Here is a 144,179-nt window from a genome sequence, read left to right as displayed (position 1 = left end):
CCGATTTTTTAAAAAAAATATCGCCGGCCGATGAGCGGGGACAACCATAGTTATATATATACACAGTATATCTTAAGCCAGAGGTGTGTATTTGGGGGATGGCGAAGAGTGTCATGACAACATTGCATTATACCGACAATTGTTGGGTACAACCAGAGACGAAAAACATATTTTTGATGATGAAGATGAACATTTGACCTGCGTGGACCCCACGCAAGTCATTGGTTAATCATTTAAAATCCTCGATGCTACAGCAATTAGCACTCCAATCGGCTAAGCACAACAATCGGCCGGCGGTCTCAAAGGACACTGAGTTGTGGAGTTCATGTCTCTTATATACTATCTAGTTGTGTCGGGACCATCACAAGCGAGAATCTTGTTACGGGTTCCTTGGTATAGTCAATAATTGAGCAGTGCTCGTCGAGGTGTTCACTAGAGTGCGCTTGAGCCCGTGTTTTATGCACAGATTTATATTATATATTCATTTATTTTATTTATTTTATATTATTCTATATTACTACAGAATTGTAACAAACAATATGTCTACAATAATATAATGCAATATTTATTGAATCAAAAACAAAAAGAACAGTATATATCAGTTGTTATTGATATTATATTATTATAATGTATGTTTGAATAAATGTATAAAATGTTTACGTTAAGCAATATATATATATACGTAAATATCAGTATTGAATCCATGTATTGGAACGAAGACTGACTGACATTTCGTACAAGCCCCAATTCAGTGGCGTCATTTCAGTTTTCAATAAAGGTAGGCAATGTTTTGACCGGCCCAAATATGTAAAAAAAAAATACGCTCGCTTCGTAAATTTATGTTGTAGCCAAATTAAAAGATTAATGTAAACACGCTTCACGAAAAAAATTAATTTTAATTTAGGTAGAATAAGGTTCTCAACTAAACGCAGAATAGTTGAATCATACACGACTGTCGCAAGTTAACTGAAATCCGTGATCATTGACCAATGATAATTAATAAAGAGTGCCAATCGGTTGTTGTTTTTAGAATTTGTATAAATTTTAGATTTTAGAAATTAAACTATACGAGATTATGATATTAATTGTGATTATTGTTGTGCATAGAACAATATTTATATGTTAATTTTCCTTCACAAAACACACTCACACAAACAAATATACATAAATACATACAATGTGTACGTCACCGCATACGTCTAAATATATACTCCAACTATCAATTAGTAAAAATGTATCATAGTGACAATAATAAGTACATACTATAATATTTTCTGAAAATATTATAAAATAGGCATGTTTTTTGCGCTAATAAAATATAATAATGGTAAATCGGCAACAACTGGGCACCGGGCCATCGGTCCGCTTTTAAAATCAGACAGGGGCTAATTACCCCCCCCCCCCCCCCCAACCCAAATGACGCCACTTCCCTAATTACGAATAAAGCAATAAAAGACGAATAAACGAACTACGTGACGGGGATGAGAAAAGGTGAAAAACGGCGTAGAAAGAGTAACATTTTTCGAATGGCGCCAAGGCGAATCCGTACGCGATTGATCGCGCTAAGGAATCGACGGGATCGGGCCGGGCGGATTGTGGTGACGGAGCGGTGTTTGATCTATTGTTCATTTTATATTGTATTAGAAGTAAGAAGTATTATAGATTCTGAGTGGATCTATGAATGTATTATTTTTACAATGATTTCTGTTTTTTTTTTTTGTGTGTGTCAACACTCATAACCTAATATCTAAGGTCTAAGCAGCAAAACTTATTGATTTTTAACTTTGAGAGGGGTCTCTGTCACTTTCTGGTTGCAAATTGTATCTAATTCGTTAATACTTTGGGAGGAGAAGGAAAAATGTATAGTTACAAAATAATTGGGAAAAAAAATATTCAGATTTGTCAATTGCAGTTCTAATTAAAGTTCCAATTGCAGTTCTAAGAAAATAATTTAAAAAATAAATTTCGGTCCGTGGTCAAATTGCATTGACCGGGAAACGCTGGGATATCGTTACGGAGCAGGCATACCAGGGTCGCATTGACTAGTCCGCTACTCTTCTTCAATTTAGGCGGCGGCGGCGGCGTCGTCGTCGTCGGTGTCAGTGCTTGCGACGCAGACGGCGGCAGTACTGCTCGTTTGACGTTCAACAGCCATCACGAACACAGCATAAGTCCCTGTTACACGTATTCTCATCATTCGCTGTCACAAAGAACCGTAATATTTCTACAACGTTTCCACAATGTTACGTCACATAAGCGCGACGCAGAGGGCCGCGGCGGCAGTACTGCTCGTTTGACGTTCACAGCCATTGCAAACACAGCATAGGTCCCTATTACATGTATTCTCATCATTCGCTGTCACAAAGAACCGTAATATTTCTACAACGTTTCTACACCGTTTCCACAATGTTACAACGCCACTGAATAAAAGACATATCGTTAGTGCCCGACGTTCTCAGGAACATTTATTATTCAAATAACATTAATTACGATAAAATAAGGTAACATAAATAAATCAAAATTTGAATAATATTTTAACAAATTTCATAGTTATTCAAAAAAATAAAGTCATTTTAGATTCTGAGCGGAGCGATGAATATATTGATTATTTACAATGATGTGTGTTTTTTTTCTTTTAACTTTTTTTGTGTCTGTTTACACGATAAATTGTTGAAATAATACTTCGATTTTTAACTTCAGTATCTTGTTCGATAGGAAAGTGTACGTAGTTGGTGGATGTGGAGGTCAAAATTTAAAATTCCCAGTAATTTTCAAAAGCACCGGGAAAAAACAAAAAAAATTAAGGAAACCTGGGAACCCGAGGATCATTTTCTATAGTTGAAAAATCAATCATTATCCATGATTAATTATGCTTATCATTATTTTTTAGTGTAGAACAACGATATATTGTTTAATACCTATCGATAACTTTAACTTTTTTTGATATTTTTATCGATTTAAGTCTTCAATAATTCGATACAAATTTATCGATATTATTATTTCACTTATAGTTTCTAGTTTGGATTGAAATCTTAAATGCATTCAATACATTGGATTAAAAATAATTTTTAATTTAAAATACTTTCTAGATAAATAAACTAAACACATGCAAAAATACAAATAAATAATAGTTGTTTAAGACAACAATTTATTATATTTAGATTTTATAGTTACAACTTATAACAAGGCTGGGCATAATATATAGATATTTGTAGAATATAATGGATATTAGCTGAAATTGAATTTTAATTTTAATAGTAGGTAAATAAAAAATAAAAGTAGGTAACTACCTCTTTTATTATTTTAGAAAAGATTAATAATAAATTACTTAATAATATTTTGTACCAACTCTTATAATATTCACTTTTGAGCCCCTTACTTAACTATCAAAACCTATTATACTTTTAATGATCATAATAATTATCCAATCTGTTCACTATTTTGAGTTCAGACTTGACTACTTCTATAACACGGCGTTTGTCTAATAAATTTTATGACGTCTCATACTCATACTCCAATTTTTAAATGTATTTCTTTTTTGGTTTAATATTTGTTAATTGTTAAGTACACATTTTCAGAAAATTCAATGGGTTTTGTTATTTTATCAATAACTTTAATTTTCTTTGATGTACCTATTATAATTTGGAAATTAATATACCTGTGGATTTTCTTTTGAGTTCTACTCAACGACAAGGTGTATACATTTTTCTAGAAGTATATGTGAGTTTACATGAAGTCGGTAATGGAATAGGATTTTCATCATCAGACATTTTATTCTATTAGTAACTTACTATGTTTTGAAATCCTAGGTATAAACAAAAATGAAATAATTTACCACTGTATAAGTGTAGGTATAGTTAAATTATTTTTATTTGTATGAACAATTTCTACCTGCATTATAAATAAAAATCAGTATTTTTTTTGTAAAGTAATAGAATAATATTTTAACTTAAGAAAATACGTTTAACTGTTATTTAAATTTATAAATAACTAGCTGAATTACAGCTAGAGGCAGCTAGACTGATTACAGTGCCGTAGGTAGAATTAGAGGGTGGTTCCATTTTCCTCCAAAATTGAGACACAGTTTTCCTACACATTATTTTAGACTGAAATTATGTCTATTTTCCTCCAATATTTTAGCCAGTGTTGTAATACTACAGTTCCGTATTATAAATATAGATTAAGGCTAGGATCCATCATCCAGGGTATGCAAACGTTATAATAACGTTATATTTGACAAAAAACGATTGAAATTTGTAAACGTAATTATAACGGAATGAGATAATCAAAAATAATTAAATGCCGCAAAACAAAACATAACGATTAACAAAATATATTATATATCATTAAACAAAACATTACGCAAAACGTAATATTTTAAAATCTATTTATTTAAAAGGTCTATTTATTATGAATTGATTATATTATATTTCGTATCCGTGCATTATTATTATACAGCTATTATTTTTAAATTCCATAGGTATTAACACTATTTTAAATAACGATAAACGCAAAAGTTGAATATCGTTTTAAATTGTAATTCTAAATAACGATAAATTCAAAAATTGCGTAACGTTTTAATTGTAAATAACATAAAACAGAATTTTTTTCAAATGGAAGCCCTGCTAGGATTACATTGATGAAAATATAGAGGTCTTATCACACAAATATATTTATGTATAATTATATATGCATACTAGCTGATCCCACTCACTTCGATGCTATTAAATTTTGATTGTTCAATTCCTTTTGGGTGCGACTTAGCCTCCCCAGTAGGCAATCGGACTACGTCGGTTCGCGGACAATGTGTGACAACATATCAAGTAGGCAATGTGCGAAAATTTGATTTGATGCATGCTTGGACAGTTGGATCTGATCTGCCCGATTAACCAATGGCAACCAAAATATAAATACTAATTTTTACTTATTATTTCTCCTATAGCCAATAGCAACTAATAACCATTTATAAATACAAATTTAAAAATCTCAAAATACTCGTTTGAGCACCTCCTCTGGTTGGACTTAGGGGGGTGTAAAATACCTGAAGGCCTATTCTCATATATACTCTACTATATATATCTCCTACCAAATATACAAAAAAAAATTCATTAAAATCTGTTGAGCCGTTTCGGAGGAGTGCGACGACAAACACCGTGACACGAGGTTTTATATATTATAGATTACGATAACACCTCTGCAGGATGAGAGGCAATGATAAAAATAATATTTTCTCTTCCCCATTCCGGCTCTATATTGTTAATATAGCCATTGCTTATCTATTCTATAATATCTATTTTGCTCGTACGGCTCGACGATAAGGATTTGTGATAAGGCTTGGCTCTTATTGGTAGTCTCGTTTTGAAGACGGGAATGTTTAAAAGTCTGGTTTAAGTGTCTGGAAGTATCCATGGCCCGTATAAATCGGTAATTTAACGTACTTGATACGATCCCCCAGTGTATGATTTGTGCTTTATCGTATGTAAAAAAATGTACATTCAAAATCAGTATTTGAGTGTATATAGCAAGTCAGTCATAACCGGTGTAAGACAATATTATGTCGATACCCGCAGACTAAGTAATCCACCTGTAGCGGATAGTGCTACGTACAACTGTCCTGTGATATTTCGTATAGTAAAGTGTATAGTTGAAAACCATGTTTGAGTATCTAGTAAGCTAGTCACCTCAAGGGAAAATCGATTTATCGATTAACATGTATATATATGCTAGTAGGCTAGTTAGTCACCTAGGTAGGACTGGGTAGGATCGCAGACATATATATATATATATATCTAATATATTATATCGGCGTGGTTTTACGGACCGGTGTTTCGGCCCAGCCGAAAGTGTGTCCATGTAGTTCCCTAAAGTATTGGTATAGCACCCCGCGGAAAACGGCCGAGGTTCCTTACCATTTTATTGAGTAGATAGTAGATTATATTTACAGTGTATTAAAATATAAACCTTTAGGATATAGAAAAATAAGAGATAAGAAACAGAACAATGAAATAGTAAATTTATAATTTTCGAAGGTTAAAAACTTATTGTCTTGGATTTGATTTAAGGGAAGGAGGAAGAATCGAAGTTTTAACAATGTTGAGTTTACCATGCTCCTGCAGTTGGTAGAGACTAGCTGTGGCATTTGGTTAGCAAGTGTTGGATGACTAAAAGACTGATATATGAAACGCAATTACAAATAGACAAATAGTTATTTTAATGGAAAAAATCTTCTTATACGAATACTAAAAATATTATAATAATATCTAAATTCTTATCGATGCATTTGTAGGGTTTTTTATGCACCGCGCGCTGTTGTTACTGATCGATTGGCTGACTTATCATAAAATATTATTTGAATAGCTGAATATGTTTATATTCTGTACCTATTTCCTATGTCAGTGACTTAACGGAGAGGAGTGATACCACACCGGCAGAACCCTTATTTAAATATTTTGAAAACCGGAACCGTTATGTTGAGCATAGAACTATTGATCTATAAATCGTCATTTTTCAATGTCAATAGCCATTTGGTCGTTTTGATTTGTATTTTTTTTTTTGTTTTTTGTTGAATCATATATAAATTATATAGAAACTGGATAAAACCAGTATCAACCGGAACCGACAATTTTAATCGTGAAAAACAGGAACCGAAATTTATTTTTGTCCTTATCGTAGAAACCTAACCGGAAACCGAAACAGAAAATGTCACAAAATAAAGGTTCGACCGTTTGTCGTTCGACGTTTTTTGAGCCGTTTGCGTGCCTATTATTTCATATTTGTATATTTGCAGTCGACACACGCAGTTAGGTATAATATATATAAGCTTTTAATATACCATTGGTACGTGGGGTACCTACTGTTGCCGTGTTGGTATAAACCATGCATTGTATATTATATTATAACCAATATAACCATTGGTATAATGATATCACAGCACTCGCGCAAACTTTAATCCCTCTATGTTTCGTGACGTAAGCCACGGGACGGGTTCCTATATTATATAATATATATTATTGTACGATTGCAGTCGGATTGATCACGAATAGGTAGTTGAAACGAAATGAAAAACTGAAAATCGAACACGCAGCGTCTTTGTATCGTCATCAACTATATATTATAATATTATATATTATGTGTAATAATATGTATATAAATTATACATACATACATAATATCATAACTTGTCGGGCTTCGTAACACGACACCGAGCACTGCAAAAGTACCGTATTGGAGAGGTGCACAGGCTGCTGCTACAAAGTAGCGTTCAGAGAAGGAAAAAAAACACACACACACTGAAAGACACGTTATTATATTATTATATTATATTGATATTGTGATTGTACACGCAACGAAGATACACAAGGATCGGCTATTTCCGGACGCGCGCAAATCTTCTATATCTATTATAAACACGTGCAGAGTAGTAATAATATTATACACTATGTTATAATAATATATGTGTAGGTATAGGTACCTATAATAATGAACGGTTTGCGATATTATCACATTATTATATTATTATCGTACCTCGGAGCGGAAATGCTCTTGTATATTATAATACATATATCATGATGGCGTTCGTTGTGTACATAATATAGGTATGTAGGTATAGGAAGAGATTAGATATTATTAATTTTATTTTTTATTCTTCTCGTGGAGCGAAAATATAATATTATAATATAAATGGCCCTAAAAATAGCACATTATAATCTACACACATATATAATAATAGACGTACCTACGCACACATATCTATTTATATATTATTATAATGAGGACGGTACTTGTGTAATAATTATCGTATATATTATATTTATTGACGGTATAGGTACGATGCCTGACGTGCGACAAATAGGTACACGCGAGAGGCGTATATATATAAAATATAAATAGCTACCGCATATACGTGTAAAAAAAAAAACAGCCGGATGTATTATTCGTGGCGTATCATCGTCGTATCGATTTAATACCTACCGCTGTAAGTATATAACACTCGTGTGTTATATACATAGCTAGGTACAAATTATTATTATATTATTATTATTTTATTATGCACGGAATATGGGATGATGCCCTTCGTAACGTCACGGTGATATATGATGATGATGGTTGAACGGTAGGTATGGGAACTCGTACCTATTATACTTATAAATTAGGTATAATTATTGATCCAGGGCTTGAAACTGATTTCAAAATTTATTCCAAAATACATGTCGATACATACATCAACATAATAATGGTTTTATAATATTTATTACATACAAATCGAAATTGCCCCAACATATTATCTGTAATATTGTTCAACGGTAGATAATTAGTACCCATAATAACTAATATTTTGTTTCTTATCTAAAGGGCGCGTTTCAAAACCACGCACAACTACGCGATCGACATCTCTGCCGTATATGGTTTATGAGTAAATAGAATTCAAAATTAAAACCGTAAGAAGTAAGTGATGGTTTGAATTTAAAAAGAAAGAAAAATTATATTTAATGTCTAATTACAAATTGAAAACAATTGAATCGATATTGTATGCAACAGTACTAAAATCATAAAATTATAATATCAATATATTGTATAGGTTATACCTACCTATTCGCCTAATATCATTAATTATAAATTATACAAGTATTTATAGTCAATGCTAATATCTTCAATAATATTGAAATCAGAAAAATCGAATCTGTATTAAAATTTAATTTATTTGTTAATTGTATTAAAATCGAGACGTTGAGTTTAAATCTACAAGCCTATCTATTATTGATCTTTAGATAATATACATATGATCGGTATAATGTAATATGTCTGTCTAAAATAAATCATATGATATAAGTATAATCTGGCCAATCTGGTTTTATCACAGCAGGCGTTTAGCTGCAGTATAACAATTAATATACTTTAATATTGAGATTATACATAATATATTAATTCTACGTCATAGTTATACGACACTGACGATACTCGCGGTAATCAGTGGCGTTTATAAACGAATTAAAAACGCGTTACGACGCGTCGCACAATATTAATACGAATTGCAAAGAAGAGAAAAAAAAACGATAAATGCGATTTCATAGACTCGCGCGTATTTAATATAGCTATCGTATTTATTTTTCCGTCGGTCGTTTTTCAATCGCGGTGACGATGCCACGAAATCCTCAGTCTCCTTCCCCTCCGCCTACCACTAGGATTGTCTTCCTACTCCTTCCCCTCAACCGCCTACGAATATTCTTACTCCTCCCGATCACCCCGTCGGCGTTATAATCGCCTTCGCGCATTCGCCTTGAACGCGATGGCGATTTTCGTTGCCAGCTCGGACCAAAAATAGAGGCGTATAATAATATAATCGTCCACACATCATGTACATTGTATATTATATTATATACCTACTTATTTGTATATAGTGATAATATTATATAATAATATAACGTTTAACCACGTAGTTATATTGCATTACACATAATAATAATAATAATAATATTATATGCAACCCATTTGTACAAAACGAAACGGATTGATATACTGTACGAATAAACACAGACACACACACACATAGGTAATATTACATACAATGCCCGACACACATCACACACGCGTGTAGGTACACACGAATGACTTTAACCTTGCAACAGTATGATAATAATATTACACGAACTGTGCAACGCGTACCTATATAATATATATTATATGATTAGTAATATTATACCGTCTGTGGTGACTGACGGTAGCGCATTGATTATAATATTATTACACAGCTCGGGACGGCGGTGAGCGTGTATATACACACACACGTGTATATAATGATTTAAAAATTGTCCACCCATTAATAAAGAGAGTAAAAAGAAAAAAAGAAAAACGTACACGCGGTCGTCCGAAAACATGTTATAATAATAATAATATTATATTATGTTTTATAGGAGCCAGCGTGTGTGTGTTATTAAATTTTCGTCAACGCTTTATAATACAATATTATTATTATTATTATATTATATGATATTATCGTGGCCGGCGCGTGTGCGATGTGCTTAAACGCTGATGCATGCACTGCAGTAGTGCACTAGTGCAGTGTGATTCGGACGCGCGCACAATGACGATGTCATTTTTTTTTTTATTATTATTCATTATCATATAATATTATGTTATTGTAACGACGAAAAATGATGATAATGCCCCGCCGACGAGCATAATAGTAATATGACGTGCACAATATAAGTGCATAAAAAAACGTACATCACCCATACATCGGTCCACACATTTGGAATATTTAGGACATTTTATTCACCAATATTAGTTAGTACACCAAGTACTTATATGTAATTCGTACGAAAATGTTTGAAATGTGCAGTTTTCCCATCATCAAGGAATACTGTATACTACTGTGGGTGGGGCCCATAGCTCATGTGATTTCACTCTAACCAATGGTTAATGATTATATATTCCTAGGTTTAATAATTAATAACCATATTTGATACCTATGTTTTTTTATAGCCTTTGAAACGACCATTTTTAAAATTTGTACCACGACCATCGGATCATCTGTATTTATCAACTATTTCGATTTCTAATATGCATTTGAATAAACAAATACATGACTAATTTGTTTTGACATTAATAACAATATAACATGTATTTAAAAATGTTATTATAATCATTATCATAGGTAATAAAAAGTATATAATATTATGTGTACATCTCACATCAATATAGCAACATTATAAATACCTATAGCACTTTATTTCATTTAAATGAATTTCATCATGGTAAGATAGTCGGTGCAATATTATGCACACTGATACGATTTTCAGAACTATTATTAATATGAGCTAAATTAAATTGTAATATTTTATAATTATTTACTTAATAGTTAATATTATAGTTTTATTTTATTCTCTGTTGTTTAAGTTAATTGCAGGTATTGTTTAAACTTAATGTATTGTTAAATATTTAATGCACTCAATTTAATTGATTTTATTGGACCTGGAATGAATGTATTAAAATAAAATAAAAATATATAATCAGGGCTTGCAAACGTTATAGGTAATAACGTTATGATTATAGCGTTGTATTTGACAAAAAACTATTGAAATTTGTAAACGTAATTATAAAGGAAAGCGATAATCGAAAATAATTAAATACCGAAAAACAAAACATAAAGATTAACAAAATATATTATATAATATTATTTAAGAAAACATAACGCAAAACGTAATTTATAGAATATCATTAAATGAAAAATATCGCAAACGAAATAATTTAAAATCCATTTATTTAAAGTTATATTGGGTTCGCAGAAATATTTATTTCATGCATACGGACATTACGATTGATTATAATATTATATTCCGTATTCGGCCCATTACCTGCCCGAATTAGTTATTATTAATAAATTTACAGATATTAACACTATTATAAATGACGATAAACGCAAGACTTGTATAACATTTTAATTATAAATAACGATAAACGCAAAACTTGTGTAACGTTTTAATTGTAAATAACATAAAACGGAATTTTTTTCAAATGCAAACCCTGTATATAATTGCATAATAAAATTAACTAATTAATTAATGGTTTTTAAATCAAAATAAACAAATACATGGGTTTTAATAATTTTTTTGACTAAGCTACTATACAGCTAGTGTGCAATAAGAAGGATTAATATCATAATGATGCATCTGACAAAAACAATGTATAGTTATTATTTGAAAGCTTTCCGTGTGACTCAGGTGGTAGCAATAAAATAATAACTTTTTTTCATCTGAGTAAAGTTAATATTTTTCAATACCTTGCCCACTTTTGGCTATCTTCTACATTGGTATATGATATACATAGATAAATGCAACAGTAGGTAAGTTGTTACTTATATGAAATCACTCTATGCTACATCGTATAACAAAAACAAAATAAATGGAAAACCAATACATTCAACGACCCGCTTATAAAATAGGTAGGTACCTACTCAAAAGATTTGTTTGTGAAAAATATATGCACATACCTAATTTATTTTGCTTGTTTTTGAATTTTGTAAAGGTAGGTAGTTACATTTCAATCAAAGTTGGCGCCTACCTTGATATATAATATCTGATTTTCTTATATTCTAAAATATAAGTTGAAATAGTTGGAGGTACAATTTAAAAAGAGTTAATTAATAATTTATCTTACAAGTACCTATTAAGTCATTTGCCCATATAGGTAACCTACAGTACTTCGAAGATTTTATGTTATGATTCCGAGACGTTCCATATTTTATACAAATCGTTATTAAACATGATCATACTCTAGAGACGTAAAGGTTATGAGTTGTATGACTAGATCAAAAATTGAATTGAGATTGTTTTATATTATGCATATTATATGTATATTTGATTTTTTGATGAACTTCGATTAATTACTATTATTAAATCTATTATAGACTATAGTCACCACCAATCAATTGTTTAGTCACTATCTATAATAATCGATTTAATCAATTAATTGACAATTGATTAATTACTTTGTAATAAATGAAACCAATTGAAAATCGTGATATAATCATTTTTGCTTATAGAATATCCTAAAGCGATTGTTTCCTACATTTATTATTGATAGTTGAAACGTTATACAATTTAATCAAACAATACCTATAGTTAATAGTTTTAGACCATAAAAGTTTGATTCGTTATCATTTTACATCGCATTATCATGGCAAACATGATTTATTACATTTTATTAAAAATGTATTAATACAGCGAGTATTATATTATATTATACTCATGCAATTATTATGTTTTTAAAATTATGATGTAAATATGTTATGTTTTATGCTTTAAGTGGAACAAAATAAATAATATGTTAGTGTTACAATAAAATGTATTTTATAACAACATTTTTCAATAAGAAATATTAAAGTGGTAATTTATTATTTTTTATTTGTTTGCCTATTAGTGTAAGAAAAAATTGTGTAAGTATAAAAATCTTTAGATTGTTTTATAAAATATATTTTTGCAGTAGGTATGTAATAATAAGTTGATTTTCTTGTTCTTGAATTTCCTATTCATATTGGTTGTAGATTTGTTCAAGGCCCTTCAGTCGTTATAGGTAATTGTTTAAAAACTTCTAGTGGCAAATTAAATGTTGTTGATATAATCATAGGATGATAACCAAATAATGATTTATTTATTATACAAAGAGTGGCTTATTATCCAGTGATGTGAAGAATTTTTCTCGACTTGACCAAACTGATCACTTTTTATCGTATATACCTAGGTTTAAAATGACTTAAATTGTACTTACATATTATACAACTTGATATATATTACGATGTATAACTTAAACTTATTTAACTTTTTACGAATAAAATCTTCGTACCTATTCTTTGTATGTTATTAAATATAATTCATCGGTTAAAAGACTACCTATTTGCTGTAAGCGACACTACCTATATAGCTTTTCAGATGACACTCTGCCGAGTCCATTCATTATTATCATAAATTATATATGTGTGTGGTATTTGTTTTATTTTATTACATAATAAGAATAGATTATTACTTGATATTTAATACGAAAAACTGACCATTACCTACATGGGTACATTATAATATTTGTCTTTCATGAAGTGTGGAAAAGCAAATTACATTTAATAAAATCATAAAATGATCAAATGATTATGAAAAGATCGATTTCGCGGAGTAGTTTAATATACCTACATATAGTTTCTAATTGTACTGCAATATTGGTGCTTAAAATGTTAATGACATTATGAAGTATGCACCGTACAGAAATAATAATAACCTGGACATGCGTTAAATAAAATGAGCACCAGAGACCTATTATTATTATTGTTATTACTGTTATTAGCAATTATTATTATTTAAATATATTAACATATAGGTTGAAAATAAAGGAAGTGAAAAAAATAGAATGTTCGCACATTATCATGCAACAATAATTATATCAGAAAACGAACACCTATTATAATATGGTACAAAGTTAAATAAGTCTGTACGCGTGTGAAGAGGTAATATAATCAGTGAAAAATCGAAGACCGGAAGTATACATCGACAAGATAATTTTTGTATTACACGTATTTTTAGCTCTGAATACAATTAATGTTATTAGATCGACTGAGAGATTTCTCGACAGTATATAATATTGTTATATACACATTTATACGAATTTCAAAAAATCATTATTTTCGATAGATTATAATAATATTATGTGCACAAATAAAAATATGTATGAAAATATTATATATTTATTATATCAATGAACGTAATAGATTTCCAAAAATTGGAATTATAAAATAGAATTGTTCAATATAGTAGTGCTAAACATTTATTAAGTGCTCAGTGGCATTTTTGGATGTACGTTGGAGGGAGTTATATTTCCATAAAACCAAATAAATGTATTGATGAAACTAATACAAATGTTTAAAATAAAATAAAAGAATTATTGTGTACAGTATTGTGATTTAATTTAAAAACTAAAAAAAAACACAAAATAATAAAAGTAACAAAAAATAAAATAAAACTTATTTTTTGTTAAATAAATTGTATTCGAATTATTGTAAACGATTTATGAGTACCAGGTAAAAAGTATAATATTTTTAAGGTAGGTAGGTACTATATTGAGTGAGGTATGAATTTGCTATGAAATGTTTTAGCAAGACGAATTTTTTATCAAAAATACTTTCTACAACTATCACTAATTTTTAATCACAGCATACTAGATTTTTGGATTTTTCAAACGATTTAGTTTCTTTTGAAAATTGTGTTAACATTTTATGCATGTATCTGATTAACTCTAAGCTAACATGTCTGTAGATAAGTAGTCTAATATGTGATATGTATTTAAACTAGAAATTGTCAGACCAATAGAACTTTTAGACTATTTATAAATTCTTTGCTTATTAATATTCTTTGTTTTTAATGTTTTTAATTATAATGTATAAGTTTAAGGATTAAAATAAATATTACAAAATTATAGTTATGCCTAAAACAGTTATATTTTTATGGTTTACATAGTTTAATTTTATACTAGCTAATCCCGTGCACTTCTTTACCCGTTAAAAATAACTTTATAATATAGAATTATAATAATATTATGATTCATAATTTGTGATGTTTAAAACTTCCCCCAAAAAATTCACATGGATTTACCTAATCTTAATCTCTATTAAAGATTGTGAAAACACAGTCATTTTAATGGTTTTGACCAAATATAAAATACAGGTCTAAAATTATATTCAATCATAAAACTATTTATTTTTTGTATATATTATTATTTTTTTTTACTAAAATAATTTTAATTACTAAGCCTCGGCTGCTTAGAAATTGGCTGACATTTGATTTAAATTTTCTTTTCATGTGGCTTACGATATTTACCTAAGTGCTACTAAAAATTATATTACAGGACGTCTTGGCCTAGGGACTGGTGGAGGAATTTTGTGATGTTATGCTTGTTTGTGGCTACTTCTATTTATCTGCATTCGGTTAGTAGGTGTTTCACTGTAAGTGGAACTCCACAGGTTGTGTAAATGTTGTGTTCTGGCCCCCACATCAAATTTTGGCCCATGAACTAAATGTTTTTGCGGGCTCTATATAAAACTTTCGTAAAAATACAACCCATTAAAAGCGATATGATTTATAGATAGTAAAATGGTTAACCACCCATAGCTTAAAATAACAGAATTTCTAGTTATAAAATAAGAATTCCTATCAAAATTTCAAAAATTTCAAATACAATTCATCGGGTCCTTGTACTCGAGGTCAAACAGCCCCCCTCCCCCTTGTGTGGGCCCTGGGTATGTTTAACTTTGCTTATTTGGTATCCATGAGTGAGTTGGGTGTGCCTTATACTTAGGCGTGTTATATTTAATTCTTCTTTTCTGGACAATTCATTATTATTATTTATTATTATTATTATTATTATTATTATTATTATTATTATTATTATTATTATTATTATTATTACTATTATAAATTATTTCTATAGAAAATTATCAAATTTGCAATAAAAATAATTAAGGGCCACTTATCGAGATAAAATGTAGGCTATAGATCCTTTGGATGGAGTAGCTTTCTGATGTTCAAAAATCTTATAAAATCGGCTAAGTAGTTCCAGAGTTTACTCCGAACAAACAAACAATTTATCTTCTTTATATTATATTAGTACCTAAAGATTATAGATTATTAGAATTTCGAAAATATCTTAAAAACTAAACATAATATAGCTACAAAATAGTAATGATATGACTATACTTAAACAGTTATACAAAATTTGAAATTTGAAAATGATTGTATTATTTTATTAGGTACGTTAAAAATTGGTTTCTTTTGTAAATTTATGGAACATTATTTATGGCTATAAGAAATATAATTATTAATTATTATATTATAAGATATTAAACTCGTACATATTTATCCACAAATTAGTCAATTCCATCATGTGACTTGGTTCTTCAACGACAGATTTGGTCAATTTCCATCGTCCATAATTGTGAAAATTGAATTAAGAAAATGTAGTCACATTTTTAGTTTTGAATGAACAACCGATATTTGAATATGGAAAACTTAAGTCGGTTATAGAATATAATAATAATAATGTGACAAGTATTAAATGGTTAGCGCCAAATTTTCTGAATACTTTTAAGAGGTCCTGTACGTGTTATGTAATCGAATGAAACACTTGATATGCTAGTACAATATATATATACCTATTACCTATACAATATATTTATAATTTCTCAACAGATACTTTTTAGGAATGTTGTACAATGAAGTGTATAATTTGTGTGATAGTTTATAATATGTCTGCTATTATGTGGATTATTATTTATTTCTAATCAAAGAGCATGATAAATTAAACTTTAAATATTTTTTTTTTTTTTTATTTAATTTATTTAAGCATATTTACAATCTATACAATTTGTACAATAAGTAAATTTGATAACATAGGTAATTAAAATGACTTGAATGTCTTGAGGGGGGAAAACCGTCCATCAAAAGTACCTCCTATTTAATTTTATGGGTTCATATAATATGGAGACCGTTAGGCAAGAGCGTCTCTTGGCCATTTTCTTTTTAACCTCCTCGGAGGATTGTTGGGGATGGTTATAGAGGACATGCGGGAAATTAGAGAGTTTTGGTTCGAGTGCAGTTTGAAGTGAAACTTTTTGTAATGACGAGTTGCTATTTCGTTGACTGTTGGGATTTGGAGATCTTTATGTAATGCGTCGTTGGTCATATACCATGGGGCTCCAGTTATTTGTCTAAGACATATAGACTGGAAAGCTTGTATGGGTCTTATATTGGATGGTTTGGCTTGGCTCCGGATTTGGATACCATATGACCAGAGGGGGCTAATTATCGAATTGTATATTAATATTTTGTTTTTTAAATTCATTGAAGAAGACAATAATAGACGGAGGAGATGTAGACGTGTGTTTGATTGTTTTCTTTTCTGTTTTGTGTGTTGGGCCCAGGTAAGTCTTTTATCTAGATGAACTCCGAGGTATTTGGTTACATTTTGGACAGTAATTGGTGAATTATTGAGCAAAAGTTGTGGACTTTCTTTTTTTTTCAGAGAAAAATTTATTTGAACTGATTTGTTATCGTTTATTTTAATTTTCCATTTTTGAGTCCAATCGGAGATTAGATTTAAGTGGTATTGTATATTGTGGGTGGCTATATTTGGGTTTTTATTTGATGCTAGTATAGCGATATCGTCTGCATATGTCACTAGAGTTGTATGGTTTGTTTTGGGCATATCTGATGTGTAGATATTGTAGAGTATAGGTGATAGGTCACTTCCCTGGGGTACTCCCGCTTTTTTAAATATTTAGCTTAAGCATTTTTCAAGAGGAATAATAAGCTGGGGTACCTACCTAATATGGTAATTATACACAAATGAATTACTAATATACTTTTAACAAAAAATATTAAACTAATAAATACCATATAAATATCAGTTTAGGCCGAGTTTTGCATCACTGTCATTTTCATTGTTTCGCTAATGACATTTAGCTTTATATTACAATTAATGCTGCGGAAGAAAGTGTAAAAAATCAAATTAATTTTGATTGACTCGTAGATTAGTTCAAAAGATAATGGTTATTAATTATTTTTAAACATACCTAAATGTAAGGTTATGGCTATCACTATAGGGATTATACTCTATAAGGATCTGTTATCACATTCAGATTTTGTATTGTGATGAATTTGTTATAGATCTTAGATTTAAACTGTTTAGTAGTCTTGGTAAAGGTCTTCATATTGATAAGATTTGTTGTAAAGCCTTGTAACGTCTCCTCTTCACTTATCGCTCTTACCCTCCGTGTAGGTGTCGTACTGTTAATATTATAATGAGGTCTCGGAGACTCGACCTAGGTGTGTGATATTATTACTAGAGATCAGGGTTACCTTATGTGAAGCAAAGTACTCAACATATATGTATATATCTATATATGTATCTATTATTAAATATGAATGTATTATTATATTATTATTACTTATTAGTAATGTACGATGTCGATGACAACAATCGTTACAGCCTCAAAAGAGTTGTGGTTTATTATGAGATATTTATTTGAGATATTATGAGTTAATATTATGAAATCTTCAATTAAGATTCTCTATAGCTCTATCGCTCAGCCAATACTCAAATATGATGCATTAATTTGGGAACAACATACTATTGATACCACTAGTAAATTTTAAAGGGTTCAGTGTAATTTTAAGAGATTCACCAGTCACTTTTTAAGTATTGCTTGCCAATCTTGATGATTATTATTCTATAGCCAATCATCTTGGTTTAGTTTCATTAATCATCCCTATTTTGAAACTTAATTTTTAAAAAGGTTGCTAACAGGTTAAGTTGATGCTACAACCTTACTTTTCTTAATAAAGTATACAGTTTCCCAACGCTCCTCACCAAATAGATTTGTGGCCTAATAAAATATTATTTTATTTTAATTATGGTAATAGGAGTAAACCAAGAAAACGAAAAATAATTTATAATTATACACATTTCTCAATAGTCTTATAATAATCATTAAATGAGATTGATAACACATTAACACTTACGATTTTGAGCACACGGCGTTATAGATAGGCAAATCAGGTACACCACCGTCGGGGGTTCGCTTTACTTCACAATGGCGTATTAGGTATTTTTTCGAGTTAAATTTATAATTCAATACACCAAAACATGGTTTTAACGATTAAACATATTAAGCAGAGTGATTGGTTAATATATTATTCTATACTGATACTTCCATAGCATATCAGTATTTATAACTGGTGTTTAAATGGCTATAACGATTGAATGTGATTTTACTATTTTAGGTACTTGACTGAGAACCAATAGTGATGGTACAATATATAGGTATATGTAAATTGATATTACAATAGTAATTTTATTCTTGGTTATTACATATTACTTTAACGTTAATAACCGGGGAAAAAAATCCAAAAATAAAAAAAAACATACACATTATTGTAAAATCAACACATTCATCGTTCCACTCAGAATCTAAAATATTATTCAAATATATTATATGTAAATTATATAAGGAAAACCTTTATAAAAATAAAATTTAAATATTATATTATTCAAATTAATTTTATAAGATCGATGACTAGGGCAGATTAGCATTATAGGAACTGCATATTTTATTCTGTGTCTTAATTTTAGAGAAATCAATGATATGAAATTAAGTAATAAATAGTAAATGTTTATTTTGCATACCTGTTTTATTTTTTTTACAGCAAAATGCCAAATTTCAGACATTTTTAAGAACTGGTTGAACGTTTTCCAATAGAAGTGCATTTATACCAAGTATATTATACCAGGTATATTATACCTATTGTTCTAATGTATAAAAAATGTATTTAAAATCTAATCAAGTGGATTGTTATAAATTATTGCTCCATGGAGATAAAAAAAATATTAGTATGACGGATAAAAAACGCTGATAGACCCTCTAAGATATTATACCAATCTTATAATCACTTAATTAGATATTTATTAGATTGGATACCAAAATAATCCGTGCTTGCATGGGCTCACTATTTTTATTTTTATTTCACACCACTAAAATATTATATCCATCTAATAAATTGTGTGACATTAATTTTTATTATATCCGTAGGTGATTTGTATTATATAATGTTTCACCTAACATTTATATTATAATATTATAGACAGCTTAACTTTTTTCAGCACTCCTATCTACCTATCTATTTGCCAAATTTCTGTTGGTAAATAAGTCATATACAATTTCAAGTTTTGGAAAAAAAAATGTCGGCTTTGGTACTGAAAAAAAGGAAAATTTAAATTTTGAACTTAGAAAGTTTATCATTGTTTTTACGGACGATATTAGTATATTACCAAAATTGTATAAAAACGTGCTGATAGACATTAAAAGAAGTATTTAATATTTATCGTTTTATATAATATTATATATATATATCAAATATATTTATTTTGGGTTTCAACATAATATTTTTTAAAATATTAAATATAAATATCTTTAATTCTCTAAATACCTCTCAATTTTTTTATTATAAATCATAGTTCATTATATATTTTACAATTATAGGTTCTTTGTGTTTTTTCGGCTCACGTAAACTTTTTAATATTTGCATATCAAATCGATTGGAATGTATATTGTATTAACTTTGTGCATATCTCACAGATTATATCATCTATAAATTCTCGACCTCAGCGTAGGGCGGCTCTTGTAAATATTACACGATTTCCTGAATCGTGTAACAATAATGCTAAATAATAATAATTTAACACCTATACGATATTTTAATAAATAATAATGAATACAAATTGTCAAATAAATACAAATAAATTATCAAATCAAACTATTTTCGATTCGTAAAAGACCAATAAAATATATTATTTTATTTGACAGTTTGCTTGGTAACAATAATAAAATATCACGCTAAGCCATTGTTTTACTTTAAACGTTATTTCTACGAGTACATACATGATGATACATCATAAAATAGAAGAATAATTTATAACTACCGAGTTGATTAGATTTTGAATATTTTGTTTTGCGTACATTATAATAACTATGCACTTCCGTTGGAAAACGTTCACCTAGTTTCGCCACGCATTGAACACGTCTTAACGTCCGTAATAATAATGTACTCATAATATTTATATGTATATAAATATATTATATATTTATAAATACCGTAACTGGTTATTCAATTATTTCACCGAAGCAAATGAAACGGAAGTGCTCCAAACACGGCATTCGATGAGTAAATAAATTAATGTACCCATACAAGTAGCTTTTTCAATTTTTATTTTTATAAATAATTATACTTCTATGAGCGCGATAATAACACAAATACCTATATATAACAATAATAATATATAAGATTATCATATACTTACATATATATATACATATTATATATAATAGGCATATGATGTGTTTGCGGTCGAGCAAAAATATACAGTAGTTACGTATACACACTCGACTGAGAATAATTTTAGTAATTGAAGATATTTAACGGGATTTGTTTGTTTTGTGGTATTAAATTAATCCGTGCGAGGCTTTGGAATAAAAATTAAAATCATTCACGCAAGACATATATAATAATAATATTATAAGACGGCAATTTATTTTTAAGTACCTATGTGTATTAAAAACGCGATAGGTAGTCGCTATATCTACCTACATAAGAGAAGTCCACAAACGAGTGTAGAAATGATCACGCACTTGGATTTTTTTTCCTAGATTAAATGTATCCGACGATACGCACATATATATTATTATTATGTATAATATTTTAATGTCTACCTATATAACTCATCTTATTATTTCGTTATTATAATACTGTAGTTTCGCCGTACGGATGTGTGACGCAAAACGAGTACCTACCTACCACTTTAGAGTGTCGGAAAGGAAACGTTTAATAATTGCTAAATTTCGTTTTAATATTATATTACATAATATTATTATGATAATAATAATGGGAGGGGGGGGGGGGTTTAGTCCTCATAATATTAATCATATTATTAATCTACGTGTAGATATTACCCTTCTATACTACTAAGTTAGTATATTTGAAAATGGCTTGCAATAAACATAAATTTGAAGTGACCAAGGAAATTACAATATCCCATCCAATTTAGACTCAGCTTTATGCCTGAACACAGAAATATTAACAGTATGATCAACTTCTTGAGAAAAACGGATCCGTATAATCGAAATTAAATGGATTTTATTTGTAACTGTCGTATATTGCAGACAGTTGTCGATTTAATATAATTTAATATATGTGGGAAATAATTTTAGTAATTTAGATATCAAGATAGGTCGGGTCTGGGAAGCAAGATGTGCTGAGGTGACACAAAATATATTATATAAGACCGCCATAGTAGCAGGCACGGGGCAGTCCCTTTGTCGTCGAGTATAACTACGATTAAACGCGAGAAGCGTAGTCGTAGTACGGACCAAGAGTGTTTTTTTAAATGTATGTTTTGTGAATGAATAGACGTCGCCCAAACTTAAAGTAGGTAAATTGAGTGTTCCAAAGCCAAAATAATAAAATAAATTATGACAACCAAATATTGAAATATGTGTGAGGCGTGTAACTGTGTTGGCCAGTTCACTCTCTCGTGGTGCACCCGCGGGGTAACTATTAAATTAACTGGGACGCGTTCGGTTAAAAATATTAACCTTTTTTCCTTTGGATGCATTTGGGACATTAAATAAGTGGAATTTCGGTTCCAAACATATTGGCATGTGAGTCTTATATCTGATCGCCAGTTACATAAATGTCTGATAGCACCGTATTAATTCGATCTGCACTACCATAGTAGGAAATAACAAATTTACAATTTACATATTATACGTGCGTATTGGTCTCGGTTGCATTGCCAGCTAACCGTGAAAAAAAACCCTTAAAGTAGTAGCTATACACATACTGCAGTGTACACCTATTATAAATATAGTTTGAGTATATTAAGTATGTCAATTTATTAATATTGTTGTATATTATAATCGTACAGTGCGAACAGTAGGCAAACGAAATTCGAAAAAATATCGATTTCGTAGTCCAACTCAGTCCAAGGACGGTGGCCTCGAAACGCACAACTATCGGCTATGTGCCACATGTAGCTATAATCTTACCTACTTATAATAATAATAATTTTTGTATCACAGCGGTACGGTCAGCGGAGCGGTGAGCGATTCGACGGCGTTAAAGTCACCACGAACGGATTTCGCCGGGAAACATGTTCAACGATTATGAAAAACATAAAAAATATATACCGCAGCGATGATGCGGTATAGACGCGTTGCGATTGCAAAATAGTAGGTGTATATACCTATATATCTACCTATTATTATTAGAATTATTAACGTCGATTTCGCTATACCTATATATACATATCGGACGGGTGTCATTAAACGTTTCGACCTCAACGATCTCAATAATGATCGTATAATATAATAACAATAACAATAATAATAATAACGATAAGTACGAAAACCGTTTGCGACCACCGCCCACCACACACGCACACGCGTCATTATACGATTCGCGCAACCGAATAGATATAATGGTGAAACGCGAGCGCGCACGCCCACTCAAATATCACGTACCTAGGTATAATAATAATAATAATAATAATAATAATGAAAACGGAACGATACTTATTTTGTACATTTTGTTCGTGTTTCGAAGTAAAGCGATAATATTTTACAATAGTGCTGTGCGCCGCCTTTACACACACGCGCGATCGCGCGTCATAAACGGAAATATGAATAAATATACCTAATAATTAAAAACGACGGAAAAAAAATTCCGTGACCTGGCAATTTACACATTAAACGTGAACTCGTATACCTGCAATCCCGAGAGGTTAAAATAAACTAGGTAAACTCAGTCGACGTGTCTTGAAATCGCGTCAAATTTGTCTGTACATTTCGAATCGTGACGTGTTTGAAATTATGCAGCGCACATAATAGAGAGCAATGGATCCGACATTTTCGTATCCACTCAAAGCCTCTATAATATTATATAGAACGGAATAACGAAAAATTCGAATAAATAATTTTATAATATAATTTAATATTTTATAATATTACATTGAGTATTTGAGTTTAGATTAATGTGCGAAATGTACAACAAATATTAAAATTATTGTACAATTCTCGTATACAAGTTATAACGGTACCTACAATATACCCACTAGAAATATAAAATTTTTCAGAATTTGGACAGAATCGATTTTTTGAAACGATCGAATCACAGTGCCTCGCATGACTGTATCGTTTTCAATTTTTAATTTAAAGTGAAATTTGTTTGTTAGTTTATAACATTCTACTGAAGATCAATCGTACTAAAAATATGTAGATAAAAATTGTGCTTTATAACTTTAAAGCCTAACCTAACCTATATAAGTTAAACTTGTTTAAACCTTATAATATATTAACATATAGTGATGAGGATATATAATAATTTTGTAGGTACCTATCTGCTATATGGACCTAAAAATCGATTAAAAATCGAATACATTTCAAAAATACATGGACAATATTTTCAGCGATATAATATTATTATTTTTTTGTACGTGCGTTGTTAAATTAATCCGATACGTATCGATTTCACGTTTATATATACATATATATATATATATATATATATTATGTTTTTTTCCAAACTACAAACGACCTACGGCAGCCTTCACCCCCAAAATTATAATCGCACATTTTCGGAGAATCTCCACAATAATCAATTTATCAATAATACCCCCTGCAAGGTTACACAAAAATGCCTGCTCTCACGATCATTATATTGTTTTCTCGCCTATGACGGACGGTATAACGAAATACCTATTACCACTCGTCATAATGCAATAATAATTTAATGTCCAAAGTTCAACGATACGATGATTTTCGTTCCGACGTTACAGAACACCGCGTTTGAAAAACACTGCATACAACGCGCGTATTTTCTCAAAGAGAATATAATATTATTGTAATATTATCCCCGAACGCGTTTTGATGTACCTAGGTACATAATGTAATTTTATGTCAAAATACAATAATAGTATTATTATTATATGGGTATTTAACAATTTTTGCAATCATATTTTGTTTTGCTCTAGTTCGTCGACATTTCTATTGGTTGCGTGTGTATGACTGTCTATATATTATAAAAACGACCACAATACCAGCTATACACTATTATCTTTTTCAAAGTCGTATTTTATATTAATCAAGATACGCCTATATCAGCGGTTCTTAACCTGTGGTCCGCGGCCCCCTGGGCGTCCGCGGCAGCCATAACACATAACATACGTCAATAAGTGATATGAATGCATTATTACAATATTGTTGGATTATTATTATTTTTTTTTTCATATATAATATGTAGATTCTACACTAAATAATTGTATTATTAATATTTATTAAGTATAATCAGTTTTTCTTGTTCATACGAAATTTACATGCGTACAGCACTGTAGTCCCGGCAGTCTTATATTTACTGCCACTAAGTGTAGTTGATCGATCGTACTCAATTATGGTTTTATATTACCCATTTTTATAAAAAAATTAATCGTAATAAAATAATTATAAATGTGTATGTTTTGTTATGTCTACTTATTTAATTTGTTATATAAGATAATTATTATAATTTTGGTTATGATAACATGAGATGTTTTGTAAAAAAAAAGATTTTCGAAAAAAAAATTGGTGGGGGTCCGCGATTTCTAGAAATCTTTCATCAGGGATCCGTGATCTACAAAAGGTTAAGAACCGCTGACCTATATCATATTATATAGATCAGAACGCGCACTTCAAATATTAAAACATACGATATCAAAATTAACCCCTTTTTTGACAGGGCACCAAAGATATATAAACAATAAACATAAACAACAATAATATAACATTCGGGAATTGAATGCAAAGTCTCGGTGTGTATAGGCGGAGATTTCACGCGATACGAAGGCGTCCGGGCGGATGTTCGAAAAACAAAAGCAGGACGGATAATTAGACGGGGTATTGTGTGCGCTCGTCTCGCTTCGCTCACTTGGGCGCCGGGAAGTGGCTATATTCGGTTGTTGTCGTTAGAAAAATGATATTCGAACGCAATAATAGTAGATACGGTTTATCTAACATAACTTATAAAGTCACATTCGAAAAACGATTCCCGTTGCGGAGCACGTGAGTCAAGACCGCGTTGTGCGCTTCCTCGACGGTCTCATGTTATATAATAAATATATAATGACCATAGTTCTGCAAGAGACCGTTTTTCTCTCACGCCTTTGGAAAGACAACCTATTATAGGTACTGCAGAGTACTGACACATGGAGAGAGTCACAGACTATTTTTTTTCTTATCAGGTCGATAACTATAAAGATAAAATTTGACGTGAAAAAATATTATAATCATCAACTTACCTGTGTGTAGAACTCGCCATCGCAACATTAGCAGACATCGATCCAACCTATATCCAACAAATTTGTTGGTAAATTGTTAGGCAGTTAATGTTGCGATGCCAAGTTAACAGGGGTGATTAATTTACGCTATTAAGCATAAATTATTATGCAGGCTGACGGTGGGGTAAATGAGTTATACTGCAACAGCTAATTTCAACAGCTAATACAGCAAAAGCTTAAAATCAGAAATACATATTAATTCCTATACAATATGAATTTTCTAACTATAACTATGACTATCTCTAAGACATAAGTTTACAATAGTTAGGTAATTAAGTATAATTTTTGTATTATATGAAAAACATAGTTTTTAACGGTGTAATGTCATATTATAAAATTAAACCTACCTAGTTGGGTCTAGTAAATCTATGAATTATTTAGGTACTGACATCTTTTTTCGTGTACCAGACATTAATGTACCTACGCTCTAATTTCACGCTTGTTAACTTGTTTACTTTCAAATTTAATTGACTCGTATAATATGGCAAATTGCTTGTATACCTACTACAAAGATCTGGCTTGAAGTTGATTAAGTCTTATATAATTGTATGTGGAGTGCAGAGCCTTACTTGGGAATTTTGGGGCTAGGGGTTAATTTTTTGGTGAGGCTCCTCAACTCATATAATAAATTCAGTTTCATTGATATATTGCTTTTTTATATTCAGTTTATTTTCGAAAAACAGTTTCTTGGTACATCGTGTAAGTAGTGCTTGAAGGCAGTCCCTCTTCTTTTTAAAAATATTTATTCATTCCCCTTCTAATTATACCCTTACCAATATAAAATTTTACACATATACATTTTTTTACACTTTTGCATCACCCTTTCTAATATTTCCCCAAATCAAGCACTGCATGTAGGAGGCTTTTTTAATACCCAAGAGTAAGCAAGCGGTCCGAAGCATACAGAAAAAAAACTCCATCGACAACCCAATATTCGCTTAATTGCTCCGCTCGGAATCTGAGATCGAAAAATCCAAAACCGAAACCGTTTATGACGTGACAAATGTAGATAATATAATACCTACATAATATGGTGAGTGATAACTACATTTTTCACATTAAAACTTGATTTTTATACTACTAAGTAAAAATGTATGTAAATATTGTAAATACTACTTATGTACCTACAATACCTACATAATATTACCTACATTTGTAAAGCATATTGCATAAGTTTTATACATTTATAACTTATAACATTTGATTATCCTAAATCAGGTTCCAAGGGAACATAGTTAAATCAGGGACTGGAACCTTTTGAATTTATCGGTATCGGTCCAGTACTGGTTCTCCAAAAATAAAATAACTGTTCCGGTTCGGTTCTGGTTTTTTGATAAAAAAAAAATAAAGATATCGGTTCCAAATAATTTCGGTACTGGTTCCAGATAATTTAAGTACCGAAAAGTATAATAATTTTAAATACTTATCCGGAATGCGGGTTTAATTAATAGCATGAAAAATATTAGAAAACTGATCAATCGTAGTTTATACACAAAACAGTAATACCATTAAATTATGATAGATAAAATAATTTTATTTTTGAACCTAAAAGAACCTATTTAGTTTAAAAATTCCGGTTCGGTTCCTGCACTTTATTTATTAAAATAAAGGTTTTGGTTCTGGTTCCGGTTCCAGAACCGGTTCTTGTAGGTTCGGATCCAGTCCCTGGTTTAATTATACCTAATAGGTACAGTTAGAAACTTAAAAATAAAAGTGCCTAGGTATAGTTAAGAATGTCTTAACTTATTATATTCATCAACTTGTTGTAAAATATACAAAAATATTTTTACGAGTAGGTACCTAAAATGAATAAATCTTAATGCAAATATATGCAGACGTTCGCCAGTCACCATTTTTTACAAATTCTGGTTATTTGGATTAGTACTATATAGATACTTTTAAACTAGATGTTCTCTCGGGATCTTCAATAGCTTCCATACAACTTTTTGTGTCACATTGTTTTTTGTTGTTTTGAAAATACTGAACATACTCAAATAAGGAAGCACAAAATACAAGACTATAGAATATAAGTATTAATACTTATATAGATATCTAAATGTATAGAATACAATTTAAAAATAATTAATAATGATAAATAATTTCTATTATTGTCATGTAGCGCGGTGTGGCGCGGTCCGTACACTCAACTGCGGAAACGCTCTAAGTGTACGTATCGTCTGGTGTTAATATCTCCCGGATGGGTGACCACTAGGGGTTTTTAGCAACAAATTGTCATACATGCAAACATGTATCAACCAACCGTTCTTCCCCCTAAAAAAGATCTACAGTCAAAAAACAGCTAATAACCCTAGTTGCCGAGCTTAAACTCAAAAAATTCTAATCTTTAAACTTTAATTTTGCTGCGCGTCATGACCCATAATAATAATAACAAAACCAACTTCATTGATAGTAATATATACAGTAGGTACCTCTATTATATGGTTTACATTTGATTTTAGTTTATTTAGTTCATTAATTCGACGCTATTCGAAAAAATCATTTTTATGCGTGACTCGGTCGTAATGACCATAATGTTATAACACTGTCATTGGTAATCGGTAATATTATTATACATTTTAATATTATATAATATTATAGTATATATTATTTATTATGCTAATTACCTATATAGGTTACGTAAATTATATTATTTTTTTTTGTGGCATCGAAGACGCTGGCGGAACTGCTTAAGCATTACATCGACACTGCGTATATTATCTATACTACCTATTATCGTTATCAAACTATTCTAAAATTAATATAAAATAAATAACTCAGAACATAAATACTACAATAATGAATTTGAACAACGCAATAATTTATAATACCAATCAAAAAATACTAAAAATAGATTCAATATTAAAATTTAAACAAGTTAGGAAAGCTCACTCTGCGAACGTGCTAAATTACCGTTTTCTAAACGTAATTTTTTCGTAAAAAAGCAATGAGCTATAATTCCAAGATAAATACAATTTAAAAATACTTTGGTAACCTTAATATTTTGGTAGTATATTTTGTATAGTTTGTACAATAAGTAATTACTGAAAATCAACAACCGTAACTACGAACAAATGAACAATAATTAATAAATTGTATATCTTAATATGTATCAACAATCGTTAACTATGAACTGGTAACTATATAACGGACGGGGGGATGACGTACGAACACAACGGGTATGTAAGGTCTTCTAAACATAATATGTTTAGAAACTTAAAACTACATAAAAACGAATATTGATGATTGTCGTTTGGTTTTTATGGGAGATTTAGTCCTTCTTTATCGTCCTCCTCCTAATTCCGCAAATATAGGCTATCTAATACATACCTAAGACGAGAATTCGCGGGTGGCGGGACGATTGTAACGATAGTCGATAGATATGAGCTGGTGTCGTCGCAGTAGTAGCACGCTTTAACCGAACAAACTACGCCTCTTCTCAGACGATCCGAATGAGTGAATTATTTTACTCACTGGGTACCTGTGAAATCGAGGCTTAAAACAGGTAGTTGCATTGTGTACGTCCGCCACCGCCGTTTAACCGCCGCCGCTGCAAGGTGCGAGAAACACTTATAAAAATATATTACAACCACCGGCGCGGTTCGTCTTGACGTGGCTCGCAGCGGGAAACGGTGTCTGGAAACTGCCGCACGTAAACAACGATAGGTATACCTACCTATATAATAATAACAATATCGTGTTACACTCGGTTTCGCAATATTATTATTACTATTAATTTGTGTGGAGGCAGTGGTGCCTCATACTTAATGTTTTTGTCGTTATATAGTGACAAGTCATTCGTCGTACATCAATCGTCTTTCGTTACGACGTTTCGCCCGCCCGCCGCCGCCGCCGTTCGCCTATACACACCACACTACACCGTATTATTATTATTATTATATTTATACACATATAGAGGTACAAAGAGTTTTTCACCCGAACCTGGAAACGTTAATTATTATCGGCCCGGGTAATCTTTTCACACACACACAGTGTTAGTGCGACAGTCAATAACGGGCGCCGTTTTATTCTTCTTAAATCGTCCAAAACTAATTTCACACGTGCTGCAGGTCGATCGACGTTAAGTAGGTACAGCCACACCTAAACAAATGTTGTGTTCTCACTGCTCCGTCGCGTAATATCAAATTATTATTATACTGTAATAATAACAATAATAATAATTGTTAATATACCCAATATAATATAATATTATACAGCAGTGGAAATCGAATTTAATATAACGACTGAAACGCTGTGGTCGAAAAATAAAAAATGGGAAAACAGTCAAATATATACGTCATTCTATTAATATAATATTATTATCGTGCACTTACTGTTGTGGTGGTTAATCGGGTAGATCGGTCGGTGAACCGCGGTCTAAGGAATTTTATCCTAACAAATTGTGTCCGCGATCGATATGCCAACTACACGACGACAGTTTATAGTCGCAGCCGATAGTAATGTAAAACTCGTGCGCATTATTTCCACCTATATACAGAGTGATTAAACATAATATTATGCTCACGCCTTTTTCCCACCTAATAAAGCATATTTTATTCAAATTATGATTTTTTGAATTTTTAAGTACCTATTTGTTATATATGACATAAGTCATAAGTTCATATTTTCAAATATTTCGACTTTTCGTACCACATCGGGTATACCATGTCTGCGCGATACAACGACTCATGTTCTTCAAATGAACACCTCCCTTGTTTGTGATGTTTATTAAGAAGATAATTTTTTTCAAACATTTCGATGTAACCAAATTGAACGATGATTAGTTTCAAAATTATTAAATGTCTATACCAAGGATAATGGTCCTTAAAAATATAAAATGTATGTAATATTTGATTTAGTAGGTAAGTATACTTACATTGCACTAGGACAACTTTTACAAAATATAAAATGTTTATAATATTAGTTATTATTTATTACGACTATTTTCATATCATTATAAAGCCCCGATATCTATAAACCAATCATCATGGATTAGTACATAATATTATAATGTTTAATCACTAGGAAGTTACTCGTTCGAATATTGCAATTCAGATACATCGAATTGTTCTAGCGAAACGTCTGCTAAATAGTTTCAGTAACAAAATGGTGGTTCACATTTGAACAACAAAAGTTTGTGTCTCCACGGGACTGCGTTCCTAGCCTAGTATATTAAACATAAAAATTCCAAATACACCTATATAAACATAATATTATACTATGGTATTTCAGTATACTTCAAAATTCCAAATATCATCTGCAGAATTTGAATAAATCATACATTATGAGTCTTTTTAATGTACAGAATGGGGGGTGGGTGGGGGGTGAGCGATGCTTATAGTGAATCACTCTGTATATACTTTTTGTGTGCTTACATTTCATATTATATTATCGCATGTAATATTATTACGGTGCAGGCATTGTACGCCTAACGACGATCGCATGTACACTATAAGTACGCGTATATACACATAGGTACACCATACACGTACAGGTTATTACATTATATTATATATTATTATTGGTAGGTGCACGCGCGTACCTATTTTTACGGCGATGAATCGGATCTATTAAAAAAAAAAAACAATAATAATAAATAGAAAAATAGTGACGCGTATGATATTCTATACGTATATTATTATATCTCGGCATTACCTACGCGTTTTCTCGGCTAATTCGTCTTTAATTCGAACCCATTTCAAGGCGACAAACATCATCAACACGCGCGCGTTACGCACATATAATATATAGGCGTATTGTCGTTTTTACCATCGCAATATTATAATATATATATATATAGGTACCTACATGACGTTATTTACTATGAGCTATTATCATTAATGTAATAATCTTTGCAGACTTGCAGTGCGTTTTTGACGTATTTTTCTATTATATTATATAGCAGCTACAATGGTCCGTTTTCGCGCCGTGAATGATATGCGTCATTTACTTTCGGCGTGTTTTGTAACAATTTTTTTTTCAATTTCAAACATAATATATAACTACCTCCTACCTATAAGACATTTAATTATAAATAATATACATCGATTTAGATTTTAGCAATCATTATTTCGAATTAGTAAATAATTTCATATGTACATACTTATAATATATAATAGAATCTATTATACGTATGAATAGATATATTTCTGATTCATACCTATTCACGTATTATTAGAAATGTAGGTATACATTTTACACGACGTGTTCATGTGTGTAAATACAATAAAATATATATATATATTTTTTTTTATCGATTAATTCGCTTTAACAATATAAAGGTCATTGGCGTAATACTATCATCTGCAATAAATTGTCATTTGTCGTATTCATTGCGAAACAGGTAGGTATAATATTATAAAATATCGAAAAAAACACATCAAACAAGACATGGGAAATTTTGTTAGTACCTACGTATAAATGCACACTACTATTAATATTTATGAAACTAAACGTGAACTGCTTTTGCTATAATACGCACTCATCATCGCGTAGTTAGTAAAACGGAAATAACAAAATAAGCTTCCTCTTAAAATGTAAATGAACTGAAACAACAATAAGCGTGCACTTATTGGTATATTATACATTTTCTATTGGCTTTCCTTTTAAAAGTTATTTAACGCATTAGTCGCGAAATAAAATTGGACGATAATTCACGATTATAGTGGCAACCTTTTTATTTTAATTTGTTTATTTAATATTTTACCCAAGCAAAATTAGGTTTCTACCTATTTATTAACGAGTAAATAATTCACAGTAGATGAGGGGGTACTCATTTTTAAAAACAAAAGTGTTTATATCACTCAAGAAACACATTAAGCAGTACAAGACATTTCAAGAATTAAAATATATGGTTTTAGGTATGTTTAAAAATCCTAAAAAATCAGATATGGCCACCCCCGCTTTATAGGTACAAGTGGTACAAATGGTGATAAGGTTATTTTAAAATTAAAAAAATACATAACTATACGAAAAACTACAAATAAATAACAGAATTAATACCAAACGCTTATTATTTATAGAAGATTAAGCAATCAAATTATGTAATATCATATAACTCGTTTAGAACTGTTGACTTAATTAAATTTACTCGAAGAAGCAGCATACCTGGCCATGCTCGATATAAGTTTTAATGAATGGAACGAGATTTGAACCATTTATTTTAATTGATTGATGAAAATACAATCGGGTTGTAACATGTCATTAACAGCAGTAGTCGAGATTAGAATTGTTCACGGCTTGGCGTTGATATAGAAATTGTTCACGAGAAGTGCATTCAATCAAACAATGAGTCGTCCGAGGAACAAATACGGGTATTACATCACATTACCTAACTCGAGAAAAACACGAATTTCTCGAGTCTCTTTCTTCGAGCATATTCGATTTGAAAATATATATTGTGCAACTTATATTCAATTTTCTATACTACTATTTATACCTATAGCCAATATAGGCTATAGTTTATACAGACCGACAGCCGTCGATTGAACTAGATTTCGATGCTACACAAAGCTTTTTGCTGGAACGTCAGGAAACGTGTTCACGGATCAATTATGAAAAACAATAAGAACATTGCTGTAAAATGATTGAATACCATAATATCCTTCGTTTTAGTTAAAAAATATAAAACAGATAATTATGCCTATACCAATACCTTATAAAAGATACTTTTTAAAAGTATTCAATTACAGATTAAGATACTTATTGTGAAAAACGTATTTAAATACACGACAAAAAAGTATTTGAGTACAAATAAAAATACTTTTGTAACGATTGTCGTCATCGACATCGTACATTACTCCCCACGTTGAGCACGGCTAATATTAGCTAATATAAAAGCTTAGTGTTAGGAATGGCAAATATGGTCGAGTAATATATATTATGCTGATTAGGGCTTAGCACGCGTCGTGGTAATTACCGACCGGGACTCCTGGCAGTCGATAGTTAATAGTCGATGGTTGATAGTTGATAGTTGATAGTGGCAGACGGAAGTTGTTGATGGTTGACCGAAACCTGTGGAGGATCCGCGGACGACTGGCTCAACCCACAGTGGACATCAGCACCAACGACACCATGGACCGATCGGTAACCCTCGTTTGTATTATAAGTAATACATATTGTTTAATATATTATAAGTAATACATATTGTTTAATATATTATAAGATTGTAATAATGTGGTATTAATAATAATACCTAATAAATATATATAATATATATGTTCATTTTATATAGCATTATTTGGCTGCACTTTAATATAGGTACTCAATTGTTTTCTTTGACGAAGTATTTCAGTATTTGACTATCGATTGAGTATAAATCACAGTAAAAGAATAGATTATTGTGTATATTCTCAATTTTTGTTTTTATTTTACGTGATCAAAATTAAAATAGAAAATATATAAACTTAAAAGAATTATTCAAGTGTTTTAAAATTAGTATATGATTTTAAATACAAATACCTACCTACTTTGAGAAAGTGTTTAAAATACTTTGTTGAAGTACTTTTTTCATAAGTATTTAAAATACGTATTTGAGTACTTAATTTTTTGCTCAAATGCCTTACATCACCGTCTATACGGATATTATGCAGAGTACTCGTATGCGTATACTTAACTGTAACACTCTATATCAGTGATTCTTAACCAGTGTGTCGTGTATTATCGTGATGTGTGTCGCCAAAAAAAAATGTAGAAATATATTAATTATATGCGACATTATTATGGCGGAATGATGCTACGGTAAAAACCACAGATAAAAACAAACAATAATTTATTGTAAACATAGTCCTATTCTCGATTTATATAATATAGGTTTATAATTATTGTTACTTTTTCAAAAACCCATTAATTGCTTTAAGTTAAACGTGTCGACATTTTTATGGATCTATATTAGGGTGTTTGCGCAAAAAAAGGTTGAGAAGCACTACTCTAAATACACTGACTATACAGACATTCGGTAAGTTCATTTGAAAATTGGATTCGTTCACATTCACACACTCAATGCGTAAAGAACAAAATCGTCTGTGTTCACATTTTTTGATAAACAAACGCGTTAATGTTCTAAAAAAAAATTAACACGTTCATTTTATTTATTATTCTACAAATCTTTGAATACAATTTTGAAGGTGTATAAAAGTTTTTTTTGATTAATATGTAGCACATAAAATTAAAATTAAATTCTTTTACCTAAATCCCATTTAATCACTGAGGTAACTGATTTATTCAAATCAAAACCAAATTATGATTTAAAATATAAAAAGTTCTGATACTCACAGACATTTTTAATTAGAAATGTGAGTTGGCCTCCCAGAATGTTTTATCAACATTTCAAAAACATCTTAAAAATTGTATAAAAATGTATTAATTAGTCGATAGATGTAAATAAAAGGTCGATATTACAACATGATAAGTAATAATAATATTAAAAAGAAATTTCATTCGAATAACCCGCAAATTATTCAACTACCTTTAAAATGTTAATTTCGTTCACGTTCTTTTCGATATAACTATACTATATAGTGAGTGACGTTCACGAACCCTTCAAAAAATATGAACGTAATATTATTTCCAAACACAGCACACCACATCTCCACGTGTTTGTCCCCGTTGATGACTATTTATTATAACAAAGGTTTTTTTTTGAAGAGCTACATCGTTTATAAAAAATGTAAATATATTTTTATTTTGTTAGACCTCTAATTGGAATATAAAAAAATCAGTTTTTTTTTGTTTCAATAATAATATACTTAAGACGGCAGGACTTTGTACTTTTAAGGTCGTACCTATGAATTATTAATTTCCATCAAGCATTCAAATAGGTATAGTTTTATATTTACACATAAGTTCCAAAGTAATTAACGATGAGAATAATTTATTTTTATTTATTATTCTACGGACGAATATGTGTGTGTGTGTGTGTGTGCACAGAATGAGTCAAGTTCATCCTGAGATGGACTATAGCTAAAGTTGGATTGTGATTTATGACGGTACCTAAAGCAGAATGTCATAATATTTGTTGATATTTTGCGTTGACATTCCTAAAACGTTTTAAATTTTTTAAACTGATTATAAGTTATAATTATAATAATATATAACTATAATGAGCTCGCGCCAATACTAAATTTCAAGTATCCACTAAAATATTTATCTTTTCATTAGAATAGCAATTTTTCGCATTCGATCACACTAGGTATCTTATCCACAAACGTTTTCATAAGCATTTCGTGCGTACCTATCTTTTTTTTTAGGATATTTACGAGATAGGTACTTCTATAATTTTTATGGTAAAACTCATAAAATTTTTTATATTTATGATTTAAAATAGCAATAAAATATCCATTTTTGTTTGATAATCGATAAGAAATCAATATTACTTACCTTTGAGTTTGTGAGGTTTCGTTTTGTGAGAAGGCCTTAACATTGCATTGGTAGAGTTAACATTACACCTTTTCATTACCTTTTTCTCTAACTGGTATTCTGGCGGAGCTTACAAAACGAATACTCGGCTGCGATTAATCTGTTACTGTATTTTCAATATTATTCTCGAATTAATTGTACTCTTACATTATAATATGTAATATATATCACACATTCAATTTGTGTCTTCACGTAAGAGTATTAATTATGGTCCTGAAAAACGTTTGATATTTAAATTTTTCTTTTTTGTCATATATTAAATAGGTACATAGGGGTTTTTATGTATCTAAATTATTATTTATAATCCAAATTATTTTCCTGGAAAGGGTTGTAAAGGAATTTCTGATTTCTGTTGACTTTCAAGAACGTACATTATTTATTCAATTATATGACGTACCTATAGAGAGTTGTATATAAAACATTCATACAATAATTATTGCCGAATTGTTCGAAATATATAGTTTATTGTGCAATTAATAAATACAATTTTACACGCTTTAAATATAATATGCTAACAAGTGTACAAATTCAGTAATCTTTTGTATTGTTATATATATTATATTATATATATTTAAAAAAAAAGAGGAAAATAATTAAACTTGTAATAATTAGGCTATATCACAGATAAGTCGTTATAAAATATAAAAAAAAAATAATAAAACACTGAAATTATAATTAAAATAAGCGAACTATATGTCATATTATTATATATAATACTCAATATAATATATTATATAATTTGTTCAAATCGTCAGTGATACTCAGCGTTAATTTACTAAAATTGTCTACGTATAACCTAAATGTTCGTTTAAAAATAAATGTTTATACCTTATAAACTAAACGTTTACATTGTAAAATTATTTTATGTGTGTACATATATTATAATATATTATCTAAACATAAAAATAAATAATAATATAATATAATATAAACGCGACACTGACGACCGTACGACGTTCTTTTCGATCGAAAGCACTTATTAGGTAAAATGTATTCGTAAGCATTAAATAATCACGATTCGTGTGGTTCCTACACCTGAATATGGTATCCGATGAGGTCCATCTCTTGGCAAAGCTGACACATTATTATTATATTATTCTCACCTACCGAGCCCGAAAGCGATCGCCAATTACGACTTATATATTGTGTTTTAAATTTGAATGCACCCAATGGTATTGCGCGATCCTCTCCGGTCAAGTACGCCGTATACCCGTAGGTGGAATTTGGGGTGCAGGGCACCGGAGACATTGCCCATCCCCCGGCCCAATCGGATTTAAGTTAGACGTTTTATTTCCGGTCTAGGGTCAGTGAATTTCTAGCACCACCCGCGTAGATATCTCCTTCCCCAGACTAAAAGAAAAGGGTTTATGTTAATAATGCATTATACTTACAGTACCTATCCCGAGTCCCGCCAAAACTTAAATCCCGAGTGCACCTAAAGCTGTGTACGAGTAAAAGAAATATACAATTAAAAATTAAGTGCATGTGTGATTCGACAAAAAAAAAATAAAGAGTCATGTTTAAAGAAATCCAAAAAAAATGTCGTAGCCGTGTGTGGCAGGTCCTGCAGGGATGATAAAAACTTGCGTACCTACTTTAAAGAATATTATTATATGTTTATATGTTGCTTATACATTTGGGTCTTCGACTACAGGGACGCGTCTCAGGATTTAGCGGTTCGAGACACACACCTGTTGCACATGATATTATACAGCGAGACGTCCGCGAGGATGAGAGCAACACAATTTTATACGCGGAGAGACCGAAAATAACAATAGAAAACGATGGACAAATGTCGACGTTTATAAGACTATCATACACCGCGAAACCTATACCAAATAAAACAAATAATACAATGATTTATAAATCAAATGGTCAAATCCTGATTCGACCGCGGTAGTGCAAAAGTCGATAAAATCATATCTCAATTTAGGTAGATAAATATTATTATAATAATAATATCATGTAATACCTCTGGAGGTACCCCGTAACGTGTTACAACGAAATTCTATAAAATTCAGTGTACTCGAAACTCGGGGGTCGGGGGTTTCTTGCCTATATATAATACGGGATCGACGATTTGTTAGCAACGAGGTAAATATTTAATAATCTTGGGAGATATGCGTATGTAGTAATATAATATACTATAAAGTGGATACCAGTATTGCTTTATTGGTTTCTGTAATACAAGATTAAATGCAATAATATTCGCACAACAGTATCGATTTAAACCACCTCCGTTCAACGTGACTCGTGAGTCGTTTACAATATAGTTATTTACAAAAAAAAAAACCACACTAGCTTACCTAAACTATTTGATGTACGCGTAGTATATGTATTTCGATAGCCACTCTATTTATATACATATTATTATATACATATAATCGAAACGACGTAAACCGTGTCGATAGGCGAAAAATCAGAAAAAATAGACGTCACATCAAAACCGTCTTTATTATATTACTATTATTATATATTTTACACCTATATTATAATATTATTACATTATTAGGTATAAGTATACATCTATACCTATATATTTTGTATTTTTTGTTCAATCGACTATATTATTATTATATTGTACATCTCGAACACCATAAACTATTATTATACGATACACTAATACATATATACAAACATATATTATTATAATCACACCGATCGTTGAACCGACCGAAATGAATTAAAAACACATCAAATAATATTATAATAATTGATTTAAATTAACTACTTATTGGATACACGAGTTTTACGCGTAATAATATCATACAAATAATCACGATTAATGCACGTTAAAAATCTTTGTACAACACACACGCAACTACGAAAACAATATAATTAAAAAAATGTAAAGAGGAATAAATAGCCTAAAGACATAAACAGATGTGCGATGCGGGTGGGCGGGCACGCGGTCGACCTGTCGTGAGAGGGTGGTGTCCCCCGAAAATATTTCTCCCGATTTCGGTGTAATATTAATATAATATTTTATTGTAACGAGCCAAAAACTATTTGGGGCTCCACCGTCGTTGAAAAATCTAATAAAATCGAGCACAGTCGGGGCTGACTAGGTGATGCGATCTGCGTATACATTTACAGGGGAATTGCTGTATAGAGGTCCCCTGCAGCACGACTGATTTAAAAAAAACCACGCATAGCAAAACGCTATATTGATTGCGCGTTTGCAAAAACGATATTTTTGAGTATATATGCCTGAGTATACCCCTATTTTACCCCACCACACCCCACAAACAGTACACGGTCGTCGTGTATTCGAGAGTATAGTCGTAGTCGCACGAGACCCATTTTTATGCGACGTACATCGGAAAAAACTCGTCACGGAGAATTCTCTCAAATATACTTACAAGTCAACCATATACGACTAAGTAAGCCCTCCGCCCCTGCAAATGATAATGGTTGAAAAGAGTGGTATGCTCCCCCCCTCCGACAGTGCCCACGGTCTGTTACGCACGTCAAAAAACAAACAAATTATACCGACACATTAGAAACGGCCTTTCGTCCGTCGAACTATATAATATTCCTGCCCGTGCAAACGCACCACGCGGTGATATTATTATCAGTTTGTTATACCTACAATTATAATTATTATACTACCGTTAAGCTTATAATACAGAGTGATTCAAAAAACTCCGTCCGATTTGGGAAAATTCGTACCTTTTTTATTATTTAAAAACGAACATACCTCTACTGCAGCAGGAATGATAGGTGAAGCGAAAAATCTTTTCAAAACGATCAAGTCTAGCTTACTCCATAGAGCGTTACAATTAATAATGTTCTATACGACCCGGCTAACGTGACAGGTACGCGAGGTATTTTCTTTCTTTTTTTCCATCTGCGTCCATCATCTCGACTCTATTTATCGACACATTATAATTTAAACTTTTGAATCACCCTGTATATTACGTGTGGCTTGTTGTACATGCGTAACACCTGCACCGTCCGGCCTACGCCCTGTCCTTGTCGTACTTGGTCAACTGCAACGGTTGCGCAGCCGCCGCCACCGCCGCAGCCGCAGCCGCTTTGGCCGCGCCCTGTTCGAGGGCCCGGTGGTGAAGGGCGGTGAAGGCGGCCATTTCGCGCCACGAAGCGATCGTGGACAGCACGCTATTGTGGTGCTGAATGCTGTTATTGTTGTTGTTGCTGTGGTGGTTGTTGTTGTTGTTGTTGTTGTGGAGGTGTTGGTGATGGTGGTGCGGGTGGTGGTGATTGTTGTTCGGGTTGTCGATCGCTCGTTTCTGGTCGGCCGGGTGCATGACGTGACCGAAGTACGGCGGTCGGTCGGCACCGAATCGTGGACGGGAAGGGTGATTGTTATGATGATGATGATTGTGATGAAGATGGTGTGGTGCCGGTGACGTCAGGGAGACCGCCGCCGATGTCTTTCCGTCGTCGTCGTCATCGTCAATGTCGCCATCGCCGCCGCCTCCACTGCCGTCGTTGTTGTTGTTGTCGTTATTTCTGTTGTTGTTGTACGAAGACGAATTATTGGAACCGTCTCCGTCGTCCATCGGCTCGTCAATGACGCCAACGCCGCTGACACCGACGCTGCCAACGGCACCACCTTCGTCGTCTTCATCGTCCGTTGTCACGTTTATCTCTTCGGACGATTCGGATGCGGCGTAACTCTGCTGGACGAGCTGTCGGTGCAAGTGTTGTTGTGGCATCAACGATCGGAACGCGCTGTTCTCGCCGCCACCCAGGCACCTGGTCACCGCGGCCGGACAGGGTGGACCGCCGACGCCGTCTGGTCCACCGACCAGGCCACCGATCGCACCCGCGACGGGCGACACGACCGGCGGCGTGGGCGTACCCGCCGCCGAACCGCTGCTGCCGCCCGACACGGTCGACGCGGCCGCCACGCCCGACCGACGCGATTTGTTCATGCGCTGGTGCCGCCGCCACTTGGCCCTTCGGTTCGAGAACCATACCTGCGAAATACATTGTTATGAATGCACCGTTATAATACATAATTATTATACATTACATATTATAATGCATATATTATTATAATATTAAATATTTAAAAAATAATAAGTAGGTAAGGTATTTATTGCCTTATTGGGAATAATAGACTTTGAATAGGTATTGTTCATCTTTTGCTTCTACTGATGATTAGTCAGTCTATTTTTTTTTTATTTTATCGAAACCATTGTACGTTAAGTTATTACTCGAGTTACAAAATAGTGCACCATGCCACAAAATGCCATATTATATGACTCAAATTGTAAATTATGCTCTAAAATGATTCGTGTTTTTTTCACATTTTCATGAAAAATTTTTTGTTCTAACTTACATAGTCAACGACCGGTAAAATTATGCAAGTTCACAGATGCACAAATACACAAATCCGACCACCAATTATAATATACGCGAGAAGTACAACGATGACGTTATATAATCTAACCTTTATTCGTATCTTCGTGGTGGGTGATGGTCGAAGGGGAGCGGGTCAACGAAGGGGTCTTATGATGTTTTTTTAATTCTCCAGGAATATAAATTTGTAATGGCTGGTACTAGTACAATGGGTTATGTGACGGTTACATATAGGCTATAGATTATAATATTATATGTATATTATGTCTTCAAAATTATTGTTAAAACCAGGAAAACGGATTGTCTATATAGGCATTGCAATTATCACTACTGTACTTTCGAATAAAAAAAAAAAATTTTAAACGAAATATGTTTATCTGCAGACTGCAATACCAGCTAGTAACCAGGTAGTGCGCTATTCAACAATCTAAAAAATAATCTGTTTTAGTAAAAAAGTTAAATACTATAGAATCCACTAAATGTTTTTTTTAAAACCTAGAGGCTAATCACGACTGCCGGATTGTTAAAATTAAAATAAAAACAATCACGCAATATATGCAGTCAGTATATTGTATATATGCGCTTTAAACCTAAAATATGCAAAAATATGCTAAATACTATTTCGCACACGCGTTGAAGGAGTTATGCGAAATAAATTTCGACTGAACTCAGTTGTTGGAGCCGAGTTCATATAATATGATGAAATAACAAGAAAAAAACTCGCAAATGTATTAATAGTTCACGACCTTGCGGTTATGACGTATCTCGCACATCGTGCAGTACCTATATATACATATAGGTGTACAGTTTGAATTATGTGGAAATTATATACATAGTTATAAATTATAATTCGGTATTCCGCAGTATATACATGGTGATTCGCCAAGTATGCACTAAAAAAAGGGGTGAATAGAATATACTTAGTGAATCACCCTATATATGCGCATACCCACTTCTGTATATCCGTTTATTTATATGGAAAAGTGGGTATAGGTACAGTATAACAATTATTGTGAGTCGACTTACTTGGACTCTGGCTTCGGACAAACTGGTCTTGGCAGCCAGCCGTTCGCGAGTGCTCACACAAGGGTAGTGGCTCTTGTCGAACTCCTTTTCCAGTTCGTCGAGTTGGTCCGGGCTGAACGTGGTCCGGTTACGCCTGAACTTTGGTTGCTCGGAACCACTGCCACTGCCCACACTTTCCATGTCGTCTTTGCAACCGTCAACGCCTCCGGATCCGTCACCTATATACAGAAGAATGGAAACGATCATTAATAATAATATAACTAAAGGGTACCTGGTACATAATAATTAATAATATATGTTATATTATATACTAGCTGACATGGAAATGCTTTGCTCTTGCCTGGGTTTCGTGATTATTCAACTCCTTTTGGGTGCAACGCCTTTTTAAGTGTAATGATATTAAATTATATTTTAAATTTAAATTTATAGCCATCCCGACCGCCGTTGTCCGTGAGATTCACTTGTGATTGAGGGGTGGAAATCCAAAACGTACTATTACCAAAATTAACAAAATCGAGTTAGGTACCGATTCTTATGGAGAAAATATCGGTACATCGATTGACGTCGTCAGAATATATCATAATTACTATTTTCTGGTCAAATTTACGATTCAAAATGACTGGTTAATCCAAAACGAAGCTTTTCCATTCATAAAAATGATATTTAGAAAATCAAAATAATGGATTACGGTGGTCGAGTCCGGAGTAGAAATTTTGCCCAGGACTGTCATAATTTTTTATATCGACGTGATGCCCACCTCAAATTCTCGTCGGCGCTTTTTATGTCGCCTATGCGCTTTTAGACCAAGTGCGTATATTATATAGAGTTAGTATACAACAGGTACTTCTATAATACTTGCAGGTATAATTTGCGCTAATAAGAGTCACGTTCGTATTACGTAATAATTATGGGCTGACTCGAATGTCGACATACAATATTATGTACACACGGCAGGAAGTGCAATTTGATTAGTCGTATTATTATCGTTATCGTTTTGCACTGCAGCACGAACCGCCGCGTGTTCCGGGATGGATGCAACGGCCAGCGTGTTTCGCGCAAAAGAGTTTTGGAGTAAAAACAAAAGGGGAGAACGAAAGAGAAAAAAAAAACGAGAAACACGCCTTTCGTGTCATTTAAAAGCATACACCTATGTATTATATAGGTATAGGTGGTAGCCGGTAGGTACATAATTTAATGATAATATTTGCAGTATTATAATTATCGTTATTATATATTAAATTAAATATTATAATGATACTACGTACCCTTGCTGCACAACGTTTCCTTTTATTTTATTCGTATAATAATATAATATAATTGAAATTGCACGGCACCTACCTACATTAGGCACTTATATAAAACCTACCTACGTACACTGCTCAGCGGCCATGCCATTATTACTCAGGTATATACATATGTATTATCGCTATTTTATATTATGCTCACACGTGATATTTACAGCACGCACGTTAATGCGGCGTCCTGGACGTGTTTATATTATATACGTGTAATTTTAACGCGCAGACGCTAACCTACTTAATATATAATTTATAATTTATATATATTATATATTATTATAATCGGCCGACGACCGGGTGTGCGCGCGCGTAATTGGAAACGCTAATTCTGCAAATCGTCACCAGAGGTAAACGTTATACTGCAGAGATAATATAGTAATAATATTAAATATTATATAGACCGAATTTTTTTTAAGTACCGACAGCGTTATAATAATAACATAATATAATATTATAATTAGGGTTCTAAATTTGAAATATTTCACTTGAAATTTTTCAATAGAAAATTTCACTGTTCTTGAAATATTTCAATGAAATTATGAAAAATATTTTTTCTTCTTTTAAACGTGTTTGGTTATAGATGATTAGAAACAATAAATTGATTACATACTTAGAATTAAATAAAAACATATTATTTTTGTTGATTTATTATTTCATATTTGTTATTTGTATATTCTATATTTTATAGTACTGAAAAATATTCTTGGCATTATTTTGAGAATAAAAACATTTTTTTGCATGAGTTTTAAAATATTGTTGTCCAAAAGATAATAGTTTGAAATAAAGTTGAAGTCAATTCCAACAGTGAATGAAATAATAGTGTATTTTCAGTAATTATAAAGTGTACAAAAGTCGTATAATATGTGTGTATATGTGGCTGAGTGATGTGAAGGTGCTCTGGGCTCATTATTTAATACTTAGAACATATAGTTTGTTATTACTGTTATAGATTTGTTAAACAACTTATAAATTATATGTAAATATGTTACATATTTTCTTTGTTTCATACAATAAGCCAAGTTTTAAAAATATTCATTTAGAAGTTGACGACTATAAACTTTTAGGTATAATAAACATTTTATTTTTCATCAAAATGAAATATTTTATGAAAAATTCATGAAATATTTCAAGAAAATTAATTTCATGAAATTTTAAAACCCTAATTATAATATTATTATTGTTGTTACACAATATTATTATCATAACTACCTACAGGCTACAGACTGACGTATATAATAGATTATATAGGTAGGTGCAACAGGTTGGTGCGGCGTGAGAACCGATCGGCGCTACTATTGTACCTACACGATTTATACGCAGCGAGTACGTATGTAATATAGTATATTGAATGAGCGAGCCCGTTTATCGATATTATAATCCGCGGTATCGATTAAATATGTACACTTAAATATTATATATTATTATATATAATGCAAATCGTGCGTGTGTGTGCACATTTGCATAATATTATTATAATCAGTCGCAGTCTCGTTTTGTTGGAAAATCAGGAAGATTCGTAGTATCAATAGGCATCGCAGGCCCGTACAATTATAGACAAAACATACAAAACATAGAGCCGTCCCTCGGCCCCCCAAAGTTTTTTAGTATCTAGTATATTATAGTATCTTAATTTAACATATAATATATTATTGTTGTTTAAAAATGGTTTTGAAACGATTGTTTTTTAATTATCAAACATAATGTTTACGAATGGAAATCGCATAGAACTGATATAAATCTGACCCATATAAATACATCTCTATCGAATAATTATATTGTCGAGTGAGTATTGAAGAGCACCCAGTGTATCGCGTCTGATATAGATTTATTAATATGTATTAAATGGAAGACATACTATATGTGTATAATCTGTATAGAAAAATAATACTGCAGTACAACAGACTTCTCTATTTCTCTATTACATTAGAATATAGAGGAATTGGAAATGTGTACGCTATTAGCGTAGTGGTTATTTTCTCACGTACCATATTTTATGGTGGGAAATTAAGAAGTAGTTGTTATCATTGTCTGCTACATCGATGAGTGTCCATAAACAGAGGTTTCACTGTATGGTCTGTATGTAACAATATATTATAATATTTTTAAAACTATATATTGGTTTGTCACTGTGTGTTTGTTTCATTCATTTTATTATCAAATGTTATAATGTTTTATTTGTACCTATAACCTTGGAATATATGTTCCAAACATATATTTTGTGTTAGAAAAAGACACATTACAATTAAAAATTTTAAGAGCCTCAAAATACATTTGCCCCTGAAGTCCAATCTGTACTCCAGTAGCGTAACGGTATCTACGCCCTAAGGGGTTCTCGAAAAGAAGGAGATCCATGGGTCCTATTATCTTTACCCCAATCCCCCCTCCCCATGAATAATTACATAATTCTCAACTGCCTAGGGGGACCTAACAACATACAAATAACCTTAAGATGCGTGCATACTATGCAGATACTTTGCACACTGCACAGGTATTTTGAACACTATGAAATATATGCATGCGAGTTTTCGACTGTGGAAGATTTATAATATGTCGATTGTAGAGTGTGCGCGCGCAAGATTCTAAAAAAATTAAAACAAAGATTAACTCCTGCGAAAAAAACATGCACTGACTCAGACGACATTACTTTGCATACCTATAATTTAATATATATATTATCAGTGCACGCGATTTGTATTTGTTTTATTAATCATCGAATACGCGCACTTAATTTATAAGCGCGTACATACTATGTAGGCTTGTAGTGCCAGTGTGCCACTGATACGTACAAATTATCTAACATCTATTGGAACGTACAGTTTGAACTAAAAAAAATTCACTCCCCGTGCAGTATGCTATACTTACGTAAGTATCATGTATGTGTGAGATTACTGGCGAGTATACTATAACAGTTATGTTACATGACACCTATGTATATATTATTTAATATTATATAAAATTTACATTGCATTAGGCCGTACATATGGTACAGACGTCAGGCACAATGATATATACGATTGACTGCTGATCGATACAATAATAATATATATTCACACACATAGTTAACCGAGGTCTGTACTCAGTAAGGACTATCGCCAATACACATAATGTAAGAATTGGTGTGGTTTAGTTCACTGTGCATATAAATATTAAATTATTAAATATATCGACACATTTTACTGAATTAATATTAATAATAATATTATAACTGAACTCCGTGCAACTAGACTACTGTTATATAGTACTAACATACAGCTACTGAGCTACCTACTATTATACAACTTAATATAGATATATACTTTATAAGTATTATTATTTGTAAGTATTTAGCAGGCAATAAAACCTAATCATAACCGAAATTGAGTCATAATTATTCAAATTACATTTAACATCATATTATATCTATCTGCCCCTGGCTACGGTAATTATATGTCTACAGGGTCCCACGACTCTACCAGCTCCTTGTATATCTTATATTTAACTGCCACCCTCTGGTCACGTTACAATACCTACAAGTTTTTTCGTCACGAGTTAGTCACTAAAATGACTTTGGTATATAATTATACCTACAATAGGGTCAGCCATCGACGTGCCATATAATGTCTAATTACAAATATACATGTAGTTGAATTATAATAAACACTGAAAAACAATTCACTGCAGATGATTGCGGGTCCTAACCTTTCTTAACCTTAAAATTATATTAAAGTATAACCTGCTAATTAAAAATGGTGGGTAAGTGGATGTCACTCTGCTGTACAGTAGGTTAAAAGTGATTCACTGTAATGGATGGTGTTAAATTTGAATTCAATGATATAATATCATTGTATAAGAAAAACAATTCTGAGCGAAAACGGTCAGTCAGCCTATGATGTTACCAAGTATATTTGATGATATTATTGTAAATAAAAAAAAAAAAAAATAAAAAAAAAATTGTGCCTATGTATGTTTAATATTCTTCAACTTCTATTAGAACAGTATATCAGGAGCCTTATATTACATTTTCACGCTTTTTTACCCAACAAATAAAATTTTATTGGTATTTATAGAAAAAAAAACTAAAAAAATTTAAAACTGACAATGTCCGTAAAAGGCTCAAAAAGAGTCAAAATATTTTCAAAATTTTATGGCGTATAGAAAATGCTAATATAAACATTCAGTGAAATTTTCAAGTATCTACAGTCATTCGTTTTTTAATTACAATAAAATAAGAAAATTGTTACATGAGAAATCGAGTGAATATCAAATGTTGTAAAAATATAAATTTCAGACGCTCATAAAAATTTAATTTAAGTTTCTTGTAGACATTTTTTTTTTGATAAATGTAGACAAACTTATGGATAATCTTATATTATATTTTCAAATCTAAGATTTAAAAAGAAAAATTTTTATGAATTCTCAACTCAAAAAAATTTGCTAATTTTCGTAATTTGTCCGTATTTTGTCAAGATTTGAACTTTAAATGCTTATAAATAAAAACTGTGACTAAGGGTTTTTAATATTTTTCAAATGTCTTAGTAAAAATATAGTAGGAGACTTTTCAAGCTTTTTTACCCAACAAATAAAGTTTTATTGACATCCATAGAAAAAAGTACTAATAAAATTTGAAACTGAAAATGTTCCTAAACAGTTCAAAACAAATCAAAATATTTTTAAAATTTTATCCTGTATAGAAAATGCAAATATAAACAACCAGTGAAAATTGCATGTATATACATTCATTTGTTTTAGTGTTGCACCAAAAACCAAAATCGATGTTCTCGAAAACAGATTTTGCGTAAAAATTCCCGTTTTTCCTTAATTGTTCTTTTGTTTTTCACGTCGCGTTTGAAAACTACTGGGAAATTTTTACTTTTGACCCCCTCAAAATACCAACTTGATTCACTTTCTTATCAGAAAAGTTACTGTTGAAGAAAATCCAAACATTTTTACTGTCCTAAAAGGTGATGACCGATACAAAAATTAAAAAATTAAAAAAAAAAACACACATCATTATAAAATAAATACATTCATTTCTTCGCTCAGAATCTAAAAATTTCGTAATTAATATTTAACTTAACATCATTGGAAAGACGGTAAAAAATATATGTTTTTTTTGAAATAATAATAAAGTTTAGACGACAGTTTACATTTTTTACAACAATTTTATGTCATGCAGAATTTGGAAGACATAAATTGAAAACAAAAACTCTAATTGAAATACATATTATTATCATTTGAATATGATGTAATAATAAATTCCGAAAAACATTAATGCAGTATACACATTACGAAATGAGTCCCGTGGTATATCTAAAAGTAATTTTATCCAACTGATAATTTTCAGGTTATTGTGTACAATATAAGTTACGATGAATGACTATTTTACTGTAGAGGCGTTCATAATATAGTGAATTGAATACGTTTTTTTGAACGTTTGAAACCAGTTTGCCGGTTTGAATTATGCACGTTAAAATAATACATGATACATTTGTGGACTAATTCGTTTTTAATGGAATTACGGTTTTGAAAATCGCGTGGTTTTAATTTCAAATCGGCCGAGGATTTATATTTTATGGTAAGAAAAAAAAGATTAAAATAGATTGAATTATGCCGAGTAGAAAACTGGTTTAAAATCCAGATGGTATTCTAGACGGTGGACGATTCTTTCATGATCATTCATGCATTTAATTAATATTGTATTTTTTATTTTATTTTTTTAAGTTATTCTAACATTTCTGGTATTTTCTGATTTTATTATTCATGGGAATTTCAACAGATACGATTTCGTCTTGCTTGTTATTATAACATAGATGATAATTCGGCTACTGCATCATGTGTTTCCTTATTATTTGTGACGTCCAAGAAGAATATATTGCTACGTATCACGCTGCGCCGATTGGTTAACTATCATGGCGGTAGCTAACTAGTAGCTAGTCGAACCGATATGCTAGTCAAAACGATCAACAATATCATAATCATATAATCATCATAAAATGTGGAGCAATGAGTATAACAAATTATACTCATATAATATATTTTAATATTGATGGAGTAATTTTTATTGACGACGGCAATAATTCGAATAATCAATTACACGGTTACCTATAATTTCTTCATGGAGGTTTGTGCAAGTACTCACATCGATCAACTTTTATAGAACTTAATGTAGGTATTATACCAGTACCAGTCCGTAATACGGGAATAATATACCATGGTTTTAGACCTATATAGCACGTAGGAATTGACACGTAATCTCACGGCGTGCGTACATAACAAGAAAATAATATTATTGTTTAAACGAATGGATTCACTCTTCACCCTCTCACTCCCAGGCCCCGCTGTTAAACGCACATAAGATATGTAACCAAGTCGAAGCGAACTTGTGTTCGTGTGGTGAAAAAGAATTTTTTTCTTCACAGGATTTCAAAGACACTAGAATTGCCCGCCGCGATCGGTCAATTTGTCAACAACCGGTTGCGCGATCCACCTTTTGAACCACTGCGTATAATATTATATATACTTGCAGACGCGAGACACGTTATATACATACATAATAATATAATATAAGTGTAGGTACCTACGCTGTGTCGGTCTTGTGTGCAGTGTGCAGTTGCACGGGCGAATGCAATGTGCAACGGCGTTGTTGTTATTATTATTATATTATTTTATATTGACGAAATTACTAAATTATTTTTATTTTTTTTATATTTGTACATAATAGGCAATAACATTTAGTATATTAAGCTATTATAGCTCAACAATCACGTAGTATATAGAAATAAAATTATAGTTAAGATTTAAAGATGATATTATCATATGGTGAAATATTATAGTAAAATATAAGAGAAAAATAAAAACACATACTTGGTACGCACAGAAAAAAATACAATCATGATATTATAAAAATTAATTATGAAAATAGGTCACGATAGTGTAACCCGCAAACGTGCAACTGACTCTAATTCAACATAATGCAAATCAAAATAAAGAAATAATATCAGTGAGAGTATTTTATATTTTGTAATACATTATTATATTATATGTATATCTAATGCGAAAACTGCAGAGCACTGGCATGTACTATAAGTATAATATTATATCGTTTACAACTGTACTGAAAATATATTGAAATCTATAGATCTTTATAGTGGTCAAAGTGAACATTTTAAATAAAAACTTCTTTTTTAGTTAATAAAAATCTATGATTCCAATTAAAGTCTATACAATATTTAGATTTTAAAAGATTAATACCAAGTGGCTGTTGTTGTCACTACGAGATCGTTTGAAAACCTTACTACACTGTCTAGTGCACTATAGGTACTATAACAATAGCGATCGGAATAATTCCCCCGATATGTATGTAGGCTAGCTGCAACGGATGTATTGATGACGAATAACAGGACGTAGTGTGTATAAGTTCCACCTTTCTGTTGTTATCGAATTTTCTACTCCAACCCAAGTATGGGTATTAATTACCAACCATTAATTATAGGTACGAAAATATCGTTAATTTCATAAAAAGTATTTGGTATTACCAAATTTAATAAAAATGGTTATAAATATAATAATTGAATAATCGTAATCATACCCATTAGTGTTATGTTCTAATCGGATAACGTAAAAAAAAAGTCTCGACAAAAAGACAAAAAATAGCCTAGAACAAGTGTTAATTATTTATCAAGTACAAATTAATAGTAAAATTAAATAGATTAAAATTGTATTAAGTATATATTTTGTATTGTTAATAACTTTTTATTCCTTTTCTTATAATACAATGTTAAAAATGTTTCATGTACCATAAAATTGTATTTATCTCTTGTAATATCGTAATCTAGAAATTAATTGACAAAATGCGTCAAGAATCGAACGTTGATAATTGATATTGCAGATATATGATAAAGTTTATATAGTATTGAACGATATAGGTATTGAATAAATTAATACTATTCTAATAACTATTGGAAAATAAATTGGAAATTATCAACAATGTATACTTATATATTATCTATATTCTATATAAAATTATATATAAATGAATGTTTGTCTGTCTGTCTGTCTATCCGTTATGCATTCCTAAACGGCAGGTCCGATTGCGATGAAATTTGGTACAGAGATAGCCTAGACCTCTGAGAAAAAGATAGACTCTTAAAAAAGGGTAAATTAGAAGTCCAATCCGGGGAGGTGCTCAAACAGAGATTTTGAGATTTACTATGGAAATGTTTGTTCATAAATGGTTGCTATTGGCTTTATAATAATAATAATAATTATTAATGCGATAGTGTTGGCGCGCAGTGACACTCTATGTATTTTAGTACAGAATGTAAGCTTGAACCACGGTTTCGGTGGACCAATTATTTTGTACAGAATTACATTGTTTTTATCTAATTTTTCTAATTTTTCCTTTTTTTATTTTTCTTCTTTATCTATACATATTACATAGGTACGAATGATTGTTTCTTTTTATTCATCGGATCTTAGTATGGTTGGGTTAGGATTTTGTATTAATTGGTTGTATTAATCCGCTGTAGGTTGAATTAAGTAAAAACGACTAACGTGGTATAACTTTGATACTTTAGACTTAAGAGTTAAATTATACACTAACCACACGAGGTCCACGATCTACTGTAGGGATCGTTATATATACATTAAAATATAATATAATTTACACCTAAAAAGACATTGCTTCCACAGCGTGTTACACCGAAAAGAAGTTGAACAAGTAGAATTTTTTTCCTGGGCAACGCCAGACAATTCAGCTAGTATATAATTAATTACAGTAAATTAGGTACTGTTACGTATGTTTTATTTTATTTTTTAGTAAATACTTAATAAATAATAAATAACTACTTTAAAACAAAAACATTATATCTATTTAGGTATTTTGTCTGGAATTGTTTCCCTTTGGACTTAATTTACTAATAGGATCCTATTATTCCTATTCTAAGGTCATTATAATTATAGTACATCAATATTCAATATAATATTAAAGAATAACACACACAATTTTGAAGATAATATACGAATCCCGCTTCCTCGTGATATCCTCTCGTAATGTTAAAATAAACAAATATTTAAAGATAATATAATGGACTTAATAAAGAACATTGGGTATATCAAGAATAAACAATAAAAACGATATAATGTGTAACGAATATTTGTGTACTTAAAATACTGCATAGCTATATGATTTTAGAACTCCATTTTACAAACAAATTTCGATACTTACGTCATTTTTGTTATGGGTACATGTTTTTGTTTTTACTTTTATTTTAAAAATGAAAGTCATCGGTTTTTGCACGGAAGGAAATGCGTTGTGGGCGTGGGGGGAAGCAGAGGTTGGGTCCGTAAACCGCAATTTATTTTTGCCCTCCCCCTTGAAATTGATGCCAAGTACCACCTAATATAATATGACCACGCTTTACTACGGATACTTTTGGCATTTTGCTATAAATGTTTTGGTTTTACTTTTATCTTAAAAATGAAAGTCGTCGGTTTTTGCACGGAAGGAAATGCGTTGTGGGCGTGGGGGGAGGCAGAGGTTGGGTCCGTAAACCACAATTCATTTTTACCCTCCCCCCTTGAAATTGATGCGGAGTTCCGCCTAATATATTATGACCACGCACGAGTTACGTATACATTATATATTATAAGCCTATAGATATATATTATAACCAAACGATGTATATAACGGTTAATACAGGGTATTTCAAATTTTTCATTGCAAAATAGTGGTGGGGATGACATTCAATTCATACGCGATCAGCATCAGGGGTGGATCTATAAATTATATAAGAGATTGTCTGCGGAAACAAACAAGTATATACAGGTACATACACGATCGTCAATACACAATAAATAATAATACTATATTTGGTCGTACTAACTTTAACAAACATTCAACTTTCAATAAGAAATCTGCCCCCAGGTCAAAATCGAAAAGGGGTGATAAGTGATAACCATCTCCATTATATATAATATTAATATATCTACACAAGGACGTAGGTACTCGAAACTATTTTTCAAGGGGAAGGGGGTTTGAACCCTTAAAACTTATAAATGAAGAACTTATGAACTATGAAGTTACTTATTCACAACCATTTTATAAGAATAATTTTGGATAGGCACTTATTGTGCAGGCGTGATAATTATTATTGGTAAGATTATAACTAAATTCAATTAAGCTGGATCAAGTAGGTAGTTCCAAAAAAAGAACGTGGTGCATTCCTGGTCCTTTTGGTCCACAGTCCCTATGTCCTCAAATATGCCTTTCCACCTCTACCTGTCAACTATATAGTAAAGGTCTATGGCGCAGTATATAGAGAACGCGCGTACTCACCTAAGAGCCTGGGCATGAGATCTCTGGACGACATTACGCCGCAAGGTTGATGGGCATTGATCATCTGCTGCAGTGGTGTGTTTTTGTTGGACGCACCGGACGGTCCGTGGTGCATCGGCAGTCCGCCGGACGACGATACTGCTGCGGCCACAGCGGATGGACCGTCTGCGGCCACGCCCGGCCACATGCCGTGCGGGTGTGGTGGCCACGGGAAAGACGCGTACGGGTGTGACACCTGGTACAGCCCGTACCCTGCGGCCCGGGCGAACTCGGCCGCGGCCCTCTCCGCTGCCCTGTTCCGCAATATACGGTTGATGCTGCTCACCGACGGCGCTGTACCGTTCGTGCACACACCTGCAAACATACACAAAACATTTCCGTTCAGACAGGTGACAATATAATAATATGTTATCATGGTGATCGACTTAGAATCATATACACGCGCGTGGTATCTATAATCTATATAGTACATCAATGGTCTGCTGGAACAACATTTAAAGACGGTTCAGCCTAATTTTATAAAGATACGAAATATTTGGTTGAGAACTTAGCGAGCCAAAAATTGAAATGTAAGTTGCCTATCTCGTGGATACATTCGTCCATTTAAGTCAATTAAGTTTGCAACTGGAGGGTTATGGTATAATTTTATTCTACTAGACTAAATATATAATGCGTAATAATATCGTCGCTTAAGAACTCTAATGACGAATATCATTTTTCCCAACTTTTCAGGTGGAACAAAAGACTGTTTAATTGCTGGGATGTTAGTATCCCCCTCTAACAATTATTAACTTTAAAGTTACAAAATACTACTTTTTCGCAACCTGATTTGGTTGATTAAAAAAAAAAAATGTAAACTATTGTATTATAATATTTGTATTGGGTTTTTTTTTTGTAATTATTTCAAATATTAAGCTGCTAATAAATTCTAGAAAATACCTAAATATTTGTGAAAATATAAGTTTAAATTATATATTTATTAATATTATCAAGTATAGTAATACAATTATATAAGAAATAGATACTATGTTTGATTATTTTAAAATAATATAAAATATAAAAGTATAATATATGTTAATATTATAGCCATTTATAGGTACATAAAATATAATATAACAGTACTACATGTATGTATTCTTTATTAAGTACCCATTCGTTAACTAAACCTAGTCTATAAGCTATCACTTTTTATACGCGTACTATATTATATAGTTAGTATAATAGTAAATAGGTTTTTTTTTAAATCTTATATTTGTTTATACAATTTTTTTTTATATACAGGGTGATTCATAAAGCGTAAAACACTCATTATGTCAAAAAGTATTAATGTTTTTGAAAATATTTTTTTACATAGTTTCAAGTTGTTAAAAAAACTATGTTTTTATTAAAAAATTATATTTTTAAATATTTTTTATCTATATAATTTTTTTAAGTTTTTTACTTTTTTGAAGTTTTAGAGTTTTTTTAGAGTTTTAAATTCATATTCCAAAGCAGAATATTTTTCTAAGTATTTTGATTCAAAAAAATCTAATTTAGGGCGAGTTGTCTATGAGGTATAAGCATTTAAAGTTTAGATGGGCGGAGTGGAGTGGTATGGGGTTACCCCGCAAATGTGTGTCCACTACTCCGCTTGTCTAAACCTTAAATACTTATAACTCATAAACTACACGTCCTAAATTCGATATTTATGTATTAAAATACTTAGAAAAATATTCTGCTTTGGAAAATGAAATTGAAACTCTATGCTGTCATTCAAAAAAGTAAAAAACTTAAAAAATTATAAGGATAAAAAATATTTAAAAATATAATTTTTTAATAAAAATGTTGTTTTTTAACAATTTGAAACTATGTAAAAAAATATTTTTAAAAACATTAATACTTTTTGAGATAATGAGTGTTTTACGCTTAATAAATCACCCTGTATATCTACCACCAAACAAATTTTTTCAAAACTTGGTTAGGTTACTACAACCAACGATTTACATTACTAGGTCGTGGACATTTCATGACAACCCGTAATTCATTGGTCGTATATTCCGGACGGACCTCTCACAAACGAACACTTGGACTTGGATGTTTGGAACCGACCGCTGCAGTCGTGCAACTCGAGTATGTGTATATCCATTATCCATGTTATTATTATATACTTATAATATATTCTGCTCAACAACTGTCTATTTATAGGTAGTCATATTATTCCCTTCATATTGCAGGTGTACCGAAATAATATGCTTGCGTAATACAACATAGATATACTATTGTTTAGGTTGACATGTGCCACCGAATCGAGCCCACACACGATCTAAATGATTTCGAACGATACATAATGTGTTATGCGTATTACTGTTGTAGACGCCCGTAGAGTGTATTCAACAAATCATAAGTGATATTCCTTCAACGGCGAACAGTAATCATCTCGAAAAGTGTTAAAGTTTTCGAAAATATTCTCGTACACATTTTGAATTCATAACAAAAAATATTTTTTTAGCTATATTTTTTAAATGTTTAACTTTATAAAACATATAATACAACATTTCTAATTTTCTGTTTCTTTCTTACTCTCATAATTCCTATTATTAATTTTAAATAATTAATAATAACAATACTGAGTTTCTTATATTTAATAAAATCTACTTTTTTGCATGTAATTAGAATACTTTTATAAGAATCTTACGTTAAATTGAATATCAAATAATAATAAAAAAAATATATATAAATAAATGTAATAGGTAGGTGTAATAAACTAAAACATATAGATTTGTGTTGACAGAAAAGGCGTGACGGTAAATTGAATAACAGGTGTACATATAACATATTATTATACTTAACCAGTACCTACATATGTTAAAATGTTTATGGCTGAATAGTATAAATTTATAATGACATTTAAATAATAAAAATAATTCCTAAATAACATGATATGGTTATCAATCAGATATTATAATATGTTGGTATCTATATTAATAAAATTATAGTTGTTAAATTTCTTTTATGATATTTTATACAAAGAATGTTTATCAACATTCAATTTTTCCTCAAATTGTTGATAGATACCTATTATTTTGTATCTTACATATCCCACTAAATATAAATGATCCTACACTAAAACAAATATCATAATATTGTAATAATATTCATACAGCATGGCATATATTTTATACCGTGATAATTTTGGACCAAATTTTAATCTGATAATATATTAACTTGGCGAGCATCTTGAATTATTACATTCTTTTTTATATAGATGTATTACCAGATAAACATAACTTTAATAATTTTGTACTTTTAACATTACTATAATAGTTAAATAAAAAAAAAAAGTTTGGAATAAATTAAAATTATATAAACAATATAGTTTATATGTATAGGTATACAAGATGTCTCATACTTATAATTTTCATTATTATTTAGGTATGTTTTGTAATGTTTATAGTTATAACTTATTACAAATAAGCACCTAATTGCCATATTATATTTTTAATTACATTTTGTTTGATATAACTATCTGAACTTATTATCCAGAATTAAAATGATATGCCTACCGACTCATGAACATGTACCTAAATCATTTCTTATAAAAATTGTGTAGCAAATATGTCTATAAATCCGAGAAAAAAACAATTATTATAGAACTATTATAATAGCATATCGTATGTAAAATGTAAATATATTTTAAAATTTAATTATTTATAAAATAAACTTAAGTTAGGTATTAATAAAATAAAATTAATAAATTAACTTTATTGTAAAAAATCAATAGAAAAACCTCATAAAATGTGAGTAAATAACAAAAATGAATAAATTAAATATAAAAGGTACAATTTTCATGAACAATATTTTTTCCAAAGTAAGATCAACGAAGTTATGCCGAGCTTAGGTACCCTAAGTCGATAAGAAAGAAACATTATTTTTTTCTGACAAATCGGTGAAATATGAATTGGGAAACAAAATGGAAACAATTCTTCTACATTATCCAAACAGTCGACACAATATTCATATTTCTAGAGACAATATCGTGTATATACGAAAGCGATATATGCATTTAAGAGTTTCTGTTTTGTTCTTGTTCTCGGCAACTTTTGTTTATTTAGTGTGAACGAATATTCCTACGCTCTACATATTACATTTTATATTTGAAAATATAATATTAATTCATATAGGTAATCGTTATTGTGTGTCATATTTGTATTGTTCAAGAAACTTTATTATATGGATTCAATTTTTGTTATATCGTTTTTGATTTAAATTTCAAACGCGTAATGTGGATTGCGGTTTGTGTGATAAAAGCGGTCTAATAATCACATGAAAATTGGCCTGTTCAAAGTGATAGAAATTGAAAAATTATTACATCGTCGTCGCCGGTAAAGTCAAATCGATCGAATTTTCACTAACTCGCTCTCTCTTTGATCCGCAATTTATCGAGGTGTATATATACCGTGTAATACCTATTACATTTTTGTAATTCCCCCGGTCATTAAGAAACGGTCAGAACGAGCACAAGTAGTGAAATAGAGAGAGATATAGATACAGAGTGATATACAGAGACAGTGTTTGAGCGAATGAGACGAGAGAGGATTTTGACGATTCAAGTCCATTCAAGTGAACGTTTTCCGACCAGCAGCACCCAAGAAGTAGCTTGTTCGCTGACGTGACTGACAGACGGCACGCCACAATATAATAATTTCCATTCTGTTCGGTTCACACGGAAAACATAATCCTTTTATGCCGTCATGTAATTGGTAAAATGGAAAAGATAAATTCGTTACCCGTTGTTATATATATATTTGTCGTCGCCGATCGATTTGACGACTGCGATAATGATGACGACAATAGTAGTGGTAATAATAATAATAATAATATTAATAATAATAATAATAATAATAATAATAATAATACAATATAAATGTTGAACAACCACTATACACGAGTATTCTGTGTATAAATGACACACACACACACACACACACACACACACATACATACCAACTATTGCCGAGTACACGATGTGTCCATGTGTAAAAGAAAATATTACGATGAAAAGGAGATAGAAATGCGCCTTCAAGCCCACGCCGAATTACCGTCGGAGGCGTACAATGTACAACGCGTACATACGTATATATGGGTACGTATACTATTGCCGTACACACGCCGAACACCCAATGATCCCCATGACCAATTTAATTACGAACCTGCGTCTGTGTGATGTCGTTTTTAAAAACGATAATATGTTTCAATGATTCGTTACGAAACAACGTGAACGTAAGATAAACGTCGACTTGGCGAGTCACGTAGGTACCAGACTATAGAAATATATAATATACAATATTATTATATAGGTAGGCAGGTATTATAGGCAGGTACCTGTACATAATATAATAATATACTTAAATTATGGGCATATTATGTGCCTAAACATCTATGATATCGTCCGACAATCGTGACACGTCTACGGGCCGCTAATATAATAATAATAATGTCGACAAATGCGAATACACGTAAACACGTACGTAGGTAGGTCGCAAACGTTCGTAAATCATGCAGTTGATCTGTTTTTTTTCAACGTTATAATAACGCCATGTCTTACAATACATATTTGTTTCGATTTATCGTTCAGTTTTGTATAAGTATAGGTACACTGCTGCAATACCTAGTCTAAACCATTAACATTTTAATAATGTCCTCAGTCCTCACACGGCTACGTCTTGAGTGTATGTATAACACATTATACTTTCCGTGCAATGTCCCTTTAGAGTATTTAGATTTTATAACGTCAGATATAATATTATAATGCACCGACATTGTCTGTGTGTGTGTCTAATGTAACGGAGTCAGTAGGTATTTAATATTTTAAATTACGCACAAAAACTAGTTAATATTGGTGTAATGCTACATAATAGTAAGCTTAATTGGTTACCATTATCATAATAGGTTAAAAATGAATCACCGTTTAGTTATTATATATTATTTTAAAACATATCTGTATGTTAACTTTTCATATAAGTTATAGATAAAATAGTTTCAATATTATTATTTTTGTGTTATATATTTATATATCAAGTGTACGTCTACTTTAAATTCATTCTTATGTAACGTATAAAACTGTGTTAGTAGTTTTGTATACATTTAAAATTATTAACAAGTGGTTCAAATTAAGTGAATGAATAGGCGCAGACAAAATAGCGGTTAACAATAGGATGGTTCGTTTTTAGACCCGTGCTTTTTTTATTTTTACTCGTTTGGTCTGTAGGTGTAATTATTGTAAAAAAAAAAGACGAACATTTTTGTATCAGAGTCAAAAGAAAATACCAAAGTGTTAAACATATTTAAACACAGTTCTATGTGAATAATAAATAAACCAATATAAATAGGTAAATGTTTGTGTTTAACAATTTCAAGTGATCCCTAGAAAATTTAGTTTTTTTAATAACAGAAAATAAGACCAATTGAAAAATATTTTAAAAAACAAGAAGTTAGACGATACTGTCAAATGTAATCATTAAATATTCTTATAATAATTCTCACGAAATCATAAAATGTAAAGCTAGTAGTAGACAGATATTATATCGATAATTGTAGTGGCTTCAATTTCCCTCAATGTACCATATGATTTAATGAAATGTACCTATTTATGCCAATTGATGAAACTATGAAGAATTATACGTTTTCCTAAAGATCGGAATCAATTATTATTATTATTATACAGATATCTATCATACTCGTGTAGTTACTAGTAAGTAGTCACCGTAATTTAGTGATCTCGTTTGGTCATTAAAATAATTACCTATCTTAATATACATAGTATTATAATATTAAAAATATATTATCAACCATAACCATTTATACGGATCAAAAGACGATGATATTCATTTTGTATCGATTGAATAGTTTATATAATATTATACAAGCAACAAGCTACATAGTACAATAAAGATATTATTATTACCTTCAGATATGAGCTTTTCGCGAATTTCCCACGCGAATATCGTTGGATTTTCTCGTTTGTAGAATTCAATTTTCGATACGACTGCCGGAGTGGCAACCTTGGGTTTGCTTCCACCAATCAGGCCAGGAGGTCTAAGGGTTCCTGCAGATAATCAACAACGAAAAGTCAAAAAACGAACATTATATATAGTTTAATATTATATTATTATGGTTAAACATTTAAAACATTTCCAATACAACGGAAACGAACGTTTAAATTATATTAAATATAATATATATTTTATCGAATCGCGTTCAATAGGATTCTTACGAGTTATGATATATACATTATTACTATACTATTTAATAAATATACAACTTTAAGCCAATCTACACTTACAGATTATTTAAAAAATAATAAGTGAGTTGCGTTAAATTGATTGGTACCTAGTAAAATTCGTGTTTATATTTAAATTTTACGTCTGCTGTTTCGTATACACATTCATTATGATTTTATGCCATTTCAAATTTCAACATTAATTAATTGTATAAAATAATGAACAAAAAATCGTTTACAACGAATACATTATCATACCCTTTCAATTTTTCTATGACTTTTAATCGATTTCCACATAAGTAATATTTTACATTTTATATAAGTATAATAATAATAATATGTCCTATTCGTCAAGCCCGTTTATACATGGTTTGCTGAGGAATACGAATAATTATACTTTTTGACGATTTTTCTAGCATACAACTACCTATATTATAGCTGTGTGATGTGTAATCAAGGGGGATTTTTGTGGTTTAAATCTAAGAAAAACCAAAAAATGAATAGGAAGCTTTTATAACATGACGTAACCCATTTTCTTTTCCAGCTACACGTTATTACAGCTACCGGTAAAGTGTCATTTTTTGCACTAAAAAGCTTAAGACATTATAAAGTAGAAACACTAATGGAAAAAACAGATTGAATAGTTTGAATAATTGAATAGCTTTGCATAGAAAAATATTCATCATGAAATAAACAATGGATAAAGTTCTTAATGAATTTACAATAGACTCCAGAAGAATAAAATTGATATAATTTATAATTCAGATACAAATAGGTTCATAAATATGTATACCACTGGTTATTAAAAATATACATAGATTAAGATTTAAAAAAAGCTTTTATATTTTTACTTATTATTGCGTCTACCTAGGTACTGTGTAAATAATAATTAGGAATAATTTACGTTTACAAATATCATTATTAGGCTATTTAAATGTTTATTATTCAATTAGGGCACAATAACCGGTACACGTTTGGTAAAGTTGGTAAGGTGTTTGGTCCAGAGTGCTCATATTACACGTCATGTCTTAACATCAGATTACCCCCCCCCCCCCCCCCTCTTGACTAATTTCTGGGTACACCACTGTGTGTAATATATATGCTTACACATACTATATAGTATTAATCATAACATTCATAACTATAACGTCCATATAACTATATTATATTATAACTGTAACACAATTAATCAAAATATTTTATTTTTTTTAAATGGTGTATAAGTATTGTATTTTAATATTATAATATTATATTATGTTCCATTATCCGTAACATTACCATTATTATACGTCAACAATTTTGTAGGTATGTATATACAAATATATATAAGATAATAATATATTATATGATTTTATGATTTTATGATTTATAATATATACATATAATCAAACAACAGTAGGTACAAAACGCAAATCGTGATCGTTGCACACGAACACATGTTAAGCTCCGAACAAAAATGTCAGCTCCTCCGGTGGCTACATAGTCTGGCTACCGTTTGCAGGGAAATTCGATAACGCTGAAGTGGAATCGCGCGCTCTCTGAAAACATTGCGACGCAGAAAACCATCAATGCGCTTCAGAGTGTAAAAAAATGCGCGCGTGTAACACACACACACACACACACACACACACACACACACACACACACACACACACACACACACATAAATAATATATTGTAAATGAAAACCGACACCGAGATATTTTTCGAAATCATAATGCTATTCAGACTTTCATTCCGTAGAAAAAAAAAAATCGACCGAGTAATAAGTTTTTTTATTCTTATTACCTATAATAATAATGAAGTATAATGTATTATAATGATATTATATTATATTTTAATGAACAGTTTAAATTTAACAGACCGTTTGACGTGATATTGTGTACCTACGTCAATGGTTCGCATTCATATATTATAATATTCTACACACGAAGCCATATGGAATCATGAAATAGTGCGTCGATATTATATAGGTACCACATGTAACTATACTATTATTATGAACGTACAATGGTTAAATATCGGTACTCGTATGATAAGTAGGTATAAACAAAGAAGGGCGTTAACAATTCAAAAAGTTTTAGTTAAAAAAAAAAGTTATTTTTTTGAAACTAGCAATAACATAACTACTAGTTAGTATTAAATATTAATTGTCTAATCAATTTAAGAACTTAAACTAGTTTGAGTAACTGAGTTTTTTTTCAGTTGGCTTAAATATATTCCATCAAGTTTACATAAAAATTATTTTGTATTTTTTCGTTGTTTTTATTGTTATACATTACCTACTGTTCGTATACACTATACGGTATATTATATAGTTATAATTAAAAATAATCTAATACTATAACTTCTGTTGTTTCGTAATAAATAATATTAAAGGTATAGGTACTACTGAATTGAAAAATGTATTCACTTTATTGTATACAAAAAACGATTCTGAACGAAGACGTTGTGTCAGCCTAACATACTTGTATAAATAATCTAATTTAAAAGTTAAAAAAAAAATAGTAAAAATCGTAAAATATCTCATGGGTATAAATAGCATAACTTTCTAGTTAACTTTTTCTTTTTAATAGAGATATAAAACTTGTTGGAAACCTACTGTTAATATTTCTAATGTTACCTATGGAAAGAAAAACTTTTATGTTTTTCTAACTGAAAAAAGTACAACATTTGATATAATTAGCTAATAAAAAGTCAAAACTGTTTGACAATTTTAACATATTTTATGGAAAATGCTAATATTTTGGTAAAAATGTCAAGTGTCTACGGTTATTAGTTGTTATTAATTTTTGATATACCTACACCAAAAAAATTAAATCATTGCGTAAAAATTACCACTTTATTTTTGTTTTTCTTAACCCATTCAAGACTACTTGGAACTAATGGAACTACTTGTAATTTTCAATTTTTACCTTCCAAAAGTACCAATGAAATTCACTTTCCTATCAGAAAAGATGGTGATCTGGAAAAACATTTTTACTTTCCAAAAGATGCTGACAGACAGAAAAAAAACACACATCATTGTAAAATCAATACATTCTTTCGCTCCCCTCAGAATCTAAAATATATTAGTTTTAATAAGTACAGTATTTTAGTATGTTTTAATTTTAATAATATTATAATATAATTATAGTATCTAAATAGTGTCTAAAGATTGTCAGGTATATTATAAAACAAAATATCAAGTGTAAGTATTTACCATCTAGTTCCATAATCATTAAGGGCCCCACCAAAAATATTGCCTGGGGCCCCAAAATACGTAGTGCCATCACGCTGTTCTAAATGATCATCAGAAAGTATAGCTCGGTATCTATTCAGCTTTTTTAACTTTCATATGAGTAAATGACATTTCCCACTATTATCAGGTTAAAAACAAATGTGAATTTTATAACAGTATCTACTAAATGCCAATTAATTTATAACGATAATTAATAAATTCTAACAATGAGGATTGACTTAGAAATCGTTCAAGATCAACCAGTCGATATCGCAATCCATCGTTTGGTCACTATAATATAGCTGGTAGTATATTATTAAAATACTTGATATACATATACATATACATATACCTTATGAACATTTTCAAATATTAATATTTTACATACTCGTGCCTCACTTAAAAATTAAAATATCGTAAAAACCAACGAGAGAACACGGATATTGTTTTTACCTAAAAGTTTTATGATTGTTCAATTCACTCTAATATCAAAACTGACAGCACACTATTGAAACTGGTGAACGAAAATGTGGTATGTTGTAGGGGCGTAAGATGGAGACAACACATGCGGGTACAAGGTCCTTTTAAAATGGTCGTTATGAAAATAATGCACTAAACCGATGCATCGTGTTTTGGTTTATGATTTTAAAGTTAAGCTAAATGTAACTAAAAATTATTTTTTTAATTTTTCTTCGCCAAAACAGAGACGATTTCCAATTTCAGGGGTGTCATTTGTGGTAGGCGCGGGACAAGGTGGCGGGCATACAATTATGAATTAAGTGCCTACCAATTATATGGCATATATTTAAACTATATCTCAAACTATATACGCCACTGATTACAATACGCGCGTATATTATGCACATAATGCGTGGATACCAAATGAAAAAATAGTTTCCATTTCACAGGTTATAACTACCTAATCGCATGTAGAGGTCAGAGGGAATAAGTATATACATTGCAGAAACAATAACGGAGACGACTTCCGATAGGGAATGTTCGATGTCATGTACAGGCAAATGTCATGTAATTTATAATGTTTATGTGTATACACATGCCGGATAATCACCACGTGCGTTTAACATAATATATAATATACTATATATATTGTTATAATATAAGCTAATCCAAAAATGAAATCTTTTCCAATCCTTTTGCATCGCTATGATGGACGACGAGCTTTTGAATAAATCCTGTGACGCTTATGCAAATATATTTTAGACATTCAATTTAGGTACCTATACTACCTATAAATAAATATATACCTAACACGAATATCATCTTATAATATGCATGCCAACAACGTTGTTTTCATACAAAAATCATTTCGATGCAAATTATGTCATTTATGAATGAAAAATAACGCAAAGCCAAATAATTTCAAATCCATTTATTTAAAAGTTACCTAGTTTATTGGTTTCGTAGAAGTATTTATTTCATGCATACGGACATTGGAATTGATTATATTATATTCCGTATCCAGGCCATTACCTGCTCGCATTAGTTATTATTAATACATTTAATAGGTATTAACACTATTCTCAATAACGACAAACATAAAACTTGTATAACGTTTTAATTCTAAATAACGATAAACACAAAACTTGTATAACGTCTTAATTCTGAATAAGGATAAACGCAAAACTTGTACAACGTTTTATTCTAAATAACATAAAACGGAATTTGTTTTTTCAAATGCAAGCTTTGCATTAATCTTTATACTGTACATTTATTTGTACTTAGGACTGGGTTTATTTTTGTAAAAATAACCTACTTATGCCTAATAAATTCTTAAGGTACGGTTTCCTAGGCGCGGCTAGTCGCGACGGCTGGTCGCAGCGACCGGCCGCAACGACTGTTCTGCTATGGAACAGCATTAGAGTCGCTGCGGCCGGCGGCTGTACTTGTCCGTGAGCAGTATGGTGCGGCCGGTCGCTGCGGCCAGCCGTTGCGACTAGCCACGGCTAAGAAACCGTACCTATAAACTTAAAGATCAAGTAATAATTTTCTTTTTTTTTTATCATAAATAATCTTATTATGGCTTTAATATAAAAGCTCATACATGGTTTTGACCAAATACGAAATAAGAGTCAAAATTATATTCAATCACAATAACTATTTTATTTTTGTAACCAATAACAACCCTATAGTAAACAAAAATATATTATTTGTTCGTGTTCTTTGAAAAAATCCTTTAATTTTCAATAAAAAAAATTAAGGGCAACTTATTGAGATAAAATATAGGCTATAGATCTTTGGGACAGTGTAGCTTTCTGATGGTAAAATTGTTTTATTTGTATTAAGTATTTTCAGAGATTACCCTCAATAAACAGACATACAATTTTTATTTTTATAATATTAATAAAGTATAGTCAATACGCCTGCTGACGTCTTCTTATGAAAAAAACCATCTATATAGATTTTTCCCCTCATGAGCTAATTATTTTTAAGATTTCGTCACCCGCGGGCGTCATTTGTTTGCCGATATTTCGCAAATGATGACACGCTAAGAACCCCCCAAGTGTACAAATCGTTTATTGAGTCGTACTGGACGACTCGACGTGGGCGATACTCGATACCATTTCTCGAGGAAGAATTCAGTAAACGAACCCGAGTGTTTACCGCAGGTGTATTATATTATGCGCCCGCAGAGGTAGCGGCGGTGGCGATGCTGCATCATAATATTAATAATTTAATATAATACCAGGTAATAGGTATATTATATTATTATATAATGCACATAGATGCCGACTTTCCGATATATATATAAGTAGATATACCTACGGCTACGGTGGCGGCGCCTTGCAGCGCGTACGGGTGAGTGAAAATCACGCGAAAAAAAATTTTGAGTGGCGGTGAGGGGGGGAGAGGGTGCGATTTTCGACGTGGGAGCAGACGGCTTCGTGCGCATAATATTGAATAATATTATTGCGATATTATATATTATTATTAAAACTGGACGGCGCCGTAATAATAATATCGCATATACCTACGACGCGTTGGCAGTCCGCGCGTAATGTTCCGCCGGTCGGTGTGTGTCCCTTCAGGCGTCCAATTACGCGTATACCTCCGTATAATATGTTATATTGTGCTAAACAATAGTAGGTACAATATATAGGTATCTATATATGCTGTGCCCGTACCTCATCCCCGTCGTACCTTGCATAATGCGACGTTACGATACACTCCGCCAAGTCGATTATTCGCGTCGATTATAATATTACCATTATCATTGTGATGCGATTTGCGGGGGTGCGCGGTCGTGCGTTATGGACTACATATATATACACTGTATAGGTATATAACAATATATATATATATATACACCTATATAACAATATATATATATATATATATTATTTTGTAGTAGAGGGTACATATAATACTGCTTCGCTGGCAATGCGGGATGGCAAGCTTGCGTGGTCAGGGTTGGTGGAAATACGAATGTAATATGTATTTTATAGTATGCTTATATATTATACTACTACTATAGGATTCGGAATTCAAGGCAATATATTATTATAAGAGATAAAAATAAAGCAACTTGAATGAGAATAAATGCAAAAAAGGAGTTTCATATTACGAACAAAAAAACAATTACGATATGATATAGGTAAATAGTTTCAAATTAAAATATTGTATGAATAAATTGTGAATAAAATAATGTAGGTATTAACTTATCATGCTTTTATACCGATTAAACATTGAAGTTATTTTATGTTGAAAAAAATTGTGTGTTCCTACTTACAGCGATATATTTTGACAAACTGTCTTCAGAAAAAACGTACATGGTTTGGACTACAAATATTCTTATTATCGAAAATTACCATTCAGTATAGTTACCGGTGGCACTGTGGCAGTATATCAGACATAAATAATTATCCCGTTACAATATAGTTTCCAAATTGTCATAATCTCTTATCACTTTGTATCGTAAATATGTGCAAAACTATCGTAATAAATATTGTAAATCTAACACAAAATATAATAGGAGAGGAAAAAACAAAAGCGGTTTATCCATATTATAGCATAGAAATGAAATGAAACACATTATTGCGTGTAAAAATAATAATCTATCTATCGTTTAAAGGCACCGCAAAAATAAAAGCATTTGCTTCCAAATCGAAACCATAATAATTACTATCGTTATATTGTTTTGTGTACACGTTTTGTCAACCAAAAGTGCACAGTACATAATAATATAGTAACACCGTTCCATTTTTCACGACGAATAATGAGGTGTAATTAAAGCCCATGTCCGTTTTTTGCGGCTGTGTTTTTCACACCTATACTACGTATTTTATTCGCACGGGTATTAAATATTTTTTTTGTCGAACGTTTGTTTGTTATTGTCAAAGGTAAATATAATAAATGTCAGGTTAGCTGCAGTGCTAAGTAAGTACCTACGACAATATTAGAATTCTAAATATACTAAATACAATAATATTATATAGTATATACGATGAATCCCTCGTAAGTTCAACACGTCAAATACGTTTCAAAATGTATCTTTCTACAGTGGAACCTCAGTATCTTGAACTCTGGTAAATCAAAATATTAATTTACAATATGGTTTTCGAAATAGTGATAGTGTCTTATACGCTTAAAAAATGATCCTTCATAATATTATCAAATATTGTTATCAAAGTCTTCGGGGGGACACTCAGCGCAGAAAATGACTCTGCACAGAGCACGTCAGAGGCGCTCGTCCATCGACGTGTCGTGCAATACACCGTTCACCTATTATAGTGCTACATGTAGTGCGGTTACAACGAGAAATATTATGCAGTCATCTTTGCGTACTATCTTTTCCTCATCACAAAAAAATATACCGGATGATTATTATTAAACACTTGTTATTTCAAAAAGTATAAATGATTTGAAAAAATATTATATCAATATATTACCATTATATTGGACGATATGGACATGCTAAATATTATTATAAATTATAATACCTCACGAGTTCGAATAAAATTAATTTCGAGTGTGTGCATGGAAAGATATCATTATAATATTGATGTATATGATTGATCTGCAGCGGTCATTAAAAAAATATTATATCGTTCTACCTGCCAGCCACGCATTACCATAATAATAATAATATTAATAATACGTAAACGCGCAATAATATTATAATAATCGTATAACGCGGTGTATATAGGACATTGATACGGCGCCCGTGGAATATGTAAACGCGGGCTCAACACAATATTATAATAATCGCATGTAAACGCGGGGTTAATGTGTAAAGGAAAAGGAGGAGGAGAAGGAGGAGGACTACGACGAAGTAGGGTTGCGTACATATCGTGGCAGTGGTAGACAGGTAGTACCTATTTGCGTTTGTTTCCAACTAAAAAAGGACGCGCGGAAAGAGTAATAATAATAATAATATGTTATTCGACGACCACTGGCCTTCGGGTCCCGGAGGCAGCCATGCAGGAAAGCATGCGAATTGGTCGGGGGTGGTGGAGGGGTGACCGCCGGCGTGCGTGCGTGTGATGGGTGTGGGTGGGTGCGTTGCGCGAAAGGGGGTCGCGGCGGCTATGTTAGCTGGTTATATTCATATATATAGCCATATGGGTGCGCGCGAGCGCCCTCGTTTGTGTGTATTTAATATTATATTTTAATAGTATGATAATAATATTGTTATTGTTGTTATTGCGCGGCCGCTCGGACGTATCCATAGCGACGAGTTTCGCTCGCGTTGTTGTGACCGGCAGCCGTATCGTCGTCGTCGTCCGCAGTCGTCAACGTGGCCACCGTCCGCCGCTTTGCAGTTACGTGCCATAGTCGACTTTTGCCGTCGCCACCCGCTTGCCCGTCCGCTGCGCGTTCGGCCGCGTACGCCTACCCGCGGCGGCCGTAGCGTCGGGGCAGTGGCGCGCCCGCGCTCGTGTGTGCGTGCGCTCGTGTGTGCGTGTGCACAAGCGGGTACCCATACGCCATTACGCAACAATAATATTATAACGTGCGTCCCGACGCTTGTGCACGCACGCACGCACGGTCACTCGCGCACATAACGACGCCGCGCTCGGTTGGCTTTGCAACAACAATGGCCCCAAACTCTCGTCGAATATATTATCATTATCTTTATTATTATTATTATTTTAATGGATGCGATGTATTTTTATTCGCGTGCAAGCGGGGAGACCTTTGACGCCCCCGCCGAACGCGTCCGACGACAAGCGAGCACGAAACGCGCATTTATAATATTATATAACATTTTACAGGTTTACATAAAATTCGTAACTGCGGTATACCTATATACAATAGATAAAATTATATATCACCAGGGTTAGAGGTTAGACAAAAACCAAATTTTTCACATATTTTTTTGTGATACTATTCTTAAACAATATATGACTCTCAGTGAACGTGTGCTGATTAAGTGATAATATCTATGTTTACATAATGTTAACCCATCATATTGATCGTTTATTAAGTCTGTCAGTGAAAATAATAATCAAAAACATTTTATGAAAAAACAAAAATATTAAATAAATTTGAATTCGAATTGACGAATATAGGCATATTATGGTTAAAAATTAAAATATAATATATTGCTTGCTGCAATATTCCAATTTTTTTGCTTCAACAACCTTAACTAAGTAAAGTTTTATAGTTTTCTAAGCTGCCACAATATAAATTCCACCATAACGGGAACTTAAGATTTAAGTTATACATATATAGGTAATAGGTATACATTAAACATTATATTCTTACACCTATTTTAAAACATTTCAAAGAAAGTGTTGTTATGCCAGAGAACTAATATACCTATTTCAAGCGGCCTATAGCAATAAGAATATTTTATAAATAAAACCACCTTCACATGACCTTTTTTATAACTGTAATATTTATATCCGCTGACCAGTGGGGTGAACTATACTGCAGTGTAGAGTAGACCTCATAATATACTTTCCGTAGCCTTCGTACGACCTAGGGGACCTACAACGACGCCCTTATTTCATAATGTATGATATATATTAAGTATCTAATGCATATATTTTTAACGTGGTATACATGTCAGCATTATACAGTTACTGCAGGGTTTTAGGATATCCGTAAGCACGCGTAGATAAGGTTACTGATTTCATTTTGAGTTTTTGAATTTCCTACACATTATATACTTACATAACGTATTGGAAATAACCATAGGACTTCCGGATTAAGCTCTATTTGACTATAATATGTACCTAATGGATAATTGGTAGGTACCTAATTGTAAACAACAAGACATTGTAGCTGCAGGTATCTATTTCTATACTAGCTTATACTTTACATAAATATACCATTTTAGCGGCCCTACCCGCCTACCCTACTATAATATATTAATATGACAATAGTATATGATACGTATAATATAATCATGATAGCGATTAACCGTATATTGTAATTAATTAATTCGTAAACGCTCTCAAATATAGTACTCGTATTCCTATGTATTTTTGTATCACATTATGATAATATGTAATAATGACTTACGAGGGTTAATATAATATGAAATAATATTGGCCGCGATTAATCGAACCAAGCATTTTCGGTCGTGATTGTGTTAAAATAAGTGTATACATATAGATACCTATATTCTGTATGACTGTATAGGTATCTATGTTACAGTTAAAATCCGAAATTCGTCAAAACTATAGTTTTAACTAGTCAATACTAGAATTAACCAGGACCCTCAACGTTAGAGCTAGTTTTAACTTACTTTTTTGATTATAGTAAAATATAATGGTGAACACTAAAGCTACCCAATGAAAATTGATTTTCAGATTTTTCTCGAAAATTAATTTCATTCATAGTTAATATCAAAAATTCTGTTAAATATTACTGAAGAAGTTTCCATCCAAGAAAAATGCAAACAATGAACAGTTAATAAGTAATAACACACTGTACGCAAAGCCACGAACTGAACTGAACATTTCAGTAAAAACTAGCTTTTTCATTTAGACATTTAAACTTGAAGTTTACTCTAGTTTTAATTGGTTAAAATAAGTTTTAACGAAAGGTGGTTGTGAAACCTAGTTTTGACGGATTTCGGGTTTTAACTGTAACATATAACATATTATATTGTAAGATTTGCGTCCAATTATTGGTTTACACCGCGAACTTATGTATACAAAACGTCGATTACTTACAAATTATTCGAATAATATTATACGAAAATTCGGCGAAAAAATCGAACACGGCCGGATATTTTTGTCTCCGACATCCTTAGAAATATACATTATATTATACACTCGGTAGTAGGTATATTCGCCAATTTCTCAAACACGTTTATATAATTTTTTAATATAAATATACGACGCATGCAGAGTTTAAGCGACATACGATATCGCGTTCTTTATAATATTATTATTATTATTATTATAATATCGTTACACGTCGAAGAGAATAAAATATATATTTCGTAAATAGTATACACAGTATAGAATGAAAATTAAAAAAAAATAGTATGCCGTAGCACACACGCATTATAATATATTATAATATTGTATTATAGTTACAATATGGCGGGTGCACAACACGCTACGCGCTGATGACGACGATGACGATGATGACGACGATGGTGACGATGTTCGTTCGCTAGTGCGGTAATCGATTATTTTTTGGTTTTCGGAATGGTCGTCCGGACATTTAATATCTTGTCGACGATTATTTTGTTTGTGCGCGTGATTTCTCTGTTACCCATTCTGCGATTAATTAAAGACGACGCCTCGTGACAGCGGTCGGTGGTCCGCCTGGCCATCGCAGCCGCCGACGTCCGGTTGTTTTCTTCCGGCGCCGCGTACGCGTCTTTGATCTGTTTTTCCCTCTGTTGCCGGGTGGGCGACGCCCAGCCGTCTTCTGACAGTCCTTCCTCCGGGTTTCCATTCTCAGCGGAGTGCAACCCCCGCAACCGAGCTAGCGCTTTTTTCCGACCAAGCGCCGGTTTTCTCTTTTTCCGGCTTTTGACGGCTGTCGTAACCGCCGCAAACCGTTTGTCTGGCGACGGACGACTTTTTCTACCGGTGATAATCTCATCAGTGCCCAGCAGCCAAGAACTCGTCAACGAACTATCGTCGCAGTCGCTGTCGCCGTCGGTGCAGAAACTTTGCCTCGAGTCCTTGGCGTCTTTGATCTGTTGTTCCCTCTGTGGCCGGCTGGGGGCCACCGAGGCATTTTCGAAATATTTACCGGAATCGACGATAGGTATCGGATTCGGCGGCAGTGGTAGAAACGACGACGACAGCCCTTCCGCCTTGTTTCCATTCTCAGCGGAGTGCGACCCCCGCAACCGAGCTAGCGCTTTCTTGCGACCAAGCGCCGGGTTTCTCTTTTTTCGGCCTTTAACGGCTGTCGTAACCGCCGCTACCCGTTTGTTCGGCGATGGACGAATTCGTCTACCGGTGATGATCTCGTCAGTGCCCAGTAGCCAAGAACTCGTCAACGAACTATCGTCGCAGTCTCTGTCACCGTCGGCGCAGAAACTTTGCCCCGAGTCCTTGGCGTCGTACCGATCGAACCCCGAATCGTTCTCGACCGTCGGACGATCGGTCGACCGCGGCCGATCCTCGTCGCTGAACCGCTCCGACATTTTGTTTTCTATTTCCGTCTGCTCGTCGATTATGACGTCATCGCCGTCGTCGATAAACCGCTGCGAGTTCAGTCGGGCCCTGGGCGATTCCCCGGCACACTGGTCTACTACTTTTGACGTCTCTACAGAAATTGGGTCGTCACCGCCGCCATACGTCGATGCGACGAAACTCATAGCTTTTTGCGAACCGCTGTCATTGCAGGATTTCGGACTGTTGGATGATTCATTAACTTCCGATGACGAAGATTCGATTGTACCGCTTATCCGCTCTGATTTCATGATAAAACGAGAAAAACACACGTATAAACGAATAAACGACGAAACAAATATGAATGTTACGTTTAGGTTTATTAAAAAGCAATTATTCTAAAAAATAAAAATGCAATATTTAAGTTCTATAGGTCTTAGTCGAACGAAAAAGTCCACATATTCACTTATATCTGAGCATATAACTTCAGTTTAACTAACACACATATGACTATATGTGTGTTATTAGTCGCTATCAATTGTATTCATTATTAATTTAGCCAACATGATATTATTTTTCAATTAAATAATTAAAAGTATAAAATATATAAGTAATAAATACTATTATGATTGCAACTATGGGTATTTCTGGTAGATTACGAATAAGTATTGATAAATTTATTATATTTTTTAGGATGATGTTCATATAAATAATATACCTATACTATACATATTTAATTAGTGCGATCTACAATACGTTAAAACCAATTCCCTGTGGTTTCCAACCAAATCGTTCATCCTTATTATTGTGGCTGTCTTGCTGTACATGTGAACAGGTTTCACATGTTATGCGTTAGTCTTTTGTCTTGAGGAATAAAAAAAATCATAAATAATGGATTACACCGTCATCCGATATCGTATTACCGAAGAACAATTTATTTTTTGTTATTCTTCGAACCGCTGCCCATTCAAGAAGTCAACATACACCTGGACCTGAAAGGGACGGTCCGATCGCCAGGCGTGTATATTATACGTGTACACATAACGACATTACATTGTTTCGTAACACAGTTAAATATACTGCAGGAGTACTATTTAAATAATATGAGACTTAATAAGCGGCAGACAGTCAATATTCAATAGGTATGGTCATCTTGACAATAGGAGCATCTGGTTCTGGATATAATATATAATAACGGCTTCTATTTTTTTCTCATATTCATGTTTATATGTACATATGTGTGTATAATATAATGACCAAGTGTCTCATTAGAGGTTGACCATGATGTGACGTATATTTCCGGGGAAAAACAAACCTAGTTTGTTAGTCAAATCGTTGGACTGTATATACAGGTATGCGTCATTTAATAAGAAAGCGTCAAAAATGATTTATATGAAGGGTAAATAATTTATACGTCAAAAGACGTGTGTTTATAAAAAAACATTTTTCAATTGATGCAAATTATTCAATTCTTATATAAAATTGTTTTTTAGTTCTAAATGTCATAATATCATACATATTGCCATTTATTAGTTCTCATTACCTATCAAGTATCAATGTTATATTTATAGTAAACGTTTATTTCATTCAAAAATAACGACATTAATTTAATAAATCAGCAAATTTTTACAAACGTATGTATTAGGATTTTAATAGTAAAAATATTTTAATTTATTCAGTTGGTAAGGTAAAAATTATTAAAATCATAAATTCTGAATGCAAAAACAATTTTACAGACTTTATAATAGGTACCAATAAATAACGTGTTAAAATATAATAACGGATATAACTCCATTTATTAAATCAATTTTTTTTTTTTTATTACATTAGAGATAACTATATTAACTTATTCATCTAGAACTAAAAAAAAAGATAAACAATATTGTACTTTAATAATTAACAAATAAAACTAGTGTGGTATATTGGCGAATCTAGTTTATATATAACATTTTAGAAACATGCGAGCTTTAATCTGATCGTCAACTAATATTTACGTAGAAATATAATATAAGTATCATGTTGGTACGTTAAATGAAAGTGCGTGTAATAGGCGTTGATTTTATTAAATTCAAAAAATTCGGTATGTTTTCATAAAGAAATCGAAAAGTTTTTATACATATACTAATTTGCATCAAATGTGCGTGAATGTTTTAGCTACCTACCTACTGTGAACATTTATAACTCATTTAGGTATATATTTAAGTATACATTTTTTTATGATTAAATTACAATATATTTTTGAATAAAGTCTATCATTATAAGTTTACTGTTTTACCCGTAAACATGTACAGATATTATTTTAATTTATAGCCAGAAGGTACGGTATTGAAAATATTCATTACAGCACAATACCATTAACTTAAAAATAAAATTTTTATGTAAATTCAATCGACGATAAAAATAGCAAAATATCGAAATTTAAAGTTTGAAACAAAAAACAAAAAGTTATAAAAAAAAGATCAATGAATTCAAATGGATTAGATTTAATTATTCTCAATGGGCTTCGATAAATCAAATTAATTGAGAAGCTTGTAAGTATACTCACAAATATAAATTATGTTTGGTAGGTATATATGTATAAACTAAAAAGAATAAAGATACAGTTTTGGGTAATGGATTTAACAATTTCGTTGAAAAAATACATTAATTGTTTGGGTATCATAAATTCATACCGGTTCATACGATATTCAAATAACTTCATAGGTAACTTGTAGGTATGCGTGTTTTGTAGTATTGAAGTAAATGTACCCAGGCTAGATTAATATCTTTCGTGAGATTGTCGGAGAGTGAGAGAGAGGAGAGTGAGTTTTCAGTTATATTAGTTTTGAGTCATGGAAGATGTAGCTGATTTTTGTGTTTTGCTATGATAAATTATTAATTAATTTTTTATAACTACATTATTACTTATACGAATGCACAGACATATAATTTCATAATGTATTCATATTTTTTATGGTGTGTAAAAATGTGATAATTTTATACAGATAATTTTACTTGAGGAAAAATATAAAATATACAAATAGGTATATAAGCAGATTAGATACACAAAACAGTAATTAAACATGTGTTTAAAAATTAAAAAGGATCTCTCATCGATAAAAAATAATACATAATTATGTTGTATAAGCGGTAGGTATATATTTTATATGTTAAGTAGAAATAATCAAAATTATATTAACTAAGTGTTAATTCGTTATTCAAGCTGTAGGTATTTGTATTATGATGTTATGGTTAAAATGCTTCATAAATAGTAAATACACGTCCGGTAATAGAACGATAGGGGAAAATATATAAGGTTCTAAAAAAAAGCGAATACCGTTTTATTGTTGTCCGGTAGACAATAAAAAAAAAAAATTAAAAAACACCGTTTCGAAACAATTAGGCAACAATTAGTAATTATTTTAATTCCCCGTAATAACAACCGTCTTAAAATAATTCATGAACTCGACTTCTTGTTCGTCAGGTCTAACAGAGTGATTATATTGTACATAAATATATCCGTCGGTGTAGGTATGTGTTTTTTTTTCAGAGATCATATTTTTCTTTCATACACTGTTCCGGCTCGAAACGTTTAATACGAAAACTCCAACAGATGGGTATCATTGCATTCGGAGTGGACATTTACATAATAAAATATTTGTTCTTTGTTCAAAAAAAAACGCACGGGTAGTTATAGAAGTACGCCCGGTATAAAAACAATGCGCGGTACATAAATACTATGCACGTATGAAGTTTAGGTACGCACAGCACTCGTTCATTAAATAATTCCGAATGCAGAAGAAAAAAAGTAACGAAACACGGTATAATAATGTATTATTATTTTTATTAGTTTATTCGCGATGGACATACCGTGTATATATATCTATCGAGTATAAGGTTTTTTTCCTCCTCCTCGCGTAGGATGGTGGTTCGGAGTTTAGAAAGGCAAAAAAAAAATCAACGGCTTCGTCCACCTGCACTTCCTGTACAAAATAATCTCTTCCGAATGACTTCTGGTATTGTTTTTTTTCCCCTCGTCGTGTTCGTGCCCGTTGCCAAATGCAGCCGGTCCCCGCCGAGTCAGGCGAAATCTAAAGACGCGTGTTAAACCGAATTCGTGTCGACGGCTAATTAACACATACACATACACACACATACGCCAACATAACATGAGTTACTATTATATTAAATATATACATTCGTATGTATACATATTATTTGGCGACAATTTGGCTTTCGCACCTACACTCTGCACATACATGAACACTCTGACAGCCGCAAGCCAACAGGTTCTTGGTTGATTATTATTATTAATTTTTCTTACCCTCGCAAATTACTATAATCATCTTCAACCACGACATCTTGTCCAACTTGTTTAACTATTTGTGTTTAGGTAAATGCGTGATTGCAAGGTATATAATTGACAAATGAAAAAAAATATATATATATACATTTTATTAAACATATACAATACATTGTATTATATTTATATACCAACTATATTATTACAATGTAAACGGGTGTATCCATTAATACTGAATAATACTGAATACCTATAATATTATATCATTGTAAAATATTAAATGTTTTAAAGAAAAATTATAAACATTCCATCGATAAAATGTATGCGAAATCGGCTATTATTACCTATACTATACAGCCGCATGTAGAACTTAGATAACTAACCACTGTTTATACATATAGAAATAATAACAAAAATATGTTAGATGTATCTCGAGTTAGTTCATAAAAAAAATAACTCTTAACTGGCGTAAGTAACTAATTAATGTTTTACATGAAATAACTTTTCAAATTGGTAAGTACCAAGTATTTATACAATTATATTATAGTACGTTACATAATATTATGTATCTAGTATACAATATATATTTTAAAAATTTCGACCTAATGAAGTGGCATAACAATTAACAAATCATGTTGTTATTGTATTTCACGAATTGTACAAATGTATATTTGTTAATCTACAAATTCTAATGATTATAATATTAATATATAGAATTTATTATATTATTGTTATACAATTAATTACATAATATTTTAATATCAACGGATTGTCAACTTGTGGTTGCATCTGCTTTTAAAAATTAAAACAGTCAACCGTGTACGTGTGGTGTGCGCTTTCAAATACTCAGTGAATATACGTAAATACGTCGTAGTTACTAATGTTTGTTTTAACAAGCTTTTTATGACCCCTCATGGAAATGTACATTGTAGAGAATCACTATATCATGTATATTTATTAATCGAACAAATCGTACCCATTCACGAATGATTGTCAAAGCCCACTGAAGACTTACAAAAATGTAAATGGGCATGATCGAGTGAAATGTACAAAATGAGACCGGTAGTTGTGGTCATGGGCTTAAAAAGTATTGATTATAATATTATACTATTACTTAGACCACTTTCTATTTTGGTTTTTTTTTTTCAAACAATTTAATTTTGGTTAACAAGCAGCAAGTCCGCGTTCCCTGAGGAGAAAATCACAGCCGCGTGTACGGGTCAAACAGAAATAATTCGATTTCGTGAAATAATTAAATCTCATGTTAGACTTCTCACGTTCTGTTATTCGCTTCTTTTGTACCTGCAGAGGCTGTACCGTTCACGGACGTGTGCGCCCAACAGCGTAACAAAGTAGTCGACCGGCAACGAAGCATCCCAACGTAATACCTATATCGTGTTACAAATACTCGGCGAATAATAATTGAACTATGCGTACGTATGCGAATATTAACATATTTTCGGTACGCCTATGCTGAATTCAATCGCACACCGTAACTGGTCACCTTGCATGCTATATTAAATATATATATATATATTAGTCAGAATATTAAGATAAATGGACATAATTTATATTGAATCGAAATATGAAATAAAACGGTGTTTCTCAAGTTTTCTTCTCTATACGAATTATTATGCTTCCACCGTCTAATGGTCATGCAATAATTGTATTGTGCTGTATAGACATCAGCTTCAACCGCGTTGAATACGGCGTTTATAGGTACATTTTTGAGTATCTGGAGCTACATTTTATGCTACACGCACATTCCTCTTGCATAATATTGTATAATATATAAATAACTATAATTTTTATCGGAATTTTATTTTATCAATTTGTGTGTTAGTTTATAAAAGAAACCATTAATACGGCTATATAATAGACGCAGTGTTGTTTATACAAATGTGATGGTCGTTCTAAAACATAATTTTGTTACATAATTTAATACTACGACCAACTACATCGTCATATTTACGGTATACCAACCTTAATTTTTATTTGTTAACGAAACTAGTTTAAAAAAAGTTAATACTGTTTTTATTATCAAAAGGATATACGTTTTGAGACACTATTTAGGCTAGTATCCAAAATTTTTATTCTCCTTATATGGTTGTAAAAGTAACTTCACAGTTCATACAATCTTAATTTATAGGTAACGTAATTTTACATCATTGTTATGCATAATATTAATAAAAATGTTTGTTGCCTGCTGCCTTTAAGTTCATTAAGTATAGATAGTATGTACCTATTCAGTGTTCACAAATATATTACAAGTCCTAGAATATTTAACTTTTGACTATATATTTATACCAAGGGCAGATGTTTATAAATGTCACTCGTGAAATAAAGAGGAAAAAACAGTTTTATTTTTTTTCCCATCTATAATAATATAGCTACAATATTATACAGACAATGTCGTTCGTTCTGAAACGAGTGGAAATTTAATCTGTATACCTACTGGCTAGTCGAAAAAAATCGGAACATTTATAAACACCACGTTGATGCTGAGTTATGACGTAATATGTTTTTTAACTCGGTAACGGATATTGTACTCAAATATTTCCATGAAATGGATCGATAGACTCTGCAGTTTCGTGTATAAAGCCGTGGCTCATAATATACAAAACCCGAACAGATAACTATTAATTTCGTAGATCGTAGGTACATAGTATTATATCGTATCATATTATATCCATATTTATTATACACCTATAGGTATTTTGTATTCATAGATTACGGTACGCGTATAATATAATATTATGACGATATAACGGCGTTTATGAGTTATGAAGTGATGCACTACACACGAGCGGACAAGACATCGCACACTGCACACGTCATATTATAATAGTGAAATGCGCTCAAAACGAACCCGCCGCGGCGCGAAATGAACTTGCATTGTTTTGTAATTTATAACACATCATCAAATAGTAATGTACCTAAGTGAATAATAATAATAATAATAATAAACGTGAATTTGAAGTAATATAGTAATGTAAAAAGGAATAGTATGAAGAAAAATCAATCGCGAGTGGATTGTAAAAAGAATGAAAGAAAAAAAAACGTCAAACACTACGTCATAATAAAATACATGTCTCAAACGTCAAACGTTCTAGTGGTGGCCTATTACGCGCGTATATTATATTATTATTATTATTATTATACTTAGTCGTGATAGTGATCACGGCAGCCATGGGGTATACCGCGGGTTGTGACATGCGCGCGTATTCGAGGGGCGACGGTCGTCATGCGTTGGCGCGGAGAAGGCGGGCAAGACGGACGTGCACTATTATACGACATCGAACATATTATTATTATTATAATAAGTACACGACGCATTATAATATAATATATATTATCAAATGATATTACATAATATTATTAATAGTTATCGTTAATCGCGGTATACGGACACTCGCCGATATCGGAAATGTTACGGTAAATTATGTTATATCGGAAAATAACGTTATCCGCCGGTTATTAACGTTATTTACCTACAGATATGGGAATCATCGTTATAACCGTATGAAATGGGAAATGTCGATTATAAAATAGATTTCCAACGAGCAATGATAAGGTGACCGCTAAAGGCAAAACTAATTGCGGTACTAATTACTAATAAAACTTTATCGGACACCGGCGTACGGCTTACCTACATATTAAGTTAATATGATGGAGGTCCAAGAGACTGGAGGTTACATTTGAAAATATCACACCTAACGAAAAATTATATAGTTAATTATACCTTATTATAGCTTAGTGAATAACGTTAATTTCCGTTTAACGTAATTTACTGTAACATATATAATTACATATAATATTTATATCGACGCGCGTATCTTAATATTATATGGTTTTTGCAAAGATGATGATATTTGATCGGTCTTACCTAGCAACTTGGTGACTGCTCCTTGTTGGTTGAACACGTGATGGGCGATTTCCGGATACCCGCGATATCTGTTGGATAGCTCGAGCAGTCGCGAGTGCTGCTGGTGCTGTTGGCTGGCCGCCATGGCGTACAGTTCGCGCAGCGTGGCCGGTGACGGCGAAGGCGACGGCGACGTGGACTGTGGCGGTCTACCAGCGACTGCGGTCGTGATGGCTATGCAGGACAAAACAAATAAGACAAATAAATATATTATTATTTATTACCTATACATTATTGTTGATTAATAGATTTTTGATAGCCCTATATCGTATTTATACAGCATATTATAATATACCAGGCGATTATACATAATATATTTAACGTAAAACATTCGTTATTTCAAAAACTATTAACAAATTTAAGTATACCTAGGTATAAAAATTAAATTTCTGATAAGTTATAACTTTATAAGTATTTAAAGTTTTGATAAGTGGATTAGTGCACACTAATAGTTTCTAGGTACTTTGTGCCTTGTGGGGTTCCCCTATCCCACTCTATGTTCAGCTCATCTAAACTTTAAATATACTTGTACCTCATAAACTATTTGTCCAAAACTCCTAAAAATATTCTTTATAGTGTTTTGGAATAAGGAATTAAAAAAGTATTTTGTCAATTGTTATTAACAAAAGTAAAACAACTTAAACTTAAACGATAAAAATTATAAAAGTTTTTAGGTATAATATTATTTATAGGTACTAAATAATATATGCGTATCTACTCGAGGGCACGTGACGTTAAAATAATTTAGACAATATGGACAAAAAAAAAGTAGGAAACGTTAGTCTGGACGGAAGTACCTACATAACCCTAATATACGCTCACATTCAATATATAATATTATGCTTATAGGCACGCACACAGAGAGAGGCCTTTATATTATGTAGGTGTAGTGTTTGCATACGGTTTTGATCGCGTGTATACGTAATTATAAATGACATTCGATATATTATGCACCTCCGTCGTCAGAGCGATGTGCTTCCCCGATTGGGTGGTATTGTATAATAATAATAAAATAATAATAATAATCTACAATGGCCTCTATACACGATATGTATACAGCCTTTTTTTTTTTTTTTTTTAATCGGGAATCAACCGAACTTTTTTATTAGCGTTTACGATTTTTACCTTGAAGTATACAATTTCAAATATATATATTATGAAATATTTTTTTTTTGTCTTCAGTATAACATTTACAACTTCTTATATTATAATTATATAGTTCATATTCAAATTTAAAAAAATTTACATTGATTGTTTGGCTTATAATTTGGTGATTTATGAAATATCGTTATAGTTTGAAATGCATTTACAGTCTGCACTAATCCGATATACCTACCTATATATTATAATTTTTAATATTATATAATATACAAGTATACATATAGATGTACATACAAAAATGAATTTTATGTAGGTTTTCGTTTTGCTCCGTTCACCTGCTTGGTACAATCCTATACAGTATTATTATTGGTGACTTGAACTAAGTAAAAATATTTAATGTTTCATTAATTTACGCACAAAGCCACAGCAATACTATATATCAACACCTTAGGATGTTTTTAAAATTGTGAATGTTAAAAATTAGTTGTTTAAGATTTTTTAAATAAAAACTTTAGATTTTATAGTAATGTTCTTCTAATATATGATAATATAAGTGAATATAAGTATATTTATTAATATCATCATAGTTTGAGTATATTCAGTACATCAAAACATCATATTATTTGTATTTAAAAAAATGGAAATGATAGATTCATTAAGAAAAAGGTGGGTAAGAGGATATTGCTCTGCTGTACAGTAGGTTACAAGTGGGTCACTATAATGGATGGTGTTCAATTTGAATTCAATAATATAATATCATTGTATAAGAAAAACGGTTCTAAGCGAAAACAGTCAGTCAGCCTAGTTATGATATTACTAAGTATATTAATTGATGATATTAAGGTGGATAAAGTAATTTAAATATAACCTATTTACGTGGAATTTTGTTTTAAATTTTCAATCCTTAGTTATAAAAGTTGAACATTTTATAAATGTTTAACTACAAAATAATTATTAAATTTTAAATGTGATAAATTTTGTCAAAATTTGAACTTTAAATGCTTATAAAAAAAAATTGCGCCTATGTATTTTTAATATTTTTCAACTGCTATTGTAGCAATATATCAGAAGCCTTCTATTAAATTGTCAAGCTTTCTTAACCAACAAATAAAATTGTATTGATGTTTATAGAATAAAAAATAAAAAAAATAGAAACTGAAAATGTCTGTAAACAGCTCAAAATAAGTCAAAATATTTGGAAAATGTTATGGTTTATAGAAAATGCTAATATAAACATTCAGTCAAAATTTCATGTACCTACGGTCATTCGTTTAAGAGTTGCACCAAAAACCAAAATCTTTGCGTGAAAATTCCTGTTTTTCATTAATTTTTCTTTTGTTTTTCACGGCGCTAATGAAAACTACTTGGACATTTTTACTTTTGACCCCCCCCCCCCCAAAGTACCAACTAGATTCACTTTCCTATCAGAAAAGATACTGTTGAAGAAAATCTAAGCATTTTTACTGTCCTAAAAGGTGATGACAGACACAAAAATAAAAAATAAAAAAAAAACACACATCATTGTAAAATCAATACATTCATCGTTCCACTCAGAATCTAAAAATACATAGAATTGCAAAAAGAATTATTATTAACACATGTTACTTATAGTCATCTGTTTATTTTATGCTAATTAGTAATTAATAACTGAAACAATTAAACAAGTAGTATACTTACGGCATTTTATAAAATAATAATAATATGATATTATTATCTAGCTCTGGCTTATAACGTGAGAACACGATTCAGTCATTGTAGACTTGAAAAAATTAGGGTAACTATAAGACATTGGCTCAACAATAGGGCCTCATGTATACGACCAGACTGATACTTTATAATATATATTTACTCATCATTATTATTAAATACAACTTTACGACTACAAATGATTTGATTACAAACGATATACCAATTAATATTTATTCTATTCAACAAAAAAAACGTGCACGGCACAGCTTGTACCTACCTATAATTATCATTTATAGGTATTCAATAATTTTACGTTTTACCGTCGTTATTAATTTATACATGGCTAATTACAGACATACATATATATATCCATATTCCATACTATAGTATACTACACTCTCCATCTTATAATATTATTATATAGTGTTCTCCATATTTTAATAAAACATATTATTATGATTATTGTTTTACCTATATTTGGTTCCGAAATGAAAACTTCTTACGAAATTCCATACCGTCGACGATTACGTATACAAGAAATATCACACGCGTTAAACAACTAATATTACATTACATACATTATACAAATCGAAGCATACGTATACTATACGCGTATAAATTGAATTGCTTAATTTTTTCGGCACACGCGTTGACTTTTAATTAATGTCCATTGTACACAATCTTTAAACTGTAGCCCTGTAGCTGGTATGTAATAGGTAAACTCATATTAATAAATAACGGTAATTGCATGCCCGCACAGTCAACCCTGCAGCAGCAGGAGCGAACGTCTCGTTCGGGATTTGAACGCGGACTACGAGACTGCTATATTACGCGACGGAGAAGAGTTGCGCGGCATATATTATTATAATGATTTATATTAAACGCGTATCTACAAGTATACAACAGCGGCAATACTATAAACCGCGTAACCGGTATAATGACGTATACCTACGATACATATACAAATCATTGCGCCGAGACGGTACCCGCTACCTGTACCTATTTACTCTCATGTGCGTGCGTGTGCGCGTGTGTCATTACGCGACTATATAATATAATAATATAATTCGATATGTTTGAGCTGAACGAAAACTATTCGGCGGCGTATTACAATGTACAATATTATGTTATATTGTGCGACATTGTTGTCCGATATTTCATTGGTTATACGTATACACTATACACATACGTATATACCAACGATACATAATATATATATAATTTTATAAACATTATTATTGTAATACGACTCGTCGTGTTTTATATTCGCTACCTATTATCGTCGTCCATATATTTTTTTACGGTCAATTTTTTTTGACGTGAATGTCAAAAACTCATCGCGATTCTCACACGCACACGAAAATAAAATAAAAATAATACCACGATGCCGCGAACGGCGGCGATCGAATGTCATATTAATCGTAAATAGGTATAATATACAATAATAATATGTCCTATACACGCTTTTATCTACGATATTACATTATATTATTGCGTTTATGAAGCCGAGAGCGGTGTTTTTTTCCCTATAGTCGGCGGTGACCAATTGACGCGAAGATTTATGTACGGTACGTCAAACGCGGATTCGCCCATTACACGAGGAAATGGCAACCGCACACACACACGTACTGCAACGATCGTCGTAACCGCCGCAATTATCGATTTTCCATATATATTCGAAACGGATGCGACGAGTGGTTTTTTTCTCGCTCCATAAGCAACCGTGCAAGTATTTCTCTGCTCTATTGAAAACGCCCGATGTCCTGGTGGACAGGTGTGGGTAGAAAATTGTAGGGGAAAAGACAACGTTCGCGCCATTCGATTTGGTATTTATCGTAATATGGCCCCCGTGGGCAACAAATGTGCGCGCCATAATAGACGTACCTACGTAAAAATATTTGTCCAATAGATTTTCTGCGCGTGTGTGTGTGTGAGTGGACGCAATGTAATCGCTTTTCTCTCTCTCTATCTCTCTCTCTCTCTCGGTCTCTTTATAAAGTGATATGATATATTATAATGAAGGGCAACACAATAGGATAAACACACGGATCCTCGAATTGTACAACGTCGTTATTATGCGCTTATTTGTGATATTTCACGATAATTTTCAGGCAAATTTCTCATCCAACCGACATGCGAATATAATATATTGTATGTATAATATGTATACCTATAGACCTGTGATAATAATAATAAATAATATAATAAAATAACAAATGATCGCAAAAAACCGTAAAGGTGTTACACGCGTGTATCTATCTATATTCTATAATAATAGAGAATTGCTCGCCTATCTTATATGTATAATGTATATACCTACCTATTATTATATATATTTATTTATATTATGTATAGGTATATATTATACCGCAAACGCTAACAGTCGTCACCGATGTTTCCACAATAATAATAATAATAATAATAATATAATAATACACTTGATTAATAGTACCTAATAATAATAATAATAATAATAATAATACCAACGTGTCGGGGACACTGTTCTCCGAGATATATAATATAATATAATATAATATAATACGCATAATATATATTCACCATTATTGTCATTATTATTACTCTTGTTATTTTTGACGGCTTTAAAATTCGTTTGTAGACCATATATTTCATATATATATTGCGCTTCCTATATGGCCCACTTTTGACGAAATTGACAAAATTAAATTGGTATAAACGGATTCCAAAATTACAGCAATTTGCTTATTTATGTTACAAAATAAAATGAAAACATTTTTACCAATTTATACCTGATTTAATAAATTATTGCTATTATACACCGTTGGAATGACCTCTATAATATTTGATATACCTAGTCTAAAATAGTGTTTGCAGGGACTAATCCATCGACTGAAACGGCCGGCCAAGTACACCTGATAGATAGCACCATCTATTTAGAGGTATTTAACATAATATACGTAATATGTATTATGTATTTAAGATTTAATGTATTTTGCTTCGGCTTAATTGGTAATTTACACTAACACCAAAAATTATTTGTTCAATAACATAATATAATTTTTCTTATAATTTATAAAGAAAACTACACTATGTACCTACTACAATATTATTAATAGTGATTATTGTGAGCTTATAATAATAATATATGTACTATTTTTGAAAAAAGTAAGTTCAAACCTATTGTATGACTAGAAGAAAAATAAACTCCGCCGTATATGCTTGGAATCGTTTTTTGTGTGATTAATTGATCAGTTAATTCATATTTTAACACATATATTAAAATGTCATATTGTATGAGCTACATTCAAAACTTACTACCTATACAGGCTCATCAACTTCTCTGGTTTTTTTAATTGTAATAATATTTTGATTTGATAACAATAATTATAAATCAATCTACCATATCAGTAAGTATACTTATAATTTAGTATATTTACTTAAAGAAACAATACAATTTATAAAAATCCTGGTACACACGTCAAATTTAAAACCAAATTTATATTTTTTTTTTTAATATGGGTAAATAATTTATAATTTGGTATTTTCATTTAATAATTGTATTGAAATGATAAATTATCCATAAATCGTAATGTAAGAATATAATTTAAATTTAAATATATAGGTACATATGTACTCGTATTTAGATATTATATAGTTATATATTATACAATTTATTATGTTGAAATAAACAATGATAATAATAATAAAAAGCTGGTAAGTGGGTGTCTTTCTGCTGTACAGTAGAATACAATTGAATCATTGTAATGGATGGTGATAAATTTGAATTCAATGATTTCAATGATATAATATCATTGTATACAAAATCTATTCTGAGCGGGGACGGCTTGTCAGCCTATGATATTTTATATTATTATATTGTTATTATTAATATGGTAGCCGGTAAGTTGAATTAATATTGCATATTATCATATATTTAAAAATTTGTATATAATAATATACTTGAAATATAACAATGTTTTTCCTTGCAGTGCATAGGTAATTATTAATTTTAAACGAAACTATTTATACATAATAATCATTAGAAATATTTTATTCAAGTAATATTTTGCTCCGATGTATACATTTCTTTATGGTAGGTAGTTTTTAAAAAAAAAATGTTTACTTCATAACGGGTTTGTCCCTTGAACCCTACACACCCGTTTTATTTATAATGGCTACGTCCAAACCGTTTAACGAATTACTTGAAACAGTTGTTAAAGAAGTATAAAACGGAAACAATAAAAACCACGATAAATCAAACCCAGGAAACGGGTGTATAAATGTATCGTAGAATAAATGTCTGCTCGGGGCTGAACATCATCGCTCGGCGGGGTTTTCATCCGCACAAAATCCAAATAGGAAGTCGAAGATTTCACACGCAGCGGGAAGTTTTTGTCATGATAACCTGGGTAATAATCATGTCGACGTACTTCACGCAGCCTAAATAATAATGCGACGATGTTGTTTTGAATAATCAAGTTTTTTCAGGCATATATTACAGGTGTAACTGATATAGATAAACCCTTCATTGAAAAAAAAATAGTATAATAATAGAGTCCAAGAGTAGGAGTGATAGATAAGGAGATAATTCTAATGCGTACATGTACCGAGGTCAATGTAATAAAGTATAACAATGTTATTATAAAAACGCAGTTATGACAACTACTGTTCATTATGGTACAGTGGTTATTTATTGTATGTGCACTTGGCGATAGATATTGCTATATGTAGGTATAATGGTATTGTCATAAAATTTGTTGCGATGGGATGTGTGTATGTGTGTATATAATATATATGTGTGTATGTGTATGTGTGCTGTCTGTCGTTCGCTATTCAAACTTACAAGGCTGTGTAAATCATCAAACATTTTTCCAACACAATATTACAAAAAATATTGCTAGTATTATACTTAATATACTTGTATACATTTATAAGGTATCTAAATATATCATGGTAGGTAGTAGGTACCCATTAGGTTTTACTGGGAATTTTAAAAATGTATTTATATGCACCTCATTACATAGTTGTAACTTATAACAAAATATAATAAAATATTTACGAGATATTTAGTTTAGTATATTTTATATATAAGTACCTGGATATATGTATTATATAATCAATCTAGGAAAAAACACCCTAGAAAATAAAACTCAAAAGTAAAAATGTCTGAGGAAATAATACTCAATATATACAAAAATACTCAACAAAATAATAATTATTATAAACATATTAACAAGTAAATTTACATACCTAATATGTATTATAATAAATTTAAAAAATGTATAGGTAATTTTATATTAGCAATAACAATTGTTTCCACTTATATGATATTAAATAAAACAGGTAATTATACTAAAAATGTACATACAAAAATCCTTTATATGAAATAAAAATATTGTATTAACATTAAAAATATATATTTTTTACAATAGTATTGTCACTATTTTAAATTCCTTATTGATTAAATAAAAACAAATAATTACAAAATATGTAAAAGGAAAAAATATCTGTGCATATAGATCTTAAACTAATGGGTAATTTATTTTTTCATAGATATTTTTACTTCTTGGTTTTTTACCGCGGCTACCGTATATTATCAGTATTTATTTTGTAAAAAACAGAAAATCTACATTTATTATTAGGTATAAAATAAACAATTTGACATAGGTATTATAAAAATTCAATATTTTTTATTTTATTTTCTAAAACATTTTTAGATATTAGGCGTCTATAAGAGAAACAAATGCACCTATTACTTTAAAAATATTGATAATATTATATGAATATTAAGGTCTTAATCGATTTGACTTGACAGTTATATTTTCCGAAAATTTAAATTACTAATCATAAGCAAGGCTGGGCATTAACGAGTTAAAAAGTTAATTTTATTTTAACTTTTTAACTTAACTAGTTACTTTTGGCTTTTCATTAACTTAACTGTTAGTTCACTAAATTTCTTTCTTAATTAACGTGAAATTAACGAGTTAATTTTTCATTTTAAGAAGTTAAGTTAATTTATTTTGTTTTTAATTTTATAATATTTCACTATTTCAGTCTATTTCGTTTTCATGTCAAAAAATATGTATCGTAAATTGTTTAAATTTAAAAATATATATCATTTGAATCTAACTAATACGGAAATACTCTATGAAGTATTAACACTATATCCTATAATTGAGTTTTAGGTTGGAAAAAAATTAAGTACGCTAGCGTTGTATAAACAAATTAACTTTTTTTTAACTTAATAAAAAGTTAACAAAAAGTGTGTATTAACTTTTAACTTAACTGAGTTAACCTAGAGTTAAAATAACTTTTAACTTTTAACTTTTTGTTATTGGTGTATATTAAATTAACTGAGTTAAAAAAAATCATTAACTTGCCCAGCCTTGATCGTAAGCAAATTACCTATAGTAGTAAATATTATTTAAATTATTTTCTATTGTTATAACTATTTAAACATTTTAGAAATGAAAAACTAATTAAAAAATGAAATTGAAATTAACATAAGACAAGGAAGAATCAATAGTCTGAATATTTTATTCCCCGACTCGATGAAAATACGTGACCTCAGGTAGTCACATAATTTCCTTCGGGCGTATTCACCTAATTATAATATAATTTCCGCTTGAATATTTCAGCAAAAGAAAAGCACTACCTCATAACGTAAGCATGTACCTTGGAGGGTTATAAAACATGCATACTACTATAGGATACCAGGATGATAAATAATAAATGTGAATATCGCATGATACAAAACATTGTGTATCATATCACATATCGCATGTAGCACGAATGGGTTTCCAACAGGAAAGAGTAAGTTTTAATTTGTGCATAGAAAGATAGAATATATGTATATATTATGTACATTTTAAAACGAGGAAATGGGGTGTGGAAATTAGGACCAACCAACGATGGTTGAAAATAAAAAAATAAAATAAAACCGTATTCACCGACGATCGGGCCACAAATTAATTATTCCAATCGTACCCATTTTATTATATACCAAAGCTTATATTTAAGATTTCAAACACGCTCATAACATCAGTTAGTTTTAAATAACATACCAAGCTAAAAAGTAAAACTCACGAGTTTAATCAAAATTTGATTAAACAATAAAAGACCTTTAAATGTGAGAACATCAAATAACAGATTCATAAATTACCCATAGGCCATAGAGTAAGGTGCCAAGTGCCGAGTGGTACCTATTAGTATTACTTATAAATACATTTTAATAGTTAGGTAACAAAACGTATAATATAGTTATTATATAATGTAAGACAGTTAATACTATATCATTCCATAAAATAATACACTGCTATAATGATTTATTTAGATATTATAAGTTATAATTAAATTGAATCACGTAGATAACCAACGTTAAATATAGGTAGATACTTAAATTGTATTTTGCAATTTTGCGTTTGAATTTAAATAACTAATAACTATAATAAGTAAAATAATCATAATTAACATTTACCAAAGATGATAATTTATTTGTAGATATCATGGTTCAAAAAAATCAAAATTATATCTTATTCATGAAATAGACACTAAGATAATATTATGTAATGTTATCACCACTGAAAACATAAACAGCTCTTACATTTAATTGAGTAAGTAGGTAATTTAAGGTAAAATAACCATAAATATTTATTGTATGTATTTGGGTATAGAAACAGCAATCGTTAAAAATATTTTAGTGTTAATATATTATTTACAATAATTGTAATAAATATTAATATCAATAAATATATTATTGAAATAAATGTAATATTATAAATATTATGTTATTCAATTGTCTAGTTCTTTATATCGTATCTTAAATTTATTTCAAAAATATTTAAAACATGAATAAAAAAACCGGTTATGTTACGTCAATGTGTATTAATAAAAGCATTGTTTATAGTGTTTATACTATTCTGAATTCTCATGTTGTTATTTTTCTTAATGTTCTTGTATTAAAATTGAAACCATTAATATTGTGTTAATTGTTTATTTGGATATAGTTAATTACACTTCGAACTTAAGAGTTAATTAAACAAATTGATTTTTAAATTATTTATTTATTTACTTATTCAAAAATATTATGGTATATTAATACTCAAAAAAATATTAGTAATAAATAATATTATATATAATACTAATAGTATAATAATATATTATATAAATCGTAAATATCACAAAAAAATAATAATTTTAGTTAAATAGGTATATATAATAATTTATGCATGTTGATTGATAACTAAAATCGTGGAAATATTAATAATATGGATCCTTTAAGTACATTATATTAAAATACCTTTATGACAATTTCCTCTACTAAATTTCTATTATTTTTCACTTTGAGTCTAAAATTACGCACTTTTAATAAATTCACTTGTGCAGGTACTTAATGGAATTTAAATCCTCAATGAAAATTACTATACAACTATTATAACCTTATAGGAAAACCTATTATTTATATTCCTATATCCAATTGCATACATTAATTAAAGATCTGTACCAAGTAAACACATTTAGCTAACTAGTTATAACTTAAGTAGAAAAGTTGTATCTAAATTCAAACATAAAACAGACAGATATTGTAAGTATCAGCAAGAAAATAACATTTCTGCATATTAGGTATTTACTATTTAGTACTTACATTTTATTATTTTTTTATTGCAATGTATTTTAAATCATTAAAAAAATGTCTCCTTTGCACAAAAGAAATAAGACTTGATATATCCAAAACTGATATTAATATTTATTTATTTATTCACATTTTATCAAAACAGATAAATTATCTTTTTCCGATCAATGTACTTTTATCTATAGTGGAACACGAAGTTGTTTTTACAATTATTATTACACTATAGATTAAAATATAATATGCTAAAGATAAACAACGCTAATGTACCGATTGGCAACGATATTTTATCCGATTGGATGTCCGTAAATTTGAATTTAATATCGGAATAACTATTATAAGAAATAAAAAAAAATTTAAAACGCAAATGCAATGCAATGCGAACATTATATCTGTATATAAATAATAATATATAGTAATAATGGCATAATAATATCATTTTTAATCTGTGACTTATACCTAGTTCCTATCTACATATTATATGATATGCATTAACTATAATAAAAGTATTTAAAAAAAGTCCTAATATCTAATAGTATGTATTTTATATTTTGTTTAACTTAATATTTCAAATATACAGGTATGGGTATATATGAATATATAGGTATATGGGTATATAGTATATAATATATAGGTAGGTACCTATGAAATATTCTGGTTTGTAAATTGTTTAACTGGTAAAAATGAATAATTATATATTTATTTTAATACATCAGTTATGCTGTTAATCAACCGCGTATTTATGAAATTGATCCACATATTAAGCATACTTTTACAAATTCTATAATCACGTGTTCATAATTTATTTTATAGCTTATATACAATGTACTAAATTTGATTGATCCAAAAAATAGACGATAGTGTGATATTATTTTTATTGCAGGGCTTGCATTTTAAAAAAAATTCCTTTTTATGTTATTTACAATTAAAACGTTACACAATTTTTGCGTTTATTGTTATTTAGAATTAAAATGTTATACAAGTTTTGCGTTTAGAATAGTGTTAATATCTATTAAATTTATTAATAATAACTAATGCGGGCAGGTAATGGCTCGGATACGGAATATTATAATATATTCAATTCTAATGTCCGTATGCATGAAATAAATATTTCTACAAAACCAATATAACTTTTAAACAAATGGATTTTAAATTATTTCGTTTTGTGTTATTTTTTGTTCAATAAAATTCTATAAATTACGTTTTTCGTTATGTTTTGTTTAATAATATATATAATGTAAAGTATAATTATAATAAATTTTATTAATATTTATGTTTTGTTTTGTAGTAATTAGTTATTTTTAATTATCGCTTTCCGTTATAATTATAGTTACAAATTGCAATTGTTTTTTTTATCAAATATAACGTTATAATTATAACGTTATTATAACGCTTTACAGCCCTGCGTTATTGTGTACTTTGTTTTCCTTTTATGTGGGCGGGAGTGCTAAAACTATTGTAGTAGGTAATAGTATTTATAATAGTATTAACTTATACATATAATTACATCTATATTAAGTAAAACTTCATACTTTTAGATTTACACGATACAAGTTCTCGAAAATTCTGTAAAATATAGTTAGTGGGAAATCATGGTAAATATTGCTTTCAGAATCGACTTTTGTATTGGTACTTTAAAAGCAGCTATGTTATAATATTAAAAAATTATAGACACTAAAATATATTTCGGCAGTGGTTTTGTAAAATTATTTTTTTTACGAAAAAATTAACCAATGCTCGATTAAATTGTCGCCATCGAATTATGCGATAAAACCTACGTAAGTGTTCGCCTCGGAGTGCGAACAATAAGGGCAAATAAATCAATTAGTCTTCCGTCCCCGCGCGTCTGCACACGTCGACGCGACAAGATCGGCACGTTGGAATAGTAGCAGATCGGTTTTTATTTTATTTTATTATGTACACCTATCTATACCCGCGCGCATCGCAAACGTGCGAATAAACGCGTACCTATCGGCACCGGCCGCAGAAACGTATAAACGTAAATCACGCCGTCGGTGTCTGCGGCGAGACGGCGGCGATGCGTTGTTGTTTAACGGCGACCGCTGCAGGACTCGCGCGCGCAGCAAATCGGCCGCGCCTCCGGACACACGAATCCAAAACTTGTATAATAATAATAACAACAACAACACATCGGCTGGGCATGAACAGGTATCGGGCCGACAGCCGCAAAAACACCGAATGCACCTATAATATTATAATAGGTATAATATAGTATGTAGAGGTATATTATACGCGTAGTATTCCGCGCTCGTGTCCGTCGATTATATTAATATAAATTTAAATATTCGGCGGCCTCCTCATCAGTACCCATACGTATAACGTAGCGCGCATGCGTGCGTGTGTGTGTGTGTGTGTGTGTGCGTGTGTGTGTGTGTGTGTGGTGTACAGACAGAATTATAAACTCATTATATTATTATTATTATCCCAGGTGAAGAAGTGTAAAAACAAAATAAACTACAACAAATTTCCACGTTTTTATTTTGATAAATGTTTTACGTAGGTATTAACATGGACTTGTCCTCTTGCCGCCACGCCGCCGCAACCACATAATGTAACATAATATATATAATATATAAGAGAAACGGCGGAGACATGTTGATGGGTCAATTTAAAAATCGTATAATTTAATTGAGTCGGTTTCGATGTATTCTTTTAACTATTCAAATCACGCGGCTGTATAATGCCCGTACGGCGGCGCGGCGGTTGCTGTGAGCCTGTTGCGAACGGCGACGAAGCAGGCTGCTTGTGGTGACGGCGGCGGCGGGAGGAACGGCGTTGAATTGAAACAAACATTAACTGGATTGTATGTTACACGGTAATAAATTAAATGGTAAACACTCACTATATAATATAGTATGGACACAAAGGGGCTGTTGTACCATTATCTGACAAGACCAGTTGTCGCCTACAAATTTCATTGACACCGTTGTCGACGTCTTCGTCGCAACAACAGGTATGTGTTTTATTCTTTCATCCACATCCACCGGGGCGGAGGGTAACCCCGCCACCGCCACCGAAGGAGTAAGTATATGTATACTGTACGCACACCGCCGCCGAAGATCGCGGGTCGACCTTGCCTGCGGACAGTGTGTGTGTGTGTGTGTGTGTGTGTGTAATGTGTAGAATATAATATATATGTATAATAACGTCAATATAGCATTTATAACACGACGTGTTAAATCAAACGCGTGTGTAAGTCGCGGATAAGAAGAATCGGTGAGTGAGAGTAAGGAACAGAGATATATAATAAAAATAAAACAGAAATGTATATATTATATTATGTTATATGTATAGGTAATAGGTAGGTGCAAAATGTACAATTATTTCATTAGAGAAGATACCTTATATTATTATGAATTGGTATTTAATATGTCTATATAATATTATGGTCATACACGGCGATGACGATGACGCGTGCTGAATAAGGATGACCAAGTACCTATATACGTCTTTAAATTTCCTTGTATAATACTCAGCCATTTAGTCTGTCGATCGCCAGGCATATCCGATAAATCCATAATGAAACAGATGAGTAGAAGGCTGCATGTAGAGAGGGCAGTTATCCGCAGGTGCAAGTATCTATATAATTTGGGCGTTGTTATACTTCACTTTTTGTGTTTTACAAAATTTTTAATTTGTGGTCCCGTTTTTATTCTCTTTTTTCTATATGATAGGTTGCGTTTAAATTGTACATGTGGAATGTGTTTGAAGTTAGTACTTTTTACATTTTAACCGCACTGCAGTGCACATGGCTGGATGTATTCAATATCAATATACATATTTTATTCTTTACGTAGCTCATCGTATTGTGTCAACTATAGCATTGTTATGTGCGTAATAAAAACAATAAAAATAATTTGTGTGTTTGAATTCATAAACGTTTTATGTAATTCGAGTAATGATGAGTATATACCTTTATATAATTGTCCGTAATGTTTCACGACATAATGATCACATAGGTATATATATTATGAACTTGAACTTAGATAAGGGAACTACTGAGTAAATTAATTTTTATCGACGACATTTAGTTGCAAGGGCAGAAAATAACTTTTGCATCAATAAATGTCTTAATCCGGCCGCGGCACCAGCGCGCATGTTACGTCCTCCCCACCGCCACCGTGGCGAACACGTTCACCCGCCGACGACTGTTTATAATATAGTTAGTTGTCCCGCGCGGAACTTGTATACGTAATATAATGTTTATGGTGTACGCTATAACCACGCCAAATCGATCGGCTCGCAGAGATATTAGCGGAGTTTCATGAGCATGTTCCGCGATTCCCCGAACGCCTTGAGATTCATCGTCAATACATTATAATATAACGTGTATAATATTATTCCTATGGTGTATTATATTTAATTTATATAAAATGTGTGTGTGTGTGTGTGTGTGTGTATGTGTTTATCTGACGATGATACCATATAATAATATGCATCGGGGCCTAAGCAACCACTTCCCAACTGTTAATAACGTGCTTAAAATAGTCTTAAAAACTAATTTTTAGGACATTTTGAGACGAGCAAACAAATAACAAGCGGGACTATAGAGACTAAATATAGACGGTGATTTTTTTAAAATAATATTTTGTCAGTAAAAAAGGGCACCACTAACAAATCCATCATAGGGCCCCGGTTGAAATTGAAAATGTTATTGCAGAATTCATTCCACGAATTTATTGCAAACGATGATGGATGACCGACAAGGAAATAAAAAATAAATAATTTTTTTCTTTATAATCTAAGGACTCAGAACAATCGTGTTCCGATAAGAGACGTTGTGGTATGTGCAAAATTAATCAGATCGTGTAGATAACGGGCATGCATGTATCATAATATACCTATGTAATATGTATATATTAACATATGTATTATCATAAGAACGATTCGATGCAATTAATAATTGTGAATTCAGAGCATATTACACGCTCCGCTGTTGAGATTCAATAGATACTCACGACTTTGTCGAGAGTTTTCGTGACTAAAATGTTACGTCCATCTAACAGATCTTGGCGTTTTTTTACATTTTGAAGGGGTTAATCGATTTCGATATGTGTTTTCTCACGTGTATTGAACTTGTCGTTATGTCTCAATAGGTTTTGACAGATGAATTTGACGTACTTTATTTTTGTACGTTGTACATATTCCTATGTATATCTATTACAGGTAGGTATAGCTTGGTATAAATAACGTATAATGTTTCAAGATTATAATATGTTCTGAAAACGTTGTTTCTTTTTACATTTATAGTCAAGTGTTCGAAGTACAATTCAATGTTTCATGCAGTTGTAATATCTCTACAGTCATCTAACGGAGAACTGCACTGTCAGACAGTGGCGCCTACGGGTTGACTGAATAAATATACTTTAGCAATAGGTAGTAGAAAAATCCAGATCTTTGAGTATCATCATTCAGTCTTGGCGTATGTTTTAGACGATATTAATACTCCTAATATAATATAATAAATGACAGAACGTATTTATATCTATATTTCAAGTAGTGCGTATCTATACAACATTACAACGTAGGTACAGGCATACATGTATAGGTAATTCTAATGATCGTGAATTTATAAATCGCATAATAATCATGCGGGGTATCAATAACTTTGAATTTTAATAAAAATAAATTTATGGGAACCCGACACCCGTTATAGTTTAACCATAGTTAGATAGTCATTTTTAGATACAAAGATATTATTATATATCAAAATCTTTACGTGTATAGTTGACATAATTTATATAAACCAATATCACCACCATAAAATCTATATCTACTAGCTATATTCAGGAGACAATATTCTTAATAATGTTATGGTAAAATAACAATGAATAATGTGCAATTTTGTACCTAGTACCAAGGCTGGGCAAGATAATGATTTTTTTTAACTCGGTTAAGTTAAGTTAATATGCACCAATGGCAAAAAGTTAAAAGTTAAAAATTAATTTAATTATAGGTTAACTCAGTTAAGTTAAAAGTTAATACACACTTTTTGTTAAGTTAAAAAAAAATTAATTTGTTTATACTACTCTAGAGAACTTAATTTTTTTCCAACCCAAAACTAAATTACAGACTATAGTAAACTCGTTCATTTCACGTTAATTAAAAAAGAAATTTAGTAAGTTAACAGTTAAGTTAATGAAAAGCCAAAAGTAACTAGTTAAGTTTAAAAGTTAATATAAAATATTAACTTTTTAACTCGTTAATGCCCAGCATTGCCAAGTACACTTAAAAACTATTTTTCAACTTGACCTAGACAAATAATATTATGTTACATCAGAAAATATTATTTTTTATTAATTATTTACTATTTTTACAAATAAAATAAAATTAATAATAACTATAGTTATATATAGGCAAGTGTAGTGGGTTTAGAAACAAACTTGAAACTAATATGTTTTTAATTATTATTTATTACATAATATATTCATAATTATATAATATATAATATATATAAGTACGAGCCTATGTAAACTACGCCAACGAAAAAAATCTGGTAAAATTGAGTTCATGTAAACTCCGCCAGTGAAGAAAATCAAGTAACATTACCTATACGAATAATATAAATATATAATATACCTACCTACCATTATAAAAATAATCTTAATTTTTGTAATAATAATTGCAATAACCATAAAATATATGTATATGTAGGTTATGGTATGTTATATTTTGTAATGTTAATATGTTATAATATGTTTAACTATTAATTGTTAAGTAAAATTATGTGATACAATTTATAGATATTCTAACCATATTTAGTCTAATACAAATCCATTATTATAATTATTTATAGCGTTCTATAACACCATAATTTTTTCGAATTTTGAATTTTTTAGTTTATTCGGTTGAGATTTATTATTTAGTTTTACATAAGGAAGGTCTTAACACTGGCAGAGTTTCCATATACCCTTTACACAAGTAAGAAAATAAAACTATCGGAGTTTGCATTACACCTTTTCATTCAATTTTTGTCTAACCGCTATTCTGGCGGAGCTTACAATCGCTCATAAGTACACAATGGTTGGTAGCAACAGTACCGTATTATATTTAACTACAAATGTCTACCTGCAGTTACCGGTTACCTGAATGTATACCTATATATATATATATATATATATATATGATAGTTGTTCCTCACTTATTGAAACTCACTGATGAGGAACATGCTATAATGTAACATTGAAAAGAATTGAGAAAAGAAAAAAAACCTACGTGGAAATATTTGAAATGCAATAAAAAAAAATAGATTAGCAACTAATTTGACATTTAACGTCTCAATAAACGGTCAATATTGTAAAAAACTATTAACTATAATTCTAATTTAACTATAAGTGTCAAATAATGCTATTATAGATACAACTCATGGTTCTTTTATGAATTTATTTTGTATAGTTTTATTTTCTAATATTAAAAACATTGAATGTAGTTGATAATTAAAATTTAATATTAAAACATTAAATTAATAATTTTGAAATGAACATAACTATTGGTATATAGTTAGGTGCATTATATTACTAATATATCACTATATTGTATGAGTTGTACCAGACACTAACTACGTAACGATATAACTTTAAAGTATAGGTACCTACTTTTACTTAATTTAACAAAAACTATTCTAAAAATATATAATATTATGTATATTATATAGGTATACCTAGAACTCTTAATAATTATCAATCTATTTTATGAAACACGTGTTTATTACAGTGTTCACAATAAAATTATTTTATAGTGAAGCAAATATGTAATATAGTTTAGTATAATGTAGCATTTAGAGTATAATAACAGTTACTTTGCCCAAATGGTTTCGAGAAAAACCAGTTTTGTTTTACCTTCCTCAAAAAATAATGTACCTGCTATCAATGTTTATTTTATTATACCCATATTAAACAACACATATTTCCTCACTATATTATAAAAATTAGTAAAATTTCGGTTTTTTTTTTGCTACATGTATGAATAAATGTTTTAAATTGTCATATGTTAATATTTTATGGGTGCCTTTATGCAGCCAAAAAATAAAAACATTAGTTTTCAATTTAAACTTTAACAATTTATGATCTAAACGTGGTTTAACATAACTTTTATATGATTAAGATATTTATTATAATATATATGAATCATATGTTGTAAAATTTATTTAGATATATTTAAATATAAAGATCGAATAAACTATGTCATAATATATGTAGTTATTAATTTTTTTAGTATGCCATTTCTGGACTTAGATACCTATTACTACTCTCACTGTATTCGCCATTGAAAAATAGGACGGATGATTTACCAATATATCTAGTATGCACAACACGTTTGATTTTAATTAATTTTAAAATAATTAATAAATTGTTTTTTTTGTAGAATTTCTAACCCTACATGTTTTCTTAAAAGTTTATTTTAACATTAAATCTTGACAGTATATGCTAAATTTAAACACAAAAAAAATTAAATATCTTTAGGCATTTAGACTAATATTTTAAACATAATATAAAGGTAAACGGTATAATACATACAACATATTATATAGGTGCCTGTATAATTATTGTACATACCTCCTGTTCTTGCTTATAAAAACGTATGAGAATTATTTTTAGAATTAAAAAAACTACCTGCAGACTACCTACCTACTAAATATTTATTACATTCAAGTTAAATTAACTTTATACTTTATATAAATAAAAACCTATACATTTAATATTTTATTAAGCTTATTAAGACTAATATACTATAATAGTAGGTACTATATTGAGTGTATAATATATTATTATAATTTATATAATTTTTCAGTAAAATTCTGTTAAAAGTCTTTTATTTTATTTTTTATGGATGTTTATTTATTGAACTTTTTTTGTACTTAACTAAGCTTGGATATACGAAGTAAGTAAGACCATTTGAGACTTACCTGTTGGTCCATTAATATTGGATGAAAACGGTGCGCAAGCTGCAAGAGGCAGTGTCAATTTCATATTAGTGCCAGTTCCACCGACCACGATTGCTGGATCAGGAGGTGAAGTTTTCATGTCTCGGCAGAGGCTGGACACCGAAAAATCAGTGCACTTGGTTACCGACGTAGAGTTGGCCATTTTTTTGTTTGTTGTTTATTGAAGTTCACTATTTAAGTAACTGCTTAGTTCACTACTTTGATCGTGTGTCCCACAAAATTGCTAATGGTTGATAATACGAATCACGTAATAATTATGAACGCCTTGATATCAAAATATTCTGAAATAAAATAATTAAAATTATATTATGCACAACTATAATAATATATTAATGTAAATGTGGTAATTTATATTATAATAAAACAATAGTTAGCTGCTTATTAACATAGCTATACAAATTATATAAATTATAAGCCCTAAATAATATTGAATACAATTGTAATTATATCTTTTAACAATAATATAATGTTTAAAATATATTAGGTACTAACAAAGTCTTAAATCTTAAGCTAGGTACCTTTTATAATATATTAGCCTAACATTAGGTGAGTGGGAGTGCGTTTCGTGTGTGTATTAAGAGATCATTAGTGTGTTAATGTGTGTTTGAATTCAATATTATTAAAATTATAAATTCCTTAATATTCAAATTGAAAAATTAAATGTAGATAAATGTGGTTTTCTAAAAAGTGGAAAAAAGTGGCTGACTTCTAGGATTACTAGAATTTTACTGGCATAAGATAAGTATAATTTACTAGAAATACACATGAACTCGAATTGTTAATACCCTTAAGAAATAAAAGTTATGGTAGCATATAGCATTGATACTGAAAACCTTGTAGCTTCATAATTTGATTAATCACCCTCACCCCAATTTACTTCTGAATCATGCTACAGGGAATAAGAGTATAATGTATTTTTGAATCTTATAGTGTTTATTTTAATTTGATTAACCTATCTAACATAACCTAGATTCTCCTACACCAGCTGGTTAATTATAAAAATGATAGGTAGATATTTTAAATTAATAAATATATTGATTTGACTCCCCCTTCTGTTCACTCCACAACATCCCCGTGATCTGTAAATTCCCCATCTCGTCTTACGCTGATTCAAATTGTCATCACAACGCACACATCTAATATTTCTTTTTTTAAATCTTCAACATTCCCATAATATTCAAAATCTATTATTCTCCACCGAACAAAAAAGCTTGTAAACGAAGTTCAATATTAAAGATTGTCAAAACGAATGTTAAAGAAAGTTAGATTAAAAAAAAATATATATTATGTTTATTATACTAAACATAGTAAATTATTTTTATATGAATTTCATATAGGTAATTCACTTTATGATAATTGTTTATTGATTAGTATCAGGAAGTAATAATGAATGTTTAAATTATAATCTGATAATCTTCAGTATTATCTGGAGTCCCACAAGGAGATCACCTTTTCCCGTTACTATTAAATTTATTCATTAACGATATCGTCTTCTCTATTAAATATTCAAATATTCTTCAATTAGCAAACATTTTTAAATGTATAAGCAATACTGCTGATGCTGAGTTACTTCAATATGATATAACCAACTTTCAAAATTGGTGCATCTCAAATGGCATGTCCCTTAACATTAATAAATGTCAGTGCATCATTTTTTCTAAAAAACGTAATTTAATTTCCCATGAATACATGTTCTCTAACCAAAATGATTTTCAATTCAAGTTAGTGATCTCGGAATAATCTTCGATTCTAAACTTTTATTTAATCTCCAAATATTAGATGTAAAAAAGAAAGCCCTTTCTTTAATTGACATGATTAAACGAAATCGCTCTAGCTTTAATGACCCAATTACACTAAAATGCCTATATACTTCGATTGTTCGTCCTATATTTGAATATGCACCAATCATTTGGGAAATACATAACATAGGCCATTGCGAACAATTGGAAAAAATTCAAAATAATATGGTAACCTTACTCTTAATATGAAAAATTCTAAACTTTTTAAATTTGAAAACATTAAAGGATAGAAAAAAACAATTTTATATAACCTTTCTATTCAAACTCCTTAATAATAAAATAGACGATTCTTCCCTCCTAAGCAACATCATTTTAAAAACAAACAAACCTAACACTCGAAATAAAGAATTATTTTATATAAAACCCTACACTCAAAATTATATGTCTTGTACACCTATAAATATTTTATTGTCTAGTGGAAATTCAGTAAATAATTTAGATTTTTTTTCTCTTTCACTTAATATATTAATACTTATTATTATAAACTTTTATATTTTATCTTTATTTCTCTTTATTGTACAAATAATTTAACATGTTATTTTGAATATATGTGTGTTTAATATTAATATTTTTTTTTATCTTATTTATATACTATGTATTATGTAAATTGGACTAACGTCTGTTAAATAATTAAATAAATAAATATTAAATAACATTGATTATTAATCATAAATTAAATCGTAATTTAAATAATAACTTATAATTTGTGCAATAATATTAGTAACTATTTATTTTTAATTGTATACTGTTACACTATACTTATTATTAATATTATCCAACTAAACAATTATTATATTAGAATTAGTCGAATTAGATATTGATAAAATATAAAATATTGACAGTTTGTACAGGTATTATTTATTTTTACAGAAAACATTGTATTATGAGCCAGTTATATCTATATAACTTTAATTTAAAAAATAGATAAAAGTATAAATATAAATCAATGCATTTTTTTGTAAAAATAAATACCTTTATAGAAGTTTGTTGTTATTTTAATTAATTAAATAATTGGTAACTAATACCTACTGCAAATTATTACTGTTTATACTCAATAATTATACAGTTATAGGTACTTTATGTTTAAACTAGATGATATCATGTTAGTTTTACATTGAAACAAATAAGAATTTGTACTAAATCTAAACCATCATTGCTAACATAATGTATTATTTAAGAAAACTTATTGAGTTGGTTATTGAGTTTGAGTCTCAATAAAGCTCTCAAACCTTCAAGAGGTAGGTTATTAGGTTATATAAATGTAATGTACTATGACAACCTATGTATTAGTTTATTATTATTAAAGTACATTTTTATTTTTATTTTATTTAATGAATAGATAATGACTAATGAATAAGATTAAAGTGAATATTTACGTAAATTTATTTATAAATAGTAAAACTAAAAATTGTTTAGGGTACACATTGATAATAATAAAAAATAGATTATTATGTATTCAAATTAAATCGTAAAAATTGTGTTAACATTAGAAGTTCCAAGGTTTGTGACAGGAATTCGTTTTTGCATTTCTATAAATGTATTCCACTTGTCCCATTTTAATTTAGAAAAAAATCCGAACCCGTATTCCATGTTTCAAATAACTTTTTTAAATAAATTGAAAATAAGTTCAGACAATTCCACCTTACTCGGAGGTATTATTTACTAACATTTATTCAAAAAATGTATTCAAGATTCAACCTGTGCAATTTAAAATAATATATTTATGTAGATCTAAATTTCTATAATTCTATGTGTACATACATATAATGATATAGGAACATGGATATGACTTAACTGATTTGTGTAGAACAAGTTTGACATTAATATACATTAGTATTAAAACAACTACATTAGTGATTTCAACTGTGTAATTATGGCTTATACAGATAATATTAGCCATTAGGTATTAAATATGGGAGACGTGCATGATGAACTATTAAAATTACATAATTTGCCGTGTGGTTCACAGGGTAGTTGAGAAGAGCATGTGTGTATATATATTATATATATAAACTATCGGCGTATAAATTATTATATACATGAAATATTAACGGCATGGAAGGGCATTGCGAACGAGCCTACAATATATTAATATTATATATTATATACGGATAAGTAAAATCACTAATCATTGCAGACTGGCTACACGGTTTTGTTTTATTGGCACAAATACATTTTTCTTGATGATACTTTTGAGAAATGTTAAACCAAGATTGAAGTGGGTGGGCGAGCGAAGAGTATATTATATATAATAATATAATTTACTTATAGTATAAAAATAGACAGATGTCTATTAAGTTTAGTTTTATAATGGTTTTTTTTAATTATAAATACGTATATAATAAGGTACGTAAATTAGAAATGGTTAAGAATAATTAAAACTAGAAATTATATTAGGTATATTAAATTCAAAAATTTCTCATCAGATCATAATATTATTTAGGTATATACTCTACGCATTTACTGATTTATGAAGGTATACGAATTTTTAAAAATCTTTTGAAAATTATCGTTGAAATCGGTACAAATACAAATCTATATAGGTAGATATATAATTATTTAATGTTAATTCTCAAAACATACAATTTCGATAAATAGGTAGGTACTATGCACATGTATGTGATAGGTATTTGGTATACAATATGTATGCGCACGACCACGTTTTATTGAATTAAATAAAATTATCGATAATTAATGACAAACTCTTGTGCATTTACTATAAATTACAATGTTATAGACGGAATCGAACAACGGAAAGATTCAGAGATATAAATGGTTTTATGTCAATCCTACACAATGATGAGATATTTTTATATTTCCATTGTACTGCCGCCGTTATATATTGACGAATAAACGGCGCACTGAAAGAAAGCCCACTTTAACCGAATGAAAAACTATACAACAATAATCCATGAGACCGAATTAAGAAAAGACATCACGTCTTAAACGATATGCTCGATTTGTAAAAAACTAAAATAAGAAATAAATCATTTTCTTTGGCGTTATTATACCTGTATAATAGGTACTTGCTATAGATATTATATTATTATTATATTAATATTATACTTATAGAGAGAACGCGCCGATTGTCAAGCAATTTATTAAACGCGCCTGATGGCTTGATAATACGATATTATTATTACATTAACTGCTCGTGATGCGATAATCATACAATGTCATTTTCACTAATACGTCTCGTGAAATTGGTTACGGTTCTTACGTTTTCCGCGTAATAAAAAAAACGGACACCGCGCCGGCGACCGTCGTTGATGTATACCAGCTATTACCTATAGGTACTTATATTAGGTACACTGATAGGTGTTATGATATATCATTATTTTGATGGAGAAAAAACTCGACTTGACCTATAGGTATAGTATAGTCACGCAGTTATTTTACGCGCGTAGAATATTATCGGTAGTACCAACTTCCCCATACACCCCTCGTCGTATGAAAAATATGATAATATTATATTATACAGTATATACTTCATCGGAAAGCGTTCATCGGTATAGTTAGGTGGTGGTCTTAGCTCTTATAGGTACTTACTCGACTTACGAAGGCGTCTTCCCGGCGAATTCCGATTTCCGATCGACGCGCCAACGGATCGTCGACGGGACACAATAACGCATCACGACGATGGTCGTACGCAACTGATGCGTGTAATCTATACGACTTAGCCTATTGGGCTTCAGCTACGCCGGAGGAACTTTTTCACGCGATGAAATTGCCGGTGCGCGAAAACCCGACGAAGATAAAATGTCTCGGAAATGCCGACGGTGTTAACGGAACGGGACCGTCGTAGCTCGATCTATAATACCCACGTAATATGATTATAATATAATATTATATTTGAAAACAGATGAATGAACGCGGTCACCGTGGTCGTGGTCGTGATCGTGATCGTGGTCGTGGTCGTCGACCGAACGCGTCCGCTCGTCAAACATAGACTACCGCGGCGGCTCGAGTATGATATCGAACGCGAAGAGAGACGCTCGCGAGAAGAAGGGGCGGCGGCAGTAGTGAAGGCGGCGGCGGCGGCGGCGGCGGTGGCGTCAGTTGTGGTGCGGAGGAAACGGGTCGAAGTGTGAATATAGGTAAGCACACACACGTACTCTCTCACACACACTCATACACACACGCACCACACTCGCACACACGCGCGTTAACACGATAACGCTGTATAATAAAACAGGTATAATCCTCGCGCGACAGGTATACGCGGGCGGCGGCGGTCGATCGAACGCGCGCCCGGGCGTTTCCCGCGGGGCACAGGTGTCCTCCTCCTTCCGGCCCGGCTAATCGGCCACCGTCCGCCCATCGGCCCACCCCGTTGCGTGCGCGCGCGCGCGCGGGTCTGCCTACCGATGCCGAGCACCTCGCCCCAGTCGACGCCGACCGACCGCCCACCCGGACGCCCGCGAAAAAGTCGAAGCGGCGGCGGGCGCACCCTTTTGCGCGGACTATCCCCCCCACCCACACACACCCACTCCAAACCTATCGCCGCTCGCCGCCTGTTTGCACGCGTCTAATAAGCCCAAATTTGTATCGTACATAATATAATATTAAAATAACACAATATCGCATTGTTGTTATTATTATTAGGTATTATTATACTAATTTATACCTAAATAGTGTATTATACGAATATTATATTATATTTACTATAATATAATATAAATAATATAATAATATATGTATAATAAGATGCACGCTCGCGGCGTGTTTGTTAGTAAAATAGATATTTGATTGGTTTTTTTTTTATATAGGTACCTAATATATATCTATATAGTATATATTTAATGGGTATAATATGTTTATCGTTAAATCACTCTGTTATAGTAAGTATACTCACCTACAATATAGATACCAGCTATAATATACATTTTGACTTGCAAATGTTCAGCTGTATCTTCAGGTGTTGTATCTATAACCTATATATAACAGGGTATATTAAGAGTAACTTTTTTTGTTTAGTTCGATTTTGATAACAAATTTATTGTGCCTACACAGCTATATTGTATAGGTACATATACTTAAAATAGACTTACACGTGTGTTATTATTGCAGTGCCTTAACTATATTTATATACAGCCATATAGATCCCACACAGCATTTTTGATAATATTTTGTGAATATTTTAAAGAGCTTAAATAATGAATATTTGACCAATAATATTGTATAAATATTTTCTTCTCATAATAACGAATTATTGTACTATATGATTGCAAAAAGTGTTGATAGAATTAATACTTTTATAAAGTTTCAGTAAAAATATTTTTTGAAAATATATGATTAAAATGTTTTGTAAATGTTTTTTATAAAATATTTTAAAAATATAAACTTATTGGCCAAAGAATTTAACTCAAATATTTCTAATAATTTACGCAACTTTTTAAAAGTTCGGAAATATTTTTATGCTATGTGGGGAGCCTTATTATATTATATGAAACACCAAAACCTCTAAAAACCGGACAATTTCGGACGCTGAAATGTTGTTGGTTATTTGAAGTTTCTTTTATATACCTTATAGGGAAGGTTTTACTGTATTTATATGAGCCAGGAATCGAAAATATTATTATAATAATCGTATACATATAAAAAATTATTAATAATAGATATACATTGGTCGTATACTCATATATTATACTCATATAGTCATATAGTATATTATAGTATAATATAGTATCATATAGTATAATGTATATGTTTAGGTATAGGTTTACCTATTATTAGTTATAACTTATAACTGTAGATTCTGGATTTGTATACATTTTACCCGCCACCCGGGTATCCGTAGATATATGATATGTTTATTCCTTATTGGCGTGCTTCTCATGATAATTTGCAGTTTGATGAAATGCGAATACATAAAAGATTTTGTCAGATTCAACCTATATAACTACTGTAATCTAATCTAATAATGTTATTCTTTTTATTTTTATTTTATTTTGTTTTGTCACTGTCGGCTAATAACCATAGCTGTTGAAGCCTGTAAACCTTTAAATAAATAATAAAAAAAAAAAAGATTTTGTATATAGCGCATAGGTATGTAGGTGTATTGGTGTATGTGGTTGAAGTATTTTGAAAATTTAAGGATAATATTGCGGAAAATTAATTTTTATGGATGTACCAGTTAGGTGTATACCTAAGACTATATGATATAAAATTGCAAATTAATAAAAACAATGTACACAAATAAATCCATGAATCATATATTTATAATAATCTGTATAATTTTGAAATTTTCCTTTGTTATTTATTATAAAATAATTCCAAAAACGTTAATGCTTTTTAAGAAAATGAGTGTTTACTTTTTAAAGAATCACCTGAAATATTGTATATTATAAGTTATAACATTTGATAAATTTACGAGTATATAGTATCTATTTATAAGATCCATTTGAAATATGAATTATGAATATAATATATGAGTATATAGGTAATATATAGTTATTATTGCTCCGAAAGTTTAGGTTAATACCTATACATATTATAAAATTACTCCACATAGCATCTATTAAAAATTATAAATATTATACCTACTCATACCTATAAAATTTATTTTGTTAACTTTTAATCAATAACTGTATTATATTATATACCTACTTCTTTTTTTTTTAAAAGAATATAAACCTATTATATATGCGCTATATGTTTAATGTTTATCTAATATTCTAGCATATATATATAGCGTCTACCTACTTGTTAAATTATAACGTTGAATAAAAATATCTGTAGAACATGCAGAATAACTTTAAACCTATGTAGGCACCTACTACATGCATATATAGGAATATATATAGTATGTATAATTAAAACCGCAATACCTAATGTTAAAATTATAAATTATTCATAATTATGATTCTGAATTTATTATTTAAAAAAATATTTTACCTGTCATTATGTCACTACTCACTTACCATAAAATATGTTGTTATGAAATCTAATATGTAGTTATAACTTATACTTCTAATAAACTTGAGTAGTCTCGAAGTGACTAAATGTTGTTTTTATAGTAATAATATATAACATTAGCCAAGATCTTTTGGAAGGTACCATAAAATATAATATGATAGAGTTATGAATTAATATGATATCATTGAATATTCAACCACAGGATAAACTACATGAACTTATTGATCATGAGTCATGACCATTGACCATGTCAGATCATAATACCTATCATACCATTCGAGCATAGCACTAATATAGCCATAACAAGAATTTTTTTAGGGAACTGATTGGTTATAATTATAACATAAGCAATATAAATAGAGATTGCGAAATGGGGGGGGGGGGGGGGGGTGGAGTGGAGGGCCTGGAAAGTGGGAAGTGGGGTGTTAAACGATCTCGAGTTTCCATATTTAGCATGAATTGCCAAAGTTGCTAGGACGTGCCTATAGGTAAAACTCGTACTGCCGTCTGAATAAATGTCATATGGTAGGCAATGTTGAGCTACGAACCTGTTGAGCGTGTCTAAGAAAGTGGTAGTGGAAAGGTCCGAGCCTATGGTATGCATTTGTTTTTCGGGCCGTCTGATACAACTTCAAGATAAACAGCCACCACTGTCACATACACGACGACCGAGATATACACTTTATATTCTAGGGACTTTCGAAGTTTGGGTTCTCCCATGTGAAGAGGACCGGCAAAGCCGATACGATTACATTTGAAAAAGGTTGGCATTGTAAGACACGAGGTGGTGACAAGTCTGCAGTCGACAGGTTGAGAGTTTACCACTACCAATTGAACATCCAGAATTGCTTTTAAATTTTGGTCTTGGGAAATCATTAGACTAGCTAGTTCCGAAATAGCATAAATAAATATGCGAATATGGTGTACAATTCGAAAGATGACAAGTATTGCCTAATAAAATAGGGTACTTTTACCAATCTGGCATTTGAGAATTACGCAAACTTCCACCAACGTGTATTAATCCATCTAAATCCAGATACTGTAACAGTCATGCTAACTTGTTTTCTGAGAACTTTGTGGCAACTCATGAAATATTGAAGTGTGTTGAGATAATTTCATAACGATAGTGTTAGTGTTAGTGATAGTGTTAGTGTTCCATTCAATTCAACTAACGACAATGTCCCGAGGATCTCGAGAACTCTAGGACTTGAATATGGTTCACGATCAGGGCGTGACAGCATTCGTACCATGTATTTTTTAATTCATGGTTAGCATTATTAAATCTAAATAGAGACCAGAAAAGAGGTACGTGTTTGAAATGCGAACTAGTAGTCATAAAGGAATTAAAAAATGTATGAGTTAAAATCTTTAAAATGCATTTAATATTTAGATGTAAATAAAATGTGTAGAGGGGTATACCCAAAGTTGTATATATTGTATTATGATAAATTTAATAAATCTATTGTGCCTAGTCTGCGTTATCCTAAAATAGATAACATTTCAAACCATAATTTTTTTTAAGCTTCTTTATTTTAAATAATAATTAAGATATTGAATAATAAATTGTTCTATATTTAATCGATTATAATAGGATTTAATTCAAATTACTGTTAATTATATATTGTATACATACATTAGGTATACAGTGCACACAATCAAATTATTATTACACTATTATCTATTACAGTGTGTTCCGCCTAACGTGATGACATGAAATTAGATTCATTCTTAAAAGACATACGTTTGGTTAATTATTCTGTATTATATGATAATAACAAATTAAAAAAAATAATAAATCATATTATACAATATATAATAGAAAAAAAAAACTAGAATAAATAAATTATACTTGTAATATCTATAGTTTTTAATTGAATATACATATGGAGACGAATAATTCAAATATAATAAAAAGTAATTTAAAATCATTCGCTATCGTTGTAAAGGGGAAAGTATATGATATTATACATGGGTAGTACAATGTTCAACTGGTAGTAAGTTTCGGAAGTAAAATTATATTATTATATACGTCGTATTTGAAAACAATGAGCCGGTAATCACTTTTCGATGTTTAGAAAGCTGTTTGAGAATACAAAACGGCAATTGGGCTTAACGAGTTTTTAGGACGATAATAATTTGACCTTTTTTACACATACCTACATTTCTTTATGTATAAATGTATAATAACATTTATATATTGTTTTGGAATCCGTGTAATACACATTACGTTTCAATGCGTGACATGTATACTGTAGGTTTAAATCAACCGGTTTACACTGAGAATTTTACCACAAATAATCAGTGTTTCCTACTTCAATTATGTACAAATATTTAATGTGAGCTAATTAACCACTCATTTAAATTAATAATTAGGAAAAAATATATATAATAATAATGAAGAAAAAAGATATAATGTTAAACTTAATAACAAAAATGTAAATATTTACATCTAATTGTTTATATTATTAGATTATACGAATAACCATTAATCCCTATCAGTTATCAATTATAATTTAATTATGTATAAACATTTATCATATTTTGTATTTATTAAATTAAGAGGATGTTACACCCGCATGTGTTGTCTCTGTCTTACAAATGCATAACATAGCAAATTGTACGTCCTCAATAATCTATTTAACCCATGTATGATTAATATATGAGCGAATTGATCTATTATCAAATTTAGAAATAAGAGTATTATCCAGTGAACCTCAAAGGTTTTTTTTAGATTTTAATCTTAAAGTAAGTTATGAATATTTTAAAATTATTAATTGTCAAATTTTCAATCAAATAAATAAAATCCAGTATTATTAATGTATTTTTGTAAATGTTTGCGCAGAAAAATAAAATACCAAATGTTCATTAGATGATCATAAATACGTAATTAAATCGTCCATTGAACCGTTTATAAAACTAGGACGATGACAACAATTTATATATTTAGTGAGATCATTAACACAGCATCATTAGCTTGGATATGCGTATGCCTGGTATATGTGAATGAATAAACGATGACAAGATTGAAGGTGCATAGAAACATGGTCCATTTAATGTTCATAATGGTATGTTATATATAATAATATATAGGTACAATGTTGGTTATAATATTTTGACTACTTAAGATGACTTTTTCTACACGATACTAAAAAACTAGTTTGATGAACATAGCCATATTAATTTGTCTTTTCGTGGTATAAACTTTGCATTCACTATAGTTAACCTATTGCAAAAAGTTTTTAGTATAATGTTTTAAAATATAGACCTTATAATTTTACCTATAATTATTAACGGTTTTTTTAATTACATATTTTCACACTTTCATGTAGGTATTGGCATCAACAACTTCGGTTACATAAATAATCTTTACTCAATATGTAAATAATTATCAATTATCAATATTGAAACATATGAATTATATTACACTCATAGAAATTACTATTATTCGTTGTACGTTTTTTCAAAATGATAATTACCTGTGTAATACAATAAATATCTGTCTCGAAAAAATATACTTTAATAATATTTAAAATTGAAATAATAGTGCACAACATATTAATGTTATAATCTAATAATACATTATGATATATTTTTAACGATTTTGAATTGGCATGACGTTATTTACCAACCTGTTAATTGGTCTAATTTATACTTAAATTATACATTACGAAATCACTATACATAATACTATAGTTATTACGAATTAAATGTTTGTATAAACGAGTAAAACATAGTGTAGGATGTAATGTCAGTATTGAATCCAGAAGTCACCAATGGGGAGGGGGCGATTTTTTATCAAAAACTAAACTATTAATTTTCAGCCTGATATTATAACAAAAAATAACGTGCAAAACAGAGTACAAAGGGTGGGGGGAGGTCGAGGAGACTTCTCATTTCTGCAACACTAGAAAAAATATTCTTAATATTCAAATATTATATTGTTTTAACTGCATTACGCTATAGTTTAAATCGTATACCACCGGAATAGAAAAACGTAGACTCAAGTTTTTTAATATTGTTACAAACCATTGGGATACACAAACACTATACAGGCATACAGCTGTTAGGTACCAACATAATATATAATACCTATCTATGATTATGAGAATATTAACGGGAAAATAGTTTAATGACGCTTTTTATTACTTTCTCAATACATATTATGTAGGTAGGTACTTGCTTTATATTATAATATTATAGTTGAATGGAATTAATAAACGCGTCGCAATCGTTTAACGAAATTGGATCGTGTGAAAATCCAAGTTGAAATAACCCGTGTGTGATGCCAACCGACGAACTTTTCTATTTTACACGCGCAATATTATAATGTAAATATTATTTAGTTCACGTGTACACACACATACCAGCTATCGTACCAATATTTCGGGAAGTTACAAATCATACTGCAATTACCTACGTGCAAGTGGAACATAATATTATTATTTATTATTATTGTGCAAATTATGTGAAATTACTTATGTAAAATAATATGTACCCATACGTTTATTTGTCGGACGTTCGTGGATTACACACGTCATCGCATACCCGCCCGTGTTTTAATGATATTATAATATTTACAATTATTTGGCCATCCGAGTTTGCGAACACTGCTCGTAGTGTGTTATGTAATATAATTAATGATTAATTATTTGTATGCGCTCGATAGAGTATTGAATTCGATCCGAGATGTGGTTTCGTGCAGCGATCGGACGAGACCCAGTGCGCAGAGGCAGATTTGATTTAGGTACCTACATTATATACATAATAATATTATAATATATTGAAAAAAAACAAATCTCAAAACGTGTTTGGTATACGATTATATACATAATATGTATTATATGTATAGGTATCTGGTATATATACTAAAATTATTATTATATATACACACACAATCATGATACAGGTCGGACCTCACACGCACGGCCGCGGCGGTCGTATTGTATATTGGGTACCTATATAATAATATTATTATTATTATTATTATTAATAATCCTCGTCGTCGAAGTCGGCGGGCGGCGGAGGCGTCTGCCACACTTATGTAGGTCGACATAGGTTCGTTAGCGCAGTCAGACGGGATGATAGGTACCGCGCCGTTACCGAGGTATATAATATTATAGTCGGTGGTATATAAATACGACATAAGCGCGCGCGCACACACACACACACACACTTATTGTAGAGTCGTACATATTATTATTATATATTTATATTATTATATTATATTATGTGATGGTATATTAAACCGCACTTGGACGTGCACCCGGCGGCGGCGGCTTCCAACAGGACGACATGATTCACCATCGGCGGCGGCGGCAACGGTAACGGGTTCCCAGGAGCACACGCATCACGTATACGTTCGCGTGACCATCGCCGACTCTCCCCATCTTAACCCCCGTGAGCACACAGAATTTCAGGAGCCCGGACGTTTCGTATCATTATTATTATTATTATTTTAAATTATACACAAAATACACAATATATATTACCTATATTATACGAGTACGTAATAGTATGATCCCATCGTTGTATAACACCGATCACATATATATATATAGGTAAAGTAATCTTTACACACTATACAGGTAGATAACATTATTAAATCGTGTCTGTATTTCGATTTTCGGTGTTACCCGCCGTCCTACATTTCACCGATGTTCTTCTATACGTTTACGTACATTAGGAATATATATTATAATAATATGTGGACCATCTATATAATAATATGTAGTACGTACGTATAAATATTATATAGCCATATATAGGTAATAATTTAATAACGCAACAACGCTAAGTACTACCTATCGTACATAATGTAATAGAGAGGAAAATGACGCACAATTATAATGTTATATGTCTGCAGGCTGCTCGTTGGCCGATGCATCTATCTACTCTGATGATGCATCTATCTACTTTGATGATGCATCTATCTATTCGGCTGGTACATAATATATCTACTTTGCTGATGCATCTATCTACTCGACTGATGCGTCCATCCACTCGGCCGATACCAAATGTTCCGGCATAGGTGCGATCGCTATTTCGGGGTCAGCACACGAATTCATTAATAAACCGAATTCAGCGGGCTGAATTTTATTACTGGGTTTGAATATTTAGTTACCGATTTGCATTTGTACAATTTAATGATTTGCACGCGTGCATAATATAAATATAACGACATAACGTTATTATATTAGTTTAGATGGCACCCCGCCACCATGACGAACCTCGTTTGTGTTATTTTATGTTTCGGGACTAGTGCACATTATGTTACGTTGCATTATTTCAATGTTGTATCTTGTTCACGTCGCGGTCTTGATTAAGGAAAAAATCATTTCATGTGAACTCTCGGTTAGTTCGTCACATTTGGCCTAAAATAATTGATATGACAGTTTGCCTTTGTTTCTTGTGTATTTATAATATTATTATTCATCGTAATATTCATATTATGATACCGGATTTTCGGATACCTACAATAATATATTGCAACCTTTAAAAAAAAACAACATTATAGAATATGAATAGTAAATACATTATTATATTGAAAGTTTTTGCTCAGATGTTCTAAATATATAGGTATAATAATGTAATAAATGAAAACAAAATAAATAAATCACAATTTTTAGGTATCCAAAGCGCACAAAAAACAACTTAAATAGTTATTACTAATTAGTAATAGTATTTAGTATTAGTAATTATAGTGCCTATATATGAAATATAAATATTAAATACCTAAATAAATTGAAAAGTACCACACATATGTGATGAGAAGGGCCGAATAAACTATATTGGATTTACAAACGTTATGTTTCCTTTGTAGGAAGTCTTCTTCTTTCAGATAAAAAAATATTCATCAAAATCCGACAATTCTACAAAAGTTGAGAGTTATTTCCGTTATTCCGTTATTTAATTTTCAAAATTTATAGAATTGTGGAAAATTTTAATAACTGGCACCGGGGGACCCTTAAGAGATTTTATTTACCTGTAACTATGGCATCTCCTATGCTGCCGAAATGCTAATTTGTAATCCTCCTCATTTTATAGCAACTATTATAGAAGTAATAATTTAATTATTTACGATTGACCTAAATCACGAAAAGATATTCGACAAAAGGGAAACACTTCAGAAACAAATGTATGTATACTAATGTTATAATATATTATGTTCATTAAAAATGTCTGAATTTCGTTGGTACCTACCTGAATATAATGAAATCGAGAAAAGTTTTCCAAGAAGGATATTTAAAATGTTTAACCCTTAATATTACGAATGATTTTTATATATTTTAAAAACTATTATATGACTTTCCTGAAAATATACGCGAATATGAACGTAAATATACGTATAATTTCAAAGTTTATATTAAAATATTCGATAATATTAAAAATAAATTAATCTTTAACACTTTGATTAAGTATAATCATTTATGAAAGTAGTTTTAAATAGGTGCAGGCTAAACTGTGATCATACATTTTACTATACATTTTTATGCCACATAGGCATTCATTTGTAAGCTATTTCCACATAAAATAAAATAAAATAAAACTATCTTATAGGAATTATTAAGAAATAAGAATTTTGAACACTAATGAATGTATATCGAAGATATAAAATTATAGGTAACTATAAGTATGAAATATTTAAGTTCACCAGTCAAAACACTCAAAATAGCTTCTGGACCTATAATTACTAATTAGGTGGTCAATATTAATATATGTATAATGTATATACAATATATTATAATGTATGAAAACTTTCTAATATTTATACGATATTATTTTTGTCATTTAAATGAAATCGCAAAAACAAAAACTACATGGAAAATAAAATCTTTACATTCAAAAATAGAACATAAAATATATTAACATTTTAAATATTATATTTTACGCAACATTTTTTCCTATATACACCATAGCGCAATAATTTATTCTCATCAAATTTTACGCATGTTGCATGTATACATACAAATAACTTATACCTGTATGACGGTTACTGGTATATTATATTTGTATTTACGTGCATCGTATACAGCGACCGAGCGCATACAAATGCATTATGTCGTGCTGCACTAGTCTGAGACAGAACAATATCTTTTCACATGATGTAGTTGCAAATGCACAATATAAAATAATAATATAATACGCACGTGTATGCTGTGGGTATACACAAGGTAAACTATATTTATATACATGCATTATATAGTGATAAAGATATACTCCTTGTGTATATTATTATTCGTCATTGTGTATACTGATAGTGGTGTTAAGACAAAAGCGTTTGTGTATATCATTCGCAATTGTGTTTAGAAAACGTAATCACACGAAGTTAAAACTCGTTGCAAGTGTATTATAGCATTTCCTCGGCGCCACTCAACCATTAAGGTGCAGAGGCATCTATACCTACCTACATATATATATATAATAATATATGTATACACACGCAGTGAGAAAAAACCGCGGGAGACTGCGTGTGTTGTTTTTCATTACTTTTTTCACAGTATTATTATTATTATTATTTCTGTTATTTTTATTATTTGTCTATCCATCCGAGGATTTGATCCTGACTAATTCGTGACAAAAGCTTTGCCTCGTCCACCCATATACGCGGCGTAACGTGATAATGAGTATGTCAATGTGATTTAATGGTTCGTTTTCCGATCGGTTTATTTGCTCAGCAGTTCGAGACACCCGAAGAAAGTTCAATATGCGTGACAATAGGATGCTTCAATAACCGATTTGTCACACCCGGTTTCGAGGATATGAACATTTATACGTATCGTCGACCGTGTCACCGGACGTTTATAATAATATGTGTAATTGAATAGCCGTGAGTGTATATTATTACGTGTGTGTGTGTGTGTCGAGGAGTGATGTTTTTCTAATAATATACATTTTTTCAAGTCTCATCGATACGTTGTGAGGGTGCATATAACACGTAGATACTATATTAAATTATATAGGTACGACTAACATAATACTACATAGTGCTTATATCTTAGTTACCATATATTGTATTTTATAAGTCACAGGTATATTCGGTGTTCACAGGCGTGGTTCCAAAAATGAAAAAGGGAGGGTCAAGACGAAAAATACTTCAAGTACATGAAAGTGTAGGCATTAAATTAAAATATTAATTAAAATATTCACATAACAAAGCGCGAATCAAAGCGTCTATGCAGACTCCATATGCCCATATACATAACATTCAATTAAAACTTAGCCACAATCCGAAACTTTTTTGGAATCATGTCCACGATATCCAAGGGGGTCTTCAGCGTCCAAAGAAGTTTATCTTGGTGAATAGGTGCCTCTGGGGACAAAGCTGCAAATTTATTTGCTACATATTTCTCCTCTGTCTACTCTGAGGCACGTACGATTTCTAATACTTATTTAAATAAATTTATCGCCAATGAATTTTAGTTTCTTCCCTCAATCATTTCATTTACCGCGGATGAAGTCCACGCAGCCCTTGAATTCTTACAATCAACTCGAGGTTCAGGACCAGATGGTATTGCAGCATCATTGCTGTATCACTGTCGTCATTTTCACCTCGAAGATTTGTTCAGTTAATAAGTCACTAACAGAAGGTTCCTTTCCCTCAATCTGGAAACTAAGTTAGATCACTCCAATCTTAAAGACAAGAAATTCAACTGACGTCAAGAATTACCAACCAATTTGGGACTTACCTTTTCTAGGTAAACTTTTTGAGTGTATTGTATTAAAACAAATCAAAAAGACACTTCAGTTATCTCAGTTGATCAATATGAGTTTTTCCCTGGTCGATCAACAATTACATGCACTATTAATTTTACCTCATACGTTTATGAATCATTTGAGCGAAAGCTACAAGTCGACGTAATCTACACCGATTTCTCAAAAGCGTTTGATTCGATTGACCATGGTACCATGGATTTATATTTTAGATACACTTGGCATTGGAGAACCACTATTATCCTAGTTAACCTCATATTTTCATGATCGCTGGCAATTTATTAACCTCTTTGGTACAACATCCAAAAAGTATTGGACATCATCTGGGGTACCACAATGTAGACATTTAGGTCCCCTACTATTTAACATTTTCATAAGTTCAGTATTTTCCATAATCACACCATGTTGGGAATTTCTCTTCGCAGATGATAAGAAGATCTTCTTTTCTATATCTGTATAGAGGATTGTGTATTTGTGTTACCCTCCAGAATATTTAAGATAAATTTACAAATTGGTGTAACATTTTTGGACTATCGATAAATACAAGTAAATGTAAGTAAAGTAATGTCTTTCTATCGTTCCCGGAAAAACCTGGAATATGATAACTGCTTAAACGGACAACCACTTGAACGCGTTAACCAAGTTCAAGATCTTGTATTCCTTTCTTTTATGTTCCATCAATAGATTTTCATCCGCATATCGACTTTGTCGCTACGTGTTGTCAGTTTTATTAGGAAACACTTTTCAAACTTTGATAACCCAAAATGCCTTTCTATAATATACTCCACAAATCTCATATACGATCACTTTTGGAGTACAGAGCTATTATCTGGTCTCCTTAAACGATTAGTAACACTCAGAGACTTGACAGAGTCCAAAACCGCTTCTTAAGCTTCGCAGGTTAGACTCAATTTAGCGCAGCCTCCTAACGATTATAGGATCATTAATGACATATTTAAATTCAAGTCACTTTCTGAACGTCGCATTATTTCTAGCCATCATTTTATTCAGGCATTGATTGATGGCAACATCGACTTATCTCGAATACTGGAACGACTTGGCATTCGCATCCCTGGTAATATTCGTAATAAAGATTTCTTTTACATTCTACTCGGCCGTAGCAGTTTTGGAAGAAATGCTCATATATATTTAATAATTATCGATAATTTCGTACTTATAGAGACATTCATCATTTTTATTCATGTATAACACATAAATATTTTATTATTACAGCGGTACGTATATTTATTGTATCATATTACTTTTTTTGTATACTTTAGTCAATATTGTTATAAAATCCGACTGGAGTTAGTTAATAAAAATAAATAATAAACTCTAATAACAAAATTACCTTTTATTACATATATTATTATTATATAATTACGTAGGCAATACTTAAATATTTTCAAGTACCAAGCTCCCCCCTTAGTATCTGGGGTTTTCGGGTCTAGATTGGTCGACCCACAATAATATAGACGTATTATAATTTTTAAGTTATTACGATTATACCGATGACGGACGGAAAGTAATGATTTATGTGATAATAATTTTCCTCGTTTTGTATTTTAAGCATTGTTCCTAGTTGTCCTTACAACTTCATTGTATCGATTAAAACCAAATCAATCGACGTGGTGATTTTAAAAGTATGAATTTTTTAAAAATATACTATTTTCCACGCTGTATAATTTTATATTAAAATAGCTAGCCATAATAATATACATTTATAAAATAATTGTTGAAAAAAATAATTGTTTTATTTTAAAATCTAGTTTTTTTTAACTTAGTATTATCAGACATAGATTTGAGCATGTTTTTCATAATTTAAATTATAGGTACTTCATCAATGTTAGTTTTTTTCCGGAAATGGGTTGTTAACAAAGTCGTATCACACCTCAAATACGCAACGAAATTATTAAATTATTATCCGTGACTAAAATCTACAGTGGAAATTGTATAACAAAAATTAACACAGACAAATTCCAAATAGAGTGCAATTTAGAACCCTAAAAATACTCTTATATTGATTAATAAAATTAATAATTGGTAGGTACTAGGTATATGCAATTATCATTATTTATTAATTACTTATCGCTTTAGCAATAATATTATCACATGGGCACAGGGATCACATTTGTAATAATAATATTATACCTACCTTGTATGCCTAAAAGGTATGTAAATATTACATTTTAGATTGAATATATTTTAGTAAATTTAAGAGGATTTAATGAAAATAACACAATAATTATTTTAGTAGTAAGTATTATATTATTATTTCTATAAATAATAATGCCAGACCAACCAAACTGGTAATGATGAAAAATTAATTTTTATTTAAAATTAAACAATGTGTTTATATATAGTGTAAATGTATAGGTACCATACCGAAATATTGTTGTTGACCTAAAACAGTGTTCTTTATTGCAGTTGGGTGACCTATTTGAGCTATTGCGAAGGAACGTCTTCACATTTAAAATTATAATAATAATTTATTGCAATAATATAAAGCATTTGAAAAAAATTACTAGTCAAAATTCAGTTTAAACCACGTCTAGTGCCTACAGTATGTGGTCAACTTTCAATAAAAATAATTTACGCATGAAACTTTTTTGTTCTATTTCTGATTAAAAAAAAATATTTTAAGACGATTAATAAATAAATATAATACTTAGGTACATATAAAAACGTACACTACTATCTCCGTTCCGCTTTGAATATAAAAAAATACATATTTTATAATATTTCTAAAATAATTCATTTTTAACTATTGATTAGGTATAAATATATAATATAATATTAGTTATTATATATATATATATATATATATAGGTACATTACACAGCTACTCGTGCATAGCAATAAAAGTAATGACTATTTGGTATTTAAAATTTATATGTTCTATACAAGTATGTATAGTTATTACTTATTATTATTTACAAATTATAGGTAAGTACATGTATTTTTTCTCATTTATCCTTTGTAATGAAATCTAATTGCTGACCCATAACTGTATTGCAAAATCAAAGCTATTTACAGTCGACAAAACGTTGAAATTATTCCATATGTATACTAGAAATTACTATGTACCAACGTTTTATTTTATTACATAAAAACTATAAATTATTAAAATATATGCATGTGCATTGTGTATATTACAGTGAAAATTCACAATAAAAAAATTCTCTAACCTAATTATTTTAATAATATAATTACTGAAAATGCATACATGTTAATTATCTAATTAAATACAAAATAATATGGGTACACAAAAACAAAAAAATTGTTTTTTTATTTTCATAAACAATTTTATGTTTATTGGATTTGCGGTTTATTTCATAATAATATATATACATAAATAGTATAAACTTAAAGTAAATCTAAAAATGTCATACCTCTTTATAAAACACTTTTGACGTGTATCGACCAATTTAAATATTTATCTGCATTTTTATAACAGTGACCTATAGTTTAAATTACCGGATGAAATTTGAACTCAAAACTTATAAGTAGGTATACGCGTCTGCAAATATGGTACAGAATAAAAGACCAATCGTGGGGGAGAAGCATCTTCCTCTGTCTCCATCTACTCCAGTTAATATACCGCCACTGCTATAATGCAATATAATTATATATATTATATGCATAATACCTGAAGATAATAATATATTATATGTACTTGTTATGTTCATATTATATATACATAATAATATATATACCTATACTCGTAATGTTCATATATTATATACAGCTAGTGGTTAGAGTCATCAACTCCGCCTCAGTGTATTGTAATTTTTTACACGGATCCATATTAACATATAGCTGGTGTAAGTGTATCGAATATTCGAATGTATCAAATCCTCTGGAATTATAATGTATTCTGGCCCGTGCAGGTTGCGCTCGACACGCATCCCCATTCCCTGCAGTGGTTTCTGTGGCCTCGCCGGACACTATATATATTATGTACGTGTATACCCGACTAAATACCTAAGTATAATATGCATAATGTATATCATGTATGTATATAATATGCACTACACACGCGCGTGTAAGTTTCCTTATTTTTCATAATGTCGTGACGATATAATGAACATTTTTTTTCAGAGTGGGTGCCTAAAAATAATCTCTAAACGATTCAGCGCCACTGGACTTGGGCGACTATATAGAAAATTATACTACATAAAAATTATACCTATCTACATATAGTATGTAAAAGAATATAACCTAACCTGTTGCATCGGTAAGTTTAAGCGTGTGTATAATATATACTGTACATATAATATAATAATATATATAAATCGTGTTTTTCGGCTAATTATGCAGGTTATAAACGGAATTATTGTTACATATTATGTAGGTCCAACTTTGTACTTGATTCTATATTTTTATATAGTGTTAGGTTTACAGTAAATTTTTACAGACTTACAGTGGTTGCTATTTATGTAATGAGTAATGAAAGTCGATAAAAATTGAATTTCTTGAGCATACTATTGGAAATTGTAAAATTAATTCAATGATAAAAAAGTAAATAAATAATAGGTATTGTGTATACACAATAAATTTTATCAAGAACAACGATAGGTGCAATTTGAAAACTAATAAAAACGAGTTATATATACACGTCAAATTGCGAATTTCAGCTTCCCGTATTCCTTGGTTTGAATTATGTTATGCAGCACAAGACAGGTTAATCGATTTTAATTGCCAACAAAATATTATAGTTCATACATAATATATAATATTATTTTATATGTTTTCTTGTGTAAAACTAAAAAAAAATAATACACTGCGCGCGCACGTTTTCCCAGGAAGGATTAAATATTTGAAACTTTTTCAAAATGTGTACTTACACCTTATATACTCTATTACCAAAAACTATACGATTGCAAATCAAAGAAGTGCATTATATTATACTTATTGTATCATTTGTAGCTATATGATTAATTTTGCGTTACCTTTTAAGTGGACATGAAATCAGATCAAAATGCAAAACAGTATTATACTTTTCGCCGGTTTTAACGAGCTTCCGTGTATTTTGAAATTGTCTAAACATTGCGTAAAATGTTTACGTAAAACATAAATATACCTAATACGTCGTATTCATTAGGACGCGCATGACGTGGATGTATAATAAGCGCATAATATGAAACATAAATAAGCACGAACATTTTTGACGTCGAGTCGAATAATTCTATTCTAATGACCGCGAGATAGGTATATGCGCGCGTACAATAAAAACAACTAATAAACATACATAATGAACACTGTACCTGTATACCTAGGTGTAGGTATATATCTGTGCCTATTTAAAATTATACCTATCTGTAGAAGTTAAGTTCTATATAATATGCTATTATAATCATTAAGCCGCCAATCACGTACGGAAACCTCGTTGAAAACATTAAATTAAAATGAGTACATACAAATTACTCAATGCACATCTTGTCATAAAATATTTATGTAGGTACAGTATATAAGGACCGCATAATATATTTATTGTGATATAAAATAATAATAGTATATATAATAGTAATAAAAATAATAATAGTAATATAATAATAATAGTATTGTAGTGATTCACCAAGTATGCTCATCCCTTCTTTTTCCTTTGATAATTAATTTATTCAAATTATTCTGATTGTTAAAATTTTTAAATATTAAGATTTTTTATACTTTTCAAAGGGCCAAGAGTGACATTTCATACACAGGATACTCCTTAATTAGTATGAAAAATCTCAAGGATTTAAAAATGTGATCTTTAAGTAGGTAGAATATTAAAAAATTCTAAAAATCAGATATTAAATAACTGTATTATTGAAGAAAAAGGTCAACCCCCGTATTATATACGTCTTTGTGAATCATCCTGTATATACCTACTAAATAGGTGCCAACAATATAAAAAATTATTTAAATAGCCACCTTTTAACCCGGTTATTGGTGAAACTTCAAATTTCGGATTTAAGACTCATGAAAAAAAAATTCGATTTTGTTATCGTCAGTGCGCGCGCTTATGTATATGTGTGTGTGTGTGTGTGTGTGTGTGTGTGTGTGTGTGTGTGTGTGTGTCTGTGTGTGTCTGTGTGTCTGTGTGTGTGTCTGTGTCTGTGTGTGTCTGTGTCTGTGTGTCTGCTTGTGTCTGTCAGTAGTTGGTACAATACTATATTTACGGCGTATACAATTATAATAACGTTCGTTTAATCGGTGTTTTCTCACGCAGTTTTAAACGACGTACCCTGCTCGCGACGAGCGCTACTTAGGCGGCGGCGGGCCCGTAGGCCGCACAGCAGTCCTCCGCTAATTTCTTCTCATAAAATATAATAATGCAATGCGTTCGCAGCGCGTACACACACACACACGCACACAAACACACAAACACACACACACACACACACACACACACACACACACACACATCACGTTCAGAGGAACACGCATCGAAATGCACGCCATCCAACCTAGAGGTGGACTTACCGGCGGCGGCGTGTTTTATTTTATTACTGTTTACTTTTCAACGGCGTTCATTGTGTGCGGTGTGCATATTATAATATCAGACCGTACGAATCGTATAACATAATAATATTATATAATATAGGCATACCTATACCTAGGTATACGCGAGTAACGTTAACCACACGCATCGCGCGCAACTCGTGAGATTTCAATGTCAAAATAGATTTATCGCGGTACATTATGAGCTGTTCGCAAATGTATAACATTATTTAACATTTGTTGATATATATTGTAATTGCAGGCCACCGCGGGCTACATCTGTCATTGAACGGAAAATGTTCGGACCAAGTATATTTGCAGATATCCGCGAATGTCATAGATTTGAGCCTTTCAAAATTAAGTCTCGCAAAAAGCACGATTTATATGAGGAAAGTGCAAGTAGGTACAATACGCGTTTTTTCCAAACGTCCTGTTCCTCTATAATTTATATTATAGTCTATATCATACACACTTTTAAATATGTTTCTCATTCTAAGGTATCTCGCAGAGACTTGGACTAATTGTGTACGGAAATTCAGCTTTTGAGGATTTAGTTCCAAACTTTGGCATTTTTCGTTTATAATTTGACCGGACTACTAACTTTATCTTATATATTATATATATTATTTTAAACATTAAACTATGAGAAATTGTCTAGTAGTTTATATACATAATACGAGTAAATGTTCATACCTACGTATAAAATAAAGAAATAGGTATACAGAAAAAAATTATTTAATTAAAAATTAAGTTCATTTTCAGTTTTGATGGATGTAATTACCTTTATAAGATTATATTTAAACGACATGTTAATTGTATATTTCGAAAATTGTTCATGATAATATCGTCGTGTTTCCATTAAACAGAAGTTGCCCAACCACATGTACACTCTTTGATTATATACAGACCCTTTATAGATATAATACCTTCCTATTTTTATAATTTATTAAAATTACATGTAATTTATTTATATTATGTACGCATGATATAGATTATTGATAGAACATTTAGTAGGTAACTTATATAATTTTATAATATTTTTATAGACACAACACGCATGAAATTCTAATAACATAATAATATATACCTAGGTGCTATTATTAAATCATGACCGGATATCTAATAAGGAATTTTTTTTCTGTAGGTATATGTTATAGATACTCGTAAATATAAACGATAAAAGTAAATAATTAACTCATTTTATTTAATCGTGTGATTTTTATTGTATACGCATTTAAAACTTGAAATGTTATATTATAATACCATACCTAATATATATTATAGCATGCTGTACAATTGTTAAGCTTATTCTTTGCCTGTATGAGTATAGACGTTGATACAAACATTGAAGTTTTTTAAAACATATAATTTAAATTAATATATAAAAAAAATTATGTTTTTTATTATTATCTCTATTTAGGTTATTTATATTTTTAAATAAGAATATACATTTTTAATTTACTATTAAAAAACAGAATTTTTTTTTAAGGATTTCAAACGTTATGTTTACATCAGTAAAAGTTTTATAAGTTTATATGAGTAGAGTAATAGGCGAACATTTTACAGGGTATAAGTGCATAACCATACGCCATAACACAACCAAGGTGAGCGAAATGATTCGAGTGCTTATGCCTTATATATATATTATATATATATATCCATATATAAATAAAACATCGTTAATGTATAATGCACAATGGCCATTGAAAACATCAACGCTATATTTAGAGATATTTTTAAATTATATTCCAAATATAGGTATATAAAATAAAAACTGGGAAAGAAACACTGTTCTATACTCAAATCTATTTTTAAGGTTAGTTTAGGTTTAATAAAATATCAATCAAAATTTAAACTTCACTACTTATAAAAAGAATTAAGGCTATGTATTATTGATATTTAAAATTTTAAAATTGCTATAAGAACAAATCTTATAAGTTATATAAGGAACCTTGAATTACATTTTTAAGCTTTTCTATACTTAAAGTAAAATGTTTCAAACAGACTTCTATATTGAATTATAAATTATAAACAAACCATTCTTTAAATATCTGTCAATGCACCACGATACCATAATAAGAAATATTTTGTTTTATTGTAGTATTTAATCAGATATCTATCTAAAAATTAAAGTAAAAAATATCTTGAGGACGAGTCACTAGGTCCTGGCACTTAGCCACTTAGGTCTTCCTCGAACCCATACTATAGTATACCTGTATTGTACTAGTATAATCTAATACAATAATATACCTCATATATGAGTATCCAGGTATTTTTTTTTTAGATACCTATTATATATTTTTTGTGATAAGTGATAACTAATGGCCATAGGCATGATATAAAAAAAAACATCCACAAATATTTTAACAGTTTTTTTTCAAACGGTCGATAAGACAACACATAAGATATAATACCTGAATAATACCCAGCTAGATAATAATTCAACCAACGCTCATATAATATAAGGGCATAACTCACTGGTAAACACATCACCTATTATATATATTATACTCTATAGGGGTTGTATTTTGTATTTGTTAGTGTTTCATTGTAAGTGTTACAATATACTGCAGGTGTTGGTTCTTTGCTCATGAGGTAGGCAAAAGTTAGATAGGTCTATTTTTTCTCAGGTGATGGTAATTTCGTCTCTTTTATAATTGTTTGAGTGGGGGGAGTATTTAAATTGTTATATTATGTACTGCAGTTTTACGTTTCTTAGATTGTTGGTTGGATACTCGTAAATTTAGCCAATATTTCTCCAATTCCACCATAATATTATACCTTGACATAAATTAATTTTAAATTTGTATCTACTAATGAATTTACCCGTAACATGCTCAACATGTATAACGACGCCTACTCTGCAGGGATGATCGTTGACGCGAGTTCCACCATGCGAAGGTGTTATAATAATTCGTAGAAATCGCCGATCACTGTACTGCAGGTTTTCCGATTTCTGCAGTTGTAACTACACCATAATATAGTCTATAATAACATAATATATTATACCAGAGGCCGGTTTATCGTATTTTCCCGCGTCATAAAACCACACAGGTAATGTAGGCATAGCGAACATGGAAAACACGTGTTTACCCAACATGTATAGTGTTATAATATACGCGCGTATATAATATGTAATACATAGGTTCCCGTATTAACCTCGGTCGGAGATATAATTATAATGATCATGAAAACAATAATAATAATATACTCTTGTGTATACCTCTATGTATTATGTACTGTATATATGTATATAGTGTGTGCGTATATAGCCGCATCGCCGTAATAATATAATGTATAGGTACCCACACTACCTCCTACCTATATATAATATAATATTATTATATATTCATTTGTTCACCGATTTATAAAATCCAACACGCGTTTAATAGGTATGGCTAATCGGAATTGACTGTTCCACACACCTAACCGGCCACGGGTGCAGCGCGTATATTAAATATGAAATAACCCGTTTGGACATGTAAATTTGTGTTGCCCCGGTATTCCAAAAAAACCGACCGTAATTCAGGTAGCCACGAAATTTCGTGTGTGTGTGTGTGGGTAGAACTACCGCGGTGGCGGCGGATACCTCCTCGCGGCTATCGTGGTGTTCGTATATATAATATAATACGCGTATTATATACATATACTATATTGATATCATCTCCCATATAATATATATACGACGACGGTCCATACTCACGCTGCCGCAGACAAGCGGGTGGAATATTGCGTGCTTTGAAACGACAACGACGACGGCGGCGGCGATAATATTATTAGGTATGTATATTTCATATACGCGCGTGCAGTGTTTATAAACCCAGGTGTGTGTATGTATATATATATATGACTATAACTATATAAGTGTATGTAGGTTAGATATGCATTTAACGCGTACCGCCGGTGCACCACTGCTCTCACGGAACACACAATATAATATTATAATATTATATAGGTACCCTGGTGTATAACACGAAACATTGTTGTTACCGTAGTCGCGCCGAACAAACCACCGCCGTTCCGTCCGGCTAGTTTTATTATTACTAGTTAAAACATTTTCGAACAATATACCTATATATAATAATAATCATACGTATACCTAAATACGTCGTAACATAATATAGGAAACACCGTCGGCGGACCAGCAGCCCTTGGGCCCCGTGCAGGGTACGTGACGTGTTATTATATCGAATATCGGAATATATAGGTACCTATAGGTATATTTGCTTCGGCCGCCTCCGCCTCTGCGTAAGTACCCGACACGCGGGGGCGAAAATCGTAATATTGTATATATTATTATTTAATTCCCGGGTACTTATATCGTATCCTAGTCGCGTTTGTTTGAATAGCTGTTAATGCTGCTGTTGCATGTCGTTGTTGTTGTTGTTGTAGTTGCTGCTGTTGCCGAACGTATGTGAGAGACGTGGACCGAATATCTCCGAATAATAAAAGGAGACCCCAGAGACATATACAAATGAATAATAAAAAAATCGTTTTCAGACCCAAACGTGTAATTTACCCATTAACCCATTTCGACATTCACCCCGTAGGCCCACAAACACGGAAAATACGGCGGTTAAACGTTTTCTTTTCTTTTTTTAACTTGTTATGATATATCTACCTATAAATGCGTTTTGTGTGAAAACGGTTCACGGTTTAATCAACCGTTTACCCGCGATAATATACCGACTGAAGTAATATTATGTACCTATACATAATATTATATATTATATTATATTATAGGTAATATAGGTATGTACTCTCAACCTACTTAATTGAAACTCACACATAGAATACTGTTTTATATACATAATACATAGTGGGTTAGATAGGCATAGAACGTAAGTCAATGCAAACGATAGGTAGGCAGTGCCACAGGTATTCCATGAACCAGTGCATAGCTCCCCCCCTCGGGACCCCCACGTACACATTCACTAACAAACACAAATATTTTTTAACAAGAGTTAGCATTTCAAATTTATACACAATAGAAAATTTAAATGATTTTATTAATGTTGTTATAATTAAAATTATATTAATCATCATAGATAAGTACTAGACGCTGCCAGTCATTGCATATATTATTTTATAATTTTTTTAGATGCAATGGGGTTTTAAAAATATTTTGAATGATTTTTAACTATAGATCATAATTTATAATATACAATATATACACTTGATATTTTCTATTTATTTAGTTTTTATAATAATATGGTTTATGTTTTATAGAATTTAAAATGTAGTATAATTCAATATAAAATACTTAATTTATAATAATTTTGATCAGTGCTTTAATTTAAGGCATTGCATATATAGGCACTGACTTGTTTTACAAAATATATCTATCACCTTATTATAATTTATTTTTATATAATTTTCTATGATATTGTCTTATCTAAGTCCTTCTAACCTCATATTGTATGTCATGGATGATCGAAGACAACTACTTAAGGTTGGTATACCTACACTATTTTACGAGTTCTGTGATGTTTTATTGTGTTTTATTCACACTAATATGATAGTCTATCTAACAATATTTCGATATAGATGCGCTTATGACGTGTTTTCGGACACGCCTGAAAACCAATTAAAAATGTTGAATCTTACGCTGCTATTATTTAAAGACGTCAAAAATTGGTTCAGTGGTCTGAAATCTTGACTAGGTTTGACAATATTACTATGGAGGTACGCAGAGTTGTAAACATCTTAAAAACGGTATAATGATAAAATAAATACATGGCGTTCGTTTTGTTGTAAAAATATTATGTATAATATAATATTGCTACTTTTAGACACACTCGCGCCGTGGCAGCGTTTTAAACTCATACCGACGAATAATGTACTTATACACACACGTGATCCTGATGAAAACTACACTTGTACGGCTTCGACAGGTATTTTTTCATATCCCAGTCAAGTGCGCCCACACGTTCAGTCAACGATCTAATGCACATTAAGCAGTGAGTATAGTCGTGTAAAGTATATAGACGATTTTGGTCGTATAATGTACCTATAGATGACATTTTCCATGGACAAAAAAAATATTATTGTATACATATTTTTTTCCATATTACAGTAGTTTATATAGCATTTTAACTCTTAAAGTCTTAAATATTTAACTGTATAAAATATTGATATCATCCATTCATAAGTAATAGCTAGGTATATAATAGGTACTAAATAGTTATTACTTAATATATTAATATACTCTGTAATAATAATATAGTATTTTAATATATTTTTTTATACTTATGAATAAAATAATGTATTTTTCATTCATCAGGTATTTAAATAACTCCGATAAAGATCCTAATAAAAAGTCGTTTGTATATTATGAAAATTACTTTCAAATTTTATGGAATTCATAAACGTTGTATATATAGTTGTAATTTCAATAATAAGTACTTAATTTTAAATATAGATAGGAAAAACCTTTTTCTGGCAGATTTATTATGTAAATATTTTTATTAATACTGCAATATGTAGGTACCTAAATACTATAAATGATATTATAATATGATAAAAGTATAGACAAATTAAATTTATCCATACAGCAGCTGAAACTAAATCTAATGAAAAAAAATGTAATACATTTAGCTATTAAGTCAATAGGTAAAAGATCGGTTGATATGTTTAAAAACCACTCCAAATGGAGTTCTTGTTTATTTTAAACATAAAAATATAGGTACTTTAAAATGAACGTGCAATTTTACTAAATTATGTTTAAAAGTACATTAAATATAAAATTGTCATGATTACTAATAAATATAAGAAAAACGAATGGGTAAATGCATATAAAATATATAGGTACATATTAATATCAATAATTATTACACCAACGAGATCAAAGATATTAATCATAATATTATAAGAGTCTACCTAATTAAAATAAAATAATAATAAAACGTATTTAACCGTAGTATTATTATGTCATTATGGGTCACATAAAATACGTATAGTATAATATATATTATATAATACAATAAACATTATATACATTTATTTATAGCTAGGTAAATAATACATTTTTTAGAATAACTTTTCTGATTGACAAGGTTTGAAAAAATTGCAATTAATAACAATTTATTCATCGCATTTTTATAAATATTAATCACGTTACATTAATATGTTAATTTCGGGAGAAGGGTTAAGCTCCACCTCTAACCCTGTTAGAACTTGTTTTTTTTTTCAATAATAGCATTTGTCACCATGGTGGGCTTACATAATATTTGATATATTGGATTAAAAAAAATTATGATATAATATTATGCGGCTGTTGAGTCGTTCAGACAATTTGGTTAGTCACGGAAATTGAAAAGGCTTACTAATTACTGTGACAATAAGTAATAGTTTTTTTTTTTAATATGTATATTATAACATAATGTAATGTATGGTAATTATTATAATAATTTTAATAATTGTTAACGCCCAAGCAAGCAATGCAAAACTCGCCCGCCGGGGACGTGACTGCAGCCTACTTCACCTTGGTACATAATATTATGATCAGTATATTAATAAAATATAATGTTAATTATATATGAGCCAGATACCTATATCTGGTCATTATATCGAGTGCATGTAATACATGTGTACCTACTTAAAATATTATGTGTTTACGGGCCGGAAATAAGAACGTTACTTTTTGACTTAACCGTTCGTATTTTTCTATCCGGCGTCACTATAGAATTAGTATGTTCCTGCTTTAATATTATGTACATGGGTATGTTTAAAATGTATGTATAGGTGTAAAAATTATACACGCGACACTATTTACATACAAAACTCCTATATGTGTACCTAGGTAGTATATGGCCATTACCATATAGCCATATAGGTACATTATACCTATACTACAGACAAAACGTATTATTTAAAAAGGCCGAGACAATATTGATAATAAAATTACGATGTTCATATTATAGAGATGCGAGCATTAACGAGTTACATGCTATAAATATAATACGATATTATAATAATAGCATACTAAATAATATTGTTCTAGTGCTTCCACCAAAACAATTTAGAAAATAATAATGCAAATATAAATGCACCCGCAGAAATAACGGAAGTATAATATGTAATGCACTTGAAAATATTCGTTGTATTTAATTGAAAGAAGCTTTTATATTTAACTTTAAATCTCTTGGATTTGTGTGTCAGTTACAAATATTGAACCAAATAATAATTCGTAGAAGCATTATTAGTAGTTACATAATTACAGTGCCCCCCCCCCCCCCCCAGACAACTGGTTACCAAATAATGCAGCTGAATGTCCTCTTGTGGGGGAGGGTGGGGTGTTGTAAATTACTGGTCTCATAGAGAAACTTATATCAACTTTAAATTATAAAGGTGGCAACACACGATTTATGCTTATAACACAATATGTACTATGTGGTTTGCGGTTCGTGATTCGGACAAATTTGAAGGTGGGCAAGTTATCTAATTGTTTAACTCATTTAGTTATATTTAATATAGACAAATGTTCATTTAAAACTAAAAGTTACTTTTATTTTTTTGAGCATATAAGAAGTTCAATAGAAAAAAAGTTTCATCATCTTACGATTTCATAATATTAATACTTCTGTGTTCAACTTTTGTATGTTTTAATGTTTATGAATATTTTATAAACATAAACCATTTTAGTATAATTCTCAAGGCTTGCATTTGGAAAAAAATTCCGTTTTATATTATTTGCAATTTATTAAAACGTTACATAATTTGTGCGTTTATCGTTATTTAGAATTAAAACGTTATACAAGTTCTGCGTTCATCGTTATTTAGAATAGTGTTAATACATATTAAATGTATTAATAATATAACTAATGCGGGTAGGTAATGGCCCGGATACGGAATATAATAATATAATCAATTATAATGTCCGTATGTATGAAATAAATATTTCTACGAAACCAATATAACTTTTAAATAAATGGAATTTAAATTATTTCGTTTTGCGGTATTTTTCGTTCAATGAAATTCTATAAATTACGTTTTGCTATATTTTTCGTTTAATGATATTTTATAAATAACGTTTTGCGTTATGTTTTGTTAAATGATATGTAAAATATTTTGTTAATCGTTATGTTTTGTTTTGCGGTATTCAATTATTTTTGATTATCATTTTCCGTTATAATTGCGTTTACAAATTTCAATCGTTTTTGTCAAATATAACGTTATAATCGTTGGAAAGTCCTAGAAGAATTATTAATTCTACAATTGACAGTTAGTATATTTTATTTCTTTGCCAGCTCTACTGATTACCCTTATTAAGTATGCTAAAAAGAAGTGCCAAAAAAATGTAAATATTGTAATAATATAATGATTTAGGCATTAACTTTCTGCAACTGTTAACTAGCCATAACGTATTGAATTTGCACGGTTCGTCCTTGTTTCATAAATCACCATGGCGCATCTGGTTACTATAATTGAACCGTCCAACCAAAGAATATTAAAATGATTTTTTTCTGAGAACAATTTTTCTTTTTTTTTTATATTATTCTGTGTTTATATTACTCACACTGATTGACAGCTTATTTTTTTTTCAGTGAGTAATTTGGGTAACAAATATAGTCTTTGATAAATTATGTTATTTATTATGTTTTTATTTTTTGTACTGGTTGTTGGTTTAATGTACCTACAGATAATTTGAGGTGATATCTAGATGTACGATTTGATGTGGGTTTTAAATTACTTTGAATGGAATGTTAGAAATATAGAATAAAAGTACAAAGATTCCACGATAAGAAAAGGTTTAGTTTAATAATTTAATAACAATAAAATTTCAAATTATTTTAACCTATTTGAAACTAAATAATTTAACATTATTGAATTTTTAAATAAAAATCGTGTATTTATTTAGTATTAAAAATTATGATTCATAATAATAATAATACATTTTAAGCTCACACGCTGAGACTACTGGTATAGTTATGTACTTATGCATGATGTTATAAATGTTAAAAAATACAACATAATATATTATACATGTGAGTTCACAGGTATAGGACAATATAGGTATTATACCTATTTGAACATTTGTGATTTATCGATCTCTGTGTCATGGTTCGAAGGACACTATTTTTTAAACTTTTGTCTGGGAAAAATCATAGCATATAATATAGATTATATATTATACACGCGTAAGCTATATGTAAAATAACTTTGAGTTGTGTTATTTTATACGTTTACAATAACTCCGAAGTAAGAATAAATAATTTATGAAAATACGTTTGTGTCGTACTATTGTCTCAAGACAATTCTTAAATTGAATAAAAATCTAAATAATTTAAAATATGAACTTTAAGTGTATTTAAAAATCATACTATGAATTAATTATTAAAAGAAAAAATGGGGGTGAGCATGCTAGGTGAAACACCCTAAACATAATATGTTATAATCATACTAATATACTATATATTGTATAGTCATGTGGCTTGTGCACCGTATATGTAGGTATGCGAGAAAGTGCACATTTATTTTACTTAAAAAGCCTTTTTTTCTAAAAAAAAAATAAACTCAATATTAACTAATTTAAAATGTAGTCTTCAATATAGTTCAATAGAATATAAGGCCACTTCCGATGTATAGTTATTGAAGTAGTTATAGACGAGTTCAAAACCCTCGCTTTGATAAAAAGAAATCTTGAACTAGTCAATAAAATATTTTTTATAATAAGTTACGATAACAAATTTTATATTTTATTGACAATAAATAATTTTGATTTTATCGCGCAACACACGTTTCTTAACGGAAAAGTTCCCAATTATTTTCGGGGGTCCTATAATTTTTCGAGTTGGATAGGTACTCTGCCAGTGAAGTCCACGCACACATTTACAGTTAGTATAATGTATTAATGTTTAAACTTGTATATGCGACAACGACATTATTGACGACATTTGCAAAATAGTTTTAAATTGCATAACCAACGATGTTGTACGCGTTTCGTTTGTATGATATATAATATGCACGATTGAAAAACACGGAATGCCGTTCGATTTCGTTATGACTATCGTGCGACGAGCACAATAAATAGCCCGATAATCAAGTATATACGGCGTTACCGGCAATGATCACGGGGCGACTTATATGTATATATATGTACCTATTATAGTTACTATTATTCGACCTGTGGATAATATTATACATAATGTAATAATATATACCAATAGCTTGTTATTAAGTGTATACCTATGTATAGATAATATTTTATTATAATATGGAGGGCACGGCGTGGTCGCCCAATAACGGTCAATCGCTCGGCCGTTCCAAATTGATTTTACATTGACGGATGGTGCGCAGTTTATCACCGATCACCTCCTAATAAGGGTGCCCGAGCAAGTTGTATATCATTTTTCAGTTCGCTCTACATAATATATGAGAAGAAAATAAAACGTTTAACCCGACTTCACCCGTCTGCGCGCACCGCACACGACTCGATAATAATATAATATACACACATAACTAGATGCGATGTGCCTACTATATATATTGTATACGCGGGTTATTTGTGTGTGTGTGTGTGTGTGTGTGTGTGTGTGTGTGTGTGTGCATGTGCCTGTGTGTATGTGTGTGTGCGCATTGGATCTACTTGTAAGTTGTAACTAACTACTGTCGTGTGAAAAGAGAGATGGAGAGAGAAAAACCTATACAAACAAACAAATTCCGATATGAAAAATATAATAATAGTAATAATAACGATAAACACAGTGGCGTACTTACGATACGTATACTTACCTATATACGCGCGCCCGTCGTTATTAATGTTAATACGCTGTCAGGTGCACGTCGCGGAGCAAGAGGGCAGATAGATTCTCCCGCGGTGGACCTATATAGGTAGGTACTGCTGCCGTGTGCGCACATATTAATAATATAATATGCGCGATGATATTGTATACGTCACATACCGTATACCGTATACCGTGTGTATATATACTGCATACCGTGTGTCCGTGTATATATGCGTACCCGCGTACGGAGGCCCGTATCATATATAGGTACGCATTTATATTATTATCATAACGACGTCCGTGATGATGCTTATGAGGTTTCTCTCTCGGGTTCGACTGCGCAGCAACACTGCGTACAATAATAATAATCATCAGTGATTGACGGTAGTCGAGAGTTTAGAAATCATCACACTGATTGTGCGCGATTGATATTTATACCACCATAAATTATAATATACCTATAAACTTATAACATGTATAGGTATTAGGTGTACCTACATGTAAAACCGCATATGTAGTGGTATACGAAATACAAGCGTAAGGTGCATATAGTGTGTTGAACGCGTAGGCAATAATATATTCGGGTCCATCGTCGTATTATTATTATAATTTATAATGTATTATATAGGTGGCCACCGACCCACCGTATATCCGTATAATATTCCAAAATATGTATTGAAGTGTTGTATAGGTACACTGCAAGCGCAAAAGTAGGTACAATATACTTTTCAGTGTTGTCGATTAGGTTATTAATAATTAGGGACTTAATAATTTATTATGTTAGTTAAATTAGGAAATTTTGATGGACGCATAAAGCATCGACATCAAATATTTATGTAATTATATACTCTGAAACCGACTAACTACACGTACCTATATAATTATTATAGTATATATCAATATTCAATATATATTGTGTAAATGGTTTCGGTGTCAAACGTTGAAAAATAGCAATTAGGTTTTTTTTTAGAAGAAGTCTTCCGGAGAAGACGCTACTAGGGAGGAGCTAGATGGTCTTTGGCACCCCCAAAAATTCAAGCCATAATAAATTCTTAATTGTTACACCCTATACCAGCTACTACCTATGGATATTAAATTTTAAGTACTAATTGTGTATTCTAATTCATTTTACTCGCATTCTGCATGTTTAAACATGTACCTATATAGTTTCATTTTTATGAAATATTTGGTTTTAGATCAATTGTAGAAGGTTTTGATAATAATAATCTGCAGTCAATATTATCAATGACATTGTGGTTGGGGAATAATAAAAAAATTAGGATTTTCCTTAAATAGGTAATTATATAAATTACTTAAAATTGCTATTATCATTCCAGTTAATTCTAAAACACACGGTCGTGGTTTTTAAGTATGCGGTGAATCAAAAATTGCTTGACGAGTATATTATTATGGTTATTTACTGATTTTTATTTATTTAAAATTTAAATATACAATGAGATATATAACTATAGAGAATAATTTTTAAAAAAATTCTGTGATATTAAATATAACTGAAAATCATTTAGTTTTAGATAAATTCGGTATAATAACAAGACAAATATATTAGAAATAATACGCACATGATGTTTTTGTTTTACTTTTTGTTGTTATGTTTATATAATATGTAATTATAATACAGAAAAAAGTTTACCATACAATATACAAATATACGTCTTGAGAGACGGAGTGGCCGAGTGGACTATGGCGTCGGATGCGACGCGCACCGACGCCGGTTCGATCCCAGCTACGGGCGGCATTTTATTCAGGCAGTCAAGGTGTTCGATAATTGTTTGCATTTACTTATTGTGGTTTTATAAATAAATTCATTGGAATTTAACGAAAAGCCATTTTAAACTAAATTTATTTTATATTTAAATTATACGTAAATGCGCTGTACTATATTGATACTAAACCCAGTAAATCATATGTCATAGACTATAAAGGTTAACAACCAAGTTTTTTTTGCGAGGCCCAGTTCTTGAACCGTTTTATGTTTGAAAAAACATACATATTATGATATTATGGGCATAACAAATTTTCTTTTTTTAGTCCCCGTCGTTGTCCTATGTATACAATTAAATAATTATATGCAATCGATAATACACTATTAAGTGTAAAATGTAGAAATAGGTATATATAATCATAATTCATGAGCAATTGCCAATTCATCACGTTCTCAAATCAATATTATTAATACTGACCATTTGCAGATCAATAAAAAATTTAAAGTGTATAATATATGCCTAGGTATATTTAAACGCTAAGACGAATATTTGCACATTTACAATTTACGAATAATAACAAGTAATAAGTAGTCCGAAAAATAACTTAAAATAATATACATTTATGCATCAAAAAACTTTGATTGTACTTAGGTGCACATATTTTACTTCAGGTCAGAGTGTCAGACTAACTTCACGAGTAATATGCACCCTTGACCAAGGTTATGCGAGATTACAATAATACTCTTTTTAATACACAGATTATTCTAGTTTCTGTTTTGTTCCATAATATTTTTGTTAATATTGTTCGGCATGTATTAAAATAAATAAATAATATAATGCGCTAATAAAATATTTAAAAATGTGTGATTTGTATAAACTTATTTAGCAAAATATCTTCATAATAATACTGTTTAAAAAAAAAATGTAACCATTATTGTTGAAGCGTTATTTTTTATGAAAAAAAAAAAAAATATTTAAGAAATATGCAAAAATATACTTATATCCAAAAGGTTGTATTATATTGTTTCTTTGATAAATATCAAGAACTAGACATATTGATTTTCGGTTAAAATATAAAGAGAAAAATATAATTATTGTTTGATCATATAGACATTAAATTGTCAATTAAAGTACAGTTAAAAAACAATCCACTATAATCTTTTCTCCATTCATTCTCTGCTGAACAAATAGTTGACATTTCTAAAAACTTCCGCCTACCTATATTAACTGCACATTCTAAAAAAAACTATGAAAATGCATATACAAATTCGGACTCCAGCAATAACATATGTAGGTACTTACATTTAAATTTAAAATAATTAATAAATCATTCGTATATGATAAAATACTGTACTATAGAATAAATAAGTGAAAACTGGAGTGTACCTACCTAAACTGTAATGTAATAAACAGGTGTATAGCCGTAATATTATAATCTAATATAAAAAAAAGTACCTATATAATTATACCTGATCATAAATATTATAACAACAGATAACGAGGTTATATATTTGAATATTTCACATTTTAACTGAACTGGGACGAATTATTAAAAACAAATGTAGGTGGGTATTCTGTACTGTGTTAATTTTTTTTACAAAAATTGTTAAATATGTATTTCTTTTGAGACGTAGGGCTCAGCAGAACTATTTATGTCCTGGTCACTTTATCCTTGCCCACGTTCTAGTGCAGAGATGGCAAATTATTTTGACGCTACTTTTTTTTTTCTTTTAAGTGTGCCATTAAATTATGAAAAGAGCTACAAACAGAATTACAAACTGAGCTACATATTATGAGCAAATGGCTATTTAACGGTAATTATTTTTTATTATTAAGGTAGAAAAACTTGTTGGGAATCTTCTATTAAAATTTCTCGTGTTAGAAAACTTTTATGAATATCCATAACTGAAAACTAATTTTCAAATTTTAGGAATTGTGATGAATTTTGTCAAAAATTGACCTTTAATGCATATAAAAACTAATCATACACAATGCCCATGTAATCTTTAATATTTTTGATCTGTTATTAAAACACAACCCTTGCGTTACATTTTCAAGCTTTTGTTTACTCAGTGAAAAAGTTTTTATAGACAATAATTTAAAAAAAATTTGAATTATTTCGAATGTAAAGGGTTTATATTTATCACGATACGCTCGCAGAATCTAATATATATATATCGTTTCATTTATAAGTGAATCATTTTAATCTTTAAGAGGACGCCACATTTGTTATCTCCGTAATACAATTATACTAGGTATTTTACTAATCAACCCAACAAATCAAAATAAATATGGTTGCCTTTTGAGTTTGATAATAGGTCAATTTACTTTAATATTAAAACTATCAAAACTAAACAATGTGAACTGCTGAATGTGTAG

General features: G+C 30.6%; 2 protein-coding genes across 3 annotated transcripts; both read right to left on the bottom strand.

Annotated features, from left to right (window-relative positions):
- Positions 1–37,458: 37,458 nt before the first annotated feature.
- LOC132936141 (uncharacterized) lies at positions 37,459–109,185 on the bottom strand. Of its 2 annotated transcripts, XM_061002830.1 has the most exons (7): positions 108,785–109,185; positions 103,398–103,717; positions 83,035–83,247; positions 61,781–61,921; positions 54,838–55,191; positions 43,225–43,442; positions 37,459–41,813 (listed from the first exon to the last, which is right to left on the bottom strand). In XM_061002830.1, exons 2-7 carry the CDS (start codon positions 103,576–103,578, stop codon positions 40,830–40,832), a joined length of 2,091 nt encoding a protein of 696 aa, XP_060858813.1. In that variant the 5' UTR covers positions 103,579–103,717; positions 108,785–109,185; the 3' UTR covers positions 37,459–40,829. The 2 variants fall into 2 exon arrangements, with proteins under 2 accessions (XP_060858813.1, XP_060858814.1); XM_061002831.1 differs by lacking the exons at positions 103,398–103,717; positions 108,785–109,185 and adding an exon at positions 86,335–86,452.
- On the bottom strand, positions 73,924–75,177 carry LOC132934396 (uncharacterized). The gene is made up of 2 exons (XM_061000706.1): positions 74,465–75,177; positions 73,924–74,146 (listed from the first exon to the last, which is right to left on the bottom strand). The coding sequence occupies exons 1-2, from the start codon at positions 75,175–75,177 to the stop codon at positions 73,924–73,926; spliced, it is 936 nt and encodes a 311-aa protein (XP_060856689.1).
- Positions 109,186–144,179: the final 34,994 nt, after the last annotated feature.

This window comes from Metopolophium dirhodum, chromosome 1 (genome assembly GCF_019925205.1).
Source record: "Metopolophium dirhodum isolate CAU chromosome 1, ASM1992520v1, whole genome shotgun sequence".
NCBI lineage: Eukaryota > Metazoa > Arthropoda > Insecta > Hemiptera > Aphididae > Metopolophium > Metopolophium dirhodum.
The sequence above is the reverse complement of the archived record's forward strand: the minus strand, read 5'-3'. Positions and strand labels throughout refer to the sequence as shown.

Coding starts and splice junctions, on each gene's coding strand:
- LOC132934396 (XM_061000706.1), bottom strand. CDS start 75,177: ATGAAATCAGAGCGGATAAGCGGTACAATCGAATCTTCGTCATCGGAA. Junction 74,147..74,464: donor AATGCCTCGGTGGCCCCCAG/CCGGCCACAGAG, acceptor GGCGTCGCCCAC/CCGGCAACAGAGGGAAAAAC.
- LOC132936141 (XM_061002830.1), bottom strand. CDS start 103,578: ATGGCCAACTCTACGTCGGTAACCAAGTGCACTGATTTTTCGGTGTCC. Junction 83,248..103,397: donor CAATATTAATGGACCAACAG/GTAAGTCTCAAA, acceptor TGTCCTGCATAG/CCATCACGACCGCAGTCGCT. Junction 61,922..83,034: donor AGCAGTCACCAAGTTGCTAG/GTAAGACCGATC, acceptor GATTATCTGCAG/GAACCCTTAGACCTCCTGGC.